Genomic DNA, 144,179 nt, shown 5'->3' with positions numbered 1-144,179 from the left:
AGTTTTAAGGAAAACGATCCATTGCATATCAGTGAAGAGAAAAAGCATTTGAAATGTTGCTTTTAGTGTCTGAGTTGATCCCATGTGCAGCAGTGACTGCAGCTAAATGTTTAAGGTGCCCGGTGAACCGTCCTTTGGGTTAGCACTGAAGACTTTTAGACCATTGTCGTACTCAGAACAGCTTCAGGTCTGAGGTCTGTGTCCTCATATTCAGTGCTCACTTCAGGCTCTTTTCAGTTATTTCTGTCATTGTTTCCTATCATCATACCTTTTCCTATCATTTAGATCACTGACAGATGTCCTGATGATTTTAGAATTGAATAATTTTATTGCTTCATCAGTGATGACAAGCCATATTTGCTCAGATGCAGCAAAAAACCAAAGATGCCAATGCCACCATGTTTCTTGATTGGGATACATTTTTAATAGTGTGATGCATTTTTTTTTTTCTTGCTCCATATATATAACCCTTCTCACGTAAATGAAAATGTCTATTTTAATCTCATCTATCCAAGAAACACTGTTCAAACAGTCTTCTGACTCATGCATGTGCAGATGGGAAGCGCTCTCTGCAGAGAACAGTGCTTTCTCCTTGCAGCCCTGCCATACACACCATTGTTCTTCAGTATCCTCCACATGATAGACTGAAACTGAAACATGTCACAAACCAGTGCATGAGAGCTTTCTAACAGATCATCTAGTGATATACAGTAGGGCTGCCACGATTAGTCGACTAGTCACGATTGCGTCGACTATCAAAATCGTCGACGACTGACGCGTCGTTCGAAGCTTTGTAAGATCCCAAAAGACGCAGGAATAAGTAGTAGGATTTAAGAGTGTAATAACGGACTGAAACAGAAGATGGCAGCACTGCATGTACAAGGATGCCAGCTGCAGTTAAACCCCGAAGAAGAAGAAGCTGTGTCCCAGAATTCATAGCGCAGCCCAGCTCAGTTTCCAACAATGGCGGCAGCTAGTTAGTTTTAATATTACTCTTATTATTCTTTCTGGGTCACAAAATAAACGATTAACATATTTTCAGGCGAGAATGTAGCTGTGTAAACTTCAAACATCTGCTCAGTTTATCAAGACACCACATATTTTCAAAAGCGCTCCGACGTTTTCGGAGACGTCTGTTACCCACTAGCTCGATAGCTAGCCGGGGGCTAGGCTAACTAGAGCCGTGAGAACACCGGACTCCCGGCAAATCGTTTTCAAACCCACCGCCGTCTTTCGCTACTCAGGTTAAACATATATGAGTCACTTAGATAACTTCAAAATGTTATTGTTTGGCTTTTTTTAGTATTTTATTTGTTCCTGAGTAAATCGGTTTGGCTGAGATTAAAGTTATAGTTTTTACACAGCTGAATAAACGTGAAGCAGACAGCTGATTATCAGAAGTGTGAGATGCTCGAGAATTTACTCCAGTGTCCCGTTATATTTTAGATAGCAAGGAGTTTATTAAACTCTCCCTAACTTATTAAACTTAGCTTGCGGTTGGCAAGTTCTAGTTTATTACAGCATGAATATTGTCTTTAATGCGAAGTCTTCACAAAATAAAACGAACCCCACTAAAGAGGAAATCAAACCAGTGTTGGATTTAAACGGACTAAACATAGCAGGTGTGAAAACGCCCTGAGACTCATATGCCTCTATCTCTGGAACTTTCACTACTCATCTCAAAACTTTAAGAAATAAATTCGACAGTTTGAATTCCTATAAATATAAGGACATGTCACAGTGGATAGAACTGTGTGGTGCGCAGGGCCCGGAGTCAGAAGAAGACAGTGAAAGCAAAACCAGATACAAGACAAATGACCATAAAATAGCGTGGTAGTGTTTTCTTGCTCTTTGTGTGTTTGCACGTGTGAGTGGAAATCCAGACAGTGTGTGTGTCAAAGCAGTGTCACGATCACAGATTGCAGACCCATCGCTGCTTTGCTGAGGAGACTTAGTTGGCACTGGTTACACTGACCATGCTCCGTGTGTGTGCGCGTGCGTTCCACTGTGTACTTGTATGGATGTATGAACGTTTGTCGCGGCCTTGTCAAATCAGCCATGACTCTGCCTACTGCGTGTGTGCCAACCAGGGGTGACCTTTTTCTCTGTGTGTGCGCTTGGGAATGTGTGTGTATATGCGTGCCGTGCTGCAGGCAGGGAAAGTCCCTGTCTCCACTGTGCTGGGGAGTTGGAGGGGACACCTCGTTCATCTGTGCTTGGGTGAGATTGTGTCATTGTGGGAGTTTCCCATCAGATTGAGAGGGGTTGATGTTCTACATCAGTTTGATCACACTTTTCTAACGTCTGACTTCACGCTTTTAGTATTCGACTTCTGCATTTTGTAAGCACCAAACAGTGTGTGAATTGTCATCGGGAAATAACTCAAAGGCTCAGAAGGGAGCTGTGACACCTGCATTTGCTTGTTTCCCTTGCATTTTCTCTCTTTTGGCCTGGCATACATGTGTGACGACATGTTGAAGTCTTCTAATGAACTGGATAATTTGCCAGATGGAGATATAATCTTGGCAAATGATACCTAAAGTACTACATTACTGTCATTGATCTACTGTATGATGTAGGAATGCTGAAACATTGCTGTACATACAGGGATTTTTAATGTATAGTCATCTATCTTACACTTACGTTATCATCAGCCTGCTGGGAGTATCGGGACATTTCGCCTGGGGGTTGTTTTGGCCTGCTGTGAACAGTAAGAAGGAATGAGCATCAGGACAACACTCTGAGTCGCGCAGCAGCAATGTTCACAAGTTTGTGGGCTAAAAATGCACATGAATCCGTGCATGTAGGCCTCTCCCTGAAGGTACCTTCTGCTCTACAGATAACAGAAACAAACGTCTTTGTGAAATGGAAAGGAAGGGCGGAGGAAAGAGGAAAGGACTTAAAAAAAAGGTGTGAGTAACAGTGGCAATGCATCTAATAATGCAAAGTTTAAGGCCAAATAAAATACAACTTAACTTCCATCCCTTACCTATCAGCAAATACCTTTTTTAAACTTTTTTTAGTCCTAAATTTTTGTACTTTTAACATTGTGATATTTCAAGCGGAGCTTTTTTCTGAAGCTGCTGTGGGGTTAGTTCAAGACTACGTTATATCGTCAGAACAGTAAAGTCAGAGCATACCCTGCTGTAGGGCTCTGTCTGGCTCTAAATACAAAATGAACACCCTTAAATAAGAGCTTAAATCAGGAAAGTGTTTACTGAGGTCATAGGTCATGCCAGAAGTAGGGTCAGTATAGTATATGATGCAGTGTTTTATCCAGTAACTGAGAATGGTGCTCAATATGTTTTATTTAAAGACAATGTATTTCTAATTGATGTTATTGCATCTCAGTCTATCAGCACTGAAGCAAGCCTTGCTCTACTTTCCTTAACATATATTAAACAGATACGATCCTCCATGAAAAGTCCCTTAGAGCATCTCCCTGCAGTAAATCTGCTTTTCTCCATACGTGCTTGTTAATTAGCTCTGTTCCATATCTTGCTGTGTGTTTCTAATGCCAAACAGATCTCATGTCCTCCCTCTCTCTCTCTCCCAGCACTGTCCAGAGCTGTACGAGAGCTAATTGGCAGCTCGCTTGCCTGCCGCGACGGTGATCATGCAAATGTATTGGTGCTTACCAATAGCCGGGCCCATCAAAACATTACGACGGCCATTACCCAGAGCTGGGGCTGGCCTAACGAACATATGCTCCCCCGCCCGACAACCTCCCCCCAATTCCTAAACTCTTATTTATGTGTTTAATTTAATGTGCGAGGGAAGAATTTCCGAAATTAAATTTGGTTTTCGTTGGTGCCTCAAGAGAGTGGCAGCGTTATAATAACATGGTAATTTTTTACACGTCTTTATGAGAAATGAGAAAATTAATTCTTTCTGACAAGCTGTAATTATTGGGCTTGGAACAGTTGCAGCTGAACAGTTTGGGCTGTGGTAGCCTGGCAGTGAGCTGAAAGAGGGAGAGAGAGAGAGAAAAGGGGGGTGGAGGAGAGAGAGAATGGAAACACAGTGAGACCGAAAGGGAGAGAAAGAGTTTAGTAGTGAAGCCAGAATTGTATACAGTCACAAAGGAGAGAGACAGAGGGAGAGAAAATGGGAGGAGAATGATGATAATGATCCACAAGGGCAAAGGAGAAGCCAGTAAGGTGGTGGAAGACCCGGGGTGTGAGGGGACAAAGTTGAAAGAAATGAAGAAAAAAAGAGGACAAGCTGAAAGATGTAAGGTGAAGATAAAAGGGGCAGAGTTGGTTCAGTCAGGATAAATACGAGTAGGCACAGGAGGTGAGGGTTGGGTGAAAAATGGAGAGAAGAGAAGTTGATGAAATTAGAAGAAAAAGACGAAACAAAAGGGCGAGGGTTAGAGGAAAAAAACAGCAGCAGCGTGATCAGCTGGATAGTAGCATAGTATAGATGAGGGGAGAAGGGCAGAGTGTGCATGCTTTGGAGGGATAAGTTGAGAGGAGACAAGGTTATAAGAAGTTATGATAGAGGGGGTTGAAAGTGGAAGAAGATGGAGTTAATGCAGAGCACTCGAGGTTAGACAAAAGGAAGAAATAGAAGGTAAGCGGTAGTAGGTGATGAAGAGTAAAAGATATGATGGTGATACAATACAGGAGAGAAGATGAGGATGAAAGGCAAAAAGGAATGTGGATGGGGAGGGAAGGAATGTGAGGAGGACAGGTTGGATTAAAGAAAGAAAAGCAGAAGATTTACTGAGGAGAAAGTAGAATGCTAGTAGTAGCTAATGGTTCAGCAGGTGTGAGGAAAGAAGGGAATGGGTTGATGATGTGTGTGAGCACGCAGTGTTTGGTTGGGAGGGATAAGAGTTGTTTGACAAACTCAAGAGAAGAAGAGTTATGAATCACTGGAGAGGTACACAGATGGCACAGTATGAGGGACGGGAGGTACTGATGGAGGTGGAGGAGGGTGTTGCGTTAAAGGAAAGAAAAAGACAGGAACGGGATAGAATATAGGAGTCGGGAGAGGGGTGGAGATGGAAGGTATTGTAAGGAGTCATGTCTCGCTTTGTTAAATCAGGCAGGAGTTCCTGTCTTCTTATATGATGTCATCAGAGGAAGCTCCTCTACAGCATCAGCAGCGCCGTCTGTGTCAAGGTTATAACACATTAATATGCACAGTCTACAGCCGCCTGGCCTCACTCCAGGCCTGCTTAGGTTCTCTCACACAAACGCGCACACACACGCAGAGACACACACACACAAAGCATCAGCATCTGCTCACACTTACAGAGCTTCTTCGCCTTTGCTCCATCAAGCGCTGGCACACATTCACACATATACACTCACGCAGACACACACGCATTCACGCACAGCTTCCTCTTCTTTGTATCATCATGCGCTGAATATGGAACATGATATTGATATTATGCAGCCATATTGTTTCTGTACCGATATTCACTTAGGCTGCTATAAAAGCACTTTTACAGCTGTGCTGCGATTCGCTTAATGACCCACTACTGTGTGTGTGATTGTCTGTGTCTGTGTGTTTGTGTGCATGCAGGCAAGTGGTTATTTGTTTTCTCCAAGTATCTGTGTCTTAGAAGGAGAAGCTGTGTTTGAGTCAGCCCTTTACATTTCTGTGTGAAAGTGTGTTCCCATTAAGGTTTGAATGCAGTCTTCAGCCAGTGTTATTCAAATGTATGTTTAAATGTTTATCAGTAGGGCAGTTTTAAATACTTTTTTTTTGGTTAGGCTTAATTGGAAGTCTAATTTCCAGCAAGAACCCTGGGAGTCCCATTTAAACTCACATGGTACTTTGAATTATTAGTTTTCCCCGTGTAACCGGTTTCTGCTTCACCCCGCTGCAACAGGTCAGCCCAAACGGACTCCTCGACTGTTGCGTTGTGTTTTTAAGAAGACAAGGAGTCTCTGGTTGATCGTTGCCACTTTATTTCCTGAATGGAAACAACTTCTGTGAAAATTTCGACAGCACAATTGTAACCTCAGCTACCTTGTAGTACTTGTATATCCCATACTATGATTTACTAATTGAAAGCATCCCCATCACTTCATTCACACTTAATTGTGATCATTTTTTTAAAGTTTGTTGTTATTTTTTTTTCATTTCTATATTGTTTGTGTTTAAATATATGGAACGACCTGATGAAACTGGTAGCCAGGCTGTGACACACTAAGATTACAAACTGTTCATTTTTAATTTTGATTAAACGTATGTTGGACTTGAATGTTTGCTATTTCAAGGGCAATATTATTAAAGGAAAAGCCCAACAGCCTTCAGATATTAACTTGTGTGTCAGTTTTCATGGCAGTGGTCTCAGCTTTGAGACTTTGACTTCATCCCTTCATTTATTATTCATTTATTGTACTACTAGTAACAGGCTTAAAGGACTGATATGTAAGTATATAAAGCAATAATGTGCTGACTACAATTGTAATGTTGTGCTCTTCCAAAACCCTTCCTGTTTCTTCATTGAACGTGTTCCATTTTGTCCTGTGCTGTTAAATGTTTCATCCTAGTGAAGGCATGATGGGACCCCCTGGGGGTGAGGCATCTGCCCACCCGGCCACACGCTGAATTATACATGACAGTGCAGGACAGAGTGTGTGACTGTGTGTGTGTGTGTGAGCATTTGTAGGTGTCACAGAGGGAAGTGTCCGCTTTGTAGCGTGACTCTGTTTTCCTCTGACATACACTGAGTTGTCCTAGGTTGTATATTGTCTGTGATGGCTTTTCTGTGCTTGCAAATGTTTGTATCACTTAGTGTTATGAAGAAACTTCATTTTTAACGTGGTGAATCAAACCTGTTCCAGTTCAAGATGGGGCACCGTAGTTTTGCCAGAATCTCTCGGTGCCAGAACAAAACCTGCAAGCGCCCATTCTGGTGAAGGTAGAAAAAAAAAACCCAGTTTGTTCTGGCTTGTTTGTCTCAGGGGTGCTTGCAGGATTTGCTTCTGCTAAGTGGTGCTGGGAGATGATATGGAGGAATATTCTGCACATGGCTAAGTATGTCATTGCCAAAACCTTCTCCAAGAATCTCATTTTGACTTTTTTAATCTTCTACAGATCCTGGACCATTGCGTTGTGAAAAAGTAAATTTCAGATAAATTCCAGTGTTGCTTTTTGGGTGTTGAATGTGTAAGAAGCAACACACACTGCTGGTCACGGTGCGCTGTTTCACGTTGGCTCGTCAGAAAAACCCACCTACTTATTTTCCAGTGTTATTTTGCATCTAATCTTTAGAGAAGCAGTTTTTATGTTCACATGCCAGCCTTTGTTGGTGTAGGCATGCTGATACACTGAGAAGCTAATATATATAAGGTCCTGTTTGAGTTGCCCATTTATCTCGTTTAATGCTGATTATATACAGTATCTAATCAGTAATCAACAGTTTTTATTACTTTGAAGCAGATTGTTGAAGAAGTTATCACAGCTGCAGTTGTTTGATAGTCACCCTGCTTGTAAGGTAACCAACACAAACATATGCGAATGAGGAAGCGTTCTTATATAACTCACAGTGACGATGGAGTTTCACATTAATAACATGGGTGCACCTAATAGGAGGCTGAGAGGGTCCGGCCTGTATTTTTATATATAGATGGTGATCACCAGGCCAAACTAAGCATAGATCCGCTCTTTATCAGACATTATGGGCTAATAAGTACAAACCAAAGTCTATAGTTATTTAGTGCCTGTGAACCAGTTTTGAGGTAGTTACTTTTTTCATCATATGTACCGTGTATGTACTGTTGTTCAGTAACCAGTGTAGCTGCCAAGATTCAATCAAAGAAAATGTGTTGTCTTGTAAAAGTTCTGCTACAGAAACATGCAAAAAGAGCGTTATGTCTGAAAAGTTAAATGCTATATCCTCACCGTGCGTGTTTGTGTGTGATTGATTGTTTCATGTGTGGCCATGTGTGCAGGTATGTGTTCTTCACCTGAGATCTTGCTACTGTAGCTAATGAAAGCCCCATCTCTTAATGCAAATGAGGCTGTTGTTAACCCCAATCACAGAGGTCGCCGAGTGTGCATCAATCCCACATCTCCCTGAGTGCTTCACTGGCAGCACGCAGTGGTCCCCACCGCTCAGTAGGCCCACAGGTAATTACTGGGAACCAGAAAGGGAGAGGGCCAGGGGAGTCAGGGTCTCAGGTAGACATGCATGTCACTAGTGCTTTTTTTTTCTCATGTCATTTTTTGCCAAACAGAGGGTTGGGTTGCACATAGGGTCAAGTGCAAGTGTTGTCTCCTACCACACCCCTTCCTCCAAAACCCACACGCTCAGAGTGTGACAGGTAATTACAGCATGAGAGTGGCTGCGCTGTATGTAAGATTGGAAGGTCAGGCCCACTGTCTGCTCCCTCAGGGCCACTGAGCGTCACCTCTCTGACTAGATCTACAATCAGTTCCATTAGTACCATGTCTGTCTGACCACCTGTTGTGTGTTGTGTCCTCCAGTTAACTGTTTTATGGTCAGCCTGTTTCCTGTCTGGTACTTTGAAATTGTATGTGTTGTGTAAGCTGCAAAGAAAAATGGCAATGTCCTGAATTAGAGCACTGCAGTGACTGTTTTTACCATTTAATACCAGCTTTTGGATTGCTGCACAGTCTATAACAAGCGATTTTAAAATGTACCTGTTGACAACTTAATACTTGCCCTTTAAATACACCATATTAACAAAAGTATTCACTTGTCTGCTTTCGCACACATATGAACTCGAGTGACATCCCATAATGGCTTCAACTCTTCCCTGAAGACAAGGTTTGGGAGTGTATTTCTGAGAATTTTTGACCTTTCTTCGAGTGACACTGATGTTGGCTGAGAAGGCCTGGCTCGACTGGACTTGTTGCACAGGTGTCACAGGTGCGGAAGCCGTCTGCACGCCTAGGTGCTGATTTTACACATATGTGAAAACCACTTGGGACACCTGAATTCAATTATTTGGATAGGTGACGGAATACTTCTGGGATTGAACGCTATAATGTATTATATTGACGAACTCATAATTCAGTTGTGACATTGTGCATTGTGACACGCATGTCCATTATGTTACATTGTGTCATTAATTTCCTGTCTGTTAGTCCTCACAGCGACTCTAAGGCTGTGCCGAGCCACATCATGGAGGAAAATCATTTGAGCTGCTTGTATCTATGACCTAGTTCTTTTGGCGACTACCCAGAACTCGTGACTATAGATGAGGATTGGAACATAGACTGCCTGTTGGGGTTGGCCGATCTGCTCCACAGTCCAGTCGTCCTATCACACCTCTGTGCGGTTGCCAATAACTGATGCATTGCTGCTGGGTTGGGGGATGGGGCCTGTGTGCACCTAGTTAAGGTAACGCTATCCACTCTCCATGATGTGACTGTGTGACCAAAACACATAAACAGATCAGTGCTATCTGGTGAGATAGGCAGACAGACATACAGATTTATTTCCCACTTCTAGCGTGAGACGAAAGACACAGACTGTATTTCAGCTGAACAACTTAAAATGGTATCAGACATGTTACTTTACTTTCTTCCAGGCTTATGCTTTTGACTTGCTCAGACTATGTTTTGGGGGGTGGGTTTATGCACCAGTTTTTTACTGACAAACACACCCAGTGGGAAAAAAGTTAAGGAAGGCAGATAAACTCAATAACAGGCAGATAACAAAACAAAAGGCAGAAATGACTTCCTGTTTTGTCTCATTTTGTTTATGATGGATCAAGCAGCTGTTCCCTCCACACACACAAGAGGACAGAGGGCTGACCATGAAGTTGTCTGCGTGCACTGGTTGTATGCCGACTTTAATAGGGCAGATTACATTTAAATTTGATATGAATCTGATAATAAGTTATCGCATTAATTCCAATACAAGCTAAAAAAAATAGCCACGATTGGCATGCTGTTAAAATATGATAAGATCCCAAGATAAATTCCTGGTCTTGGGCTAACAACTGTCCCACAACTCTAAAGAAATAAACAGATATTTAATTAAATTTTACTTCACATTAAAATATGATTGATTACATGAAGTTTAAAATAGAAGGTTTCAGGATTGAAGAAGGCTGGCAGTAACAAGCTTTACCAGAGGGACCAAAGATCTGTGTTGTGCATTTCAAAGCCCTTTGGCGCAAATTCTTTGCTCTTGTTATTTTAGCTATATTAAAACGCAAAATTCACTGCTGTCAAAATTCCCATTTTGCAAATATTAATACACACTTGCTTGGTCTAAACTGTATTCTAACAGTTGGAGACTTGTAATCTATGGTATCCAGATGAAGAATACATGTTTATATACAGTACATTTATGTCTCTTTACTGTGACTTTGATGTAAATAAAAATCAAGCTGCTTTGAATATTGTGGTTTAACAGAAAACCAAGTTGTGACACCTCTAACCCCCGCCTTTATCTCTAGTTAATATTCACTGCCTATATATCAATATATCAAGGTTCCTCTCTCTACGCCACTGTTTGTACATGTTGAACTACAAGCCATTGTTTATATGTAGGATGAGATATGACTGCTTTCCCCTGAAGAGCACTTGACCATCAAAAGAACATGAGCGTTTTCCCACTGGGGCAATAATGGCCACCTTAACAGTATCATGCGCTCAACCCTACAGGCAATCCATGTCCTTCTGCTTAAATGCGTTTGCGAGACAGTTTTTCACTGGTTTAAATAACAATGCCAATCCCTGTTTCTCCCTTGTCTCGCAGCAAACCGGTTAAAGGCCTCCAACAGATTCTGTATTCGATCAGTTTTGAACGATTAGGTTTGCCAAGCCAAATTAGGTTTGAGGATGAGCCTTTGTGACCCACGTAGCCCGAAGGTGCTTTTGCCCTCTTCACTTATTAACTTGTTTCTGTGCAGACGCATTCACAGATTTTTGTCTGCGTGTGAAACTCTGGATTCTATTAATCCATTCATCGGCACATATTTTACTCGTCATGGTCTTATCTGTTTACAAGCAGTCCATAGGTTATGTGACTTTGTGAATGACACATTTGTGTGTCCTCCTGAATACAGAATATTACATTTGTTTTCTTCCATAACAGCTCACATGTGCGTCAGAGCGCACAAGAAAACAAGATTACAAAACATGTTAATTGTCATAGTCGTGGTAGGGTTGCACGGTTATGCACTGAGTGTCTCTGACACCTCACACCAACGAAACCTCTCGGTTGGCTGGGACCTTTGTGAGTGGAATTTGTCTGTGTTCCCTTACCTGCTTGGTTTTTCTTTGGGTGCTTCACCTTTTTCCCCACAGTCCAAAGACATGTATGTTTGGTGAGTTTGTTGGTTGTACAGTAGGTGGTGATGTGAGAGTGTGTGTGTCTGCCTCTCCCTGTTAGCCCTGTGATGACTAGGGACCACAGTGTATCCTGTCTTTTGCCTGCTGACAGATGGGATAGACTGCAGATACCCAATGACCTAGTTGAATAAGCAGTTAAGAAAATGGATGGATGCCTAGCTTGATACTCATGGTCGTGTGAACTGACCGTTTTGTCTACTCTGGATGCTTTTCCTCAAGTCCCGTGATGTAAATCCGGGAATACAAATATCAATCAAGGACCAAGTGACTAAGCAAAACTTGCCAACATTTTTAGATCATATAAGATTCTACACGGACAGGCCATTTCATTAGGCGCACATCTTCAGCTAATAAGATGGGAGCGTCTCATTAAGGCATGTAGACGTGGTCTAGACAAACCAAGCATCAGAATGATTTGAATGTGCTCTGTGTTATATTCAGTTATTGAACACAGTGTACCCATATTCTAATGGCTCCTTCCACCAGATCATCTCAAACTGGTTTCTTGAGCATGAGAATGAGTTCACTGTGCTTGAGCCCGGCCTCCACAGTCTCAAGCCAGTACATCACCTTTTGGATGTGGCGGAACATGAAATTGGCATCATGGATGTGCAACTAAAAAAAATCTCCAGTAACCGTCTGAAGTCATCGTGGTAATATGCACCACGATCTCTGAGGAATTAAGAATTAAGGCAGTTCTGAAGGCAAAGGGGGCTCTAAAGTATATGACATACATTTTAAAAAGAGCACAGCACAGCTGATCATCCTGAGTACGTATATAAACCATGTTAAATGTAAAGCGTACACAAACGAATATATTGCACTGAGATGAAAGCCAAAACCAGCGAGTGCATGGAGTGTGACACTATCCCACTGCACCGTCTCCCTCCCATCATCTTCAGCACTGTGCTCACCAACAGCATCAACAGCCACAGGTGCTGAAGATTTTTACTCTTTTGGCAGCACATGCTGCAAAATCCACTTTGTTCTTAACCCCAAATGGTTTGTACTTTCCTTGAATTTTACCTTGCTCATATTAACCCTTTCCATGTGGATGTGTTCTTTAATTAAGGCATTAAACACAAATCAGAAATGGGTTTCAAGGTGTGATTGTGCCGTTTTTCTTCTTCTTTTTTTCTCGATACCTTTATGCATCGTGCTGAATTATGCATTCTCCCCTCCAAAACAAAAGCTGTGGGTGGAGTTAGTGTAAGGCATTGAACAGAGAAGATGAGAAGGCACCCAGTGACAAAAGCAGGAGGGACTGAGAGAGAAGAGAGAGGGAGAGGGGTCCTCTTCTCTGCAATGGGCCCCAGAACAGCCTGGGTGAGCCGGCCTTTCATTATCCCCCATCCCTCTGTGATGAGGAGAAGAAAGGCGGACGTGAGAGAAAGAAAGAGAAAGAACAGACCAGAAGAGGGGAAGAAGAAAAGAAAGAGGCATTTGATAGAGCTGTGTGGAGACCGTGTGTGAATGAGCCAGTGAAGGGCAGCCATTGTCTTGCTGCGACCTCAATTTGGTACTGTACGCTCCTCTTTTTACTGCACTGTCTCGAACCACAATGCCTCCTTTCTCCTCCTCTTTACTCCCTCTCTCTCTTAAAGAAATAGGGGGATTAGGGCCCACCAAGGGGAGCTGCGTGTCTAGATTGCCAACTATCATGACTCCTCACCATGTGACGAGATGGCAACGAGATATTCTACAAGACCTTTGTTATTTGTGTTTGCTTCCATTTTTACTGGCTTTTGTGCATTATTATATTCACAAGTTAAGAGTATCAGATAAGGGAAACGTAATTGTGTTCTAGGAGGAATGCTGTGTATTTTTGGACAGGCCGAGGAGGGAGGTGCAGGAGGTGAAAGACAGAGAGTCACAGGGACGGGGACAGAAAGCACAGCTGTACTTCCTGTTTACCCAGGCCTTGTTTAAGGAACAGGGGTTGCATTCATCTACTCTTCTCTACCTCTGCTGACCCCTTCTCTCCTCCTCCCTTCTCCTCTTGCTCTATTCTCCTTTAGGTCCCCCCCCCCCCCCACCCCCACCCCCACCTTTTCTAGCAGCTCCTTTTTCCCTCATCTCTTGCTGATAAACTGCATTGAACTCAGGAGGATGAGCTAGATTAGGCACTATTTGGTAGGCATGGGTTTAGTACAGGGAATGATTTGAAGGCAGAAACGATTATTAAATGTTCAAACTTGCGGCTGGTACTGTGTGTGAGTGTGGATATGACAGAGGAAGAGATAAATAGAAAATAGATGAAGAAGCAACAGACTAAAGAAGAAAGGATGACAGATAGGATGAACTTTTTAAGAAAGTTGGTTTAGTTTCTGCTGGTGCAGTTCATTTGCTAGGAAGTTGTTAAAAAAAAAGAGAGACTCCAATCGTTCATTTTCTGTCCACCAGCACATGGAGCATGTACACACATAACTCTATTAGAGAACTCAGAAGTTTGGGTTTGCTTTGATGGTGAGTAAACTAACTGTAACTCCACGCCAAAGCAGACCTTGAAGCCAATGAGAGGGAGGGAGGGTTAGAGGAAGAGAGACAGCACATCCCAGTTGTTTGTTCCACCCACCCAAGCCGAGCCCTCCCCAACCTTTCTTTGTGCAGTCGGACATCAGACTGAGATGCCGCGAAAGATGCAGTAGATTAAAAGGATTGTTTCTGTGGCTGCTATAGCCTCTATTGTACAGAGAGACGATTATAGACGAATCTGCAGTCAATTCATCACGTGTATTTATGCACAAACACACACACCCACGCACGGAAGCAAACTAGCTCGCTTATACATGCACAGATATGGTGTCAAAATGTCGGCGCGACACGACAGGACCCCTTTCATCTAAATGTGCTGTTTGACAGTCCATCTATTTGCAGTCAGTCATTAGGCCACCACACAAAACTGACTGAATGTCACTGATAGAAAAATATAGAAAAGGACACAAAGGGGATGGAAGTAAACTGCCATTTTCTTTACCAGTTTTTCTGTAACGGGTTTAAATTAAGTCTTTAGTTTAATATATCCGTTACAGCCTCTTACTTACTTTCTTTATCCCGTTTTTGAGACTTTGAGCACAGTTTGGATTTCGATTTAAATGTTGAAGAGATTTATGCCACAGTTTATTTTATTGTTGTCAAATAAAAAGCCTGCATTCTCTTCATTCTGTTATTTAATTCTTCTTTTGATTTCCCGTGATATAAAATGACCTTGAGCAGTCACCCTAAATGTAAGACCTTGTATCTGATAATTAGCATCCGGTAAGCTTCTTTACAGAGTTCTGAAATACTGAATACACATTATTCATGCGGGTTCTTTGAGAGCAGCAGGGGGCTGTATTTAGTGAAGGCTCTGCTCTTGAACTGAAGGAATCTCAGCATCTGCCCTCCCTGCTGAAGTGTCCTTGAGCAAGACACTGAATCCTTATCGGCTGTTTGAGCGTAGCTCTTCGGCTGACCCTGTGTTCTGACCTCCATGTAGGAGAGAAAAACCGAGGCTGCTTCTATTGGCCTTTTCTTTTTTTTGGAATTGATCACCCAAAAGTAAGAATATTATATTCACTAGACTCTCGCCACTGGGAGGTCAGAATGCAGGGTCAAATTCGAGACAGCGCCTTTGGGAAATGATAGGGGTTTGCTGGTTTGCTCAAGGACAGTCCATCCACCAAAAAAAAAAAGAACTGAACCTGTGCTGGAGTTTTTGTTTTACACAAAAATCTTTTTTGTGTAAAACAAAAACTCCCGCACAGGACCTTGCTGCGTTCTGGAGGTCATAGGGCATTTTACCTAATGCCGCACAAACCTCAGCATACTCTCAAACTAGTCCTGAACCTTCCAGGGAAAATGTAAATAGCTTTTGTTTCTTTTTTTTGTTTTGTTTTTTGTTTTGTTTTTTCACAACTTTCTATCTCCAAAATGTTACTTTTTCTCAAGTTAAGAAAACAGAACTTTTTATTTATTTTTCTTTAGTTCGTTTGATAAGCTTTCCTGGGCTACAAGGTCGCAGAAGCGAGCAAAATCCATAAGTCGGCCCAAACCAACAGCGGAAATAAAATTCACAATAGTAATATGCATAGGAGACGATTGTGCTCTAATTACGCTGTGGCTAAATTGCAGTCAAATGCTCTGAATTCCAAAAAAAGAATCAAGGATTACCTTCACATGTTTAAACAATTTGTTTTCGTGCTCCAGTTTGCTGCATTCCCAAACCCTCCTTTGGACTTTCAATTACAATTCATTTTGATTAAACATGCAAATACCATCCTTGATGGTGTCCTTTGTTAGCGTGGCCTTCTTTTGGCTAAAAACCATAGTCTCTTGAGTGTCCCTCATTTAATGAAGATTGAAGATTAAACAACAGGAAAGAGCCATTATTTTTGTCGGGGAATTAAAGTACCATCAATCTCACTTAATCACCTTCTTAATATCTCCTCAGACGCCAGCAGAAAGCTGTTCTCAGCTCAAGGTTAACATGCTTTGTTTTGTCAAAGCAAAGGGAGAGAGGAGAGGGGCAAACAAACAGAATAGATGGATGAAGCCACTCTGTCCACCAAGTGGACACGGATTACAGTGAACAGTGTTGTGTCGGTGGGAGGGTAGGGCCAGGAGGTTGATGTGGAAAGAAATGACAGCTATTGTTTGGCCTGTAATTATCTCTGTCTGCTTATTCGCCCGCTCACTTCCTGTAGAGACAGAGAATGAGACTGAAGGAAGAAGTGCCAGTGGTTTGCCGCTGTAGCCTTGTTAACAGGTGGTACAGTTTGTCCTTGATGACCAGCAAAGTTGCTCTCCTACTGTGTGTGTTTGTGTACATTATGCGGCTTTATGGCATTAATGGCTGGATGCCTTTTTCTTTTGTTCGCCCATGCTGCGTAATTTTTAAACTGTTTTGGGTGTTTTTTATAAAAGTTATTTTGTACCTTTTATGGTAAATGGTAAATGGCCTGCATTTGTATAGCGCTTTTCTAGTCCCTAAGGACCCCAAAGCGCTTCACACTACATTCAGTCATTCACCCATTCACACACTGGTGATGGCAAGCTACATTGTAGCCACAGCTGCCCTGGGGCGCACTGACAGAGGCGAGGCTGCCGGACACTGGCGCCACCGGGCCCTCTGACCACCACCAGTAGGCAAACACGGGGTTAGTATCTTGCCCAAGGATATTTGGCATGCAGCCAGGAGGCAGCCTGGGATCGAACCACCGACCTTCTGATTAGTGGCTGACCTGCTCTGCCACCTGAGCTACAGCTACCCCTTTTAGGAAGAAGTAATATGTTGAGTTCACCTTTAGCGAAATAACTCTCCCAAGCTCTATTTATTGAAAGCGAGAGAATACTTTAGTCACAAGGATCATGTGGTTGTTTTGTATAATCTTGTTTTTAAGGTTAAAAGTGAACCATTAGGGTGCTGCTATAGCTTACTGTGTTGAGCAGGAGATCCATATCCCAAAAGGCTGCAGGGAGCTGGGGCTTGATTCCACCCTGGACCATTTCCTATGTCATCTTCTCACTTTTTCCCCACGTTCCTGTTCACTCCCTGTTGTGTTTCTGTTGTCTCTGCTTTACTTTAAAATGTAATTAAATTTCCATTTAATTGTCAGCTGAAATAAAAACAGATACTTAGATTGGCAAATAGCTAATATTGGTCAGACTTTAGTGTGTAGTGTTGCAAGCAAACTTTTCCCCCGCTGTGCTTATATTGCAGCGCTTCTTTTAATCTCTGTGTGACAGGGAGGACGACGGACCCGACCGCATACTTCAGTTTATACACTTTTATTTCCCGGTTGTCGTTTTACACACTCGGCTGCAGCTTTTCAGCTGCCAGCCACACACAACATAACAACAGCAACAACAACAACAGCAACAACAACGTCCTCAGGTGCCAGCACGTGCCACAAACCACGCCCATCACACTCTGTAACAACCTGTAATAATTTTTTATTATTATAATTAATGAAATAAGACATTGTTAGCTTAACCAAAGTATTATTTGTTGCCTGTGTCTCACACTGACTGCTATGACCCCAAAACTAGCAACCACTAGATTGTGTAAGAGAGCTAGCAAATCTTAGCTAATTACCGTTCCCATGTGCTTTCACATTGAACTGTTTTCACCTCCCAAACGCAACTAAACTACACATGTCTGTACATTTCTACACTTTTGAAAGGGCAAGATTTTCCACCAGCTACACATCAACATTAACATTACAAGAAATTACCAAGAAAAATGTATTCAGAAAGGATCACATTCTAATACAGCAAACCTTTAGCAGTACAGTGTAACCCAAAGTTAATCCAGTCATTCACTTTGAATCCCACAATAGCACAGGTAGCCGACACCATTAACTTAGTGGGTTTGCTTCATGCACACAATTATTAGACACACAGAAGGTGTTTTCAGCACTTGACAGACACCTGTTGAACAACACTGGTACAGACAGCTGTGTTTGGAAGGTTAGAAGCAGTCGCAAATGATAATCAGCTTTCATGGTGCCTACACGGGGCAGTAATGGCCTGACTGAAACCTGTGATTCTCCAGCTGAAGAACCACTTCCCCTCCACAGAGGGAGCGCATGTAACCACGGAAACCTTCTGTAAAGCCACACAAAAGAAGCCACTGAAAACAGATGGGGATCGAACACTGCAGTTGACTATTATTGATTTAATGTTTGAGAGAGAGAGAAGGTGATGTGGACAGAAGATCAAGTAACTGCTTCTGGGTTCAAGTTCGTCTTCAGCAGCTAAACTGAATCTTTGATCTCGTGAACGTTCTCACACATTTAGATCCTTTTATCAGCCTCATCAACATTTTAACTGTAAGAAAGCACTAGAGATTGTCAGGGGAAGACAACCAAGCAATGTCTCTCATGTTTGCAATGTGGCTCTTTAGACCAGAAGTAGGACTACAATCACCAGCTGCAGTCACGGACAGTGGAGTGGGTTTCTTGATCAGTGAGGAAGCCATGAAGGAAAAAACAAAACCAGGGGCAGAAGGATGAAATGGTACCCAATTACGAGCATTTCAGAGTCTACAAAAGCTGTCCAGATGACATATTTTGGTTCAGAGGGAGCCCTGTTGTTAGACAAAGTGTGTGTGATTTCCAGGTAGATTTCTGATAGTTTCTGTTTTTTAACATATGATAATATCTTCCTTTCCTTGTGTCATATTTTACTAATTAAAGAATAGGAAATTCAATTGTTACACACGGGGTGCTGCTGATTCGTATTGCGTAATGGCTTTGGGAGTAATTCCTTCTCGTAGGACTGTTCCTCTCTACAGTACTAGTGTTTCCATCTACTCAAAATTACCCCGTAAATTAAGCAATTGACTGAAATCTTGAAACCTTAACATGTGTTGTCACCGTATACCACACACAGGACGCAGACTAGCATCATGTTTGAAACCTTAACCTGTGTCCTTTTTCTTTCGCTAAAACTCAAAGCCTCAAATAACCCCAGTTCTTGTTTGTGCGATTGCTTATGCAATACTAATTATACACATCTGACCAGTAACACGTGATTATGGGAAAAATTGGCATCAAATTTCCCCAATAAAGCCTTTTATTAACACAAACAGACGGGCTTTTCTTTGCTGTTTATTAGGTTTGTATTTGTCAGCCTGTGTCTTCTGGGGTGAACGGTTTGCAAACCAGGAATAATAAAGGACTGTCACAGAAACCCACCTGATTTGGTGCTTACTTGTACATAATGTAACACTCACACACGCATACCAAACATCACACACAGATATGGGCACAGATGCCTTAGGACATGGTTGCAAGCTCTTGCCCTGTGTAATTTTAAGTGTGTTGGAAATTGTATATTGGGGCCATCAAAGCAGTGCCCTAACCGTTAATGGCTTTACAGCTTGTTCGTTAGTTTTAGCCTGCTTAGGAGGGAGGGTGTGTGTACGCATGCTTGTGTATGTGTGTTGAAGGGAGGTGTTGTTTTGTTTAAAAAAAAGAAAAAAAAGAAAATCAGGAGTGTGTCAGGGTGAACTACATGTACACAAATGCCTGAAAACACACATCAGTAGAGGAAAGACTCGCTTGTCTATATACACACACACACACACACGTAAGCAGGAGGGGAATGTATATAGTGGAGATTGACTCATATACACAAACACACACAAACGGTAAACCAGCATGTCGATAGTCATCTCTCTTTCTGCCTCTCTCTCTCTGGGAGTCCGGTGAGGCCTGGCCTAATTGAGCTGGCCTCAGGAAGCCCATCATTAGCCCTGCTGCTCCGGTCACACATGGCCACCAGATGTGAGTCCAGCCACAATGGAACGCAGAGGGCCACTCTTTCTCTGTCTTCCTCTTTTCCTTCTCCATCTCTCTCTCTCACACACAAACAGCCTGTTACTCTGTCACTCTTCAGCCTAATAAACTAGCTTTTGTCTCCATACGGCCATTGTCCGTTTAGCCTACCACAGCCATAAGAGAAGTCATTGGGGCCTGAATGTGATGCTTTGTACTGACAATAGACAGAAATAGGAGAGGCAGAAGAGGGAGGAAGAGAGGGATGGTGAAGGAGAGGGGGGAGTGAAGGGTAACTAGAGAGGTTTTCAATGAACTCTCTGGAATTTTTATGGCTTGTTTTTGCAGTTTGAGAATTCAGTGTTGTGGGACTATGAAGTACGGCATGGCACCTTTCTTAGCTTCCTCTCTACCTGCCTGTCCGCTGCAAGACGTTACTCGTGATTGGATGATTGTGTGTATATGCATGCTGTTTTTATGAGATCCAGATAAAATTAACCTCTTTAGTAAGGGAATTTGTTGTAACTCGTTTAATGTTTAAGGTAAAGGCTTAAATTTGTTACAGTTTTTGGACTGCTTTTCACTTTACACTTTAATTTGGCAATCATGAGCTTTAATTTGCTGCTACAACAGCTAACTCCTTGGAAAGCTTTCTAATAGATTTTAGAAAAGGGTCAGCCACTGATGCCACATATTTCTAACCTTGACTGTTCACTGGACACAGCTGAATTGAATACAGGTTGAACTGTGACTCAGCCGTGGCTCTGATAGAGTTGGGATTCTGTTTTTTTCCGTCTTGTTTCACAAGCAAAAATATAGAGGATTTGGATGGGCCTGACAATGAGCAGATTGGCATTGCTATGCAAACTAAAGTTCCACATGATCTATCAGCTTTAAATTTGGTTTTTCCAAATGAGGTTTAAGACAGTTTGGGGGAAAAAAGCATTGCTTAGTGTTACTCCCAATAAATGGTTTGGTTGAATCCCCTCACTCTTACACTACATTCCATATAAAGTTTGAAATTCCAAGTTGGATTTCCAACTCGAAAAGTCGAGAAGCCAAACCCGACTTTGCAGGTTTTATGGTTTTTGCAATCTGTATTATCACTGTTGTTTATTTGTGCCGCACTAAATAAGCCACACAAAGAGCTCTGACCAGCCTCAACCCATGAAAATGGCACAGCTGTGTTTTTAAGTGCAAAAAAAAGAAGGCATTGCATTGTACTGCTAGAGATGCATGAATGGCTTTACCTTGCCAGGGACCAAAAGAAAGCCTGCTTTTCCGACTATTGCTACTTGAAACAATGTCAAATCAGGAGTGACTTCACTCCTAGTTCTGACGTCTGGCTTCCGATGTAAAAGGGGCAGAGCATTCTCATTTTGAAAGTTGAGTTGTTGCTACCAACTAGCCTTGGTACTTACCGTCAGCTAGCTTGCTAGCCAAGTTGCTGCTGTTGGTCCTTAATGTCATCCAGCTGCTTGAATTCAGTGGTCTGAAGAACTCCAGCATCACAGCCTAGGAGAGCAGCTGGTGATGGTACCCCATAGCATTAAAATATAGTGGTAGAAACAACTGCCCTTTAATCAGAACTAAGAGAACTACTTGAAGGAATAAAAGGCAAGCAGAAATTTGACAGTACATAGACAGTGCATACATACCATATTCTATATTGAAGTAATGAAGCCTGATGTATCTGCAGCAAATACACTGAAACCACGTTCACACTGCCTTTCTTCTGTTTTCCAATTGTAAAAATGTCTTTATCTCACAGCCACTTAGGGGAGGTGTCTGTGCGTGTGCATGCGAGCGTGTGGGTTAAACTGTGGACGCATGGCAATACATGATCCATTTCGACGGCTGCCCTCATTTGAGACAAATGTAATTATCACGCGTGGCTGAGTTTTTTCTTATTATTGGAAAGTTAAGTCACTAATCTGTGAAGTTGTTCCTCGGCTGAATTAATTCAATTATCTGGCAGCACGAGTAGATATCAAGGTTTGACGTTTATGTCTTTGTGGTTATTTCTGTGTGTGTACAGTTGTGTGTTATGCATATGTGTGTTTTGATGTTAGTGTGTATTATTGTGTGCGTGTTTCTGACATGCTGTAGCGTGCACGAATGTGTGCGCGTGTAAAAATGTGTGAGAACAGACGCCATGTTTTTCAACTCCCACTGGATCAAGGCCTTTTATAATCCACTGAGCCGACATAATTCCACCTCACTTACAATGGATTTGTCTCTGCTTTGTCTCCTCATTATTGTTCTCATTCACATGATAAGCTGCTTCACGATTCCATTAGCATTCTCTTGTAGCCGCCACCACTTTAGTGTTGGGGAATCAAAACTTTTTACTCAATTTATCTTAGCCTGACCAGCTGAATAACAGCCGTGAAACATTCAGTATGGAAAATAGGTCACCTCAGACTGTTTTCATACTTTTGGGGGTACATATAAACCAAAGCATTTTATCATAATATCTCCCTTTATTCTCTGTGTAAATCAGTTAGTTTCCTGTTTTAAAAAGTATACATTGGTAACTGAACTAATCAGCATCAAGACTGGACCACATGCTTATTTATTATCTCTAGGATTTGCTGAGCTCTTTAACATTTTTTCAGCTCATTATATTATAATGTGGTTTAATGGCAAGCAGCGTGGTGCTGCAGTAGTTAGCACCCTCAAACAATCTTGAGCAAGAGGGTCTGAGCGAGCCGACTCTCTTGGATCCTGCTGTGTCGAGTTTGCATGTCTAAAGATGCATGCACGTTAGGCTAACTGGTGACCCTGGATTTGATCATAGGTGTCTTGTGGCCGGCTTCTTATTCAGCGGCAGCTTGAATAGGCTCCTCCGTAGGAGCTAGCATCTACTGTAAACAGATAAAGTCAGCAGCTAAGCAAGAACTTGAAATTCAGCTCTGTAGAAACTTCTGCGATTGTTGGTTCATAGTCTCACCTTGGTAATAATTAACAGAAATTTGCTGTGACTTATTCAATGTATTGCCCGACTTTGTCACATTTTGTATTTTCCCGTCAGAATTTGAACTGATTTATTTATAAAACTACATCAATTGTCGCTTCTTCTGTAGTACCGCCCGTAGCTGTGTCATCTGAATTGTCATTAGCTGTAGCCATGCCAGCAAGTTGTATTGCTGCTTATTGTTCATGATGTGCAGCACATCCGTGTCACCACAGCTGTTTAGAGCCGTGAGCTAACTTGTGTGCTCTTGGTGTCTTTGATAGCTTTAACTGTTTAAGTTAAATGAGTACTCTTTTTAATTATTTCAGATGTAATACTCTCATTTAGATACAGTGTGTTACTGTCTCCATCTTTCACAAAACTGGGTGATGTCCATACTACTATACTTGCTTTTTTGGCTATTGGACATTGCTTTCATTATTGTAGTTGTGTCAGTCCTGTTAGCCTCATCGGGTTAGTTTAAAAAAATCTTATTTTCCCTTAACTAAACACTGTACCAGAATCAGTTTGCTTTTAATGCTGGTTCATCCCATTTAAAAGAAAAACGTATATTTTTTAATCATCTTTTTAAAAGACTTTTGGACTCTGGACAAAGAGCAGCAGTCGGCTGTAGCATGTTTTTCTTCTAATCTTTGTTTTTTTCTGGCTGTCTTTCTCTTTCTCTGTCAGACATGCTAATGCTATTGATCCTCATAGGAAGCAGGACAGAACCATCTACAGATAAGAAGACAATGCTTGCAGCAGCCCATAGATTTCTTCCTGGTGCTCTAAGAGGTGTGTTGCAGGCTGTATTGGAGTTCATGGGGTTCTCACAATCTGTTGTCTTGTATTGACAGTCTCCTCTGAGCTCAGCCTAACAGTCTGTTTTTATCAAAGAGGATGGCAAATTTTTAGTGTGTGTTTGGTTGTGGATGATTTTGTGTTTGTACATGCATATAAAATCGTGCGTCATGCTTATGCATTCATTTTTGGATTATTTTGATCAAAGACTGTAGAAATTTGTTGATTTTTGCATTTTTTTGTATGTATTTATCTGATATTTGAGCAAAGGTTTGTGTAATTTATTTATCTAATGTCAGGGTCCCAGACAATGCAACTCCAGTGTCAAGGTTGGCAGTGATGGTTGCTATGGTGACGCTGGCAAACAGATCTCACAGATCTGGGCTCTCTTTCTCTCCTCCAAGAGGAAGGGAGGCTTTTTGAGACTGAAGAGCAGAGAGGGACCTTTTATTTTTCTTCCGCCAGTAGAGTGGTGGATATTGATCAAGAATCGAACCTATGTCGCTCAGTAGAGAAGCCTAATGCACTTCTACTCAAGAGAGGGGAAGGAAAAAAGGATGACCTGCTACAGTGTATCACAGATGGAAGAAAAAGAAAGAATGATTGACAAAGAGTAGGGGACAGAGGGATGGACAAGGGGAGCTTGTTTTTAGGAGCAGATCAATTAGGTCTTTGCAATCTACTGCTACCATCTGCATCTGAAAGAGCATAAAAACTCCATTTAAAATGCAGCCAAATTCACACATTCAGTACAGTACATCGGCGTTTTCACGCACAAACCAGTCAGCCTGAGCCCTACCTGCTCAGTGTGCCATGCAGGAGGGAGAGTAGTTAAGTGAAACGTGTTGAGCCCTCTCAGGTAATTACATCTCCATGCTAATGTCTAATTAGACAGCTCAGAGGGGACTCATCTGCACTGCATTAATTAATACAGTCAATCCACAACTTACATGCACGCATGTTCAGTGACAAATGCACACATCCCAATCCATTGGTGTGTGTGTGTGTGTGTGTGTGTGTGTGAGGAAATCAATCAGGCCTTTATACTGGTCCCTGCTTGTGTGTGTCTGTGTGTGTGGCCAGGGCACGAACACGGGCTAAAAGGAAATCTGTGCATGTGTAAATACATGCCAGGACTTAAACTGATGCATACTGTCATCTCGATGACATTTACAGCATGTGACTGTCAACTTACCTGGAATCAGGATCCTCTTATTTGCTAATTCTGTTTGTCAATATTTGAGATTAAATCATGCTGCATAATAATAAGAGGCTAAAGACATCAATTTAAATAAAAAAAACCCTCTAATTATGATTTGTAATGAGTCTTAGAGGGCAATAGTTCGCGATTGTGAGGGCTGGGAACCCTTCATAGGGTCACATGAGATAGATGTTGTTCCATAGATTTAATAAAGCTGAAATGATTCGCTTGTAAGTCAAATAGCGACTGAATTTATCCTGACAAACCAGCAAAAACAGAGGGGAGAAAAAAAACTGTTTCAGGTCATTTTTCATAATCCTCAGAATTTTTGGGCTCCTGTGACTTACTTTCTAGTTTATAACAAGATTTTTAGTTTTTATACTGTGATATTGTTTTGTCACATTAACTTGTTATATATTGTTATTTCTTAAAAGCTTCAATTCATTATTACATGACAAAAAAAGAAGCATCTGACGATGCAGTCTTGTTGCTCTTGTATGCTAGAAAATTCTTAGTTTTTAACATTTTTGTCCTTCTTCTGTAGGAGTGAAGTAACTAACTGTCCACCCATGTCTGAGTTTAGTTGATACACACACTGCTTTAAAATGCATCATTTTATCTTTACACTTTACCCTTTTCCAATTAGAGTAACACCTTTCTGGCTCATGAGAGAATCCTTGATGATTAAATAAGAGGTTTGTCCTCTGCCATGCCAGGCAGACAAAATAAGTCTTAGCATGGTGCCCCACCAGGACACTCCCAGTGTCCACATTGTTGTGTTAACTGGTTTGGCACTGAGATTCATTTTGACCCCAATTTCACCCCATGTCACCTAGAAAACTGCTAAGATCACCAGACAGCACCCGGCACTGTGTGTATTAGCACGTCTATGCTGTATGTGAGTGTGGTACAGCAATCTACCGACCCCGGGCTTTTACAGTAGTGATGAGAGGTAACTGCACTAATTCACTGTCCTACTGTGAACGTCTGGTGCAATTAAGGCCAAGTTGTCAGACGGATCATGCCTCTGTTTTGTTCCTCCATTCTTGTCCTCTCAGTGCCTCCACTCAAAGTGCTTCTTTATTAGGCGCGTGAAATTTATTTTGAAGAATCTTTAAATCTCCTGACGGGGATTCAGACCATGTAATCTGGTATCAAAAAAAACAAACTGGTATGCTTTAAGTAGAGGTTCCGAAAACCGTTTGTTAGATTTATTCACCTTTAATGGAGGCAAAAAGTTTCAATGTTCTCCTGCTGCTATTATTCTGAAAATATTTAGAGGGAAGTGACTGGTGTGTATGTACAGTTTAGACATATATGTATTTATTTTTAACCATCTTTGTACTAAATGTATTTATCCATATGTGTGTGGAGGACTAAAAGAACTGTGTGTACATGACTCTGGCATACTGCAAAGCGTAAGAGAATCTGGTCTCCAGCTTCTTCCTTCGCAGCAGCATATCTCCATCAGACCACAACATGCAGAAATCTGCTTGCTAATTACACCCATATAAATCAGCAGTTGTAATTATGCTAATTAGACTGCTAACTTCCTCTCAGAAGCCTACACAAACAAAGGCGGCAGTATCGGATGATGTGGCGTGTTAACGAGCTTGTCAACTTATCTGACACAAGCTAATTACTCAACAGGACTCCTCTGTGTTTAGGAAGAGGTAACGAAGCTTCTGCTTTTTAAGGTTGCTGCACCTCTGCCTGTGACCTCCTACACCCGGCAGATTAATACCAGCATCTTTCAATGGGATTACCCTGAAGTTTTTAACTGCATCACTAACTGCTAATCGTTTAATCACTCTAGCTGTCTGAATGACAGTTGGGGTTTTGCTGTGCAAAAGCACCTTGAGTACTAAGCCTAAACTAGATAAGGCTATATAAATTCCGGTCCACTTTACTATAAGGAATTGTGAAAGAACATTTTACTTTAAATGGTGCAGATCAGTCACATGAGATTACAATTAACATGTTTGGTTCATGTACATCTCAGCTGGGTAACACTTTATAATAGGCACTGTAAATACATTTAAATTCTTTGTCTAGGCCTCGGTAACACATCGCTAGAAGACTAGTCAGCAATTCCTTGAAAAACACTGGTCGCTAGGGAAAAATGTATATTCCCTGACAGGTTGGCAAGTGGTTGTAGGAGGTTGCTGGCTGTTGGATGGTGGTTTAGTGTTGACTTCCGAGGGTTAACTTCAACGTCAAACCAGACTTTGAAGCACATGAACTCAGCAAATAAGCTGATCCGCAGATCTGTCATGTTGGGGATCTACGAGTGGCTGATATAAAAATTTTAGCAAGCTTTATAAATATAAATAAAGTTTGTCATTTCAGAAGGAATCCATTTTGCTTTGTATGTATTTTTTCATGTGAGGGCAAAAGGTAGTGATGGCATTATCTGGTATCCAGTGAAGAAGCCACAGGGATTAAAACTACAAGAGACCAGGATTAATTAACATCACATTTAATGGAAAAAAACGAAAAAGAAAATTATGTGCTACTGTCGTAGTGCGGATGTGTGTTTGTGTTTGTGCCAGTCTCAGGTGTTCAGCTTCACAACACAAGCTTCCAGCTGTCATGACACACATGCACACCCAACATTCATGCACAGATTCACACACTCTCAGCCCTTCTCCTGCATATTAACCTTTGCCCTTCTGTCCATCTGCCTGTCTGTCTGTCCATATGTCTGTTGTCTCTCTGTCTGTCTGCATGTTTTTCTGCCTATCTGTCTGTCAATATGTCAGTCTTGCTGTGTGTTTGTGTGTCAGACAGACTGCTTCAGACCCACAAACCTGCTAGAAGTCGAGAGCTATGAAGAACGCCGAGCCTGAAGACAGGTGAGAAAGAAAGTCGCCTCTCATGTTAATTATTTGCTAAAAATAATACTTCAGGAGAAAAGAAAATATATTTGATCCAAAGAAAATACCAAAGTTGGGGGTTTTTATACTTCCTTGAACTTCACTGTTCTCAGAGCAAACTGTACAAACTACAAACTACTCTTCTAAATAGTTCCTACAGAGTTTGAAGCTGTCTTTTGGGTAATTATCCTGTGGTTAGAGGAAACTCACTCGACTCAAGCAGCATGTCATAGCATTGTGATAATCTTTGTTTTATCCAGTACCAATCCTCAGACTTTGGCCTCACACTCACTCTCCTTCATCTTTCGATATTTCTCGCTCCAGTGTGCTTTTGCTCATTCTAATCTTGTCCTGCTCTTGGTCAGGTCACATATGGCCTTTTCTTAACAACCCTGTGTAGAAGGCCAGCCTTCAGTAGTCTCCTCTTGAGTGTTGTGTCTGGTGTTTTGCATGTACTGTTTAATAGAAGTGCCAGCTGAGGACTTGTCGGGTGTTTTTTTTTTTCCAACCTAGAGTTTTAGGGTATAATACTGTGCAAAAGTCTTGATCTGTCCCTCATTTCTTGAAATGAGTAATTAGTTGCAGTGGTTTATTAAAACATGTGCAAACACACATGGAAATACAGGATGCAAGGCCAAAACAGAATCTGTACTGTTGTAAAGAGCTTGAACCTTTATTCTTCCAAAGTGCCTGAACTCTCTTGAGGAACTGTCGTGTAGTTTCTTTAAGTAGTCTTCAGGAATAGTTCTCCAGGCTTCTTGAAGGACAGCTCTTCTTTGGATGTTTGTTCCATTCTCTATCAAGATGATCCCACACTTCTTCAATATTGTTGAAGCCCGAGCACTGGAGAGGCCTGTGTTTATCTTTCCACCTATGCTTTAACTGCTTTTCAGATGGTGTTGCGTGGTTGATCAAAATATGACCAGTGATCAGTGATAACATCCATAACACCAATGGCTGAAATGCAGACCCAAACCATGACAGAGCTCCTTTTAAATTGATTCATCGCTCAGTCCAGTTCTTGTGTAATTTGGCATGCCTCAGTATTTTCTCCCTGTTTCCCTTCCATTGAGGTCGTTTATGATGAGGCTTCAGTAAACAGCAGTTGGATTAACTGAAAGGCCAGCCTTGTTGGTACAGAAATGCTATTTTATTTTATATCTTTAAATGTTCCATATATTCAACCAAAAAAACTGAGAACAAAGATACAGTTTAAAGTATAGTTTTTCCTTGACATATAACATATCTGTCACGTGAAGACACAACACTGGTTCATGCCAGTATTTTTATGCTTGAATTATTATTCCAGACAAACCAAAAACGGCTGAATTTTGTCAAGTAAAAGGACGGGAATGAAAATAACTGAAAGGGAGCAGAGAAAGTTCTGTCTCTCTTCCTGTTCTTATTACGGTCAGTCTGTTTTTGGAATTTTGGATAGAAGAGATCTTTTTATGGGATATTTTAAGACTATCATTAAACCCATTATGATGGACAAACCTAGCCACACTATTTGTTCTGTGACCAACAAAAGCTATTCCAACACAACAATCTGTTACAATAGCATGGCCACTGGAACACAGGAGTGATGGTCACTGTATTCCATTAAAAATCCTAGCTCCTTAATATTTATTTATATCTAATTTACACAAGTTATTAACACTTTAATGTTAGTTATATTGAAAAACAACCAACAAAAGGACTGATAGTATTCACAGCAGCTATAACAAAGCATATAGAAAAGCAAAGAGTAAACATGCCATCGGTTTTCTTCTTCTAAGTAAAGTGTTTTAATAGAAAAGTAACTCTGTCCTTCGTTACCGATCAGAGTTGTTAAAAATGTTCCTCTGTGCATGACTACCACCTGCTGTCTACCTCAGTCTCCTCCTTCCCTCTATCATCTTCCTCCTCCCTCTATCCTGCTATTCCGCTTCTGTCTTTCCACCTTTTTCCTACTGCTTCACTCGCTGTCACGTTCGATTTCATGAAGTTGTGATGTGTTGTACTCAGAAATATTTAATGTGTAACAAGTCCAGATGAAAACTACTGTGTAATGTCAATGGCAGTCCCATTGCTGATTTCCTTGCTCTCTGTTGTTCCCACCTGATTTTCAACACTTTGGGATATTTGATGATCGGGCCCTTTTCTTACCTCATCTTAATTATTTTGCCCTGCGTTACATTGCATGGTTAGCTCCTCTCCTCTCTCCCTCAATCTGTCTCTGTGTTCAGTATGCGGTGCTGAGAGGGCATCATTACAGAGCCCGTATTTGAGTCATTTTGATTTAAGCAGCCAGACAATGGCCTGTTGATTGAAGCAACCAGAAGGCAGACAATAGGGTTCTATGCCACATAATGCGCCACCATTTTTCTGAGCTCCCCGCTTTCAGAAAAGGGCCCCGGCTCTCCATTGTGCCTCTCCCGGAGGGAAAAAAATGGTGCTTGGGGAGGAGGAATATTTTCCCGTGGTATGTCATTATTTTGCAAATTTCTATTATCTCATCATGTTGTCTTCATTGTAATTGCAGCTAATTAGGAGGCTAGTTAGGAGCCTGGGCTTTGAGGCTGGCTCGGCTGCTGAAAGGAGCCCACCGATTATGGCCCCGACAAGAGAGGAAGCAGGAGAAAAGGGGAGATTAATGCTGTTACCCAGGAGACACTGGCTTCCATCTGCGGGGAACAATGCAGTTTTGTTTTCTCCAGGATCCTGCTCAGATCAACAGAATGGGCTAGCTCGGCTCTACTCTGCTCGGCGACAATGCCCAATTCTGTCTTACCGGGGCTCAGGCAAACCCCCCCTGTCCTCTCCTTACCTACCCTCCCTACTCTAGTCACTTTACCTTCCCTCCTTTCCTCCTCCTCTCGCGTCCCTTCCCTCCGTCATTCTCGCCACCTTTCCTCCATTCAGCAGGCCCTGACTAAAAAGCTTAGCACCCTCAGCGAGCCAGCCAGCACCAGTGACTGAGAGCTCTCACACACCCCCAGTATCAGATGAAAGCGGCGCAATGTGTGTGGATTGAGTTCCCAGGTTGCGGGAGGTCGCGCCCTTGTCACACACAGAGCTGCAAGGTTTTACTCCCCAATCCCTGCCGAGCTCCAAAGCAGTTAATGAAATAATATACTCTGTCGCTTTTGCTCTTTCTTCTTCCCCTCGTTCTCTCACTCACCACACAGACCCCTTCCCACCCCTGCCACCTCCCTCGCTGAGCCGAGGCAGGCCCCTTGTCTCAGAGCAGGGCCCCCGCAGCCCCTAGACACCTTCTTTGCAAAGAGAGAGAGAGAATACAATGAGAGAGGGAGACTACTTTGGTACAGTACAAACACACAGAGGACAAGCAGGCTAGAAGAAATGAAAGGCCTTTGTCAGGCTTTGTCAGGGGGGAGAGGATACTGAGAAAGAAGGAGAAGAACGAGCGCTTATGGATAGAAAGAGAAAGCGACAGAGAGAGAGAGAGAGGCAGGAAATAGCAGACCGGATCACATGACTGAGAGCATTGTGATCCTGAGTGAGAAAGGTTTGGAGCAGAGCATCTCTCCATCTGGTCCAAGCAAAAAAAGGGAGACGGATAGAAAAACACACCCCGAGATGGAGAGAGAGGGAGAGAGGAGCGCAGCATGAGAGCAAACAGAGACAGAATGAGAGAAAGTATTGAGTTAGTGCCAGTGACATCTGCTCCCGTGGGCACAACAATAAAACTCCCTCTAGATCGGCCTCGCACTATACAATATATGTTCACACAATGCATCATTTTCAAAGGCACAAATAAATATGTGTGTGTGTGTTCGTGTGAATGAAGAATGCTCTTATGTTCACCAAGTGTGCCCACTAATCTGTTTAACATTCACCTACACACCGTCTAAATTGGATCTTTATCTTTATGGTGAATATATCTTTGAATACATTTTGTCTCCTTTTGTGGGAATCGGGGGTAAAATAGTTTTGCAGAGCTTTGAAAAGTTTCCTTTTTGCTTAATTGACAAATAAATTAGGGCACCTCGTTGTTCTTCACAGAAGAATAGGATCGTTCTGTGTGACTCACGCGTGGTATATGGCTGCTTCTACTCGACTCCAGATGCTTATTTAAATCTTCCACGTGCTTTTGTTTTATTAACGCCGCCGTCATTATTCACATATTCTGTTTTCACGCAATTTTCACTGTTTTTAATAACTCTGAACAGAGGCAAGTGTTGCGTGGTGTGGTATGAAACAGCCTACTTAAGCATCTTGTTTCTAAGTAATTATGGCTGAAGTTGTCCTGTTGATTTGACCCTTGTGAAATTTATACCACAATGAATAGTAAATAGCAGTTGTTTGTTAGTAAAGAATAAGGAAACCGTATGACTCTGATACACCGCCATATATAGATGAACAGACATATAGGATCTGAACATAGCAGCTACTTATCATGTTACTCAGAGCCAGCGAGACACTATTGGTCCAATTAAACCGTCTCCCTTTTCTATAGTATACAATGAAAGAAGTCCCTCTATAAATCCTCGCCATTTATTCTTTCAGATTTCTTGCCTTTTGTATGCGACAAACACTTTGTATATATTTTTTCCTCTTAAGTGTTTTTGGCCAAGGATCTGTTTTTGATTGGCTGAGAGATGATTGAAGAGAAAAAGAGTAATTTTTTTTTCCAGTTGGCTTTTGAAAAGTTGGAACTGAATAGCTGGAAAGTTATATGTACCTGAATCAGAAACAAACCCAACAAAACTTTAATCAAACGGCTTGAAATCCTAACAGATTCTGAAAGCGAGCAGACAAGGTAATCTTTGTTGTTTAGGGACCGCGGCGTACCCCTGCGCCATTTATCTTTGTGGGGAAAAATTTCTCCCTGTTGCGTTTAATGTGTAGTCAAAGTGGAGAGGGCGAAATGCTACTCTCTAATTTTGTATGTCATCTCTCTCCAAATCACTTCAAAGACGAGGCCCTTGCCAAAGATTTCCTCCCTTTTTCTCCTTGCCTTTTTCCTTTTCTCTCTCCTCTTTCTTTTGCGCCTTTGCTTGTTCCCTGAGTTGCTGTTGTCACCATCGCTCGGTGCCAGCAAATCGCGGGCATCTAAACAGCAGCACACAATGTCGTAAAAAGGCTCTAGAGTTTTACTTTCAGATGTCACTCCAATAGCACACATCTGCTACGTGCCGTGCATCTGCTAGGCTCTTCCGTCTCACAGAGCCGGGAGTGCTGATTGAACTGAAGACAGAAAACGTCCTCATTATCTCGGGCAATGAGCGAGCAGGGCTCCGCAACAGCCCTTTTAATGCATTTACTCACTTAACTGCAGCCCGGTATTGTGGATACGCACATACGGATACATGCACGTACACGCAAGCACACACACACACGTGTGTTGACATAAGGAATTGTATGTACATATATGAACACACAAACACATGCTGCCTCGGTGCCAAACGCCACTGTGTCATGAACAATAGTATTAACCAGCTTTTGTGTCAGTGCTTACTGAGAGCTATCCTCTCTGTCTCTACTGTGTCTCTGCTGGATGTTCCAGCAGCATGGATAAGGCTGATTTAGCGGACTACATGATTTGTCAGTGGGAAAGCAGACAGTGAAAGTCGACCAGGACAGGTGAATCTGCAACCTCTATGCCTGTGTTGACTCTAATGATCTTTAAGGGTAGGAATACGCCTTTGCTCGTCTGGTGGGAAGAACTTTGGCCTAACTTTAATGCTTATAAACCTATAAAATCACCTACATATAACACTGCACTGGGCTGATGAAAGTCATTGATACGGAATGTTAAGGAGACAAATTGAAGCTAACCATTAAATACAACATTTTATTGTATTTGTTGTAAGTGACACAACGTCATTTTGCCTCTCTCATACCTACTTTATGTCAATGCCTGCTGCTAAACACCGGAAAAATATACGTTATGTTATTTCTCATTCATTATAGGAAAAGATAAAATAAAAACAAAATGAAAAAGAAAGCTATACTGCCTTTAACACATCGTACAACATTTGGAGGAGTATTCGCATTCCAAGCAGATTGCGCTTTTACTATCATCTGATTGCCAAATTCAAGGAGCAAACTGATATATTTCAATTCATTATTCAACATAAATGTCTGCACTGTGCAGCTTGCAAAGGAAAGTAAGAGCTGTTTACTGACCACCAGTTCTTGCTTCTTTGTCTGACATCTTGGATCGGGTCATCGCTCCCGCGATTCTAAAAAGGATCAGCTTTTATTTTTAAGATTATGTGACCCTGAATCATCCCTTAGTTATACTTCAGTAGGCTGGGGACTTCCCCTGCTACCCACAGCGCTCACCTCTTTTTCACTCCCCATGTATTGATATACCACTGCTGCATGTTATTGACTCTCTCTCATAATTTGATTTGTCCTCGTCACTCTTTGCTGTCCTTTATTCTCTTCACTTCTCGTTCCCTTCACCCAGATGGCTCCTTCTCCCTGACATAGCTCTGCTGAATCATTCTTCCTGTTAAAATGCCGTTCTCTCTTCCCTCCTTTGCCAGTTGTGCTCATAGGGAAGATGACTGATTGCTGGGGTTATCTGGTGTTATCAAATGTTACAGGGTTTTTGCACCTTGAGGGGTTGGTGTCTATTGTGAAAGATTAAAAACGCTGAATTGAATTGAACTGAACTAAAGCAAATGAGTAAACAAAACGGATTTTGTCTGTGGTTTAGATCATTTTCTCTGACTTAAAGATTGAGGTTGATAGGAGGAGAAATACAACGTAAATCATGTTTGTCCTTTTGAGCTTCTGAATACAAGATGTGCAATCAGTGACAACCAATGAAATTTAGACTGGCACAATTGCTGGCCAATCAGATGTCAATAAATGACTTCCTCTCCTGCTCTGGCTCCACCTCAGCATTTGGTAAATCCTGTTATCACCTTTTGTCATCGAGAATCGGTTCAAGCCCAATCCATCACAGAGCACTGTTCCACAGTTGACCAGAGCCTTGGCTTCTTACCCTCACCTACTGACGCAGTAGCGATAAAATGTAACTGTGGCAACCGTCGCTAGTGACAGACTTTAATAGTCACATTTCCAAGCCTGTTGTCAGTATCAAAATCGTTCCTTGGCCTCTGCTAAGTATGTCCTCGCAGCCCCTTCTCTGACTCAGTGTTGCTACTCAACGCTTACACTGTCCTCTCAGGTGTACCACAACTTCCTGATGTTGTATAGTTTGCACACCAGTTATTCAACAGTTCTCTAAAAGCTGATCCGTTGTTCAAATTCAGATTGTTAATTAAAAATCAATGACACACGTGATGTGTCACTGAGGCTGATTAGGTGGGGTTTATAATGCCGGGATGAGAGACGGCAGGAGCAGGGTAGTGTGCCAACACAGCCAGCTGAGCTCGAGTGTGTGTAACCTGTATTAGCTGGCTGGAATCAGCAAGGGTGAAGCTGTTCACCACGTTAATAGCTACAGAATGAACTGAGGACACGGTAATAAAGCGATAACAGGACTGGGTTGAGTAGGGGTGGGAGGGAAGGGAAAAGAAAAGAAAAGAGTGGAGAAAAGGGCTGGATTAGGGAAGGATTAAACAAAAGAGAAACGAGACGGAGAGGGCAAAGAGATCAGGGTGATGGTTATGGTTAAGTGAGGATTGCAGATATATTAAAAACAGGAAACACTGTAGAGTGAGTGAGAGAGATGGTGGAGAGACTATGAAATGAGGGGGAAAACGCTCATCAGGTAGCAATAGTGGTGTGAATATATTAGTAACTTTAAAGGAGGGCATTTAGTTTGTTTGTAGAGGTATGTGGGATCCAGTGTGTTTGGCACTCGATCCAGCCTGAACAGCAAATTGAATGATGTCTTAGCATCTGCTGCTTCTATTTTAATCACCTGTACAATACTTGAGTGTGTTATTGATAAGATTAGATTAGTGGCAATCTAAAGCTTAAATGAATACAAAGTTAAGCAAAATTGGCAACAGTGTTAAATCATTTTACAGGCAGATAGAAATAAATAATGGCCCACAGCAATAGATGATACGCGACCTTTTCTTTTGCCAAGTGTTCTCACTGCCCTGGCATTTTAGGACTCCTAAAATGGAGACTTTTGGAAATGTTCCTGACCTCATTTTAGTTTGAAATCGTGTTTTATTTGGGACGTGCAGAAAAGTATTATTAGAAGCATTATTAGAACAATGGGCACACACACTCAGGTTTACTGATGACTAAAAACCTTCGTTTTTGTCCCCATGACTACCCTGTACTCAAATGTGACCTGTGTTGCAGGTCTTTGTCATTTCAAACAAAGAGATCAGTGACCATAACTTCACCGCTCTTTCTTTATTTTCTATAACTTAAACCAAAACTCTCTGCTTCCTTTTTAGGCTGGCACTTACATGTGGTCTTCAGGTGTATGCATGCTAAAAGGCTCAAATTAGTGAGGAGGTAGCAAGTCTTCACTAGTGCAAGATAAAGAGATGTCAGGCGGTTGACCCTCTATAAGGAACAACTCCTTTGAAATGGTTGCCTCAAAGTCGGGGAGCAGGTTTGCACCACTAGCAGTCGGCTGTCCGTCTTCAAGATGCCAAGAGGGTGATAGAACAGCATTAACACGGTCAGTGTGCTATCAGTTTGTGTTTGAATGGGGTCATGTTGGGGATTTGTGATAATACAATAGTTACCTGTGAAATCAGAGTCAGAACCTCATAGATTTCAGAGAGAAATCCAGAAATTCCTCCACAAATAGTATCATAGTTGCTGCAGGACAATCTTGTTTTTGCATTTGTATAGGAATATAACCAGAATAAAACCAGCTGCCAACCAGTGCACCCTACTGAAAAGAGACACGTAGCAGATGAATTGGTGCATACTGACTCAGATAAATTGCAACGTGTTGGCGTGTCTGTGTTTGTGAATTTGGCAGTGATTATTCATCAGTTTCCACCAATCTTGTCTGAGACTGGTTGCAGCCAGACTGAGTTGGATCATGATTGTTTGCAGATGACATGTGCGATTGTCAATGATGTTGCACATTCAACCTGTGGGAGTTGGTCACTGGAACTATTTCCAGTCAGTCTCTAAAGGCAAAATAATTCAGTATATGACTTTTCCTAGTTGCAAGGAGGTTGGCGTCCTAGTTTTAGTTTTGTTTCACTGAGACATAAACAGTCACAAACCAAAGATCTAGAGACAGGAGTAAATGGAGAAGTAAATAAAGTTCATCAGTTTGCTAGCTACACCATTAAGATCAGGATGCGCTAAAAGAGAGGGGCACTACTTTTACAGCATCTTTAAAAAACAAAGAAATTGCTTTGACAAAAACATTTAAAAATATGATTGTTTTTTTTCCTTAAAGGTGCTGTGAAGCTCATTTGGATGTTCCACACCAGCCAATTGAGTTTAATGCTACAAATAACTTTGTTTAAAAAGAAAGCTAGTTGTTTGCACTGCAGTGTAGAATGCATACTCTATTTTAGAAAGTAGGCACATTTAAATGTTCGGATTTTTCCTCCTCATTACAGTGTGAGATTGATGGCAGAATAACTTATGCATACAAGACAAACAGTCCAACGAGCAAATTAGGCTTCACCTTATTGCCTTAAAGAGCAGAAAGACGCATTCCACATCAAGAAGAGCTGTTTTTAATGATAAATTCAAATGTTTTTATGTAAATATTGTTCTATTTACATTACAAGTGAGGGGAGTGAGTCCCCCGGTAGACAATTCAGAAGATAAGGTAAAGACAGATGAGAATCAGAACCTCTGGACGGGTTAAATGATTAGATTCCCACTCAAACACAACTGTGTGTGTATGTGTGTGTCCATGTCCGTGGTCTAATGACTGCGCTGTCTGCGGAGAGTGGAACACAGGAGGGAATTAGTCGTCATTGCATATCAAAGGCTTAGCCATTAGAGACACAGGGTAGGGTCTTCCTAATGAGAGGGGTACCAGTGTGTGTGTGTGCGTGTGTGTGTGGTATTTGGCTGGGTCACAATATATGCATACTTAGACACACACCTTCAAAAGCAGCATGGTATATACATATTGTGCTTTGTTACACATATTTAGATAGAAGGTACACCGAACCAGTCACCAAGCAAATGAACACATGCATATGCGTACACAAAGTCAGAGACATACACGGCCTTGCCAGCCCCTCTGGCAGGCCTCGCCGTGCCTCTCAGTGTGGCACGGCGTGGGCAGAGGTGCCAGCGAGATGCCAGGGCTTTGTGTGCCACGCTACATTAACGGCAGCCATCGCACGTACACAGTACACTGCATGCCCGGGGACACAGGACTCACACACCCACCTTCATCTATACATGCATCCCTATCTTTCTAACTCTTCCCCATATGTCTTTACCTTGTTCCTCTTCTCCCTTTATTTCCCTGTGTAGGTGCGTATGTGTGTGTATGTAGGCTGATTGGCGATGCCCTCTGTGCCATCTGCAGCAAGCCCCCCACCACACACACCCTTCCCACTCATCACAAGGATGGGCTTAACCATCTGTGTGCCAGTGTGTTCCCACAGTTTGAAAAGAAGGACTTGAGGGTGGGGGTGGGAGGTTGTAGTAAAAGGTGTTGGGGTTGCCACGGCAGACATTGGAAAATAAAAACGGCATGGCACACTGCATGTTGAGATTACATGAAGTGTTATGTGAGCGCATGGTAATAATAGCCTATAATATCCCATGTATAGCTTGCAGTATTATTTGGATGAAACAAACGTAAGACCCTTTATTTTTACCATTTAAGCTTCAGCTTCCATACTTTCCAGGATGAGTTAAAGTGAGCAATAAAATATGTGTAAAGGAAATCGATGATATGGCTTAAAGGTAGCACACATTATTGCTAAGAATAGAAACTAAGCTCTTATGCTTACACGGTACAGAGACGAGAGAAGCAAGTAGCTATGATGCATTTTTAATTTTAACGATCATGCATTCATGTTGTAATTGTACTGTTTATTGTTGCCCATATAGGTAAGTCCAACGGCCGTGCTAGTGCTCACCATTACTGCAGGGAAAAGGTACACTGAGTAATTTTCCAACGCAGCTCACATGTTAGCTAGCTGATCAATGTTGGCTAATGTTAGCTACTGTTGTTGAGAAGTTTCCACGCTGCTGTTTCTGGGCCCAAATGCCTGTCTTGATACTCTATCAATTTTTCCACATTTAGCTTTTTTTCTTGTTTTTCAAAATTAAAGTTTGCCTCTATTTTCCAGGTTCTCCAATTTTCTGAGTTGTCAAAAGTAGTGTTACACTGATTTCTCAGGAAATTGTAGAACAGCTTCCAGGGAGACAGCACTGCAGTATTTTTAACTCTTAGAAATCCACAACTAAAATTTAATTATGTCTTCACATCTAATCTTTTTGTTTTGGTGCATTTGAAATCTTGTGTCTTTGCCCTTTTTATGTTTCTAATTTCACCATATTTGAATCTTTCTTTCTTTCTTTCTTTCTTTTTTTTTTTTTGCTGAGAGTTTTTTTCTTACAGTTTTAACCTCCTAAGACCCGAACTCTTCCACGACATGCATTTTTAATTTCTCTTTGATATTTGGGCATATTGTGGCCCGATGAATGTAAAAACAAAAGAATTACCAGATTTTTTTTCAACCTTATTTTTGTTTTTAAGAAAAATAAGAGGATATTCGTTTAAAATTTTGATAGAACAGTAGCAGTATAATGCACTCGTAAGTGGATATCAGGCCCATGTAGAGCAAAATTGAGTATTTTAGTCTAAATAACCCAAAATGTGATGTCCACATATGTGGACGCCAGGTCCTAGGAGGTTAAATTTCTTTATATCTTCAGGATTTTGCTGGGCTGTCAAAGCACTTTGTAAACACAGTTTTTGAAGGTGCCATATATAATGGGATTAAAGCAAAGTTTTACAAATAAAGTTGATTTAGGCTGTGTGACTTGAATCTCCATAGTGATGGTGATGGAGGGTATAAGTACCAAAAGTTTCTAATCAGTTAGTCGCTTCACCAGTTTGTGTAACTTTACATATCCTGCTTTGGGTTTCTCCATAAAAAGCCAGACTACAACTAGAAAGCAGCTATTTATCATCTTTTCCTTTGACCCAAGTGTCAAAGTAGCTGTGCTTCTTCTGCATGTCTGTAGTAATGTTTCAACACCTTAGGATTAACTACACATCTGCACTGGCCATAGATCTGGTCATTATTAAAATCTGATGTAAATAGTTTGTATGAAAAGCTGTTCTCTGGTAATGATGGTGTGTGGGTGTAAACTGCATGCTGGTTTACGGAGGCCGCTGGGCCGCACGATGTTTAGGAAGCTCACCACAACTGGTGTGCCCATGGGCCAACTGGCTAGGAAAGATCAAGTAGTGCTGCTCTTTTTCTCAGATTTCTGAGCGACTGTTATCTGTCTGTCGTCCTCTTAGCTCTCCGAGCCCGTGTCTTACTTTGGCATATTGTCAGAGCTCTTGCGCTTGTCCTCTTAGCCCACCTGTCCCTCTGCAGACGGCGCGCACTCTCAAACACTTCTGTCTCTTATTGTTCTTTTTCACATATAGTAGTGCTGATGAAAAAGAAAACTCTGTCAAACCTCACACTCAGTCTGCTATGCGATAAGATTAGATTTATTTCTCCAGCTGTGACACAGAAATTGGAAGTGGATTATTTAGTAAGAAAAATGACAGAATTAAATTAAAACTAGTAGGCGTTATTGTTAAGCAAGGAACATTGGGGGGGCTTAAATATATATATAGGCTCAGCATAGCCCTCAGGCAGTGGATAGCACAGTCTCTTCTCTTCTTGTTCTCACCAATGGACTTAAAAACACACATTTAAACAGCCTTCCAGGACCACAAAGCCTGTGTAGAAAATCAGAAAATCATTTCCTCTTCACTCTAGATTTCTCTCTCTTTTCTTCTGTTCTCTCTGTCGTCCCCCTTCTTCGCTTAGAGCAAGTACACAGGGGGCTGCCAGGCCGCATCAATCTGGGGCTGAGCTTGTGCCTTGACGTGGAGAAACACAAAGTGCAGAGATTTGGTGCATAAACATGTGCTCTTAAAAACGGCTGAAGCGAGCAAGGAGAGGGAAACGGTGCCAAATCCCCCCATTCAGCCTCATACCCAAGGAGGCAACATCCTGACAGCTTTGAGCAGGGGAAAAAAGTAGGGGGGGAAGAATGAAGAAGAACGAGAGAGAGAGAGATAACAACTGAGGGGAGAGATTGTGATGGAAGAGGCGGGAGAAAGGGATGAAGAGGTAAAGTCAGCTCCCGGGGATACAAACAAAGCGTAGAGTCTAAAAGTGTTAGATTTATGCTGTTTTTTTAATATTTAAAAGTATTTTACTGTGTTTTATGATGAGACTAGAAATCAGCCTCTAGTTTGACCTGTCACATCTGTCAGATTTGAAAATACTTTGGGCAGAGAGTTGCTGTTTTCTCCTGCTTCGTCTCAGGGATGTCATCCGCTAACCTAATCAGAGTTGTCTCAAGCCTTAAACTCCCATTCAGACCACCTGCACGTGCACATTCTCCATGTTAACACAGCAAAAATTTACCTCCGTGCCCAATTGACCGTCATGTTGAGAATCGTCATTGACAATGAGAGCTTGTTTTCCGACTATGACCTAAAGATCAAACAGTATTCGAGGGTGGTGGGTGCAGTTCAATGCTTTACAACGAGAATACCCTGAAGGGCACGTTGGCCAGATTTCAGTAGTTTTTGACTTTTGCTTTTTTAGTACAGAGTACGTCTTCTGGTGCTTTGGATCTTATTACATTATCCTTATCGACAGATTTTCAAATCCAAAGCTCTCACTCCAGTGATATTTATCTTGTTGCCACAAAACTTAAGACACAAATTCAATTCTTGTTCATTCTTAAAACGTCTTGACAAGAATTTAAGCCTGGAGTTTCCTGAATGGCACTATTGTAACTATAAAGTTCATGTGTTAGTGTTCAGATTCTATAAGCTGATGGGAAAAGGGTTAATTTTTTGAACGCCAGTAATTCTCCTTGCAAAGAAATTTTTTTTTCTTAAAAAACAGCATATATGAGACTCTGTTAGACATTGTAATACACAACTTTAAAACTTATGTGTAGACAATTAACCAAATTTCTTTAACATAATTAGATAAGACTCTAAACAAGAATGCTGATTACTAAAACTTTGACTTCTGGGGGTATAAGGTGTCATAATTCTGCAGGAATTTGGCATATAATTTTTAACTTTATTGCTTATAAGGTATGATTCTATGTGTGAGTCACTTAACTGTGTGCCTGTGCAAATACAATGCGATGCTCAAGGTTATCATAATATGAAAAGTAGCAGCAGTGACTTTTGACCTTTAGAGGAAATGCATAGAAAAGAATGGATGCAGAATTATGCTTGTCCAAAGTTGGCTCTTAGTTGAGAAGAAAGAATTCAAGGAAATGTCTCCCGTGTCTGTGTTGTAATCAAGTGGCAGGACAATTACAGCGTGTGAGTTTGTGTCCTTAAGTAAAAACACGCTTTGTGTTTGCATGTGTGTATTTGTGTGCTTCTGTACATTTTTTTTGTAAATCATTCACTTTTTATTTATCTTCCCAGGCTAGTGTTTCATTAACCCTGCCGTGACACAGACTCCCTTTCATTCTCGTCTTACTTTGTCTGCTCCAGCCGCTTCCTCTCTCGCAGCACTGAAGCTTACTAATAAATAAGTGACACCAGAAACAGACCATTTTCCCTCAGACATAATTAACTGACTTGATGTTTTCAAGGAGAGGAGCTAATTAGGAATGAGTTAAGATTTTCACAAAGAGTACAGATCGTTAATTAATTTTCCACGCTGCCATTGTCGGCGAAGAAAACAGCTTTGTTTACAGTGCAGCGTTTACCTTAGTGGTTAGAGCGGCGTGCTCACCGTAGGGGCACGGCAGCAAAAGGGTTCTGGCTTGAACACTGCATGTGCATTCTCTGTCCGGTAACCTTGTGCCAAAGCAGAGAAAATGTGTGATTAAGACTGTCTCGGAGTCAAATGAATGGATGATGGAAGGCATGACCCTGTGGTTTCATTCAAATAAGATGGAATCAAAAATAATTAGAAATTAAATGATAAAAAATGTCCTGCTGTACATCGATGCTGATGTAGATCCATGACATCCCGACTTTTTCATTTTCTGTGCTCCTTAAAAAACACTTTTGCAATATACTCAAGCTTGTGTGTTTACAGGTGAATTTAGTAGTTTCACAAGTCAAAATTTGCCAAAAATCACTTTCTTGATATAAAGAATAAAGAATAAACTCTATTATTTAGGACACTTATAGCATGAAAGTTGGCACTACAAGCACAATCGAACAGGCAGCTTATACTCGCTGCTGTTCTTACTCACTGCAGAACACCAAAAGTGAAGTCATCGCTGCTGCCGTGTGCTGTGGTGTCGCTTCGGCCGTCACGGATGAGCACGATGCGCCAGTGTGTAAACAGGTCTGTGTCTATAGACATCTCTATGATACATTCATGCAGGAGCGTAGGAATACCCAGATGGCACACAGGAAGAATGCTGCAACTTTAAAAAAAGATGAGATGTTCTGCAGAAAAGTGTGGAAAACCTCTGAGATCATTTTGTTTCCTGCTTTGTTTCATGTTTTGGTGTTACCTTATAGAGGGGACTGATTTTTGGACTAAGAGGCAAAAAGTCATCAACATAGTTTGACAGCTAGGCTGGCTCTCTCTAAAGTTAAACCACCTATTTACATTTACCTTGAATACTTTGTATAAATTTCATCAATGTGACTTTCATTAGCTTTTTGTTATCCTCTGTTTACATGTGGAGGGCAGGAAATAGCCAGATGTTGTAGTTGTTCGATCAGATTTCACTTGATCTCATCAGATACATAAGAGTGATCCCTACTTATATCAACTTTACTTATGCTCGTATCTATTATTATCTATTATTTTGAAAAGATGTGTAAGTGGAGTAAAACACTTAGAGTGCTACAAAAATAGGCTCTCTATAAAGATCCCAAAGATTACTATAAGTACTGTAGGTTTGAGGCTTGGACTTCATGGCCCACATTATTTTTCAGAGGGAGTAAAACCTTTCCAGTGCAGATAAAGTCATGTTAAAAATAAACTCTTTCCATAGATTTCTTTTCAGATTTTTTTTCAGTGCCATGTCTCCTCATTATAAAGCCATGATAAAAACAAAAATAAAAAAATTAATGTACATTATTGTACATCCTCTGTCGTTTTGAGATGGACATCAAAAGTGATCCTTACAAGATTTTAAAATTAGGTCAATTTAGTGCATTAGAAAACGTGATTTGAAATTCTAAGTTTTGATATTTAAAAAATAAAAATTGTTATATATAGGGATGGGTATCGTTTAGGTTTTATCCGATACCGGTGCCAAACCGATACTTTTGAAACCATGCCGGTGCTCAAACCGGTGCTTAAAGAATGGAGAACACAAAATTTGTCCAAAAACCTCTCATGTTCAGCTGTTTTTTTGTGAAAAGATAACAATGTTAGCCTTTTCTGCAGCTATGGGGCATATATGGTATCACTCTTGGCTGGAAGCAGTGCTTAAACAATGGAAAAAACACAAACTTTGTCCAAAAACCTCTCATGTTCAGCTGTTTTTTGTAAAAAGATAACAATGTTAGCCTTTTCTGCAGCTATGGGGCATATATGGTATCACTCTTGGCTGGAAGCAGTGCTTAAACAATGGAAAAAACACAAACTTTGTCCAAAAACCTCTCATGTTCAGCTGTTTTTTGTAAAAAGATAACAATGTTAGCCTTTTCTGCAGCTATGGGGCATATATGGTATCACTCTTGGCTGGAAGCAGTGCTTAAACAATGGAAAAAACACAAACTTTGTCCAAAAACCTCTCGTGTTCAGCTGTTTTCCTTTTTCTTTGGTCATTTTAGCCTTTTTGGCCGGGGTGAAGGAAGTACCTGCCATCAAACAAGAAGACAGCCGCATGTAGCTATGATCATGTTTGCTAGTTCACCTTACATGCATTAATGTAATAACGTGGTTAGCCTACTCAACGTAAATTACACACGAACAACATTAAGCTACTCACGCAGAGAAGAACGGCTTCTGCTGCCATCATCATCCGTCATCATTTCTGCTACACTGGCAGGGCTAGGGGCCAGGACTCTCCTCTTCGGGTTTTTGGGGGATGTTGCTAACTCCGGGTCCGATAACAGGCACCACACCCACAGTAGATGTGCACGGTGTGAGGTCTTGCAGCAAGCTATCAAATACAGCGCATTTCTCGGCTTTTAAAAAAACGCTATGCGTTGCCAGGTGTTTCATCGGATTTGAGGTGTTACCTCCTTTGCACAGTATCAGCTTGAAGCACTTGTTGCTGCTGAGTTTGCATATTTTGCTGTGAAGTACAGCCAGACTTTTGACCGCTTCGCCTTGGGCATTTTTAATCTGTAGCTCTGCTCTAAAAGAACGTACGTACCTGGACCCGCCTACTATCCTTGGAAACGTAAAATGATTGGCTAGAATCTAACACAGAATCTATCATAGCTCAGGAAAAAAAAAGCACCGAAATAAAGCACCGAAATGTGCGCTGTTTTTCGGTCTGGTTACTACAGTTTGTGTCAGAACCGATACCGGTACCCATCCCTAGTTATATATATATATATATATATATACACACACTTTCACTGGGCCATTGTTAGAGCTCGACTCTTTTCATTTTCAGCCATTTGCAGATTTGCTGTGCTTGGGATCATTGTCCTGTTGCATGATCCAGTTTTAGGCAAGCTTTATCTCATGGACAGATGGTCTCACATTTGACTGCAGAATACTTTGGTACTAGGGCTGCACGATTAATCGTTAGAAAATTGCGATCTCGATTCATACTTATGTGCGATCTCATTTCCAAATGACAACGATTAAAAAAAAAAAAAAAAGATGACGACGATTGTACCGCATTTTGATCCGGGGCGTAATCTGCATGAAAACAAGCGCTCACTCTTCCTGCTCAACAAATGACAAGGGCGGAGCCTTATACCACGTGATACAGAAGCTGTGCCCTGTGATGCTAAAATTAGCAGGGAAAAAACAACGGAGTGCACGTCAGGGATGACGAGAAAGTGACAGGAGAAAATCCGTCCCGGTCAACCACCCAAACATCAATAACGGGAACCTTATACAACGCTTCCCTATACACGTCGAACTCCCGCAGGCACAAAGAAATTACGGAGGCTATCACTAATCACCTGACCAAAGATATGGCTCCCATCAACACTGTGCAAAACGAGGGATTTAGGAAAATGATCAACACCCTAGACAAACGCTACACAGTGCCGTCTCGTGACTATTTTTCTATTGTTGCACTAACTGCTCTATACACGCAGTGTCGAGCAACGGTGGAGATGGAATTTCAAGCAGTACAACATTTTGCGGCAACAACAAAACGTGAGACATTTGTTGTTTTTATGTTTATTTATTGTTTTTATGTTCAGTCTCAACTGTTACGAAGTTGATGTGCAGTTAATAAGTGCAATAAATATTTATACTGTAAAAGAGAATCATGAGAGAATCGTGATCTCAATTCTAAGCCAAAAAATCGTGATTCTCATTTTATGCAAAATCGTGCAGCCCTATTTGGTACACAGACGAGTTGACGGATAACTGCACAACTGCAAGGTACCCGGCTCCTGTAGCTCCTATAGCTGCAAAACAAGCCACAATCATGACACTGTGTTTGACAGATGATGGTTTTTTGTGCTGATATGCATGTGTATGCACACGGTGCTGTGCATTATGGCCCAAATCTAAAGGATATTGTTCAGAGTCTTCTAGCATTTTCAGATCCTTAGCAGACCTAAGGCATGGAGGCATGCGTTTTAAACAGGAAGGTGATTTCTCAACAAGCCATACTTGTTTAGTCGTTTTCTACTGCCCAACTGCCAAAACCTCTGTTTTTATAGAGGTGCTCACACTTGGTGAGGATCAATCAATCAAATGCATAAGGACCAGATCATTTTTATTACATCCGAAAATCTTAGAATTTACTTTACTTTTACCATGACTGTTCTCTGTCATGTTGGTTCAGCCAGATCCAAGGTGTGTGAAGAGTTTTTGTAGGAGAACAAGAATCTCCAGGTTTCTGTATTTACTCTACAGCTCTGACAACAACCAAACCAAAATATTTATTTCATGCAGTAATGTTGGCAGTTTAGTATTTAATTGTAAAGCAGTTAAAAGTTTTCAGGACAAGTCTGCAACCTCCTAGAGTCCATTCCACTAGTGCCTCCACTTCTACGGGAGAAGGAATGAAATTGTGGATGCAAACAAGTTCGGTAAGGGTGAGGCATCTTATGAGTTACACATGGATGTCTCAAAACAGTAAATGTGGCGTGCACTTTACCTCACATTACTGACACCACTATACTTTGGTCGTAAAAGAGGCAGAGACAGTAATTTGTTTGTCTGTGTTCTGGTCTCCACCCGTCTACCTGCCCATTTATCTCTTCAGTTTTCCTCCCTATGTGACGATTGATGGGTTCAGGATGGTAAAATAGACACACAGATAAGGAATTGCTTGTAAGTGTAAATGAACACGCACATGTCTACATCCATGTTCGCTGTGTGTCAGTTAAAGTACATCAGGAGTGAAGGTGTGCTTCTGTGTGTGTGTGTGTGCGCATGTGTGGGTGACAGAGGCCCGAGTCCCTGCCTGTATTAAGAGGACCCTGGCAGCAAGAGATAGCGGCTCTATCTTAATGGCTTCTGCCGCCTGCCACTCAGCCTTCAGACGGAGTCTTCTGCCTGCACGTGTCTCCCAACGATAAAGCCACTTCACACGGTTTTGCGCCTCTCCACACTGGCCTCTCCTCTGTCCTCCTCTCCCTAGAAAGAGGAGAGAGAGGGAGAGAAGAAAAGATGCCATAGGTATTGATATATGAGCTCACCCTGAGACTGAGAAGAGTTTTGAGAGACAGGTGGAGAGAGAGCCTGCATGCGCAATTCTGAAATGTTATCTGATATTTGTGTAAGACTGTCCTGCGATGTAACCTAGAACGTAATATCTGATGCAACAATGTCAATTGTGTAGACCAGGGGTGCCCAATCCCAGTCCTCGAGATCTACTATCCTGCAGCTTTTAGATGCATCCCTACTCCAACACAGCTGAATCAAATGGTTTGATTACCTCTTCAGCATGCCATCAAGTTTGGCAAAGGCCTGATAACAAGCCATTCAGTTGATTCAGGTGTGTCAGAAGAAGGATGCGTCTAAAAGCTGCAGGACGGTAGCTCTCGAGGACTGGGATTGGGCACCCCTGGTGTAGACCTTCAGAGAAACAATAAGACTTTGCAGGTATTTTTGGATCTGTTTTTTCTTCTTCTTTCTGGTGTCTCTTTGTGTCACTGATACTTTAGTTCTAGTGCTAGTGTTATAAATGTAAGGTGAACAATATAAGATATGTTTTAGTCATTTGTTATTCTACTGGTAGATAACATTGTAACATTTTGTACTGATCCCTTATCAGCAGGAAATGTTTAGTAATTACATATCCCTCCATAGATGCATCCCTAGCAGGTTCGACAGATATGTTCAGTAGTACTAGACTTTTTGTTCGATGCGTTTTGCAAATAGAACTACCTTAATTCTTGTTGACACAGATTGAAAAAGGTTTCCTCTGAGTTTTTGGTCCATATGGCATCACACAGTTGCTGCAAACTTGTTGCACATCCATTATATTAATGCTCTGTTTCACTACATCCCAATGGTGTTGTATTGGACTGAGATTCGGTAACTCTGGAAGCCATTTGATTGCAATGAACTCCCTGTCTTATTCAAGAAGAAACTAGTGTGAGATGATTTGAGCTTTGTGGCATGCTGGAATTATTCAACTGGAAGCAGCCATCAGAAGATGGTCTTGAAGAATGGCAATATACCGAGGTAGGCTGTCGTATTCAAACAATGCTCAGTTGGTACGAAGAGGTCCAAAGTGTGCCAAGATAATATCCCCCAAACCATTACACCACAACCACTGTTTACACAAGGCATGCTTTCATGTTTACACCACAGCAGAAATTGAGGCTTATCAGACCAGGCAATGTTTTTCCAGTGTTCAATTTAGGTGAACCCAAATTGTATCCTTTGCTTCCTGTTCTTAGCTGGCAGGAGTGTCACCCGGTGTGGTCTTCTGCTGCTGTAGCCCATCTACTTCAAGGTTCAATGCATTTTGCATTTGAGATGCTCTTCTGCAGATCTTGGTTGTAATAAGGGGTTTATTTAAGTAAATGTTGGCATGTTGTCAGCTTGAAGTTCTCTGGCCATTCTTCTCTGACATCAGGCAAGCATTTTCACCCAGAGAACATCTCCATTCTGATTCTGACTTTAAACTTGAACTAGTTGTTGCCACGGCATTGGTTGAGAGCGCGTCAGGTGTGAGTAAGGCAGCTCAACTTGAAATAATTAGCTTTGCTTCATTTAACGCAATTTCAAAACCTCAACGTCTGGATAACTCAAGCTGCTATGTAAGATGGACAAATGCCAAAGGTTCAGCATTAAGGCTAGCAGTTCCTTCTTGACCTTGAAAAAAAGAGTCTGTAAGTGTTCAGAAGTGGAACATGAGGTGAGATGATTTCATAAGAAGTACAGAATCGGTTCTTTCAGCAGCTTCCTCAAGACATCTGGTCACCTTCAAGTGACAAAGCTCCCCCTGCAGCAACTGGGGTTATAAAAGCATATAAAAGTCTGGTGGAATTATTATAGAGAAAAACACAATGTGATATTTTTCCCCAAGTTTGGTGTCAATATAATTGCTGATATTACATTACTTCAGTGTAAAATTAGATTAACTATGATGGTTTTTGAAAATTTAAGTTCTATATGAGGGATTTTGTGAGGTGCGATCTGAGGATTACCCATAAACCCCTTGATAAAATGCAGTATGGTGGTAGCATCAAATGGGTTAACATGTTGACAAAGCTTTAATATAGTGTGTGCTTCTTAAAATGCAGGCCTAGGCTTGCTTGATAGACGAACGCATTGCTGATTTCACTCCCTGTTGGGCCACCTCATCACCAGTTTTAGGGTTTTTAAGGTTTTTCCAAAAATCTAATATGACTAAAATTGATGCCATTAAACTCTGCTTAATTCATTGCATTGAACAGTTCCTCGTGTTCCACCTTATAAAAATTGGGCTTATGGTTAAAAAACATAATAAGTGCATTGGTGGTGCCAAAGTTCCCAACTCTGATTAAAAAAACTGGTGCCAAATTTGAAAACTTTTAATTTTATGTTTCTAGGAGTTGCTATAGATTGGAACGGCAGAAGACGATAAGAAAGAAGAAGCATAAGAGAAGCAGAAACAGTTTTTGTGTTTACACAGCTTTGCAGTTTGGCCTCCAATGATTTTGACTTGCAGATGGGGGAGCAAGAATAGAATGCTTGTGTTGTTCTTTAATGCAACTAAATGGTTGTTTTAATTTAGAAGACTTGTTGGCTGTTCTTTCCAACTCAACCTTTTTTTCTTTTTTTTTTTCTTTGTCAACATAAGAAGTCCTGGAGGTGCTCTGGCAACTGAGCATACTGCACCTGCTTATTAAGACAGTGTGGTACAGTCAGTGGCCCCAAGATAAACGAGTAAACAGAACTTGAGCTGAAATAATTTTGTCAGCTGTTGTTTCGACTATCTCTCTCCACAATATTTGGCCACAGAAACTGTGGTATAGTTATGTTATCAAAGAGGATCACGTTAATGATTGAAGTGTAACTACACACAGTCTGATGCACTCTTGTTTATCATTGAAATTGTGTACAGCTGCCTACTAAACTTATTTTTAGGATCCTAGACCCAATAATCATTAATCACTATAAAGCAGTCATTTTGAAAGCAAATTATTGACCGTTTCTGTCTTATGAAGAATGGCTGCAACAGAAAAAAGGAAAAGGTAAATGCAAAATTTTGGACAGCTCTTCCCCAGAACTTTGATTCACAGCAACAAAGCACAGGAATATCCAACAATCTTTAGCACGCTCATTTCTCTCCGATTTAAATGCAAACTGTCATTTTCGAGACGCGATCTTGCTCTTTCACGAAAAGCCCTCTTAGGTCCATAACTACTGATTTGCCACATTGTGTCTGATGTGTGTGTCTCTGCATTTGCATAATATGGCGCATGAATGTTTGTGAAAATGTGGGGGTGATGTGTGCGACTGTGTGTGTGTATCTTCGGGCTTTGGGATTGTTTGCTGCCGGTCTCTCCCTGCCCTTGCACATAGTCGGCCCTTAATGCACTACAGCTGTTAGGGTCCCGACACGGGGGCCTCCCATCAACGGTTTCATTGTAATGGACTGTGTGTGTGTGTGTTGTTTGTACATGTTAGCCTCTCTGTGTTTTTTCCCCTTTGGTAGTGAATGAGTGTGTGATACGTGTGTGTATCTGCAGCACAGTGGATGTTTGCTGTATCGCCTGGGTATTTTTTTTTCCTGTCTCTGTGATGGTGTGTTTGGTTCTGTGTGCGCTTTGTCCTCGAAGGGCAGCTCTGTGACACTTTCTTTTCTCAAACATTTGAAACTTAGGAATGACTTCAGAATCCTGTTTTTTAAATCAGCCAAAACAATAAGTTCTGGTCCTTTTGTTTAATTGAATTCTTCTGCAACACACGAACTGCAGGCAGTATTTTGTTATTGGGAGACTGGTTGTTCCTAGAGCACTCTGTGTTAGAGGACAGAGCCTTCTAGGTTGTTTTGGTGTGAGTTGCACAGTTTTGGTGATATTGGCTCTAGACATGTAGGCTTTCCTGCACATAGACTTTACTTGGGCAGGCCGCTGAAGCACATTGGTGATGCAACAAGTATATTTGATGAATTGTGACTGCCCTGCTGGACAGGCCGCTTTTGTCTTAGCCTGTGAAATCCTTGAATAATCCAGCTCCATTATCATGGCCTGCAGGTGGTAACGCCTGGAGCATCAGTTCTGAGCTGTACGGAAACTCTGCCGAGAAACTGACGGTTCATGTGCCCCTAATTCCTGCTCTCCAGCTGCAGTCCAAGACAGAGATGAGACTGATTGGAGAGGCTTCCGCTTGTGTCGGTTGGTTATATACCTGTAAGGTACTCAGTCTGCATCTATCTATGATGGAAGGCTCATACTGGAGACACAGTGTAAACAGTAAGGATGTTCCAATTGAGTCAGCTGTAATGCTAGCTAGCTGTATGCTTCTTTGAGACGGATGTCGATGAAACTGCTCCGAACAAATTTTGTGGATTTTTAGATTAGTGGAATGCCAGCTGCTTCCTTTATATCCAAGGGAAGAGAGATATTTCTACACTTCTATCTGCACAACTGGGGAAACTTCCAGTAAAACAACCTAAATAACACTTCAGGAGAGAGAAAAACAAAGTTGATTTTGTGGTTGTCCCTGAAATAAAAAGAAGAAAAGTTTATTTTTTCACAAATGCTTTCTGTGCAAATTCCACAGAAGGCTTTTTATACATGACGCTCGGGTTGGCTGATTGCTGTGCATTTGCATTGTCCCTGCAACATCTTATCGACTATATAATACATTGTCAAGTCAAAAATTAATCTCAACTAAGTTCATGGCAAGTGAACTCTCATAGCTGCTGTTGGCCATGGCTATTGTGTGAGTGTTATTCTCATAAACATGTATTGAAAACACAACAAATATGAGTCTTATCCTCATTCTCAGTGTTCTCCAGCGGGGACAGAGAGCAGGCTAAAGAGTGTGCCCAGGTCAGCGCTGCTCCGTTATGTTGACCAATTGCTGGCGACTCAGACGCATAATGGAGAAATTAAGTTTCTGTAATGCACAAATGAGGTTATCATTGGTTTTGCAGCTGTTCACGGGGTCAAGGAGAGATGCCGTTTTCAATCGAGGCTCAATTTAGTTGGGAATGTGATTAGATTTAGTCCTGTCAAAGCAACCTGTTGCTGTTAAAAGGTTATCTAATTATAAAGTCACGGTGTTTCTGTCATCTACAGCTTGTAAAGACATTACCGTCCATTGGCGGTATCTGTTAAATTTTTGATGGGTCAATTAAGGTCAACTTTGTATTGTTTCAGATGCTATAAAATGCTGTAGTTTATATAACACCACTGCCATTGCTGAAATCTTGCCTATTATACCCAGTGTTGTTGATAATCCAAAGAAGCTAATATCTGACATCTGTGTTGAGTTGCTGGCTCAAACTTTTTGTATAAAACATTAATTTCCGCATGACATTTTCTCCCCTCTAAGTAGCTTTGTGTTTGGATAAAACCATCTCATAACATTTACTGGCATACTATATATACATAAAGTAAACTAAATACTGATGGATTCATTTTATGTTTGCATTTGTTCGCATTAATTTACAGAAAACCCAGAAGTAGCAGTGTATTTATAAAATAAATGAAATAATAATGTGTGAGAGTAGGATGAGCTAAAATCTTAAAGAGAGGCGATTCACAGTAATGTGGTGACTTAAGACCGTAGGGAGCCAGGAACATTTACTGACTTTTCCAAAATGGGTGAAATAACTAGAAGTTTCTTTCTTTCTTGTCCTCGATGTCAGCAATTGAAGGGACTATAAATGAGTGTGGAAGATATCATTGATAGACACATGACAGGGTGATAAATGCATTAGAGGACTACTATGTAACCGCTCCCTAAAACATCTGCCTGTGGCTAATCATCAGCTACAAACCAATGTGCAACAAGTGTATTGCTCCCTTTACTCGCAGGTAGCCGCTGCAATAGGTGCCGCCACAGATAATAACGCCATGTTAGTGCAGATATGGGAGGAGAAGAAGTCAAAGCCAGAACCAAAGAAATTGCAGATGACCCTAATATGGGCATCTTATTTTTGGGGATTTAGCTGTAACCACAGAAGCCCACCTGCTTTTCAAACTTGCTGTTTCTGATGGACAGCCAATCAAACAGAAGCTGCCTTCAAGGATGGAAGAATCGAGCTTGTTTCAGACATAAATTGAAGTGCAGGACTGAACCAATACTGAATATCAGTAGTAGTCCAACAATAGAAATCTAGAGTTAGTAATGAGAACATAATTCACAAGAAAGAGCTTAAGCATAATGTTTTAGAAAACATTGAAGGGTACATTCAAAGGTCATTCGCAACCCCCTGCCTCAGTTTTATTTATCTGGATCCTCACCCGAATTTAGTGGGTCTTCCTGTGTTTGTGCTCCACGTCTCCACCAATTTTTTTTGTTGTATTCAGATCAATTTAGAAGTATTTTATCGGCATGTCAGCTTATAAAAACAGATTGCCAAAGTGTAAGGATACAATTTAGTGAAGTATCCCAATAACAGGAAATAAAGAACGTGAAATGATACTGAACTGAGTAAATATTATACAGATGAGGTAAGAAGCTCTTGTCCCCTTATTTCCAGCTGTCTTTACTCTGATGTCATAGGTCAAACTGCAACCATCCCTGAAGTCAGCCTTTATTTTAATCTGAACTACGCACCTGTAAAATCTGTTGACAAAATCTGTTCACAGACAGACAGGCAAATAAACACAATACGCAGTACTGCCTTTGTGGTACTTCCTGCTGCAGTAGGTGTTCCCCGGACCACATTTTGCTTTTATAACACAAACGCACACACACACACACACACAGGCAGACAGACTCGCAGATGGCAAATGGCGCCAAACCTCTCTGTCCCAACTGGTAATGACACTCTTTCCCATTAACATGTTACCTTGTTACCTGTTCTTTAGAACTCTTGCTGGAAACATTTCAGCAATAAGATAGAAAAAAAATATATAGTTGCATATGTCCAGTTTTTACATTTGTAACAGTTCTAGGGACTGAAAGTTAATTTTTGATCCTGCATAAGGTAAGAGGACTTCACTGACCTTGAACTACTTCTCTTTTTTTTATGTAGTAATGCAGTCTCAGGCTTGACTTTTCTATATATGTTCATGGACAGAAAATACTAAAAGTACAGAGAATAAAAAAGAAAACTTAACATTAGATCTACTTTCACACCAACTGGTTGAAGTCAAACTGCTTAGGAATATTGCTTTTAAAAGAGCTACCAAATGGATGTTGTGAAAGGCTGTTTCCAGCTGTTTCAAGTCAAAAATGAGCTTTTGATTTCATCACTACATCTTAATGTACTCTCACTATATTAACAGCAGTGTGTGTGTGTGTGTGTGTGTGTGTGTGTGTGTGTACACACATACAGTAGGTGTCTGCTTGTCTACAGTAGGTACAGTGACAGGGCTTGCTTTCCCTCCTTCCTCTGTGTGTGCCTCTCTCAGTGTCTGAGTGTGTATGTGTGTGTCTGTGTGTGTTAAAGTATCACAGAAGTGGCAGTCTGTCAGCTCTGCTTTTCTCTGTGCTCTGCAGAACAATAGCTGGATTGGCCGTGTGTGTGACACGCAGACCACACACCCTTAATAGTGACTGACAGCACTAAGGGCTGCAAGCAGCATGCACCACTGATGCACACATACACACAGGCATTCGTGTTGTACGCACACCTAAGGACATAATGGTTTTAGTTGATTGGTGAAGGTTTCAGTCGAGTTGCATATGTGCATTGTGTGATTTGAAACTGTGCGCGTGTGTGCATGCGTTCATTCATGCATGTGAGCGTCGGCATATGTTCTTTTGGAAGTGTTCAGCTGTCTTCTTGTAACGAGACTGTTCTCTGTGGCAGAATGAAATGTCTGTATCAAAGAAAAAGGAAAATGAAAGGAAATTAAAGTCACTTAAGGGTTTTATTTGTTATATTATGGCCATGAAGACAGGCGCACTCTGATTGGGTGGACGATAGAAGTCATTCGTCAATACCTGTAGTGCATATCCTTGACATTATCCCCTACATCAATTAAAGGCAAAGAAATATTCTAACATTATGTTGATGTTAATAGCAACAAATGTTAGCACAGTAATACATGGAAAGGTCAAGATGGTACAAACAAAGAGATGGGTGATTAAAGTAGACTACTGGTAGATATACATCTCTTTTAAAAGAAACTCGACTCATTACACAAGTATGCTGGGTCTGAAGCAGAGGTGAGAAAATGTGCTTTGGACTGTGCAAAATTGTTGGATTGGGTGGTGGATGTGAGTTGTATGCATCATGCTTGGCCCAGATGACAAAAATTAGCTTTTAAATGCATATCAAAGGAATAACAACTTAAGAGATGGCATAGTGCTCAAGTACGAATGCAGGTGTGGTGAAAAGTAAGACTGGTAGAGGACACAGCAGTAGTATTAATGTCATTTAGTTTTGCTTTTTGACCTGTAGTGTAGGGAAGTCAGTACTCTGAAATAATTCAGACACTTAAGTGTTGGGGTACCTCGTATTAATCTCGTTTCAAGGTTTATTTCACATCCACTGTTCTCTTACTTTACTCTGTTAGCATGGCCAATCATGTCAAAAGCGTGATGTGAATCAAAGTTGAGCACAAAACAGCTTCACTTTCCTAACACGGTGGAACCAAAGGGACAGTGAAAGAGGCTGGGACAAGACAAGATAACCAATTAAGCACGGATGAGTCCACAGCATTGGAGTAGGGATAATATGAAAGCAGAATGTATACATTCAGTAAGAGCATTAGAAGTGTGTAGAAGTGTTTAATGGCCCAAACTGAGTTACTCATTTGTCAAACTTGGACCAACTTCTTTCTGTAGAACTCTTGTGTAGCTTTTAATATTAAAGTAAAATAAACCCAAACGAAAAGGTTGCAGCAATGCAGTAAAAGTGATTAATTAAGGTAAGTTAAGTGAATTTTTGTTTGCGGTGTTTTTCCAGAAGAGTTGAAAATGATTACCTGTTAAATGCAGTTAATGCTCAGGATTTTCTGTGTGTGGCAAACGACTATATAAGTTCCCAGTAGTGCAATTTAAACCTGGAAAAAAACCCGGCTAGCATCACGTTCAGACGAGGCGTGTAGTTTGTTCTATTAGGTGTCATGTCATTAATTCCCTGCTTATTGCATAATAAAGTGTATGAGGGCTTGTAGTGGTCCTATCACTCTGAAGTGTGTCTACATGATCTGTAACTGAGTGTTTGAACTGTGTGTGTGTGTGTGTGTGTGTGTGTGTGTGTGTGTGTGTGTGTGTGTGAGAGAGAGAGAGAGAGAGAGAGAAAGAGAGAGAGCAAGAGAGAGATGGACTTGTGGAAGGGGGCAGCACTGCTGTGCATTTACGCTGAGAGATAGATGAGCCCTCTGGTCAAACAGCCCCTCCCCTTTGCATACACGCATACACACACACACACTCTCTCACAAACCCCAACACACACAGTCATGCACTGAGCGAAAGAGAAAGAGACTGTGCTTCTGGCCCTTTAAGAGCAGAGCATAGATCTCACAGCTTACAGCGAGGGAGGGAGAAGAGGAGGGACGGAGGCAGAGCGAAAGAGAGAGAGGGAGGGTGTGAGGCTGAAAGTGTGTGAGTAGAGAGAGAGAGGAACACAGAGAGAGAGAGAGAGAGAGAATCAGCAGTGTGTGTGAGGTTGAAGGATCACTTCTATCCCGTCTTGTTTTTGGGAGACTAACCTTGTTCATCTGAGCATTGTGGGACTGTTTTATGTTGTTGTTGTCGAGAGAGACGGACCCTTACTCCAGCATGCTCACTGAGCCTGAGCTACCTCAGGAGTGTAACAGGTACGTGACGCTTTCTCTCTCACACACACGCACACAAACACAGACATACACACGTTCACATACAGATGACAGAGGGTGAGGACGGAGCGGGATGCAGGCAGGGAGGATAGGGGTATAAAGCAGAAAGTTGCTGTGTGTGAAGAGAAGACTCGGACTCCGTGCGCGCGTGTGTGTTGAGCAGCTGTCTCAGTGAGTCCGCTGAGTTTGAGTCTGGAAGAGTGTGTGTGCGTCTCTGTGTTTGTGTGTGTGTGACAGTGGGAGACGGTAAGGGGGGGAGACTTGATGATTGACTGCTATGCTTCTGGTATATGCAAAGGAAACGTATATCAAGCAACATATGTGTACGCGTTTGTAACAACAGTGAGAGAAAGGACTCTTTCTTTCCCCCTCCTTTGAGTTTACTGACTAAAGTTCTGTTCATTCAAAACCTTGGTGTGTCTGTAAGAGAGAAAAAGTAAACTCAGAGGTGTGTGTGTGTGTGTGTGTTAAAGTCAGAACGTGTGCGCCGTTCCTCTCATCATTTCGTCTGCACCACTTACTCACCTCAACTTCTACTCGTGCGTCCACTCGCAACTCCTCCTGTAAACCTAAACCAGCCTAATATATAAGAAGTTGATCTGAGCAAGTCAGAAATAAACTCAACATTTCTTCTTTTTCAAACACTAAATTGTTTAAAAATAATCGGCCAAAATATAGAAATATGCCATCCTGTATTTGAAGTGTTTTCACTCTGCCCCGCTTCCCTTTTTTTAAAGTTCTGTTTATTTGAGATTTATTTTTCACTTAATCCAAATTCATGCAAACCCTTAGTAATCCTATTGTCAGTCTCCATGGCAGTGGTGTTGTTTTTCTATTTTTCCCCCCTTGCCTTATGCTAATGTTAATTTCAATGTTGTTTGTGCAGGCCTGCTTCATTTAGAGGTGTCAACCCTCTAACCTTGCCCTTTCCCAACACTGTCAACACAAGTGGCTTTTGCCTGTGGAATAATGGTTGTTTGATGCTAATGCTGCGAGAGACAGATTATGTTATAATACCCTACGATTTAATACCAACACACATACACACTCCTGTCTTCCTTTGCCTGCTTGACTTTTATTGCATTATAGTAGCACTCTGTTTATTTTTGTTTTTTTAATGCCCTGATGAAACTAATCTTTTGTTCAGAGATAAACTGAGGTTGGCGGGTGGGTTGTGAGTGTGTTGGGGGCCCCCCTTGAATTAAGAACACATTTAGATGTGGCAAAAAAAAAAAGTGTTTTTAATAAACCGTTCAATCCGGCAAAGTGGTTAGAGGAGAGAGGGGAGAAAAAAAAAGATGACAACAGCTATGAGGAATTAAAAATTTAAAGGATTACACAGAAAAGCAGAATGTATGGAGATAAATGCAGGGATTACAATGACTTAGGAGGAGAGCGCTTAAAAGTCTTGCTTTCCAGTAATGCACTCCATCACTGTGGCCGTGCTACATGTGTTTGTGTGCGTGAGTGTGTGTATTTTCATATGAGCGGGCGAGCGAGGTGAACCTTCCATTGAGCGGTGCGTTTCGAGTGTGTGCGTCGAGCGCTTGTCTCTCGGCGAGCGGAGCGCGCGCGAGCTGCCAGAGTGTGTGTGCGCTCCAGCCTCGGTGGTTGAGATGCTCTCGGTTCCTGTGTCTCTGTAAGTGCCCGCTCGCCTCCTTCACCCGCGCTTCTTCTCCTTCTTCTTCTTCTTCATCTTCCCATCAAACTTCCTCTTCTCTAATTCCTCTTTTCTTCTTTGAAAATCATGCAGTTTGCTAAAATTAACTTTTTATTAAAAATAGCAGTTGGGGAAGAGTTTGAAATAGTTCTATGTAAATGTATGATTTATTTTTTTTTGCAAGTGAGAAGTCATATTTTTGTGTCGTTCACTTAACAATGCAAGAATTTTCATCTCATTTTTGTCTTTTCTTGTTGCTTTGACAAAGACTCATAATTTTGCAATTTACATTATTTCATGTTCTAATTTTGCATTCTGCTTTTTTGTGATTTCAATCACTTTTTCTTCTTCTTTTTTTTTTTGCTTCTCTGAGTGCTCTGCTGTGTATCAGAATTTCCAATGTGAAACTGAAAATAGTGGAAACAGACTGCCTTCGCTAGAACGGCCTCATCTGTTTGCACAAACAGAACAGAAATATACACATTGGAAGAAACGGAGAAAGCCAAAGCAACCAAATCATGAGAGGGGGTTTAAAAAAAGAAGAAGAAGAAGAAGAAGAAGAGAGAAAAACAGACACTTGAAGGAGCCGCTGATGCCGCTGCTGGTGGACGGAGAGATGAAGGAAAAGAAATGATGTGGTCAAACTGACACATTCCTCACCCACAAAGAAAAAGAAGCAGGTTTACAGAAAAGTGAGAGTGCCAGAGATGAAGAGGGTAAGGGCGGGTGGGGGTGATGGGGTGAAGTAAGAGGACGAGAGGAAAGAGAGGAAGAGGTCCCTGTCAATGTGGTGTTAAAGCAGTGGTGGATTTTCACACCCCTCCATTTGTCCCCTCCGTCTTGTGTGTGTGTGAGTGGAGATGAAGGGGGTAGAGACAGACAACAGTGGATGTGTCAACACTTTGAACAGTTTAAGCAGGACACACTCAGATACGGAGTGATAGTAGTTGCGTTGGACTCAGCAGCTAGAGCGGCATTAGCAGCCGGAAGGACTTGACTCGGTTTCCTCGACACGTTTCAACAGTTTCAATATTTGTCACTTTAATTTATCTTCAGTGGCAGAGCACATTTAATCATGCCCTCTACTCGAGCACAGGCACCTCTAATTGTTAACTACCCTCTCAGATAAACACCTGAAATGGGATGAATTGTTCATATTAATCAGCTGTTTCGGTCAGGCAGCAATAATTCTCCCATTGTAGGATCGATTTGCACACTTTTCAAACTTTTGTGATTTTTTTTTTCTTTTTTTGTAGACATAAGAACGGCGTTTTATTGTGAATCTGCAACTTCCACTAAATCAGACTCGAGTCTTCCGCTGCTGTTTATTTCTGTTTATTAGAATATTTATTGGCTTTCGTTTTGTAATTATAGAGGAACGGACAGTTTTTAAAGACCAAGTTCTTGTGGCTGGCCGATAACAACTTGTTCCCAATTTGAGTGAGCAGTGCTGCTTGCAGTGCAAGTGTCGCTGTACTTCATTTAAAAGGGGTGAGATTAAAGTGGTGTGTGTGTGTGTGTATGTGTGTGTTGGAGGAAAAGGAGAATGTGTGTCTGAAGGAGAGAGAGTAGAGTAATTGAGTAGAGTGTCCGTGCTCTGAAAACTAATGCGCCATTCTGCCCTTCTCTTCCCCTGTGGCCCTGTCCTGGCCTCCCTCTCTCTGTCTCGCTCCCTCTCTCTCTCTCTGTGTCCCGCCCCCTCCACCACCACCTTGGACTGGAGGCCATTGTCTGGACCATATTGTCTGTCCCCAGAGAGGCTTGATAACCGTGTCTCCATCCATGGAACGAGAAGGGGGGGTTAAAAAAAAGAAGAAGAAAGAAAGGGAAAGAAAGAACGACAGACAGAAAAATACCAGAGGAGAATGCCAAAGCCTCTCCCCACCCCTCCTCCCCACTTCCTCCCCTTTCTCAGCACACTCCTACCCAACCCTTCACCCCTCCAACTCTCTCTCCCACCGCGACCTCCCACCCTGGTGTGCTCAGCTGACCCTCGCCAACAGCCAGCAGAGACAGGGAAATATTAGGCCACATTTGTTTTTGTTGTTGTGTTTATGGATGGGGGAGGAGGGGATGAAAGAAAGTGAGAATGATGAGAAGCGATTTAGGGGAAGAAAAAAAGTGCGTGCGAAAAAAGCGAGAGACTGACAGAGGTGTTCCCTCCAGGCTAACTAGAGTGTAGTCATATGACATGAGGTCATAGGGTTGGAGTCAAAGGTCAGGTGGTGGGATTCTGTTGTCAGCAGAGCCAGAAAGCTTAGCAGTGTGCATGCACTGTATATTCGCTTTTTCTCTTCTCCTTCTTTTCCCCCATTTCTTTAGCCATCCATCAATCCAGGCAGCTTGTGTTGTGCTAATCCCACTATGTTGCTTTTGCTGTCGCTCTCTGCCGTTCACATTTACACACTCTCCATCCTTCGAATCTTCAATAGGAGACAGTTTCAGGAGCTTGGAGCTCCCTCCCGGAGCGCTACAATGAAACCTCTGTTTTTCCAGGTAGCGAGGGCGAGAGAGAGAGAGAGATGGGGGTAGGGAGGGGGGTGGGGGGTCGGAGGAAAAAGGAGGAGACCATTTGGGCCGAGGTGGGAGAGTTTCAAAGTGCGGGGACGAAAGAAAGAGGCCAGCTGGGACTCTGTGTGCGCTCGTATTTGTGTGTTGTCATTTATGTGAGAGAATGAGCTTGCATTTTGGGTGTGTTTATCTCTCTCTCTCTGTGTGTGTGTGTGTGTGTGTGTGTGTGTGTGTGTGTGTGTGTGTGTGTGTGTGTGTGTGTGTGTGTTTACAGGGGCAGGCCAAGTCGCTGACAGTGAGACAAATGCTGTGACTCCTTTATGGATTGCTTAACAAATGCAGCACAAATAGTGGCCCTGGCACAACAATGGAAAAACACTGTCCGTCGCTCAATAAACATTATGCATCGTCTCCCCCTCGCAAAACACCAGGGGAGCGGGGCCGCCGTCCACCGGATGCACTTTTTCTCCTCTCGCCGTCTGCATCCCCTCACTCCCCACTTCTCCCCCAGTTCTGCCTCTCGTCTTCCTTTTTCAATGGCAGCACTTGAGATTTTCCCACGGCCTTCCGTTGCGTTGATGGCTTTCCTTATTTCTCCCGTTTTGCTTTATCTTTTCTCTGTCACTAAAACGCCAGTGACGATCACGTAGTGACTCCGTGTAAGGACATAAATAAAAGTTTTAAAGAGGGAGAAAAATGAAACTGTAAGTATGTGGAGCGATGCCCCTCTGGTGACTAAAGCTTTGGGTGGATGAATGGGCGAGCGAGACAGACAGAATAAGGGAGGGAGAGAGAGAGGTAGTCTCAGAGGCCACATGAGTTAGCCTACGTCTTTCTGCGCTCACCCCCTTTGCTCTCTCATTTTCTGTCTCTCTCTCTACACACACACACTACACGCATGACTTTTCTCCAGCGTGTGTGTGTGATTAACAGTGGTGACATTAGGGTTGTGTGTTATTGCCTTTTGTGGTTAAGCTGGACAGGAAACACGGTTTGAGCTGCCGGGCGCCGATTTAGGGCACCTCACAGAGGATGCTTTGTGTTTGTGAGGCTGAGTGTGTGTTTGTGCCTTTGTGTATACGTGTGTGTGTAAGGGTGTGTCTCTGTGAGTGTATGAGCATATACAGGCAGGAGCTGTGTTCACATTTTCTTCCCGTTATGCGCTGTTTATTTAAAGAGAGAAAACGATTACGGAAAGTTCAGCGTTTTACAGCAGTTCTAGTGAAATTCGTACAAATTTTTTAAACTTTATTTTCACACTTCATCAGAATGTCTCCCTATAAAATTGGTATTTTGTCTACAAGTCGCTAATGTTTGAGGGCTTATTGGTCCGAAGTTCTCTCAGAGTCCAAAACGAAATCTTGTGCTTGTCAAGAATATTTAAATATAGCAAAGCAGCACCAAAGTAAAAGGGAATATCGCTGACCACCTCCTTCCTAATCTTTACGCCTCCATCTCAGCTTTTCCTCTCTGTTGCTGCCCCACTCATCCCACTGTTTGAAAGGACAGTCTATAAATAGATATTAGGCAATATCCTTAAGAGTCTGCTCGGAGAAGAAGGGAAAGAAGGAGGGAGAGGGAGAGAGAGGGGAGCGATGGAGCGACATTCTTACAAACAGCTGATTGTGTAAAGAGGGAACAGTGAGTAAGACAACACCGGGGGAGGGAGAGGGAGAAAAGACGGGGAGAGGGAAAGAGCAGGAGGACAAGCAGTGTTCAAATAAGTTCAACAGCGTGTGACGGAGAGACGGAGGTAGAAGGAGATGGGGAAATTGTTTTGAAAGCTGGGAAGTGAAGAAGGAAAAAGAGGAGGATAAACAAAAAGAAAAAGATGGCAATAAAATGAGCGATAGCGTGACACAAGGGGGAAACATTTGTTGAAATTCCTGCCTGAGGTGTCATACGTAAATGTTGCGGTCTGCTCCTCTGAGGCAAAACGCTCTGGGCGCCTTATCTAAAAGGCACATTCCGCTCAACTATTTTGATATGCCCTTCCATCCCCTCAGAGAACAATTTCAAAGATAGCTCACATTTCCACGCAAATAGACCCCACACCTGAGTGACAGGCAGGCAGTTCTTAGCGCTCTTAAGGTGGTGGTGGATGTGGTGGTAGTGGGGGGAGGAATAATGAAAACACAAATGTCACGTTGGCTCCTGACAGCCCTTTGGAATTAGCCTCTGCGCTTATTTTTACTGCAGACGATAGATCCAACTGACTGTGTGGTGGCTGAAATAATGGGTTGTAATTTAAAGCGAGGGTGCGAACACGCACACGCACACTCACGCGTGCATATGCCGAAGCACAGACGCACACTTTACTGTGGAATTCTCCAGAGGAGGCTCCCACGCTCCCTGAAAGCTTGTTCTGAGTAGAGGAGTTAACAAGAGCAGTTAGCACCATGATTATGTTAGCAGCCAGACACACAGAGTGAAAGAGCCGGGTGTGTGTGTGTGTGTGTGTGTGTGTGTGTGTGTGTGCGATAGTCTGTGACATTTCTGTGATGGCTGCTTTTGTCTTTCTCTCGCTCTCCCTCAAAGCTTAAACAAATCTTTGTCCCCACTTTGCTTAATTCATTTGAAATGTGTCTGGATGCATTTCTGGGGGATGTTTCGCGTGTGAGAGCAACATCGATCGCGTGTTCATAAGCTCGCTGCCTGTATTTAAACACGCTTGCGTAAGCTTGCCGTCGCTGACGTGCCAACGTGAAATGGACGTGTTGATTACAGTAAGCGATGGCCAGGAGACAGTTAACCACCGCTGATGGCGATTATTCGGCCTGTTAATGGACGTCCGTCGCTGTCCGATTAGTGACTTAGCTGCGGTGGACATATGTGATATGAGGGACTTAGTTGAGGAGCCACTAATCATCAAAAAGCCAAAGGGAAGTGGCACTCTAATCTCAGCTTAGCACTCTCACTGTGTGGTGTTGCGTGTGTATGTGTTTTTTCTGTGAAAGAAATGAGTTTGGATGAAGGCGGGGGGGCAAAAAGATGACTTTTTAAAATTCTTTTTGCTTGAATTTGTAAATACGGCAAAAAAGGGTCGTCATCTCATTTGTTAAAGAAATGTTAAAGAAACATACATGTGTCTCGTGTGTTTAACAGAGAAGGAGATGTTCCTTGGTGTTCTTTTGTTTCGTTTTTTTTTAAACAAAATTATGCTAATTTCCCTTAATTATTACCTAAGACAGCCTGGAAATTAATCACATTATCTCTTTAAATCCTCGCTGTTTAGACCGCTTCCTTTAGGTCTACCACCAGCATGACAGCCCTGCCAAACTTTTAAATGAAGTAGCCAGCGAAACCTGCACACCCGCTGTGCCCAATTGTATAGTAATTTGACTTCAAAGGCGAACAGACGGGGGAAAGAGGGACTTTATAGCCGGAGAGGAGCTGCGAATGGCCTCCCCATTCATAGACACCCACCTCTGAGGAAGTAGTAGCAGAGTTGCGGGAGAGGAGTGGGCAAATGAGAAGAGGAGAGAAGGAAATCCAGAGATTGAAGTCGCTCCCTGCCCCTTAGAGCTTTTGGATACCTGTGTTGCCTTCTGTGTTAATGTGTAACTGTTCTTGTCTATGGATTGCCCATATATCTCGATATGTTTCTGTGGCTACTGTGGTTAAATGATGGATAACAACGTTGTAAAAACCAAATTAAAATCCTCCCATGCTTTCAAAGATGTCTCTGTAACATAGCCAAAGTGTAACATTAGCGAGGCAAGAGCTCTCAAAACTGATCACAGGTGTGTGTGTGTGTGTGTGTGTGTGTGTGTGTGTTGGGTTATGGCTGGAGTAGAGGTGTGCAAAGGATACAAGGGGAGGTGTGTGTGTGTCTGAAACAAAAGGCCTTAGTGTGAAAGAGTGAAAGGAGGTAAAGTAAACAGGCGGTGATGAAGACAGACCTGCAGTGTTCTGCTCTGTTCTCTCTCTGTGTGTGTGTGTGTGTGTGTGTGTGTGTGTAGTTTGTACAGCTGGGCCTGCCGCTTGCATTATACAGCGCGGCGGCACACGCGCACACGCACAGATATAGCTTTCCCCACAGTCATTCCAACATGCATCATAAATGTTATCTCAAGTCAGTTTTAATATCAATTTGCTTTAGTGCTCTCATTGTGCAGTTTTATTTCGAAACAATACACATTCTTCAGCTGTCATTTATGGCCTTAGTTTTTGCTGAGCAAGAGAGAGCGTCCAGGAGAAACCGATAAAGAAATCAGCTGCAGATACACCAGCCAGTTGATTTCGACAACTGTCTCTGTGTTTGGTTGCGTGTACTTTATACGGCGTCCTTCATGAAAGCACTTAGCCACCGTCAACATTATTGTAACTACTAGAACATGCTTCATCCAGTCTAACCTTGATTAAAGCTGTGAGAAAGTCACTGAAAAGAAACAATTGTAGCTGTACAGAACTTTCTGATTTAGTAGTAAAAGATATATATATATCTGTAGTGGTGATTTAGCAATTTTCTGATTTAACTTCAAATGAAGGGTCCCTTCTAAGTGGATGAAATAGTCCGGTGCAGCGTTAAACAGCTCTGCAGAGCCCATTGAAACTCAAAAACGCATGGAAGGAAAGTTCCATGATCCTGAAAACCTGGGGTTTTACATTAAAAAAAAAAAAGAGATCCTGTATACAAAATACACTCAGTACGAAAACAGAGAATACAAATTTCAATTTGTAAATCAGTTTAAATTATTAGATTATGTATATCTATGAATATTGCAAGCATCCTCCAAAATCAATTAAATGTAATTAAATTAGGTCACTATGGTGCAGGGGTTTTTCGGTTTCCTTTCTTTATCTTTATCGTTTCTTTTTCTTTCTTTTTTTCTTTAATCCTTATACTTCAGCGGAGTTTATTTGATTTTGACCGTAACCTTCCTTCGATGTGATAAAGCCGCATGTTGCGTGTCCTAGCGTGGCGCTTTCCTCATCGCCTCCAGTGAGCTGCACTCAATATTGTTTGCCTTTCCACTGTCATAAGGTAAATAAGCAATGAATTAGCAGCAGGGCTGCTCCTAGGAAAAATGCCAGATGTACAGTCCAGAGGAAATCCAATAGAGTTGAGAGTGTAATCAGTTTACCAGAGACAGGCAGGGGAGAGAGGGGAAGAATTTGAGGGAGAAAGGCTGAAGAGGAAAACGGAGGAAATCACAGGCAGGCACGATATGGATGCCGGATAAAGAGAGTGAGCGGATGAGTGAAAAAAACCAGCTTGTTAAGTCAAAAGAAGGAACAAATTAGCGGAGTTTGAAAGTCAGATGCCTGTTGCTTATTTCATCAGGATCAACCCTCCGCTAAAGTTTTCACAATCCCTCCATCCTTCCATCGCTGTCATGTGTTGCCTCTGTGCGACTGAGCGTTAGCAGCCTATTACCCAGGGTCATAGTCGCAGTGGCTTCAAGGCTGACAAGTGCATCTGAAAGCACTCAGGCGATGCTGAGAACCACATTAAATTCTATTATTGCCGCATAGTCACTGCATCCCTATTCAGCTGAAGTACAGGGAGGCAAATTTACCTTGTGAGAGACAGAGTTCACCTAATAGATGTGGCTTTATATCCTTTGCTTCTTTTCAAGGGAACAAAGGCAGAGTAACAAATGCAAACAGCGGGGGCTGTCGTGCTGCTACCTTTTTTCCTTCCCGTCACTCTATTGTCCAGAGGTTTTCATAAACACACATTATTGTCACTGTACATACTGCTCTCCCTCTCTGTCTCACACACACACTCTCTCTCTCTTTCACAATCTGTTTTTCTCTGTGAAAGCCCATTGTCAAGACATGGTCATTTCCTCCACAATGCCAGTCCAAGCGCGCTCCTTTTGCAGTAACGGCCCCGATGGTAAACATACTGTAAGACCCGAGAGTGCGTTTGAATGTCTGCCAAGAAGCTCGCTAAAGTCGATGTGAGGAGATGCCCCGTTGTTGTCTTTATGAGGGCAAGGGTTTCCCCAGAAAACTGAAGATGGAGAAATGTTGCAGGTTGATCAGATGAATGTCTACCGGAAGGCAGTAAATGGATAGCAGAGGGGTAAACACTTAAAAGTTTGAACTATCCGGGAGTTTCTGAGAACTAGTTTGGAGCCTCCACACTTTTCATTGCTACCAACATATAAGTGGAGTTGTCAGCCTATTATATCATCTTTTGAGTGTTGCTCATTCTTCCTCCTGTTTTTCCTTCTCTCTCTTGTCTTTCTATCTCCTATTTATTTTCCAGGATGTCTTCCAAGCGACCAGCCTCTCCATATGGGGGGACAGATGGAGAGGTAACCATGGCAACCAGCAGACAGCGAGTGGAGGATGAGGAGAGTGAGGGACTGGGCGGTGTCATCCACCTCCCCCTGGCCTCCTACTGCAACAAGGTGTCCCCTCGCTCGCCCCCCAACCGCAACTTGGACAGCCCGCCCAACATGGTAAATAATAACGGTTTTCAAATCAGTCTCACCCATCGTTTCTCACGCTTGGGGCACACACCTGTGGGTGACAGTAGCTGATTTGGGGTTACAGGTGAAACAGTTGAAGAGACATTTGGAGGAACTTTTGTGTCTGAACTCATCAGAGAAGTCAAAAGTCTTTGTAGAGAAACTTTGTAAAAATGACCGTTGGCAGGTCCTACACGCTTCCAGTTTCTGAAATATAAACAGATATAACCCAGAAAAAGGAGTTAAAATTGATCTTATGTTTGCATGCCCAGAAGAAGAATAATCCCTAAACTTGCATGGTTATCCCATACATAGATACAATGCAGACCCTACATTCACAGATATGTTTAGTGTCAGCAAAGGTATTTGAATGCCACAGTGATTATGAGCAGCCAGCTGTTGAATATTTGTTTTTAAAGCCTTATTTATGAGCTATTGTATTTAGAACGAGAGGCAGCATTAAGAGGCCACAGAGGTGACATCGTTGGTGGGATCAGTGATGTTGTACGCCACCTGTGAGTTGGTGTCATCAGTAAACCGCATCGGAATGGTACTTAGCCATGTTAGCTAGTCATGCGATTCTCACCAATACATGAAGGAATCTCTGTATGTTTGCTCTCTCATGTGCTTAAGACTATAGCTGGAGCCCAAAGAAGTGCAGTATCCATTAATGGTACTTGATGATGTCAGTGTCCAGGCTGTTATGATTAGTTGTTAAAAAAAAAAACTATGACTCTACCTTTAGTGATGCTAACATTTGTGTGACTTTGGGACTGCATTGCCATAGGCCACAAAAAAGAAAAAAATTTTTTAACCACAACCAACCACTTGGCATAGAAATGTGTCTAAGTTACCAATGTAGACCTTCAGTTTTACAGACTGCAGGCTTGGTCATTGGCTTCATCTCTCTATCTCCATTGGCTTTCTGCCCTTCCAATTCCTTCCTATAAGGCTGTCTACCTGTGTGCGTTTGAGAGGCTTGGGGTTGAAAGTAACCCCAAGGCTCAGACCCCAGATCAGATTGTGGTCATGGTAGTTTCAACCCTTCGAATTAAGTGATTATTGAAAGCATAGCAGTTTTCTGTCTTTAAGACAGCCTAGGCTGAAAATGGAATTAGTACCTGTATGCTTGCAAAATGTTTCATTTTGCAGATGCATTCAGCTGGAAATTAACTTCCTCGACCTTGTGTATTTGTCATTTTAATTTCGTGAATTAAGCATTTCCTAACTAATTAGAATGGTTTTGCTTTTATGGGATTTCCAGTCATTTCTGGATAAGTAAACAGCTTTTTTTTCACATATTGAATGCATTAACAGTTTGGGTCTGCTTTAACTTTGGTATGTTGTTTACTCTTCTTATGGCAGCCAAACTATGAAAAGGTACATGTATCTCCACAACGATAAAAGAAAACGAGGTTATTTGTTTGTTGACTGACGGTAGATGTGAAAAGAAGCAGAACCCTAAAAAAACAAAAACAGAAATTGACTTTCTTTGCAAGTAGAAAGCAGGTTCTTTCTGGGAGCTGACTTTTTCTTTTTAAATATGAACATTTTTAGGTTCAAGGATAAAATTTGGTTGCACGTGTGTGTGTGTGTGTGTGTGTGTGTGTGTGTGTGAGAGAGAGAGAGAGGTTTTTTTTCCCCTTTTTTTCCGCTTTTATGTGTGCGCCACCAGCCGTTGCCTTGAGCCCATTTGATGCACATTTGCGTGACTGCTAAAATGTGAGCCATTTGCGTGAGTCATTTTCTTGGGGATGAAGTGTGAGGCTGCTTGGTGGTGCTAAATGTATGGCGCTGTATTTGTAAAGGTGTCTGTGTGTCAGTGTGTGTATATGTAAAGTTGCGTAATTCAAATTGAATATTGAGCTGTATTTTTGCTAGTTAGTTTGTGAGTATCAGACGTTTATTTATTCTTTAAACTTGCTGTGATATGTTGACACAAACAGTATTGACGCAACACATTTAATCTTTTCCTCCCTGACTTTTGTATTATTTTTATATAATGATGATCAAATTATTTAATTTAATTTGAGATAAGAGTGTTGGGGTTATTAACACAATATTATTTATGTTTTTCGACTAGTAGATTCATTATGTACCTATAACTACCTTAGCTGCCAGGAAATCCATGTTAGCTAGTAGCTAAATGTGGCACAAGGCAACTTGTGCATTTTTTTAACGCAAGCTACCTAACAAACGGCAAAAAAACAAAACAAAAAAAAACTAAAGGAAACTTCTCCTGGCCCTTCACCTTGATACACACCTTATCATACCAGTGCTCTCATAACACCTGTCGACCTTTCCCCCATACTGACCATAAATACCCACGCGCTATAAAACAATGAAACAGTGGTTAGCAACTGTAATTAAAAGCTAATTCTGTAATTAGCTTGCTGATTAGCCAGTAAGCCCCTCCTACTGTGGACTCTGTATGTGTGGTAGCTGTGGACTGCAAACCAAAGTCCTGGGATTGCAGGGGAATACATAAAGAAACACACAGGTGTGCAGAGATGCAGATCTTCATACTGGGTTATCTGCTGTAGTTGAGATTATTCCCACTTCATTTAGATTTACACTATCCAAACAAACATTACCCTCATGAATATTTTAGGCGTTGTGGCTGACCACTTTAGGTGATCATGAAGAGAGACTGACAAAAACCTTAAATATTCACGACAAAATGACACACAGCTGCTTTCTTATTCATTAATGGACACCAGAAGGGAGGCTGTTGACATGTATGTGTATGTGGAAAGTCTTATTAATAATAGTTGATGTGGATTATTAAGTGCAAGCCTCTGCGCGTGTGTGTGTGTCTGGCAGGGGGTGGAATGGGGGCTTATCCGACTGCCTGCTTGGCATGTTGTAAGATGTGTGTTAAGTTTTTCTTCTTCTTTTTTTTAAGGGGGATTCAGAGGGGGGTGTTTAACAGTGCCAATCCCTTCAGCGCTGACTGTCAGTGAAGAGTGGCTGGAGAGTGAGGAGAAATAGGGGAGATTTACAAAGAGGTGGGGGGGATGGTCTCTCCCCCCCTCTCTCTCTCAGGGCAGTTGTTGTAAAGTGATAGGGGGAAGTAAATGGCTCATCGGCGACTGCTTGACTTGGATGTGGGGCAGCGGGAGGCGAGAGAGAGAGGGTGGGGGGCAGATTACAGCCTTATCTTGTCATAGTAAATTAACACGGTGGTGGAGAAGCGCTCAGCTCCACACTGACCTCTTCATTCTGGCTGCCTCGCCTGCCTGTTTGGCTTTGGCTCGGCTGCTCTACCTGCCCACTACAGCTGCACAACCACACTGAGTGAAAACGGCACCCGCGCATATTTTAAAAGCGTGAAAGGTGTCGGATTATTCACTTTTCTCCTTTTTTCTTATGTGTTTTATTCCCCCCCTGCCTGTGAGTAAGAATAGCACTGCTCATAATGGTTTGCAAATGAATGTAGTTTAGCTAAAAAGGGTGTCTTTAAAAAAAAATTATTGAATGCGAACTTCTCGCTATGCAGCTGGACCCTGATTGGGTGGGAGCACCTGAGTTCAAATGCGTTACGGGAAGGATTTTAGTCGGGAGTTCAGCGAGGTCAACCAATCAAATCCAGTTATGACACCGCCAAAATTACAGAGGGAAACAAAAATCTGTGTAAATGTATGTGAAAATTGTAAATGACAACAGGAAACGTTTAAGCCCACCGCCCGTGAATGAGATATTTTTCTCTTGCTTTCTTTCTTTTAGATCTTTTTATGTTTATGTTTGCAGATGCTGGCAAAAAAAAAACTGTTTTCACATCAGGCAGAGGCAAGCATCTTCTCTCATAAATGTGCTAATGGACAAACACTAATTATTTCATTAACAGGCGAGATGCACGCTTACACGTTAGAAAACTATAAAGATATTTCATCAAGCATTATTTCTTATTCATTTTTCCTCTCTCTCTTTTTTGTCTAATTTGTATGTGTGATTATGTGTGTGTGTGTGTGTGTGTGTGTGTGTGTGTGTGTGTGTGTGTGTGTGTGTGTGTGTGTGTGTAAATGTGAATTTGACAGATTTAACACAGTCATTGAGCAGTCTTGAGACACAGTGGTCACACTTAATTTCTCATGCCAGTGATGCACTAATGAATCAACACACGCTTGCCTGTCAACAGTGAGAGGTCTTGGTAAAATATACTGGCGTATTTTTTTTTCTTTTTTAGCCAAACTGCTACTTAAAATACAGCTGCAGGTTTTTAGATAAGGAAAGGGCAACTGTGTGCAATAAGACAATTAGAATCAGCAAATTAAAATTTTGTAATTTGTTGGCTTTTTTTTCCTCTTCAGTTTTGGGGGTCAGTCGCATAGCTCAATATTGTTGGAACGCAAGGAGAAAACTAATGCGTGTCGTTGTGTGTTTTCTTGCTTGTCCTCATCCTGAAGGACCCCCCGAGTCACCACTGACAGTGTCTGTGTTTAGCCATGGCATGTAAAGGGATTTGCTGTATCTGAGGTGTGTTAAGTGTATATATTGTGGAGATTGGCAGGCTCTGGCACAGGGCTGAGTCTCGCCCCCCCCTCGCAGGAGCGATCGGTGACATTCTCTCGGTGTGTATTCGTGGGCACGTATTTTAGTTGAGCAGCTGTTTCCAGCTCTTCCTACTGCCACATTGTCCATGCCTTGATCCACGACGACGCGCCAAGCATCAAATATTGTTTTTCACACATACACCTTGCACAGCCCGAGACATGTCAGGCTGTGGCGCAGAAAGAAGGGGGAGAGAGAGTTTCTTCTGTCGGGCAACGGAGAAGGAGGGAGAGAAGAAGACGGAAGGAATAGGAGAAGGAAGAAAAAAAAGAAGAACATGAACAGCGGCATCTGTGCTGGCTGTAGGAAAAAAATAGCATTTGGCAAGAGTTAAGTGTTTTTAAACCAACCTCCCCTCACAGATGAGCTTAAGAAGACAAAAGTTGTTTAATTCGGTTCCATTGCAGAGGCAGTAAAAGGATAAAGAGAGTGGGGCGCAATTTTTACTTTGTTCCAGTCATTTGGAAGAGAATTGACATCTGCAAACTAAAGGCAGAACCGCCCACACTGCCAGCCTGCCACATCCAGTGCATATAAATACATATATGCAGACACTCACACATTTACACACCTACAGGCTATGTGGTGCACTCACAGTGTCACACATATATGCACAAAAAAAACCTGCTCGCACAGACATGCACAGAGAGGAGGGCATGAACATTTACAGTAGCCAGAATTTCTGTTTGCACTCATGAATAAATGCATGCTGATGAGAAAAAGTTTTCGCCACCTGCGTTACTCCGGGATCGGCTGACTGACACCCATTTACAGCGGAGAATCTGCCTTGTGTCTTGTCTCTTTTTTGATCCCTCTGTCTTGGACTTTGCCGTACAAATCGCCAGCGAGGCGTGTGGATTATATGCCGGGAGACTGATCGGGAGGTGGGGGGAGAAACATAAGCCATTTAAGTTGCCTTCGGGATAAGGCTGTCTGTCAGAGTTCACACATAAATAATGTCACAGGCCGTAATGTACCAGGTCTTTGAAGAAGCCATGGCTCCCTGCTAATTCCCTTTGATTGGGGAAATGACCTTCATTGTTGGACGCAGCGAGATGACATCTCTCTGGCAGCTTTTCGGCAGAGTAAAGAGATCCGACAACCCCTCACCCCCACTCCTCTCCAACTCCATCTCTCCTCCGACCACCCCCCCCACATCTCCCTCTGCATATTCTTGTTCTGTTTGTTTTGTTTGCGCGACATCTTTCTCGAAAGAAAGAGTGCGGCTGTTTTAAGTAGGCGCTGGATTAGATAAATGGGATGTGACAGGTGTGACCGCTGCCTTCAAGATGCCTGCTTTCCTCTTTGCTCTCTCTCTCTCCATGCATCTCTCTGTCAACTCGCACGCTCTCGCTCACTCTCATTTCCTCTAATAACGCTGCTTCTCTCTTTTTTTTTTCTGGGGATTTCGCTCAGTCTTTCTTTCTTGCTTTCTTTGACTTTTACACTCTTACGCTCTATCTCTCCCTCCGTCTCGTTACATTTGCACGTCGTGCCGGCGCTGATGCAACTCCTAATCACAAATCCGCTCATTTTTGAAGTCTGACTTTCCCTAATCTGAAGAACAGCGAGAGGGTGAGGGAACAAAGAGAGGCACGAGCAACCAACTCGGTCAGGTGGTCAGAGGAGAAGAGCAAAGTCTTTCAGGGCTTTTAAAATCACAAGACACTTGTGACACAAGGCTGTTAGCGGCCTCAGCAGCGACTGACTGAAACCTCATTACCCCGTCATATACAGTATACACAAACGTTCCAACCTTATCATTGCTGTCACAATCTGTCCCTCTGTTACAATGCATGTGCAAGAACGCCAAGGAGAGGATGGGTGAATTATTGAGTGCGCTGACTTATTCAGAGTGTGGAAACACACAGAGCCCAACACAGAGAGTCAGCGAAGTGTCAAAAATGCCAAGTGATAATGGTCTGCTGTACCTCTCATACAATGTTTGGCTTCCGACAACAAAAGCATCATCGATATGGAAAGCCTCTGCCTGGCTTTATGTTCTTAAAAGGACAAGAAAAAGTAATTTGAGACTTTGTTTTGAGTTTTTTCTCTTCTTAAATTGTCCCATTTAAATGCTTTTTTTAAATTAAAGACACAGATCAGTCTGTCTAGACTCTAAATGACTTCACTGTGGACCTTGATCTTAGTATTAAGTTCCACTTCCACCGGCAGCCTGCGAGTTAATGATTAGAAAACCATCTCCACCTTAATGCTCTGTAATGTCATTATTAAAGGTGGAATGTATCACCGCCTCCCCATGCCCGTCCATCTCTGTGTCTCTCCCAGATGCACACCCACACAAAGACAAACACAGGTACGGTGTATGTGTGCCGCTGTCACAGGTGGCGTGCCCCATACTGTAGTGAGATTAGCCAAAGATTAACCCTGTGGACCATTGACCCCACGAAGAGCTGAGCTGACAGACTGCGTGGCTGATTGACTGACTCATTTGTTTTTGTAATTAAACAGCAACACGCACAGTTTACCACACCTGAGTGCGAGTTCAAGAAGGAGCGCACTTCTGTGCATGTAGAGCATATATACCCTCATGAATCCATCTGTGCATGTGACAAAGAGATAACAGCGTTCCCTCTCGAAGCTGACGGCATCCTCACTCTCAGTGTCACTGCTAATTGGGCTGAGCCGGCGTTAAGTCTATAACGCCGCCTGTAGAAACAAACACAGGTTTTATGGGGTCACAGATTAAGATGCTAAGAGTTACTTAGCACTCGGCTACTGTCCTGAGGCTTGTTGTTCATGTTTGAGCTTTCGTTTTGAAAGGGAACAATAACGTCCGTACTCAGACTCGCTTATTTAAATGTAAATAAGTGCGTTCGAGCTGTCGGTGGTCAAAAATATGGCAGTGAAAGTTGATACAGATTTCTAAATATAATAAGAAAACAATAAGAAAAACATTGTTTAGTGGAAAGAGGTAAACTTGTTCTTCTGCAAAGTCCACTTTTCTAAATATCTTTTTTCAGCCACAGTCATTACTTCCAAGCATCGTTAAACTAAACGTGTTGGCAATAGAAGAGAGCTTTACTGTAAGCTGTATACGTTATAATTAGTTGCTGACATGCTGATTGTCTTTTCTCCTACAATGATGTTTTTTGCCCTTTCAGTTCTTTATGAGTTTAGGGGAATGATTTGACCTCACAACGGAGCCGTTTTTGGAGTTTTTTTTATCTCTGAATTTGACGGAGTTGCATCCACAGCATTAATTTTTGAAAATCTTAGGACAAAAGTAAACCAGCGCTGAAAGTTGGGCTTGGAATTTGTAGCATTGGACATCCCTCAAAGGAAGCCATTGAACGCTTTGTAATGAAGAGTTAGCGTGACACTTAAAGAGTGTGCAGTCTTTTACTGTTTCATGTGCTCGTTCTGTCAAGTACCTCCAAGTCAGTCAAATGCAGATTCCAGAGGATCTGAGAGAGAGAGAAGTAGTATGCCCTAACTTGAGATAACTGGACAGGGATGAAAGTTGTTGCTTTGGGGTATAAGAACAGGAGATGTAGAAAACAGGAGCAAGAGTAGGGAAGAAAGATGGAGATAATGAATGGGTTTATGCCAGCTCCTCCCTCGTTTCCCCTTAATTTTCTTTCTCTACAGTTTGTTTGTGTCTTTAAAATCGCTTTTTTGAAGCTAAGAATTGATTAATCCCTATCCCCTTCTTCTTCTTTCCTCTCTCCAGGAGCAGGATGGCACTAAGGGGAGCTCCCTGAGTCCTTACCCTCAGCACAATGCTACCTCACCAGGCAAAGAAGAGGGTGGAGGCGGGGGGCGCCTCTGCAGCGATGGGGGCTCGGCCGCGGGCACCCTGGGCACCCCCGAGAGACGCAAGGGCAGCCTGGCAGACGTGGTGGACACACTGAAACAACGCAAGATGGAGGAGCTGATCAAAAACGAGCCAGAAGGTCAGTGATGAAAGGAAACAATTGCTACAGCCAGATGTGTGATCTGCAGGTCCCCACCATCTCCCTGGCTCTGCGCCCGACTTTTATTACACTCTGTTGTCGTTTCCCTCTTCTTCATCATCTTCTTTCTTTCTTTCTGTCTTATTTTCTTTCTCTCTCTCACTCTTTCCCTCTGTTCTGAACCCACACACATTCAGATGAGAGGCCAGCCTTTGTTTTTTTTCCAGCATACAGACAGACAGCATTGGCTGCTTGGGCCTATTGTCCACCGTGCCTTGCATATTTATCACAACCTGACAAATAAGATGCAAGTGTGGATGCACGTGCTTGTGTGTGTAGTGTGCACTGGAGTGAGAGTGAAAGGCCTCCAAACATACTTTAGTAGATTAACAAATCACCAAATGTTTCCCTGCTTTAATTTGAAGCAGTTACTTAAAAATTCTCTCAGCTCAGTGATCATCTTATCACCTTTCTTAGTAATTTTGTAACATGTTCTGTTGGATACAGATTCCAAACATTGTTTTTCTGCAGGGCCTCCATAGTTAAGCTCGATTAGCCCCCACATTTGACTCTCAAATGTATCCTCAGGCTAAACAGTTGGAGTCTAGAGAAGATAAAGTTAGCCCACTAATGTCCACTGCTCCCACAAATGGGGGCTTAAGTCACCATGAAATGCATTTAAGAGATAATGTGACAACAGGTGTCCATCCCCTTTAGGAAGATGTGCTAATATAAATAACAGGTTACTGTATTGGTGGAGATGCTTCACAGAGAAGTCAGTGTCAACTTTAAAGGATATACTGCACCCCTAAGAAATGCAGCTTAGAGCCTGCAACATGTTGGGGTCCTACCAAAACCTGTTGTGCAGGAAAGTCCTATCTAATTAACCCGAATAGATCCTGATTGAGACGAGCTGATTAAGAGTCAGTTTCCATCAAAAACAAAAACAGTTTGTCAGAGTTGGACATGATGTTGGACATGATGTTGGACATGATGTCACCTGTTGGTCTCTGGACTGAATGTTTTGCATTGTGGCTTCCAGTATGCTTGTTGTTTTTGGAGCCGAAAGTGATATTTAGGCGAGAGTGAAGCGTTAAGTTATCAGCTAAGTGTAGTCAAGTTTGTGAGCAAGCTGCTTCCATAAGCAAAACGGACGCAAAGCCTTAAAAAAATCCAAACAGGTGGGTTTTAAAAGAAATGCACCCTTCATATAGGTGTTACAATTAGGGGGAACGATCCGTGGATGCAGTTTATGTAGTGTTTTATCATCTATTGGGGATGGACGAGCTTTTGGACCCAGCCTGAAGTGGTCGCTGGAGAACAGCTTTCAAGTCTGCAACGCGTTAATATTTGTACATCTCTGACCAAGCAGCCTCAAGCTCACATAACCGCATACCCATCCATCCATCCATCCATTCGCTTCCGCTTATCCTTTTCAGGGTCGCGGGGGGCGCTGGAGCCTATCCCAGCTGTCATAGGGCGAGAGGCAGGGTACACCCTTGACAGGTCGCCAGTCTGTCGCAGGGCTAACACATAAGGACAGACAACCATTCGCACTCACATTCACTCGCATATTCACACCTAGTGGCAATTTGGATTATCCAATTAACCTATCCCCACAAGTTGCATGTCTTTGGACGGTGGGAGGAAGCCGGAGTACCCGGTGAGAACCCACGCAAACACGGGGAGAACATGCGAACTCCACACAGAAAGACCCCGGCCTGATGGTGGAATTGAACTCAGGACCTTCTTGCTGTGCGGCAACAGTGCTAACCACCGTGCCACCATGCTGCCGCATACCCAAAAGGTGAAAAAACAGCTCAGTGGTGCAGTGTGGATTTGCCTTTAAAGTGTAGGTGCATTATGTGTTTGTATTCTGCCAGTACATCAACAGGCTTTCATTTCAAGCTGCGATGCACTAACCTTATTTTCCAGGCTTTTCTGCCGAGTTTTCAAAAGGCCGAGACTGTTGGTCAGCTCTCGCTGTCTGGTTGTTTTTATTCCAGTCGATAGAGAGGCCTGTTGTGGCACATTTTAAGGGAAAAAAAAAATAAAGAGAGAAAAACTGAACTGTTTGTTGAGTAGAGCTGTAATTGAGGTGTGTTTTGGGTTGTTCGCTGCTTCAGTGGACCTCGTGAACTGGCTGCACAGGAAAAAAAACAACAATAATGGATCTTTATGAGTCAGCCAGCGGAGAGTGAGAGAAGGGGAAGGAAGAGACAGAAGGTGAAGGTAGGGAAAGTGAAGAAGAGAAAGACCAGTGTCTTCACAGACCCCATTAGCACAGTGCCACAGCGGAGCAGCATCCAAACCGACCTGGAGCATTAGCTTCTCTATGTTTAAATGAGACGCGCTAACAAAAGGCCCCAGCGCCTCAAGACCCAGCACGCACACACACAAACCCAGGCTAAAGAAAAAAGAAAAGAGAGCAAAGGAAGAAAAAGGAGGCTGAGAAAAGATGAAGAGAGGCAGAGGGAAATGGAGGAAGTGGGGGGGGGGGACGATGAGGGGCAGTATTGAACGTGAGATAGAAATCCCTTTTCTGTGTTCTGTGCCCGGCTAGCTATTGTTTGGCTGTGTGGCTCACAAAGGCCATTAGCAGCAAACAGCAGGTTGGGATGAAAATTTAATGAAGGCTTTAATCATTATGAAAGGCCTGGAATATTACTGCTCTCTCTCTCTCTCTTTCACACACACATACACAAAGCCTCCAGCTGGATCAATGAGACACACATACACATTCATAGTGTACGAACATTGACACCAGGAGGGATGTGAACAAGGGGCCAGGGACACAAAATGGGTCAGAAAACGATAAACATCTTGAAACAGAAAGAGGGGCTTGACTTACCGAAGGCAGGCCCTGAGCTCTTTAGACATCACACACACACACACAGACACACAGACAGTCACGCTCGCTAAGAATGCCTTAAGTTTGAAAGATTTAGTTTTGTGTCTGTGGCTAGTGCTGCTCTACTTAGGCTAGATGAATGGAGATAGTAGATACTAGGTCAGTGTGAGTGCTGTTAAAGCCTTTGGGAGCACATATACTTGCGCATGTGCATTTGCATATGTATTTGTGGCAGAAAGTGTGTGTGTTTGCTGTGGGAAGGATTGCATTTGGTTGCATACATGTAAGGTGTGTGTGTTGGCCTCTAATAAATGACTAGCCATGTTGTCCCCCATGGCCTGGCCCAACCATGCTCCACCGCTCTCCTGCTCTCTACATTCATCTCCTGTCTTAATCCACGGCCACCTGCTACCCGCGAGATACTCACACACACACGCGCACACTCTCTCAAACACACTGCTCCAAAACATGTGCAAAGACACACACACACAGACACACAGCGTTCTGTCTTTAATAAATTCTTCAGCAGTGACAAGGCGAAGATAAAAATGCCATGACAAAGCGTGCGTGCATGTGCGTTCCTGTGCGTTCAACTCGATGCGAGAGGCCGTCAGGCAAGCGGCTCATGCTGGAGCGTGTGCGTTGTGCCATTACATGGAATTATGAGTGCAGAGTGCAGAGCATGGCAGGAGGCTCGGGGTCAAGAGGAGACGCGGTGCAGAAACCCAAGAGAGATGGCTGCATGAGCACACGCATGCACACCTGGACAGCTACCTCGGAGTCATCATTTAACCTTTTGGGACCCATACGCCACAGAGCAACCCCCAGTGATAACCTATTAGCCCAGTCAGACAGACAGACATACAGACAGACAGAAGTTATAAGCTGCAAAAGGAAAAATGAGGGGAATTAAAAGGAGGAGTAACATCACTAAATGGGGCACAGATGTTCCTCCCGGCCCCTGGAGTGGTGCCTCCACTGCCCTGGACTTTCACCAGACACTCAGCCTCCTCTCCTCTCCTTTTCTCTCCTCTCTTCTCCTCTCCTCGTCTCACTACATGGCGGCATGGACTGTAAGTGGCTCGCACATTAAGTGCCAGCTGAGCTCCATCTCTGGACCCGTCTGTTGACCCTCTGCTACCCAGCTACAGCTACCAGTCACTGGGGCTTCATAGCCTTTGGGATTTTTTTTTTTTTTTAATGTTTTTTTTTTCTTTTTTAGCTTCAGCTGTTACAGGGATAAACAAAGCTTCCCAGCCTGAAGTCGCTCAGAAAATCTGCTGTATGTGTTTTTTGGTAGATACAACTTTCGACTTTGTATTTAGCTTACATTCTGTTGCAAAAACTGAGACCCAGTTACTCAGAAAAGTCAAAAATCTTGTTGCAAATAGTTTAATGTGGACAGTATTTACTTTTTACAGTCTATGAACAGTAAACGAATCAAAGAGCGCAGGTGAGGGAGACACCATTAATGCTTACATCCTGTCACACCATCTCAATGTTTCGCTAGGTGTAGTTTTCTAGAATGAAAATTGTCCTGACACGAATGTGATTACACTATAACAAGGCTCAAAGCTGTTCTTTGAGCAACCACCTCGTTATATTACCTATATCATTAAAATGTATTATTATTATTTCAAGAAAGAAACATTGTAGCTTACTTTTATAGGTACTTTTTTTTTTCCTTGGTGCTTTGGGCACCTCAGGGCAAGTCCTGTTTCATTCCATTACATTTAAGAGAAAGCAGATGTCTCCAAAACTGGGCAACTCACACCACAACAGTTTACATGGATAAATAGCACCACAGGCCAGAGGAAAGCTATGTGAATTAAATTCTGGGGTGAGCTGTCCGTTCAACTTAACAACATTTAGGCATTTTAGCATTTGAAGATTTGAGAAAAACAAGAAACAGCCTTGAAATATCTTTTTAAAGGTATTTGCTTTTTATTCAGACCAAAGTCTGCAGGAAACTGGATTCTTAGTGTGACACTTCCTTTCCTTCATACAACTTGGGAAAGAGTTTTGTACTAGTTTGAAAGTAAACGTTAACATTTGCATAAAAGAAAAAATGTACCTGAGTCTACTGCCATCGATATGAATGAGAGTACAAGCAATAATACTGTCATGTATTTGATGTATGTGTCTCTCCTGTCAGAGTGTTTGTCGGGGTCAGTAAATGGCAACGCTGTCGTTTCAGCGAGCCAGCGTGCATGTTTGAGGTCAGAGCCTCGCCACTCTTCTTTATCACCTAATTTTGTACATACGTGCACAGAAACAAGAGACGCACTCGTCCCCACACACTTGTAACCTCGCACGCCGGTCTGCAGCCCTGCAACCTTAAGGTCAACCAAAACGGTATTTTACTGCTGAGCGTACTCGCCGCCCCGAGCTCCTCGAAGGCACAGGTTTCCATACTGAAAATGCCAACTCAGTGACAGATGTCATGCAGCACACAGTCACCGACACATGCTCGCACATGTACGCGCAGCACTTCATCTATTTTCGAGACATGGAGGGGTACCAGGGGCTTGCTTTTAGAGAGCACTGAGGCATTTTATAGGACAGCACTTAGGCGAGGCCATTGTGCCACACAGGCGCACAGTGGCCGGAGCTCCCTCACGCCTGCGTACACTCCAATGGGTGACAATGGGAAGGGCGGATACATTCTTCCTAAGAAGAAGGAGAGAGAGAATGAAAGGAAGGGGGGGGGAAAAGGAGGCAGAGAAGCGGAGGGATCGAGGCAGTTTCTTGTTCATCCGTCCATCAGTCGCGTCACCTCCCCTCTACCCCCTCCTCATCCTCACTTTGCCTAATCCTACTTCTTCTCTGCTATCTGGGGGGTTACGTCAAACACGCTCGCACACATGCATACACTACAAACATCAACAATGGCATGTACGGCCCTTGCAAGTCACCACACAGACCTCTTGATTTTTTTATTTATTTTTTTTTAAGCAGAGATCCCTGAGGGGAATTTGCAGACTGCAACACACATATATGGATCTAAACACACACAGCAGCAGGTTCACACCCCTAGCGTGGGAGCGGGTTGAACGTCTTTATGTGATTTCCACCCTTTGTTGGTAATTAGTTAGTTGTATAAATTAACATGAAGTGCAGCAGGACTCTCGCAGCCATTGTTTGCCGCGATTATTCTTGTCGCACTGGGAAAAGGAAAGCAAGTGAAACCAAACCGAGGGGGGACGTTGAAAGAGATTTTTTTTTTTTTCCTTTTTGCTTTTGTCAACTCGCTAAAAATGAAGGGATGAAGCAAGAAAAGGCGTGATTTTTCTCATTCGCCAATCAAAGCGCTCCAAATGTACGGACAGCATTTGCCGAAGAGAAGTTGACACCATGCTTGTGAGACTGCTGCTACCTTGAACCCTTTCCTAAGGAGATGTGGACTCGTGTTTTGTGTTTTATGCTTCACCACCTATTCGGTGACCTGGTGGAAAAAGAAAAAAGCCCTCAGTAGTAAAAAATTCAAACATTCTTTGCTTAGAAAGATCTCCACATTAAAAAAAAAAAAAGAAGAAGAAGAAAGAAACAACGACCTTTTGCTGAAATAAAACTCACTTTGAAGCAGGAAAAAGTGGACGCCTCATGTTGCTTATCCAAGAAAACCAAACCTTTTTATTTATCGTTCTCTCCACTTATCCGAGTCTCATTGTGCTAGTTAACTTTGCTGGGTTTGTTATAGAAAGGGGAAAAAATCATCATGGACATGGCTCACAATTCAAATCGAGTCAATTTGGCATTTCTTTTTCTTTTCCTTTTTTTCGTTCTTTCTTCTTTCTCCTTTTGTGGCATGAGAAACAGGCAACGTCATGGGGCGAACCTGAGGCCTATTGTGGGGCTGGCCATTGTTGGCTTGATGAAAGGCGCATTCAAGTCACTTTTCTCATTGAATTGTTTTGCGTCCGCTTTTCAGCGTTGCATTCTCTCTCCAGCGTTGCACGAGACAATCGCTGAGGATGAAACTCTTTTTCTGCCATTCTTCCGTGTCCAGATGAGCAATATTAAGTAGATGAATAGTGTGTGTGTGTTTGTGTTTTTGAGGGGAAAAGCAGTGCCCCAGCTTTTGTCCAATACATGAGCATAAAAGCGCTTACACAGAGGAGAGAGGGTCCTGTGGTTTTTCTTAAGGTGTGTGTGTGCGCCTGTGTGTATTATTGCCCCCCCGGCGTGGCATTAAGTTAAGGACAAAGGCTCGAGCTTCATGAATCAGCCGGGGCTTCCATAGCTTAGCTGCTGTGACCTAGTCACAGTTTGACTGTCCTAGAGTACAGTGTGTGTGTTTGTGGATATCTGATGATGAGTTGGGCAAGAGGTGTGCGTTTCTTCAAGGTGAGATTGTAATTGTGCATGTGTGCTACATGTTTGGGCTTCTGTGCGCGTGTATTTGTGTGAGTCTCCCATAAAGGCCTAACTCCCAAATATTAGACAGGCCCCAGTGTTTTGGCACTCACCCATTAATTTCCATTCAGCGTCATGTCCCATGACCAAATCAGCGGAATCCATGATTTATCTATTCAGCTTTCTCATAAACTCTCTTCATTTGCACACCCACTTGTTGTTTTTCTTCCTTTTTCTCTCATTTTCCTTTTGGTCTTTTCTCCCATTCCCATGGAGAGTCAGAGGAATGTTTTTATGCTGCAAAATGGCTGCAAGATTAATGAGTTTTGTGCAGAGTGCGCTGACTTTCATTTGTCCCTCAATTACTTTATCAAAAGGATATGAAATGCGGCAGAAAATCTCCAAACTTTTCACCGAGGCACTTAAGCAACAAGAACACTCTGAGAAACACTGTGGTGCAATTGCTGTTTGGAGTTCAACCAGTTTTTCAAAGGGGCCAAATAACTGTGCCCTCCAACATTTTTACTTTGTGAGAAAAATTGTCAAGTTAGCCAACAACTTCAACAATCTTCCATTAAGTAGTTTAGTGACATACCAGCAGTTACTTTGTGAGTAGGTGGATGTTGCATTTTGGAAAGAAATGCTCGAGTTTTTCTCTTTTTTTTTTCATCTTGACTCTTTGCCACAACAAAATATAAAAAGGTATCACTTAGCTGCAAGGTTTCCACAAACTTCTCTTAATGTGTACATTTTGTAGTGCGTGCACAGGAAGGCACTGAGCTGACTTTAAATAGGTGGAAATTGCTCACAAGTTATGCTTTTGAGAACTTGAGTAACATATATGCTGTAGTGTATGAGCTGCCTGTTTTATATTTTGTATTTCTCGGTTAATTACAGGTCTGTCATTTACTTACTGGGCACAACAATGTGCTTAATGTGCTCTGGTGCTGATAAAAACCTCATAATTCATAATTCATTGACTATATCATTGTGTTACACTAGTAACCTTTTGCATGTTCAGTTAATCTGTCTTATAAAGTTCCACCAAAACATAATTTTACTTGTAGTGTAATTGATATACAGCCTGAAGACCAGAAAGCTTTAAAATCAAAACTATAAAGGCCAATGTATAATTTTCTGTAGGATATAAAACATGTATTTTAAACAGAAGCGAGTATCCTCCGTGATTAGCTTATTAGCAGACTTTCTGTACTTTTTATTCCATACATTAACCAAATCTCTTGCTGTACATTGTGGTAACGTATACAGTATGTGTGTAAGGGACTGCACTCCGGTTTCCCCTGTATAATCCATGTAGGCTTGTTGCAAAGTAGCACAATCTGCTCAGTGCAATTTTACATCTCAGCTCTAACACAGATGTGAAAGCGTCAGAGCTGTAGTCCGCTCTCGCCCATGTCAGCAGCGTCCAGAGCAGGATTTAAAGCCTGACATGGATGTAAAGGGGCTTTAACAACCTGATTGGAGGCGTGGGATTGATGTCACCACATAGCTCTAGTTATATTCTCTGCACACACATACTTTCAAGTCTGCATACACATGCATGATAAATGCACCAAGCTGTTTGACCTGACCAAGGAGTCACAGCTTCCCATGATGCATCAGGGATAGCGAATGGCCACACGCCAGCTATCCACGTAGTCACCACCCACGAGCCAGCCCCACCGTTTCTGCTCCGTCCTATATCACAGATATTAAGGTGGTGTTCTTCAGCACGCAGAGAGTAACAAATCTGTCTTGTAGTGTGTCAGGAAGCCAGTCCTAGTCTGGTCCAGCAGCCAGTCAGTGTGTCAGTCTTTGAAACCACAAGGTCTTTATTAATTAACCCCGGGCTGGCTGCTCAAAGGGGTAAGGTCCTGCAGATGAAGTGGCAGCGTCTGTGTTGTCAGCCGCATAGGTCACGACCTGCCCCTTCAGCATGACCCCGGCCTTATTTGAGCCAGATGTTAAGGAGCAAGGGTCTGCGCTGCATTCTTTTCTTTCCCTGCTGCTTGGCCAGCAGAGCGGTCACCATCAGCGACTCGAGTCAGAGCTCTGATTTTCTTCTGGGTAGATCGCTGCTGTTCTCCTCTGTCTGCCACCCCACACCCCACCTTTTTCCCTCTCTCTGTCTCCCTGTGGGATCCATCCTTTCACCTCTCCCCCTCCCTTCCCTCTGTTTTTCCCCCTCCTTCCTTGTTTGGCCCATTGCCCCTTTCCGCTTCGCTCAAGGGAAAGAGTGCCGTGTGTGTATTGCCTGGCAGTATGCCCGCTCTCATCATTTTCTCCCCATCCCCTCCTTTGCTTTTTATGCCATCCTTCCTTCGTATCTCTCTCTTCTCTCACTCATTCCGTGCTTTTTACCCCTCTCCTATTTATGCCTAAATTCTTCTTCTCCGCCACGCTCCCTTCATCTTTCTCCTTCCACCTCCCTTTGTCCCCATCACTCTTTCCACCTGCTTCTAATCACCAACCCTCCATCTCTTTCACTCCCTGCCTTCATTCATACTTCGCTCTGCGTCTTTCTCTCTTCCATCCTCCCTCTTCTCCCCCCCCCCTCATCCTTTCCTCGGCTGGGCTCAGGAGCAGTGAACAGGTGTTGTCTCCTTTTGATTTGGGTGCGTTCGGATTAATGCTGTCAGCTCAGCTGTTAAAACAACTGCCACCGCCAGATGCCAGTCAGTTTGGGGCTGGAGTTGTCACCTACACACAAACACACACACACACATATTCAAACATCCAAACATGCTCAGATGCAAGTGTGCTTGCACACGCACACGCGCACTCACACACACACACAAGCACTTGGCCTCTTGGCTCATTTGTAATACTGACAGAGCAAATCAGCTGTTGTATGCCAGTCTTCTCTATAACCCAGGTGTGTGTTTCTGTAGCCTTTCCAAAACATCACAGACAGTCAGTATAAAAGAGTATATGACAAGATACTGCAGTGATCATTAATACACTGCCAGAGTTGCTAAAGACTCACTTAGACAGTCATCTTTTAAGGGTTTTTTTGTCTTTAACCATAGCAATACTCACACCGGTTCCAGTTAAGAAGAATACTTAATGTTCTGAGTGGGGCTCGAGGAATTTTCTAAACTCAAAGAATGACTTTACCAGCGTTTTCTTAAGTTGTGTTCGGGGCTGTAAACCATGGGAGCGGGCATTTAGCAGACAGGAAATATGACTCTTGTGAGTCCCTTAATTTAATAGAAGAAATCTTGGCGCACTAAATGACGATGCTAAAAGTCTTCCTGTTGTGGACAGTTACTTTGAAGTGAAGAGACACCACTTAACCATTTCGGGATCTTAAATTAAGCAGTTTGTCATTCAAAAGTTAGTTTTAATTAGATATTTGTCTAAAAATAATAATAAAAGACAAGTAGTACTAACCAACCTCTGATGGATCAGCTGAATTTCCTTGTTGGTGGATAATAGCAAAAGAAATGACATTTAGTGATGTCATTAGTGATGTTTAGCGCTGGAGCGCCCCCCGCGACCCTGAAAAAAAAGGATAAGCGGAAGCGAATGAATGGATGGATGGATGGAGCTGCCAATTTCTTTTGCCAAATCAGTTTTGCCCTCTCTGTAAATTTTCTGATTTTGTGAAACACGGTCAGTTTTCTCATTTTAAGTTTTTTTTAAAGGTTTCCTGCACAAAAGAGAGAATAGATAACTATAGAAACACAGCAAAAATACTGGCGTCAACCCAAATGTTCACAATCGGTACATTCAAGTAAAAGACATTTGATGAAGAACCATTTTCTGCCTGTCAGTTGCTTAAATTTAGAATGTGGTTCCTTGTTGTTAAAGTTTGTTAGTAAAATGATGATTTAAAATTATGATCAACTGTGAATATCAGCGATTAGTAACAGTGCTATTTATGGCTCCATCAGATGTGGGTAGAGACTGCAGACTCACTGGAGGTACACGTGTGTGTCTGTGTGTGTCATATGGTGGGTTGCTGGCCCTGTAGTGGTGATACTGGTGGTGATATATTCATATTTTATCTTTTTATCAGTTCAGTCTCATGATGGTGGCTTAAGAAGAGTCACACAGAGAGACGTTTTTAAGGTGGTGCTGGTTTATCTGGCACTCTTTCTCCCAAACTCAGATATTCTAATATTGAGCCCTATTTGTAGTGTACCCCCCACCTCCCAATCCCACGATAAGATTGTCAGTTTACGCTTGTTGCTGTTTTGTAACCCACCAACTGAACCATATTTTACCCCATTTTACTGCCGATCACGGCCTCGTCCATTTTGTTGGTGTGTTGAATTACACTAACAAAGTTATTTCCAAGGTTATTATACCCCACTGTAGTCTCCAGTTTCCAGCGAGCCAAACGTTGTTAGGACAATTAGTCCAATCAAGGAGTCATGGGTGTCTTGTGGGAGAAGGAGGAAAAGAGGGTCAACACAGACAGGAATGTTCAGGGAGAAAATAAGTACCACACAACATGTTGTGTTTATAAGGGTTTACAATAAATGTGATGCGATATTTATCAATAGAGTTCATGCACCCGACTTGACTCAGTTATCTTGTTCTGAAAAAGATATGAATGATAAGATTAAGCGCGGGTTGATTTAATAAAAAAAAAAGAACCACAATATGTTTTGATAAACATTGGTTTCTAGTTTATTTCCAAAGAAAAGCTGAAGCAGTGTCGTAGCAGATATTCCAATCAGATTTTGGCTTTGAGTAAATTGAATTTGAATTTTTTGACAGCTGTTTTAACCCACTTCAAACTTCAGCTGGTAGTGGGTAGACCTGTTACACTGTTATCTTCTATAGTATATTACTTGTATAGAGGTGAATGTTCATATTAAACAAGACCAAAGTTTCAAATAATAAGGTCAACATTTTGTACAAGTAATACCCGTGAGGCATAAGCTCGGGCTCCAGACTTCTCTAAACGCTTGGTTTCAGGCAGGTTTTTCTTCTGCTGGCTCTGTATGATTTAAGTGTGAGAGTGAATATGTCTGAAAGGGTCGTCAAGCACAGCTCACAACTTTAGAAAGGAGCCGTTTAAAGCAGCGGCAGAAGTTCACTTTTCAGTTCCCAAACACTTTGTCTTCCAGCTCCCAAAATGTTGACTTGGAAACTTGTATTTGGTGCTTTTTGTTAAAAATTGTAAGTCTAAAGACTGAGGGGAAGTACAGTAACCCTGATGACATCACTGTCACCTCCACAGGGTTGTTGTTTTACTTCACTGTTGTTACGTCATCCCTCGTTATAGTTTAATTATATCAAGTTGCTCAAATGTCAGCAGAGGCATTGGTTCAAATCCAGGCTAGCCAGACCTTTACTCCGGGTCTTTCTCCTGCTCTTTCCCCCTTTCTTTCTGTCTATCTCTGTCATTTGCTTCGTAAAATAAAGGCAAAGACACCCACAACTCTGTCATTTAATGCGCGAGTTTTACTCTTCCTATTTGCTAGCCACAGATGGCTAAGTGATCTAAACGTGACCTAACCATCAGTTGTTATCAACGAGGCATCTCATCAACCAAACTTATTTCTTCGCCTAACTGCGGCGTAATCTTGCCAGGAAAACTTGAGAATAGGAAAAGATTTACAAGGAGCGACGTTGACATGCCCGAGTAATTGGTGCACGGTGACCCATAAGGCTCCAACAGGTCAGACACACACACACGCAAACACACACACACACGCAAACACACACATGCTAGTCAGCAGAACATTCCACTGCTGTTTGGACTGTTGTTGCCATTGGTCTAATGGTTCTCACATGTCTGTCGCCCTATCTTTGAGCTGCACACAGGACAATGTGGGCTATTCTTAAGACTTTACAACATGCTCTGTCTCAAGCCGTTCAGCGCACAGATGGAACAAACATTCACACATAGAGAAGAAAGACAAAAAAGAGACAGAGATGGATATCAAGACTCAAACAGACACATAAACAGAGGGAGAAGTGTGTGCGCATGTGTGCGCGTCTGTTTGCTCTTGTCAGCGGCGTCCGCGTTAACTGGAATAGGCGGATCCCGCCTCCGCTGTCCAGCAAAGCAAAGCCACTCTAAAGCCAAGCCAACTGTCAATCAAACAGCCAACACAGGGCCAAACTATGATAACATCAGAAATAACGGTCTTCACCCATCAGTCTCACACGCGCACACACACATAAGAGGTTAAAGTCACAGCTCAGCACTGTTTGAATAGGCTTCCAACATGCAAAACAGCATTAGTGTGTCAGCAGTGTCTTGCTGTTCTGTCTGTCTCTCTGTCATTGCTTTGACAGGCAGACGAAAAATGTCATGACTCGCAAGAGAAAACGCTGCTGCTGTGTGTCTGCGTGTGTGTTTATGCGTGCACGCGCACGGAAGCGCGCACTCTCAGTCTGTCTCTTGTGTAGTTAATGCGTGGGTCCATTCCCCTTCTATACTCGGCAGGCCCAATACACAATGTCTTCTTTTGTTGTCACGTTAAAGTGATGCAATAAAGCTGTGCAGTGACAAGGACGGCCCGGGGGCTGCTGCAGTGACAGAGACGTCGAGTGTGTGTGCGTGTGTGCGTGCGTGTGTGTGTGTGTGTGTGTGTGCGTGCGTGCGTGCGTGGAGTGGAGACAAGAGCACTGAAGAGGGGTTATTGCCACGAGACAGATTGCAAGTGTCATTTTCCATTACAGCAGCCTGAGCCACTGTGTGTGACACACACACATGCACACACACGCACACAAGGTGCACATGCCTTGGCCCACTTTAACAGGATGCTTTTGACAGGGAGAGATGTGCATGCGTTAAGAGCACTGGCCCCTAGTATTTAACTCCATCCTTATAGAAACACATTTAATGATTTTTTTTCCCTTTTACTTTAGATGGCTTATCTGATTGGTTGAGCCACAGCTCATTGGTATGAATCTGATTTTTCCATGAAAGTAAAGACTTCAGGTAAATTGCATTTGAATTTGCAAGTAACTAATAGATGCTGAAAACCTAATTTTAGCGATTTACATAGTTTAGTTGAAAGATTACATCGCAAGCCATATTTAAACCCTTGTTAAACAGGCTGAAAACATATTGGATCATTTAAAAAATCTAAAGGTAAAACAGAGATTTTCTTAGTTGTATTTCTTTATTTCTTTCTTTATTTTTAAAGTTCACAGTCACAAGATGCAGGGTTTTTTATGTGGCAACAGAGCAGCTTTTCAGAGGCTCCTCAGTGAATACATTGAGTTTTAAATACAGCATGACCCATTGTTGCATGTGAACTTCTATTATCTATTCAAAAGTCTCTCATGAGGCTCTGTTTGTTAACCAGGCAATTAGCAGGCAGTATTTGGTGGTTATCAGTACTTCAGTTGACACTTGGTCTCTTCAGCCTGTAAAGTATGAGGCAGTAAAATGAAAATGGGATCTGTGTTCAGTCCCATAGCTTGTCCCTAATAAGGTGTGGTGGCAGCGGCTATCAGGGGCTGAGCTGAATTAGTCCGCAGTGGATTCAAATGTCTAGATCCTATCAAACACCATTTAATGATAATGGAGGTCACAGAGGCAATTGGGAAAATGCTGTGTGTATGTCTGTGTGTGTGAAAGGAACGTTTCTCTGTCTCCCGCAAAAACACAGCATTAAGATAGCATCGCTAATTTCACCGGCTCGGCACAAAAACAACACGCAGAGGAGAGAAGAAAGGAGGGAAAAAAAATAATGCAACAACACACAAGCGAAATGAAACAACAAGGAAAAGTTTCTGTGCGACTTTCTCGAATGTCGCTCCAGATTTTGCCCTTCATCGTTCTTTCACAATGTCGCGCCCTCTCCGCTGCTATTTCTGACTGCCAGTGTGTGGATCTGGCTCGCTGAGATTTCATGCCAGTGTAAAAATTGGCTGAGGGTTTGGTTCAAATCAAATTGGACATAAGCACCCACAACACCATCTGTTAGGGAAAGGCAGTGGAGTGAAGGGCAGAACTCTGCATTCAGATAAATGGATTTTCAATTTATTAAATTGTTGACTGACACCCTTGTAAATGTTCGCTTTATGTGGCGCGGCCTATTCTTAGAACTTAATGGAAACATGTTGCCATACATCCATGCAATTCCTAATATTAGAATGCAAAAAAAAAAGTCCTGCTGCATCTGTTGTTTTGAGTTCGATCTTTTCTTTTTGCAGCACGAGAGAAAAAAAAATAAAAACGTGTCCTTTTTCTACAACTTAAGACTAAAATAAAGCGCCCCGCTCGGTTAGACTTCAGGTGTTTTGGCAAGTGATAACGTGTGTGACGGTTTGTATTAACAGGTGTGTCGCACCGAAACACAGCTGAGATTGTCACAGCACTTCAGGGGAGGGCCATATGTCCCCCCACCTTCCCCGTCGCTTCACCCAAAAACCTAACTTACATTAAAAGGTGAAAAACAACCTCGCAACTCTCTGAAGTTGATTTTGTTCAGCGTGAGTGCATGCCAGATACTTTGAGTCTGCGTGTGCTGGTGTCCTCCCTAGTCTAGTGGTCTGGGTGTTTATTAATAACTAAAGTTGGGGCAGCTTCTGAATGAAGAGTCACTGCGGACACTGAGGCCGACCAGGGACTGAATCTACACACACACACACACATCCTCTGTCTGTTTCTTGCTGCGATCCTCTGCTTCAGTGGGAGAAACGGAGCACTGGGGGGGCGGGGGGGGGTTAGAAAGTAAGGAGGGAGGAGGATGAGGAGGAGGAGAGGGATTTTAGTGTTTACACAGAGGCCCGGCCACCGCGGCAACTGTTGCCAAGCGCCGTTCTCCCCAACAACAAGCCAGTAATTGGTACTTTTAGCAGCTAACCTTGCGGAGGTGGTGGTGCGAGGTGGGCTTGGACAAAAAGCTTTTTGATACATCTCCTCTCTGAAACATAGTGCCCCTGTTTCTGTTTCTTTTTCCTTTTTTCCCTTTTTTTTTTTTATAAACAAGAGACTGCCCATAATCTTGGCACCATCCTCATTGCTTTGGAACGATTGGACTGTCTTTAGAAGGAATCGATGAAAATGTGTCCAGACACATGGCCCAGCTCAACCAGACATGAATTGATCATCAAAATATCAACATCATCATTTCGTAATGGAGCGTGTTGGCGCCGTCAGCGTGAGGGGGGAGTCGGGGGTAGACAGACTGTGCAAAGCAAGAGCTGCAGTATCGAGAGGGTGTAAATAAGTGAGTTGTATTCCAAATTCAAAAGTTTCTTTGAACACCTCCATAATGTAAAAGACTGTTAAAGTTGAAGCGTTTTACTGCTGCGAGACTGGGTTAGCTACAATTTTGTAAATAGTAACAACCAACCTTTTTGCTTTTTTGGAGTAAGTATAGATATACCGGAATAAATCTGTTTTAGGTGAAGCATTAAGTCAGGTAATTACAACTTGAAGCTATCTGGAATCAAACGTCGTTCTTAATTACGAATCCATGTGTAGGTGTGTTTGACTCCATCCTCAAACTGGTGCTTATAAGTGTTTTTTGGAAAGTACACCACCCCCCAGATACAAGGTGAAAGTTTGATTAGTGCTTTTATGTAGCTCGGAATAATCAGATTTGTTTTATAGCTGACTCGAATGTCTAGATGCATTAAGAAATTTCATCAGTTGTTGTATCGTGAGACAATTCTGATTAAAGGCTATAAATCCAAAATGACGAGCAGGTCAAATCAGTTATGTTTCTGTGATTTTGACTTTGATTCATTTAGGGTAACCTTGTTAAGGTGTTTGCATGACTGTTGCACAGAGTTACCTTAATCTAGTTATAATCTAATCTTTAGATCACATGTAGACATGCGTATTCTGTCTCTGTGATGACCACCAGCTAATGTGCGTGTGTGCTTTTTTGCTTTCTTAACTGCAGAAGTCACCACACGTTTTAGTGCCCCACTCGCTGCCTCTCTGTTGCTTCTTCCTGCCATCTCAATACTTCTGTGTTCAGGGTGGCAGTCTTAGACAAACTGCACCAGTGCTTGTATAATTGCTTATTCAAAGCTGACCCCTGCTCAGTTGGGGAGGAGGAGAATGAAGGAGGAAGGGGTTAGAGGGGGGAGGAGTAGATGGAGTCTCCTCATGGCTGCCAAGGCCCAAGTCAATGTGGAGCCTGTTTTGCGGGATATAAGCGCCGGCCACGGGTCCCAAGCCAGGGCCCTTTCCTGTGGGCCCTCCTCCTCCTCCTTGTCTTCGTTCTCCTCCTTCATCCTCCACCCTCCTCTGAGCCCGGCTGGGCCTGGCGCTGGCACAGAGGCCCCTTTGTTGTGCACCCGAGGACCCGGGCTCTCTGTCTCTCATACTCTCTCTTTTCCTCCCCTCTCTGCCTCTCTCTCTTTTTCTTTCTTTCTCTTTCCACACACACCACTCCGCCTCCTCCTCCTCCTCACCACCACCCCCCTTTCTTTTCCTTTAAAGGTCTCCAGTCTTCACAAATATGAGATAATAGGAAAAATAGAGCTGGCTGCTTCTGGTGACTCAGGGCAAAACGTCTGAGTGAAAAATAGAAAGTGAGAGAGGGAGAGAGAGAGAGATGGCATTGTTCGTAAGGTTGGTCCGAGCAAGCTGGACTGAGGTTGAGTCTCCTCCCCTCGCTCTCTCTCTCTCTCCTCTCTCCAGCAGCTCCCGAACCAAAAGCTTACTGTGGATCCAAAAGCCGGACGGGGGTTTGCTGCAACACACACACACGCACAGACACACACACACTGTTTCTCTCTCCGTCTCTCGGCAGGTGGACGGGGTTGTTTTGGCTCGGCTGCAGGGCAGCAGCTTGACTCCGTTTGAGCCAATGAGCCAAAATAATAGCCGACGATTCCAGAGTTATTGTCAGCGCTTTCCCCCCTCTGCTTTTCCCAGAATCCTTCTCAGCTGTGCGGGATCCGAATCAGAACGTCGCCCTCGGATGAATTCATTCGCTTACGCATGAAAATACAACAGTGGGATCACCAGTTGTTTGTACTGTACGCTCCAAACCATACAGACAAAACAAGGAAAGATGATTTTTGAAACTGCCTAATCCACTCTGATTGATTCAAGCGCCAAAATGTTGCAGGCAAAAAAATATAAATTGAAGGAAATGCGCAGAAAAACATCTAGAATGACGTGTGTTGGTATTTTACTCAGTGCAGACATCATACAGTTTAAACAAGGAGCTGAAGAATTTTCAGAATATGTATGTGTGATATTTTCAACATTATTTACATCCTTAAAGCAACTTAAGAAGCGAATAATGGAGAGAACTGCAGTTTAAATACTCAACACTTCCTCTTGCCTAATTTTTCTTTTAACACAATAAACTCCCCTCACACCTTATTTTTTTCTCACGGGGTATCCTCCCTCACCCTCATCTCACACCACCCAATCCTGAAAATATGCGACCCACACCCGTGCGTGGGCACCAGACTCCACCCGCTTACCTCACACAACACCAACATACGCAGACACATACTCGCATACACACTCAGCATCCCATACGTCAGAGAAACAGGGAGTAGTGTCTCGTATTTTCATGGAAAGTGTTGTGCTGTCCTCCTTTATTATGTGATTTTTGGCCCGTAATTAGCACTAGTAGATTCTTGCTATGTTTCCATTCAGCTATCAAGCAGATTTTATTTTTAAAAAAAAAAAGACTTCTTAAAACATTATGGAACATGAAGAGTGAATTAAGTGCATTTCCATATGCTGAGCTGAAGGAAATAAATCCTTGAATCTGAACGAGGTGGAAAGAGTCTTTCAAGAACCGATTTGTATTGGACAAGTTGTTTTTGTTGTTGTGGAACATCAGCCGTGGACGTATTTATATATATATTTTTAGAAGGAAGACAAAAACAAGCGATTTGCTTCTAATGAACTAGTGAACAAGAAGATAATGCATAGACAGGTCACAGTTTCAGGCTGTCTAAACCAAACGGCAACCTCTGGGGCTTAAAAACGAAGTTTGGGGCTGCAGTTCCTTTAGTGACCACTAGGATGGCTCCAAAAGCACGTTAATCCCCACAGTCTCCCATGGTTAAAAGCCTTTCACTTAAAGTTTAAGTATAAATGGCACAGTCGGTCATTTTTTTTAGGTTATTTAATAAAGATTTATTGATTAGTATACGATGTGTATATCTCTGAAAGCAATCTTATAACTTATTAAAAATACATAGGAGTGTGTGTCATTTTGAGGAAGGTGCCATGTTGCCCCACCATTTTGAACACACAGTGGACAACAAAATACCACCTCATATGGCCTCATATGTAGTACACCAAAGGTGAAAAGAAGTTAACCCGTATTCATGTCTGCACCTTCAAACTCAAGATATGAAGGATCATACCTATGTTTGATCAGCTTTTCAATTCAATTCAATTTTATTTATACAGCGCCAAATCACAACAACAGTCACCTCAAGGTGCTTTATATTGTAAGGTAGACCCTACAATAATACATACAGAGAAAACCCCAACAATCATATGACCCCCTATGAGCAAGAACTTCGGCGACAGTGGGAAGGAAAAACTCCCTATTAACAGGAAGAAACCTCCGGCAGAACCAGGCTCAGGGAGGGGCGGGGCCATCTGCTGCGACCGGTTGGGGTGAGAGAAGGAAAACAGGATAAAAGCTGAAAAGGGGTCCTCTTCACTGAAGAAGGGAAAATGTGAAGGAAAGAGACAACACAGCTTGCTCCTCACCTCAAGCCTCAACTCCTGAACTGGATTGAGGACTGACAATGGACCAGCTAAACGACAACAGTTGATTATAAGCTAACATTATATCTCATATTATATAACATTATATATATATATAGCTAATGTCGAGTGCTCTAAAAATGACACTTTACTTCTTATAAACAGTTTCATTCAATTCGCACATCGTATGAGACTTTATTTAAAAAGCGTCAGAGTCTAACTATGTTTTCTCCACTTCAAAGAAAGTTTCTCTAACAGTAGCAAACAGTCGAACAACAGCTAACCAATGCAGACAAATGTTGTCTGTTGCTGTCTGTCAGGTGTCACCACCACTAATTTGAGTCACTGAATTGATCTTCTCAGCTGTCTCTGTGATGTTTGTGGTTTTTGGAGAATTTTAATGGAATTACGCAGTAAATAACACAGCCTGCTGTGTGGTACAGAACATCATTGCATTACATTCATACAGTTTATAGAGGTAGCTGGATAGTCTAAGCCAATAACTTTGCACGCCACCCTCTCATCCAAATATGGTTACTTCTGATACCAAAACAGCACCCAAATATTGTGGCTTCAAAATGCAAAGCCCAGAAAGCAATGAGTGATGTCAAAGAGTCCATGTCCATCTTTATTTTACAGTCTGTGGTTCAAACAGATCATTTTAACTGATTCGCACATGTATGTGTGGGTTCTTGACCTCTATTTCTGTGTGCGTGTATTTTTGCAGTTTGTCATGGGTGACAGTGGAAGTTCATTTCTCTTAGTGTTCGCCACATCAATCAACATCCCACTAAAAGATACAGCACGCCATCCCCTCTTTCCTTCTCATCCCCTCTTTTCTCTCCCTCTCAGCTCCTCCTGCCCATTTCCTCCCATTTTGCCATCCACCGCACAATGAAAGAGCCTCTTGGCTTTTATTAATAGTTAAAGTGGCCCCAGCCTGTCACTGGGGACAATGGCTGCAGCCCTGTTAATAAATAAAAATAATAACTAGGAGATGGAGACAGAGAGGGAGTGCAATGGAAAGAGAACAGGCAACACTGCCATTTGTTGTTCCCTCTCACTTGTCAAAGCTCTTTGGCTTAAAAGCCTCTGTCATTGTTGAGGGAGAGGGGGCTGGGGGGAGGGGAGTGAGAGACAGAGAAAAATAAGGAGAGAGAGAAAGAGGCAGTGCCAGGGGCTAATAGCACCTGTTGGGGTGATGGTGAGACAGCTGTCGTGGAGGGGGGGACACAGGAGCACACTCTTTCTTCTACTCTTTCTATGCATGTTTTTGCAAAAGACTCTCTATCGACTCGTGCTCCTCCTCTTCGCCCTACCTTCATCCTGCTGTGAACCGATTCCCTGAAGGCTACAGTGGCTTCTGAGTGAAAGCACTAGGGCTGCTGTCTTACTGGTTAAGTGGCAGCGTTGAAGACTCAAGGACAGAACAGGGCAAGGACAGTGGGAAGACGAACAGGAAAAAGTGAGAAGTGGACTTGGCTCGAAGTTCAGCGTTGATCCCGAGGTGTGTGTTTTTTGCAAATGTGTGCTCACTGTAATCAGCAGGGCATGGATGTTGTCGTCTCCACGCCAGAGGAAAGGACCTGATTCAGGCCTTGAGGGAAGCAGAAATTAATGTGCTCTATTTTTTGAGTGTGTGTCATTATGTGAGGGGGGCTTGCGTGCAGGTTTGCAGGTGATCGGGTGTCGTTTAAATCCTTTAAATCTCCAGGTGGTTTGTCAACACTCCACTGTGGACAGAAAGGGAAATAGACGGATGAGAAGGAAAGAAAGAAGTTTAGGCAAAGTGCTGCTTTTTTGTGTACTCTGATTTGTTGTTGAGTGTGGAAGATATGTGTACATTCGTGTCTCTTTTAGAGGAAAAGATGCACTAAGCTGTTCAACTCAACACACCGGACATCCCCCCCCCTCTCCTCTGTGGAAAACCTGAGTGTTTGTGCATCAGTATGCATGTGTATGGGTTTATGCATGCAGGCTGTCTCACACCAGCGAGATTAAGACTTTTCTTAAATCAGTCTTGTCATTATAGGGGAAGGAAAATAATCTGGGGACAAACAAACTTTTTTCCTGCTGTCAGCGTTTGCAAGTGTGTATACATCTATGTGTGGAGCCACATATACTGTATGAGCACATTCAAGTGTGTGTGTGTTTGCATTGGCTGATAGGGTTAATCTCCGTACTCAAAGTGTAAAACCTCTCTCCTTAGGAAGGCCTCCCATCCCAAGTGCAGATGGCTCCCAGTAAATAAAGTACTCTCTCTTTCTTTCTCCCTCTTTTGTCTGATCACTCCTCTCTCCTTCTCGTTCACGTCAATCACAGCCAACATTGTGACTACTCGAGGTTCATGGCCATATATCTGTGTACGCGTTTGTTTTTTTCCGGTGCTTATATGTGCACACATCTTAGGATTGGATCTTTCCAAGTATACACTCACCCGTGTGACATTTCCATTCCCCTCACTGTATGTGTACTTGTGTGCACAACTGTTACCATAGTTTGATTGTAATTAGTGAGTCTGCGAGTGTGTGTTTAGGTAGTGGTTTGTGCGCGTGTGTGTATGTGCGTGCGCCTGTAAGCGTCTGTGTGGAGTGTGTGTTGAAAACAAAGCACTAGCTGATAATGTGTCCATTGTGGCGGGTGCATTAAGGCCCTCTTTGTCTCAGGGCCCACAGGGCTAATGATTCTCTAGCAGCAGGTGAGAGGGAAAAAAGCCTCTCTTTTTTCGTCTCTCTCTCTCTCCCCCCATCTCCTCCACTTGTCTCTCTCTTTATCTTGCGTTGCGCTCCCTCGCTCTCTCCCTTTTTCGCTCACTTGTTTTTGTTTTTCAGATTTCCTCTCTTTCGATTATCAGCTCCTCTCTTTCCGCCTTTCTCTCCCTCTCTCTCCTGCTGATGCGGCCATTAGGCTGAGCCGCTGCTGCCTTTATTACAGCAAATGGACTTTAAATGAGCTTTATTGTCATGTTGGCCAGCCATCTGAATCCCTCTCTCTCTCCCTCTCCCCTGCCCCCCCGCCCCTCATCCTCCCCTAAACAGAGGCCCCCAGCATTGAGAGGCTGTTGTCAAAGGACTGGAAGGATAAACTTTTGGCCATGGGCTCAGGGCACGTCGGAGAAATTAAAGGTACGGTAAAACTAAATTATGCCAGAACTTAAAGACTTTAACCCTGTGAACTTGATTGAGGCACTGACGATGTCCATTGCGGGAGTAAAACATCTAGAGTTAGATTAAATATATGAGGCAGAAAGGCCTAAAGCGTGGTAGGTATGACATCTAGTGATGGGGCCATATTGTAAAGATGACAGCTCAGGTTAAAGTTGACCTGAAATGAACTAATATGAACTGAATTCAGATGAAGTGATCCTAAATGAACTTGATCTGTCCTGAACTAAACCAGGACACCTGCTTCATCTTGTGCGTATGACCAGCGCGTCAAAAAAAAAAATAAGTTAATGGCGTCTCTGCTAGTCTCGCAGCTCGCTGTTAATTCACTGCTAATCGACCATTTTATCCACAACAACCCTCTTTAACACCCAAGAGCGACACAGGCGGAGTAGGACAGAGGGCAGCAGGGGATACAAAAAGGGAACAAGTGGAGCTGTGCTGTGAATATGCAGGAGCAAGAATTAACGAGAACGAAAGCGAGAGAGGGGAAAAGATATAAGAGAGGCAGAAGAGACTGTGGCCATTATTCCCTGTAACTCCAGGGCAAAGCCGTCGTTCTCCTCCAGTAATTGAGCTTCATTAGGAAGCAAAGCAATATGTAATCAAAGAGCCTCGCGGAGCAGCGTGGCCATCGAGAGCAGGGCTCCATTGATCAAACCTCCTTTTCCCAGCTCCCTGCCGCGCTGACATTTCTGTGTAGGGGCGTCCCGCTTGGTGCACCACACACCAACAGCTGGGGAGCAATGTGTGTGCATGCAGCGGAAGCACACATATGCACGTTTGTGTCTGTTAAGCCGGTGCGTGTCTTACATAAGAATCTGTGAGAAAAGGTAGAGCTGCGGAGATACTAAAGTGTTTGCTTTAATAGCGTCAGTGTGTAGGTGAGCGCACACATTGCTCTCACACTGTCAGCGCATCTCTTGATTTTTTTTTTTTTTTTTTTTTGCCCCCATCGAATTCCATTGAAGAGCATTTTGTGGGGAACAAAGTGAGCCACTGCCTCCTGCTCCGTTGGCTTTATTGAGAAGAAACATTGGTAAAAAGGCCCCATGCGGTTCACATAGCGATACACATACACACAATTATGGAACTCATAGTCCTGGAATAAATCTCCCCACGGTGTTATGCTATTAACGTCGCTCCCCCACACTAAAAAGTGACAGCACAGATGAGAACAATTGCTTGAAATCTGGATAACATTTTTATTCATCATTACGTTTATATGAGGGGAAATGCTTAAACCCCATACAAGAGACTTTTAAAGCTGCACCAATCTCTTTTTTTGGGGGGGGGGGGGATAATCTTTGTACAGCTGTTTGCTTTTTCTTTTTTACTTCTGCTTGAAATCTCTGCTAAATATTTATCTCTACACTGCATTCCTTTTTACAATAAAGTTGTGTGAAAAGACACTGTAAAGTCTAGTTCCAAAGTTCCAAAGTGTGAAATGATCGCTTTGCTTAGCTGCTCAAAAGAAAGGAAGAGAAAAGCAACAAAAAGAAAATAAACTGGTGCCATTTATAGTCTTAAATAGTAGCTTTGTACTTGAAGCCATTTTTCTGTGATTGGCTGACCCTCGCAAACACCAGGTAGTTTAGGCTTCTGGACTCTGAGATTAGATACCCGAGGTATCCTCTTCCTTTGGCTGAAGAATAGAAACACTGCCTGAAACACAGCTTCTGGAGGAGGGCTAAACCTAAGCTTTTGGCTCATAAAGATTACTTATTCACTGACCTTGTTATCTTTATTGTCTTTACTCTGGTTTAATATGACCATCTAGGTACTTTAGGTTCATTCTGTACACCACCCATACAGAATGAGACAAAACCAGGTTTAAAGTCATTACGACAATTAAAAGGAACAGCTAATATTGTGTGGGGAGAGGATGCTGGCTGAGAGAGAGCAAGAGAGTTGGAGGAGTTTCACTTGGTTCCACTGACCGGTCAGGAGAAGGTAATTGTTGACTGGTCTTCCTAAAACAAATTAGGCAAACAGGATCAGGCAGGTACACACACAGCTAGCAGGAGCAACAGTGGTATTCCTAATAATGTACTTACTATGTGCATTTTAAACTCCTCATTTATCTTTAAATAAACAATAAATGCAATAGAAAGGTCTGACTATAAGTAACTTTATTAGGATAACCAATTCTTCTGGTTTTTATTACTACAAACTACCACAAAACACCCACCATGTTAAGTACCTTAATTTCTCACCTTAGTATTGACTTGATGATATCAACTAATTTGATTATTCAGAGAAATTAAGTTCTTGTGTCCAAGTAAATATACTTCTTTGCATATGTTCTGCATTCTCTTATTCTACTTCACATCTATAATCCATTTCCTCCTCTTCTTTCTCCCTCCCTCCCTGGCCATCTCATCCCCACTCCTCCTTACTTACCCAGGGGGAGTTATCAGTGCAGCCGGGGTCATTAATTAGCACCGAACACAGTGACAAGTATTACATTGTTACAAATTGGTTAATTACCCTGCGCACGAGTGTGTGCGTGTGTGAGAGAGAGCGAAAAGGGAGAGAGTTGGTGTCGATTCGGGGAGTTTGTAGGTAAGCTCAGGCCGCGGCAATCAGCCTAAGGAGAAATGTGTGTAAACCAATGGAGGAAACCAGTTATCGATCCACCTGCCTGCCTCGCAGCAGCTGAAGAAACAAGGCAACGCGAGCTGATTTATGGGGTGACCACAGAAATTCTCAAAGTGTGAATGGGAAGAAATGAGAAGCAAAAGACGGGGGCGCCTCATGTTGGCGTTGGAGATTTTCGACATCTCGTCTCAGTTACTGAGCGTGTCGTTTTCCCCGGCCTTAGAGGGGAGCTGGAAACAGCTTGCAGAAAAAGAACGAGGACCGTCTTCCAGGCTCCTGGTTCGAGGAATGTCCGTTCACATCGGCGCGCACGCGCTCACTGTTTGGAACCAATTTTCTATATGTGTGGGTGTGTGTGCAGAGGGAGGCTAACCCTAACAAGAAAGCCCTACAATAAAAAGCCTCCTTTGATCCATCCTTTCACCTTTGCAACCCCCCTCTTAGCCTCTTTTTTCTTTTTCTTTTTTCTCCCCTTCCTTCACACCCCTTCACCCCTCCGTTTGAACATGCCAACGTTTGTAACACAAGGCTCTTTCTTGTCTTGGTCAGCTTTGGCTACACACACACACACACATATACATTCTGGCTCTACAAAGGTGAGTCTGTGAGTTAGGACAGCGGCGTGTTTATTTTTCCAGCGGCCAGTGCTCCCGACAGTTGCCTTTATTGTTCATTGTTGGCGGATGGATGGAGCGCGGGGGGAAGTGAGGGAGAAGGGGGGGAAAGGGGGTGTCGGTGGGTGCAGTGGGGGTGGCGGTGGGTGAGGCGGCAGCTACCAACAGGGGAAGACAAATGGATGGCTCTCACCTTCCCGAGCGGTCAAAGGCCAGGTCAGCAGACATGGCCTACGTCCCCCCCCCCGACACAGATCTCGTCTTCTGGCTCCCCTCTTTCATCCCCTGCTGTGCTTCTCTTTCTTTTCTCCCGTTTCCTTCTCTTCCTTCTCTTTCTCCCTCTTTTCTTGTCCTCATCTGGTTTGACTGGTGCAGGAATGTGGCCCTGTTAAAGGTAGCAGCTGAAGAACAATGGGGGATTGTGCTGTTCCACACACACACACACACACACACACACACACACACACACACACACACACACACACACACACAACAAAGGCATGTAGGCAAACATCAATATATATGACCAGACATGGGCGCACACACATACTGATTTTGCCTCCGTGTACCTCTCTCTAACTACATCCTGTTGAATGATTTAGGCCTTGTGTGGAAGCGCGCGCATGTGTGTGTATGTGTGTTTGTAATGGAGCTGGTATGTCAGGATCTAAGGAGTCAAAGGTCAGGCCATGCTAAATGTGAGCAGGAGGTTGGCTGACTGCAGGGTAAACACAGACCAGACACACTCTCCTTCTCTCTCTTTTCCTTCTCTTTTTCTCACAAGCACACTCATAGGAAAAAAAATACAACTCAATACTGCTACGGAGCACTTCCAAATTTATCCATATTTCAGCACCAATCGGATAAATATTGATTGTACTTTAAGTTTTAGTGAAGAATGTCAATTTGCAAACCTGGCTGAAGATTCGTTTTGTTTGCTAAACGTACGATTCTGGCTCAGACATTACATTTGCTTTGCCTCTTCTTCCCACCACATTTTGCCTGTTTACAAATACTTCCTCAGCCATCTTTATTTTCTTTATTTCAATACGGCAATAAAAGCGGTGATGGATGTGGCTTGATTAATCACTGCTGGCCTTCTGTGCCCAGGAGAATGAGTCAACATCTGGTTTTACAACCCTGCTGCACACAAACGGCACTTTACCCATCTTCCTTTGACATGCCCCCTTCTACCATTCAAAGCCCCTAACCAGTCATATATTAAGTCAGCTAACAAGTCATGGATAGCTTTGCTCTGTTTTTTCTTTTTGGTTTCTCTGACCCTGACTTCAACCCCAATGATTCATGCCATCCTTTGTATAGCCATTTTAATTTACAAAAACTGAAAAAAAAAAAAACAGTAAACTACAGGGTTAATTTTAATATTTGAGGTGCTCGGACTCATCCAGCTGTAACCAGCCTGTTTTTAATTTAACAAAGGAAATATCAAGTCTAAAAACTGGAAGTGGAATTTCAAAAAGCACGGGGTAACCTTAGCAGAGTACTGCTTATTTCATATCACCTTTGACCTCTGTTGCCCCCCCTTCTTCACTCTTGCCCTTTAGGTACCCCAGACAGCCTGGCGGAGAAAGAGCGCCAACTCATGGGCATGATTGGCCAGTTGAGCAGCCTGAGGGAGCAGCTCTTGGCGGCCCATGAGGAGCAGAAGAAGCTGGCCGCCTCACAGATGGAGAAGCAGAGGCAGCAGATGGAGCTCGCCAAGCAGCAGCAGGATCAGGTATAGGAGCACGGTGCATGTGAAGGGCCTCATTTGGAAATGGCGTTTACTCCATGCCTATGCTGCAAAAAGAAAAAAAAATGTCCATACTAACAAGCCATTCAGTCTCCATTACTTGGTATATGGAGCACATTGTTTGATTGATCGCATTGCAAAATGTAAACTTCAAAGGTCAGTACTGTTTAAAATGCATCTTATAGGTCTACAACAGAAGGTGGATTTGAAAAGCAACAAATCACAGGATTTTCTGTCCCCTGCACGCTCTTTCTTCCACACACACACACACACACACATCTCATGCAGCGCTCAAGCAGCCAGAGACATGCGCCTTTGGCAGCTTAAACACAAGGACATTACACAGGAATCAGCTGAGGGTATGTAGTGTTGGAGCGGATGTAGAAGAGACATGCACACACTCCCAGCTCCCAGGCGAGAGTCTGCCAGGTATTTGCATAGAGAAGGGTTTCCCTTTTTTTGCCATGCTTTTTTGCTCCTGGAAGGCTTGGTTTTACAAAGAGAAGGATGGGCCCACACACACACACACACACACAGAAATACAGCTGTAAGGACAAATCACCTGTGACAAACACAATGCATTACAGTGCTCCTGGCTTCATCCTGCACCAGCACACAGTGCATGACTCTGACATTATGAAGACTGTACTCTATGTGAATTCTTGTGTTTCTCCATTTCTTTTTAGGAGTTGCTGGAGTTTCAGCTCAAAAGTTACTTATGTTTTCGCTGTAGCTGTTGTGTTTCATTGAAAGCATTGTTTTGAATGCAAAACAAAAGTTAAAGGTAAAGAAAGTGAAAAATTACCTTTCAAGAACAAAAGTATTTGTATTTTTGTCTGTTTTCTAGGATTGTAGAAGCCAAATTTCACATAATTGTGTAATTCTTTCCTAGTTAAATAAAAGACGCAGTCATATAAGTGAAAGCAAGCAGCTTTAAATTATCCTATGAGGCTAACTGTTAAAAATTGTGTGCTCATTATTTTTCAGCTAACATATCAAAAGCAGTCAGTTGTCAGCATGTCAGTAAGTGGGTCGATGTTGAGTCCATATGAAATGAGCTTTTTAATATTTCATACCAGGGCACTTGACCCTCTGTCGTGCAACTGGGGCATCAGAGACCTGCAGATGTGTCGCATCTCCCACAGGCTCTGCACACACGAACGCACACGCATGCACTTTGTATGCAGTTCTAAAAGCGCATGGTGTGCTCTGTCCACAGATTGCCCGGCAACAGCAGCAGCTTCTACAGCAGCAACACAAAATCAACCTCCTGCAGCAACAAATCCAGGTGAGGCCAGCTTGTGTCTGCATGGCCATCCATATGATGTGCGCGCATGTTTGTGTATGTGCCCTTTGTGTGTTGGGTTTGTGTGAGCGTGCGAGTATGTCTGCGCGCGTGTCGGCATCACCCACAATAGCAATTTCGTGATTGTGATTGTTGCAGCTTTTCTATGCTCAGCCATCAGCATTTGGGGCCTGAATCAACGTTGACTTATAATGGTGACCCCTCCTCCTCTAACATACACTCATACACAACCTGTGTAATCACTTAAAAATAGGTCGGTCTGCTTGGAAAAATCAAAAGTACTCTGTTGGCAGTATGTGCGGTTTAAGTGATTATTACCTAAATCTAACTCGCTTGTCACACTGTCGGTGAAGTCCACTTTTCTGATGTTTATTCCATTGTGTCTGAGAGTGACTGTTAAAGGAATACAGCACCAGCTAATCAACCTAGATAATGGTAGCAAGTGTGAAAGAGAGACTCAGACAAGTAAAACCTTATTTTCTGATTATTTCAAGGCTGTTACGTTCTAAAGTACAAATAAACACACCCACCTCGGCACAGCTCTGCAGGAAAGTTCCACATTGTTGATTTTTGTACGACTGCAAACCCATAGAAACTATACTGTCCAATATGGCATCCTTGCTCTTTTTGTGCGTAGCTAAGCCCCTACCTGATTAACCTGGTTGCTACGACTCACACTTTTTTCCCCTTTTGAACAGAGGTTGATGCCAGAAACACTCTTAACACTGCAAAATAATAATAATAAAATAAGAATCCTCACACTCTCATACTGCAGGCCAAGTAGTACCCTGTGTTTAAAAAATAAATAAATAAACGTTTCAGTTGTAGATGTGATTAATATTGCGTGATATTTTTGAGTTGGGTGGTTGTTGTATGAGATACTTGTTTATGTTCTCGCTTCAAAGGAGATTTGTAAGGGACTTTCATCACCACCGAATCCTATGAAATGCAAAATCAATAGGCCTTTATTTAGTAATGGCCAAATCTTATCATGTGGTGTATAAAAGTGAATGTTAAATAGCCAGTAAAGTCAAATAAAACTGCAAAGTAATTCAAATTAAAAGTCCCTTTTGAATGTGAGCCTGGTCCTCGGCTTGAGAAAATGGGTGGGTTTATATATGTAACACTTAAAAATGGAAGTATTGTACTTTTGGGTCCATACACTGGAGCCTCTATTTTGGTCCAGGTGGCTTGGAACGAATAGCCCAGCCCTTTGTAAAGGCAGATGACACTGAATTTTAAGCTGAGAAAGCTGGGCTTTGTATCATAAAGAGACACCCTGTCCAAGAAAGCGCACACACACACACATACACACACACACTCCTTTTCCCCTGAGAGTTTAGCCATACACGGTTTGTGTGATAAGAAACCTTGTGATAGCATGTGTGTAGGACGTGTGTCTGTGTGTGTCCACGATACTGTGTAAAGCAGCTGTGTTTATTTGCTTTATGCGAATTAAATTCTTAATTGTCCGCGTTTTGTCTCTCTGACAAAAAAAGCGAGCACATGTTTGCGTCTGAGGAGTTCTCTGTGCCTTCTCCATGCGTTCGTTTCTTAACCCATGCGCTTGTGTGTGTGTGCGCGCGCACTACAGCTGTGTGTGTGAAGCCATAAACACGTCCGCTCATGATTCACTCCCTCACGACCCCGCCGAGACAAAGCTCTCTTTTCCCATGACTTTGCAACCTTTTCCCAAACAAGCGTCTCTCCATTGAACGGGCCCAACAATAGTTTCTCACAAGCAGGGGCAGCTGTAGGCAGCCTCGTTAAGAGAGACACACAATCAACAGGCGCTCATCACAGCAGCTCAAAACACTTAGACATCCACATATATGTTGCACACAACAAAGTATGCGAATACACGGACAAACATCCAAAATATACGCCTTCCCTTGCCCGTTCACACATATCACAAGCGGTCGTGGAGAGTGCTGCACACTCGCTCGATGATCAAACACACACTCGTCATCAAAGACTTGGTTGAGAAATACACTGCTTAATCATTCATGAAGAGATTGTCCACACAATCCCACAATACAATGGCCTGCCAGAGAGAGGGCACCAGGTTCAGTGTGTTCTGGTGTGTATGTACGTGTATGTGTGTTTTGTGTCTGTATGATAAGCCCCTTGTGATTGCATTTCCCCCTAACAAGGCTGAGTTCAGCTGTCCCTTCGTGTGTGTGTGTGTGTGTGTGTGTGTGTGTGTGTGTGTGTTTGTGTTTGTGTGTCTCCGTCCTTGGCTTTGTTAGACTTGAACCCCCAAAGGCCTGTGAAGAATGCTTTCAACCGTCCACTTGGAAGAGGTGATGAAATGAAACGAATAATCAAGCTCATGAAAAAGAGAGGAGAGTGACACACATCCTTCATGAAAAGAGGACAAATTATTTATTGTCCTTGTGTCTGCTTTCTTTTCTCTTTTTTTCCCTCTCAGGCTAGCGATATGCGTGTTAGCTTTCGCTATTTAGGCCAGCAGCACTCGCCGAATGCGGTGTAAGAAAGTTCATTTGCACAGACGGGCATAACAGCAGCAGAGGCTAATGGCATACAGTAGGAGCAGCACACGCACATGTGCACCTTCATTGTGTAGACGCTCATTAGTCTTCACAAGTCGGTGATTGGCTGTCTTCTCACTCTAATTGATTCTACCTGAAATGATCCATGATTTAGCATCACTTACAATCCATTAATTTTAATCATCCACTACATACACACACACTCTCCCTCACATTCACATTGTTTTACTTTTGAGTGAGCTGTCATACACTGTCCTAATCCTCAATCTTCCCTGGATGTAACCCTTACTTTTATTGTGATAAACCATCTAAACCTAACCTTTAATTGAAGTCCTGACCGTACGTTATCTCTAACTTTGCCATAATCCTACACCAAAACCCCAAACATGACGAAACCTTTCCCTCTGGTTAAGCAGAGACCTTGAAAAACACCCTTTATGTTATAAAACTTTGTGTTCATTCCAAGGGTTCAGTCTAACTTGTCCACACAGAAATTCCAAAACAGGAACATGTGTGAACATAAGGACGTACAAGACACACAAAAACACATGCACACACACTTTCCTACCCCCTGCTAGGGGCCTTCTTGTTAAGCTTGAAGGGGTGAGCACATTTTCTCAAACTTCCCTTTACTTTCCTTCTCGTCTCGTCTCATTCTAATTAAACGTCTTGTCTCCGAGGCTCCCCCCGGTGTTTGCCGGGGACGACTGTTGCTGCCGTGCGAGGAAGCGCGACAGGGATGAAAGCAGCTCACCTGCCGTGAGGCTCAGGGCTTACCTTGAGAACACGCACACATTTTTATAGAATTGCCAGACACAAATGCACAATATATATTGAAACAGAGGGATGAGAGAACACAAGTGTGGCCTGCCTAATGAATCAAAACTCACTCATGCAAAGCACTCACACACACACTTTCAACTGTGTCTGCTCCTGTAGCGCTGCCCCTGTGTGCTGTCTTTAATCTCATCAAGAATCACTACTGCTATAGGTCAAAGGCAGCAGAGCAGAGAGAGAGAAAGGAGAAAAAAAATCAGAAAATGAGTAAAGCCACCTGATGCTTTGACTGGTTTAAGAGAGCCCAGAATTGGCGGCGACAGCAGCTAACAAGGTCTCTATTAAGGCCATCCTACACTGGTAACTCTATCTCACATACACAAAGCTAAGTGTAATACCTGATGCAATCACAAGCACAAACTCCTGTCTCTATCTGTGTTTTTCATTGTTGGGAAGAGGCAGACAAAAACATTGAAAAACATTTATTGATTTCCACGCACACGGTGCAGACCATGAACGTAACACAGGAGCACCTCTGTAGTCTTTGCATAGGAGCAGCTAACCCAATTGGCTGTGTAATTATTTAATCACCCCCATTACACCGCAGCCAGTGTAATTTGTGTTTTCCTTACACAGTGTGTGTCAGCATGCACACACACGTATGCACTAATAAACTGGACTGCAACCAAACAGCCTTTCCCACTGAGGCCCACCCTCTCGCTCTCTCTCACACACACACACACACACACGCTTTCTCAGGCACAGATATACCTGTGTGTGCATCCTGCAGTGGCACTGCCACCTGAACCATGCCCCTACATTCACAGCACACTGGCCTAATAGCCCACTGTCCATAGAAAGTTAATGGACTAATATTAAAAGCCAGCTCCCTCTCTCTCTCTCGGTCTCGCTCTCTCTCTCCAAATTAATTATTGGTTCTATCGCTCGCACATCCCCTCTTCAGCAATAGGTCATACAGGTCTTGCATTAATTGCCGGAGCATATGGTCGCCAACAGATTTTAGCTGTGGGACTCGCACTTTAGCGGGGGCTATTTTTTCGCGCGCTCAGATGCGAGCCATATTGTGCGGCGCTGGCAGCTATTGTTCGGCGCATTAACTTCATAGAGCTAATTACTCCCCAATAATAACTTTACCTTGGAGTTTTTAGCGCAGCGCGTGCCAACCAACCTGTTTCGCACCCCATATGTTAATTAGCGGCCACATCTTCATTATGCCGCAGCGGCGCTTTAAGTTCAAGCTGTGCCGCCTGGCGCGTGGTGAACGCAGCCTCGACTCGCTGCCAATTATCCAACTCTTGCTCCCCTCTCCGTCTCTCTTCCTCTCACTCGTTCTCCCTCTCTTGTTCATTCTGTTCTCTCTATCTGCTGTTTATTTCCTGAGAAGTTGTCTCGCCAGGGTGAATTGTCAACTTCTCTCTCTCTTTCCGTCCCCTTTGCCCCTGTGAAATTTCTCGAGAAAAAGTTTCACACTTGTTCTTAATATATGTGATTTTTTTTTTCCCTTCTTCTTCTTCTGCTTAGAGTAATTTTTTTCTTTGTTTTGCATTTAGCTTTCACTGATTAGAGGCATTTTTCAGATCCGGTTTCGTTTCAGGTTTCTGTTTTGGGTGTGGAGGTGGGGTTTGCAGATGAAAGCGGCAGCGCCTCTTATTCTCCACGTCAGCAGTAACAGTGTGAAGATTTGTGTGTATTGTAGGTTTTCATGTTCGCTTTGGGCCTGATGTGAAAGAGAAGCTGAGGAGCGCATTATTCCCAAAGCTGCTGCTGTTTAAGATGTGCCTTTTCCTTTATGTGAGATCTGGAGATTGTCTGATAGATCCAGCCTTGCTCTCCCTTTCTCCTACTCTTACTTTCTCCCGCTTTTCTTTTTTTCCTTCTGTCAGCTCATCTTTGTCTCTGATTTTTATAGCACTCTCCCTCCCTCTTCTTCTTGTTGGTTTCAAAGTTTACGGCGTGATCACAAGGCAGAGCTCGTGAGTTGCTTTAAGGCATTATTGTATATTCAATATTAAACGGGAAAGAAAGCTCCTACAGTATCAGAGTGATTGATCCTCTGTATTATGTGATAGCCACTCCACAAACAAACACACTCTCAGTTTTTGAGTCCCTCGCTCAACTTGCTGCGACCCACGTTTCCTGCTTTGTGTGGCTTATGAAAGTCGATAAGTGTGAGTGTCAGTGAGCACGTTAGGCGATTGCTGCTACTGATCGGCTCAGCAGCTGTTACACTAACTCAGCTACTATGAGAGCAACCTATGTATGGGAATTGTTCTCTATAAACCATTCCCCATCTCACTCTTGTCTCTGTTTCTCATCCCTTTGTTCTTCTTCCTCCTGATCTTCTTATCCCATTGTGATGACTCATACTGTACATAATGCGCAACAGTTCTGTAGGCTGATTAATGTCTGCCTATTGTATGCAGGCATATTGTTCTGAGATTTAGAAAAGGAGGGGATGATATAGAGGAGAAGGTAGCTTTTCTCTGGCGTTTTCATTGGCAAAGAAAGAAGCAAAGTCATGTGCAGACACTGAGTCACACAATATAGATATACTAGTGTGTGTATGTATAGTATATATGTGCTACATCTGCCTCAAACTTATCTTACTCTGCTCCTCTGCTCCCCTTCCCTCTCCTCCCTCCGGTATATTACAGCATTTCTAGCCAGCTCTACTCCAGCATATGTCCAATTAGGCCTGAAAGGCAAAGCAGAACTGTTCTGTCTGTGATTCGTCCCCGCAGGGGTCCTGTCCGAGCGTCGCTCTGGAACGCCTCCCCCTTCTGATCGTGCGTCGCAGGCGGCACGACGGTTTATGGTTAACCAAAATGGTGGAGTAATTATTGTTTTTGGTGTAAGGGGGGAACAGGAGCTGCGCTGTGATAGTTTGATTACAGTGCTGCTGGCTGCCGCGTGCCGACACACACAGGAGCGGGAGGAGGGGGATGAGGAGGAGACACAGAAACACACACACACGCACAGGAATTTACAGTACACTGTAAAATCACTGTTGATACTGAGCGACAGCCACTCTCTCTCTCTTTTTTTCTATTTACCTGTCTCAAACACTAACCACTTAAAGGGCTCACATTGCTGAGACATTACCCGATTGTACCGTGGCACCACCACCATTCTTTATGATTGTGCAGCCATTTCCTTCATTCCAGATCAATTTTCCACATCAGTCAGCTTTTACTCACCCATTATCCTATTCAGCCATTACCTTCTCTGGTCTCCTGGCAAAATAAGAGTGACAGAAAAAGAGGAAGAGAGATTAGTTGCAAAGAGGGAGCAAAGTGCTTTGCAACCAGACATGTGCAGGTCATGGGCCTTAAGACATTATCAGGGATTTGATTTAAGCGGGGAAGCCTCACAGTTTAACATGGAAACTTCAGGATGCCCGTCTTTCCTTTGCTTTTTTTCTTTTAAATTGAACATAGCATTAGTTCTGGCAGGTTTCACAGTCAGCCTGAGGCAGCAGCCCTGGCAGATCAGCTGTTCTCATTGACAGTCACATCAGCTGATGGCTCAGCTAATAGCTTTCTGTGCATCGTATTTGCATATTTGAAAGCTGCATATCATCAGCCTGGTTGGTGTGGCCTCTGCAAGCCGCTGTGGAACCCAGCTTCACCTCCTTTCATCCCTTTTTAAACTCAGTCAGTGTCACATCTGTTACGTCACTGATGCCTATTCTGTTCTGAGCTACTCCTGAATTTAGTCTTTCCACAAATGCACAGGGAGGTCCCGGAACAGAGGCATACTGCCAAATACAAATTACTGCAGATGGAAAAAACAATCTTCCTTTTGACTGTAGTGGTCCTGACAGAAATCTGTTTATACTGTAAAACAGAAAAAGACATCATTAAAGGTATAGTTAAATTGACAGAAGCTGTGAAATTGTTAATTAAATATATTACACTTCCAAGACCTGCTTCTTGTACTTCTAATTTTATTTGAGTACAGTGTGGGCGCAGCATTGTTGTAATCTTGCCATTTAATATTCAAAAAACTGGTGGCCAATAAAAAAGGCAAACTGTATGCTTCTCGTTACTGAATAAAAACAACAAAGAGGGCAAGATGTGTCCTAGGGCTGGCTCAGAGGATTACGCAAGATTGTCGCATTATTTTTTTACATTCTGACTTTTTTTAGAACAATTTCACCATCTTTGCTTTGGGATGCTTTGCTGTCTTCATCTCGCGTTACACCTTAGCTATAGGTAGAAACTCTCCATTATTTCCTTCCTTCTCCCACCTTTTTCCACTCTCCATGTCTTCCTCGCCTTATCTTCTCCTATCTTTCCTCTCAAACTGTCAGTCAGTCCATCACGCGCAAGTCTTTGTGTGTTGTTTTTGGCAGAACGCTGTTTAGTGCAACCATCTGTCTCCTACTTCTCTCTCCTTCTCTCTCTCTCCTGTCATCCCTGCCAAAGTCACCCATCGGAGGAGCTTCTTTTTCTTTTTCTTTTTTCTTTTTTTTTCTCCCTTCGTCTCCTTTTAAAATCCTGGAAACCTTATGAAGTCGTATGGCTCTCTGCCGACAGGCGCGCACACAGCGTTGTGTCTGTGTGTTTTGGTTGGTGGGAGGTTTGATGCAGGGAGAAGGGAAGAGAGCACTGTCTTCCAAATAAAACGAAAAGGCCAGCTGTTGTTAGAGTTTAGTGAACTGTCCTCGTGACGTGGCTTTTTGTGTTTGAAATGACATGATGCTCTCTTTACAGCCGTGTGTTGCGCATTGATTACATGCATACAGTCTATGTATATGAATGCATTTGATTGTGTCACTGTGCAAACACACCTTTATTTTCAGCATTGTTCATATCGCTCCCAGTGCATGCACACATGAAGAGCTGTACAAATGGACAGGTCGTAATGTTTATGCCTTCTCATTTCCCTTTCTTTTCCCCCTTTTCCTCCCCCCTTGTTCTTCCCCCTCCTTCATCAGCAGGTCCAGGGCCAACTCCCTCCACTGATGATTCCTGTCTTTCCCCCAGACCAGCGAACTCTTGCGGCAGCTGCGGCCCAGCAGGGCTTCCTAATGCCCCCTGGCTTCAACTACAAGCCTGGCTGCAGTGAGTGGCATCCGTGCGCGCACACACATGCTGTACATTCATGAATAGGTGCAACTTTCAGAGTAGCTTTTATGTGTGATGTTTCACATGTTTTTCACCAAGCAAGCAAGGTAGAGTCCTACCATTTTCCCACACAAGGAGTCTGGTTGTTTCCCAAAAGACGAGCTCGCCCCTATAACAACATCTCCCTCTTAATAGAAAAACCAGTCCAAATACACCCTTCCTGTTTACACTCTCTTTATCTCTCTCTCCCTCTCTCACTCAGTCCTTTTGGCTCCTTCCTTTTGTCTTGTCTATTTTTTGATGTATAAAAGCAACAAAATGAAGGTGTCCTGCAGAATTTTTTTTTTTTTTTTTTGGCTATCACGCTCCGGCTGTGTGGCAATGTGTTGTTTACCATGATAGAGAGAGAGAGAGAGAGACACAGAGATGGGGAGAGAGAGAGGAAAAAAGGAGAGGTTGGTGCTTGCCAGGGGATGCTGAGAATAAATGCACAGTGGGGGGGGTTAGCAGAAGGGGGGGGAGGGAGGGTGGTAATGTGACCTGCCCCAGGTTCTCCTCACATTAACACGGGACGCAGCCAGAACATGTTTCCAAAGCAGCCCCCACACGCGCGCGCGCACACACACGTCCAGACAGCCAGAAATGGCTTTGTGGAATTGCAAACACACACACACACACACAAATCAGACACAAATATGTAAGTGTGCGCACAGGCTCGTGCATACTCCCCCCCACCCCACCCCACTTAGAGTTTCACAGCTTCCCAAACAAGTCCATTCCATTTTAATTAGTGCCATCTTCACCCACGCCCACTGCCCACGTAAATACCCTGTCAAGTAGTGGGCTTGTCTTTTCACTGCCTCAGCCAACTTCAACCGGACTGGCACACTGCGGCAGGCCAAGCCGCCCCTGAGAAAACTCTCTGGCAACTTTCGAAGTTGTTGTGAGTCGATGTAGTTTGGTGGTGAAGCTCTAAATAGGACATGTGTAGCATTGTGCGCTGACATATTCTCACGGCGCTTCGCAGTTTGGAAGACAAGAATACATTTTATTTGCACAGTATGGATTTCTGCGCATTCCAAGCCTCTCCTGTTTAAGCACTTGAACAGTAACGCAGTCTTTTTTCACGCTGCAGTTTAAGAAATCAGCTAGCGTCTTCGAGGGAGGATAACGAATAAATAAGTGCAAAACATACCTGCGTTTATGGTTGTAACTTTTTGAAAAAAGCTGGAAGCTTAATTCCAGCTATTTTTAGGGTAGCTTTGCATGAACAACAGTTCAAAATACTCTTCTTTAATCTGATACTAAACCTTGACGCTGCCCCTCAATTCATCCACAGTCTGAAACGTGCCAGTTTAGATTTTCTTCCTTAAACCCAGATGGGCCCACACTTTCAAACAGAAGCTTTGAGCAGAAGCTGGGTGGCATTTCTGTGCTTGAGTCTGGAGGAGAGGCTGAGATGACCATATCAAAGATCTTTGATCTAATGTTTACTCTTTATGATATCATATGGATCAAAACATGTCTGAGTGTGCAACTTCATACTAAGAGATCACTTTGTTATTTGAAATTTTGGCCATGTTTTATATCTTTAACTTTCAGAGTAAACAGGAAAAACCTAAAACTTTGGCCTAAATATGCTGTTTCCCGCTCTAAAGTTTGACAAACTCTGTTTTATTTGTTTGTTATTTGGAGATGAGACTAAAGTGATTCAAAGGGTGTTTTAGAGATGAGTAACCTAAACTAAACATCCCAAGTTCAAAACACAGGTTTTTCTTTTCAAAAATTAAGTCTGAGTAACTTGAGAAATTGTTCAGAACAAAGTAACACAGAAAGCTTTACTCTGTATGGTAAGAAAACTGCATCGTCTCACTGTTGCTTTCATGTTGAAAGATTCTATAATACCTCTTTAAAAATAAAAAATGTGCAAAATTGTAACATCAAAGTGTCACTGATAATGTTTTTGTATATATCACTTGCCCTCATCCATCTCCCTCATTCGTCTGTTTGTCAGTGAGAAATCTCAGCCTCGTCCGCCTAGGTCGCTGTCCCCGAGCCAAGAGCAACATGTTTGCTTTTCTCTGTCCTTCTCCCTTTTGTTACAGCGACCCCCAGGAGGAGCATAAATATCCACTGGGCTCATGTTTGTCCAGGGAGCAAGGAGAACAGACCAATCTCCTAGAATACACAGTCCTGAAATAATTCTTTAATCCCTCCTGCCCTCCTTCCCAACTGGACAAAGGAATGTCTCAGCTTTGCTTTCACCCTCTTTTTTTCTTTTTTGTGTGTGTTATTTTTAAGAGTGAAGATATATGGGAAAATATGTTGTAAGGAAAGTCTGGCTTGTGCCAAGCTAGGACACAAAACGTACACGGGCAAATACACACAATAGATAGAGCCAAGAGGCTGATCACTGTGCTCAAGGTTCAGGTCAGAAATGCAAGGTCAAGCACTGAGAAGCTTCTCGAGTTTTCTTCAGATGAAAGAAGTTTCCTGGATTAGATATCAGCACAAAAGCCCGATCTCGTCCACCAACTCCTCTTTAGTTAGAGAGCAAGTTCAAATACACATCGGAGCTTTCAACCAGCATGTTTGCACAATAATGACCATAATTAAACACCGTATCCTCTTCTTTTCTCCCTTCTGCTCCTCTCGCTGCTATCCCTCACCCTCCACCTTATCTCTGACCTTTCTGTCCCTCTTTTTCTTTCTTTCTCTCTCTCTGAGTAATTACAGTGCAGCCTATCTGCACTTACTAACTAATAATCCAAACTCGCCCCTTTCTCCCCTTTCTTTCTCCACCTCGCTTCTGTCATCTCTTCCGCCCTGTTCATCCATCTATCTCTTGATTTATCACTCCTGACAGAAGGGCGAGAGAGGGATGAAGGAAAGGAAGAGACAAAATGGAGAGGTAGCGAGTAACTTGTGAAGAAGGCACCAAGAAGGAAAGAAGCAAAGGAGAAGAGTGAGGGGAGCAGTGAAAGCAGCGCTGTGTCCACAAAGCAGGAGAACAGACAGTTGAGGGGGAAAAAGGGAGAGCGGAGAACAGCAATCGGCAGTCGCGGCTCTTAATTACGGTGCTGGGGCCGGCTTTATCAGAATCCCTTCACCTCACTGCTCTTTGTCAGGGGGTATTAAGGAGGAGGACACACAATCAGGCTTTTCATTAGGGCCTTACCGGCAGCGGACACAAAGGATGGCTTTAACAGCTGCAGAAAGGGACTCAGGTGGCAGCGGTGGTGGTGGTGGGAGAGAGGGTTTATGGGGGAGAGGAGAGAGGGAGCAAGAGACTAAAGCGGGATGAGAGGGAGGAGAAAAACAAAAGGATGAGGGGAAAGAGTGAACAAGAGAGATGGAGGCTGATAGGAGAGGAAAATGGAGACGTGGGTGGAGAAGGGGTCACAGAGCCATCCTAGTCTAACAGGGGGGAGGTGGAGAAATTGAGGATAAGGTGCCATTGGTGTGTAAAGTGCTCGAAAGCAGTCATTGTTTTTAATTTGATATTTCATTTTATATAGAAAAAATGTGATTCTTGTCTTCAGGTGACCCCTACCCTCTCCAGCTCATCCCCACAACGATGGCTGCTGCTGCTGCCGCCACACCAGGTCTGGGACCCCTACAGCTCCAGGTAAGGCTATAGCACCTACAGCTGAGCTCTCAGAAATAAACGTAGGGGCCAGAAACATAAAAATGACTTCCAGGAGTAGCCACAAACCTTCAGATATATCACAGACGTTTCTCTTCTCACTGGGATGATGCCATTGTGAACAATTCCCCTAACCCTGACAGTGTTCACACCACATTCTGCTGCCCACTGAGCTAGACAAGACCACAAACACAGCCACAGGGGGGGGATGCGCAGCTGTCACTTTCAGCCAAAGTGTTGACACCAAAGTGATCCCACAAAAACATGATCTTTATGATCAGCGCTCAGGAAAGAAAAGCACACACAAACAGAGAGATGTGACAAATGTAAGCGTAGCCCTCGGCTTTGTCCTGTGATAGGGAGCAAATGTGGTTGATGCAGTTCAGTGGGAGCCGGCATGGAGAGCAGAGCACAGAAATATTCAGATTGGCTGTCAGAGGTAATTTGGGGGTGATGCTGAAGACATTTCAATCTCCCTTTACAGCACAGACTTTACCGAAGGCTCTGAATAAACCAAAAGAGGGATATTTCTAACCTAAGGAATAGGTTTGGATCACTGTACTCAAGCATGCCTTTAAAATGAAGTGTCCAAAACTTTTCGCATCACAAACCAGAAGTCAAAGCATTAAATCATTCTTCAATCAATCATTCTTCATTTTATCTGTTTCGGAGATGTTGACCAAACAAAGGAAACTATGACAAAGTTGAACCCAGGATTTAAGGGGCAGCTTACATCTACATGCACCTCAGGGGACTCTGTGGAAAGCAGGGCAGAGATGAGAGAGAGTTAAATAGGAAAGGTAAAACACAGGTGGGAAAACAAGCTGACATCTGTTATCCAGCTTAAAAGGAGGATGAGATTCGTGCTTTTCCTCTGTGTGTATGTAAAATAGGTGCCCCTATGGCGGCCACTTATGTAATCTTGACCACTGTCTGCCCTCACACGACTAGAACTCAGAGATCCACGTCGGCTTTGGGCCCCCCTCTCAGAGGGGTTAAGAGCTTGCACTGGCATCCTCTCACTCGCCTGTCTGAAACACATTAAGCACTAGTGCAGGGCTCACCCTCAGTACACTTGGCCACCTGTGTACATCTGAGAGAAACAGCTGCATTTGACACACATGTTTTCATGTAGTTCTCCACGTCTTTTCACTTACACACAAGGGGAATGATGAGAAAATATGGGTTAAAGGTCAGACAGAGGGTGTGTAATATATTTGCACCTGTCAGCCAAAACGTGCAGCTCCATATGCTAGACACTACAGGGAGAATAGAATAGCTGTGTAACTCTATCATGGAGAACGGACCCCGCTGTCGTCACTGATTTCATTATTGCTTGCGCGCCTGTGTGTGTGTGTGTACGTTTGTGTTTAGCCCCAGAATAATTTTCTCTGTCTGTTATCACTGCCTCAATCTAGCTGTCCATATGTTCGACTGTGTTCAGACTCACTCAAAATCTCCAGTCGAACAGCTTTGTCCACCTTGCAATCGGACACACACACACAAGCAGGGAGGGGCAAAAGAACACAACAAGTGCAAAAAAAAAAAAAAAAGGAAAACCCATCTCACTCAGTCAGATTTCTTTCTTCCAATCCTCCAAGAGAAATACACATCCACATGCACGCTCACACAAACGCAGGCGCACGTTGAGATTAAGGCTTTGTCACAAAGAAACGGATTTGCCAGGGCTAACACAAGTACAGATGTCTCAATGTGGATGGATTTCCTTTGGGATTGTCTCTGCGCCCTCATTTGATAAGGAGGTGTTTCTGTCGCCCAGACGAGACATGACAGTTAGCTCGGCCCCCGGGTCGCCACGGCAACACAGCGGTTTGGCGGGGAAGACACGAGTGAACCCATTCAGCCGACACGCATACACAAATGAAGACAGAAAATGAAAGATTTTCAGATACAATGGACAATAAACTAAGGTGCATTCAGGGGAACATGCAGACATGCCCACGGGTGTGTTATTTCAACATGTGGGCTGGACTTGAACCACACACACACACACAAACATAGTGATTACAGTTTGTACACACGCTTCTCACATATGCTACACTTCCCGTGCGCCTGGGGTCTAAGGTTTAGTCTTCAACAATATGAAGAATCTATATTTGTTGTCCAAATTGAATTAAATTCAAATCCAATATATTTTGATTTGAAAAGGAGTTAAAGGGCTTTTTTGACAGTCCATAAAGAGCCTTTCTTATCTTAAGCACTATTGATCCGGTTTAGGTCGTTAACTTTGGTATCACAGCACATCTGACTGACTCACTTTGGGGAAAGTGGTATATTATATACACCCACTGATACAATATAGGATCAAAAACTGCATTTGGTACCTTGCTGGTTCAGTTTGCTTAAATTAGTATACCTGGCAATTTTATACATCCCTCTTAATTTTCTGCTAATAAATGACTGAAGTTATTGTTTAAAAACAGCAGCGGCTCCTGTACAAGCAGCTTGCATTGATGAAACTGTAAGCAGTATAGTCTGAGCTATGGATATTCTTCCTTTTCCAGTGTATAGGTGCAGGATTTTTTTTTTTGCTCACTCACTTATTTGCCTATGCAGGCATGAATACTTCCTTTAAATACACTCATATATTAAGCTTCTCTATGTAGCTCACACTTTGAGCAGTTGCTAATGTGATTTTTTTTTTTATTGCTGATAAAGCTGTTAGAGGAGAGCTGTAGTCTAACTGGGCAGTTGTGTTATTAAGCTGTCTGTGTAGGAACAACAGCCACAGAGAAACTGTTCAGCTGTTACTCTATGTAACTCTAGTTTTATGAGTATGAGTGTAGCCTCTAATAGGCTTCACCACTGGTTGTCTTGGGTGGCCAGCTTTTAGTCTGTCGTGGCTGTGGTTACCCCTTGGCTCCACTCCTTGTCAAGTGCCAAAACACAGAACCCCACAATCTTTTGTTGGCACGTTATCAACTAACACCTCTGTCTTTTATGTCCTATTTTCTGTGACATAGGACTCTGCAAACCCACTAAAATGTAAAAAAACAAACATATTTGTAATTTAAAGTTAGAGAACTGTTAAATTGATGAATTCTCCCTTAAAGTCCATAATATGAACAAGAATGTTACTTTGACACAATCCTGCATAAAGTTAGTTGTCAGGCAGTCAGCTCATATAAGCTGATAGCTCCGTTTTTATACATTTTTATGCATCCAAGTGGCAAAGTTTACACAGGGCGCAGTATTTGCTTAAACTTGCCCACATTTCCTGCACAACTGGAAGCCGCTTTGCGACCCACCTCCACCACAGCTCCTCCGTTCACACTGTGTGACTTCATCTGTGGTCATTAATGCCTCCTCTGTTCTGTATGAGGGTCCTTTTGCTGCTCTAAACAGAGTACAGCCTTACAGCCAAATATAAATAATCGCAGATAAAAAAATAATGTTTTTCTTTTGACTAAAGTGATTCTGACTGAAACTTCTTTTGTGCCAGTTTTTTTTTATTTCTGTCATCGCAGAAATCTCAGTCCTATTTGGAATCTTGTTCCTTGCAGCTGATAGACTGTAGATACGAAGCAAGAAATCAAGTTTGGAATAATGGCTTAATCTGTGTGTATCCAATGTGCACACAGAAAGAAAGAAGACCGAAAGAAAACCTTTCAAAAGCACAGTGTCGAGATAAGTGCAGTTCTTAGAAAAATGTATTAAACTCAATGATTTTAAAGCTTTTTTTCTATGTTTGAACCGTCCTCCATAGAAATCAACAGAGTGGCTCTTAAAGTCAATAGAAGCTTAACACTGAATCCTCTACAGAAGCTTTTCAAGGCAGTGGAGGCTTTGGAGTGTACAAGGTTGGCATTTAGCATCTTAATCTGTGGGATGAGTGTGACATTGTGCATTAGAGCATGTTAATCTGGCTCCCTATTGACCCTTGATATCATTGATATCATCCACATCACACAAATGGACTGAGAAGGACAGACAGAGAATTGAAAAATGAAAAGAAAATCCACTTATCCTGGTGAGGGAGAGAGAGAGATTTGAGGTAACGATGAAAAGGCAAAAGTACCAGAGGATGATCAGCTGAAAGGATAAACAGAGAGAAAAAGAGATGAGGGAACGGAGGTAAGCACTGGAATAAAGTGTGTTTGTGCGCAACAAAGTGTGTGTGTGGCGTGGTATAAAGAGGGTCAATGGCATGGGTCAGGCATCATATGGAGAGGCAGATGTTGGAACATATTGTCCTGGATTACCGCACTGTACACCGGAGACATAGATGGACGAACAACGGATAGGCGGTTAGAGGGAGGAGGGGAGGGGGAAAGAGGAACAGATGAGAGAGGTAAACGAGAAATCAATCGCGCAAGTCGTTTTTTTTCTACAAAACCTTATCTGGAAGGAAGACAGATAGCAACACAGCAGTTTTCTCAGATGCTTCAGTGTTGGAGGTGCTGAGAGATTTATTTTTGAGATTGCACTGTGAGCCCGTGAGCAGCAGGGATAGCAGATAAAACTTCTGAACCCTTAAGAGAAAAATAGATTTTTATAGAAAATAGAGTTCATAGAAACATTTTGGTGTATAAGTCCCACGTACTTTGAGCGGCAGTTTTTATATTCCGGCTTTAAATTCTGGTGAAATTACAAAATAAAGTATAGACTGCATTGTTGAGAAATTTTTCACTTTAAGTAACCCAGCGATGTTAAAGTAAAAGCTAAATATTGGTTATTTCGTTCTATTCAATACTTTAAAGAGAGCACAAAGAAAAAGAAATAGCCAAAATACTTGAGATGTTTGCTGTCAAGGTATAAAGAAAGCATTGTAGTTATTTTATTTAAACTTGACCACTATATTGTGGTGAAGTAATCTCTCTGTGTGGGTTGTTTTTATTCAGTTTATTGTAGTTCAATCTCACATAGGTTTCCAAACAAGAACAAAGGCTCGAAAGCAAAATCGAAGAAGAGGTTGATAAGACGTAAAGATCGGACAGCGTTTGTGTCAGACGCTTCTGACTCATTATCAGTTTTACCGAGGCTTGTCTTCTTTTTTTTGCCTCTAAGTACCAAAACAACCCACAAGTGGGGGTGAAAAAAACACGCTTAGATAGACAGAGAAGAATCCATTAAGATCTATACAATAGTCCTCATGTCCACGTAAACAATAGAGCTCAGACCGCTCTGAGGCGCCCGCGTACTCGGACAACAAAGATGAGGCAAGCTTGTAATCTGTCTAAGGCTGCAGATTATTGACCAAGATTCACAGACACACACAGATCCCCAGTGACTAAGCTGACAAGAGAAACAGCAAAACAAGAGAATGGACACAGCTTATTGTGTGTGTCAGGGAAGATGCACACAAGATAGTGTCAGTACTACTAATACCACAGAGTGACCCCATGTTTTCAGTCAGAGAACACCAGCAGTCTCCCATCACCTCCCCACCTGATGTCAGTAGAGGTCGGGCTACACACAGACACACACACACAGACACACATGTAAAAATTCTATTGACATATTGCTTGTTTCACATTAAGGGATTAGGGACATAAATAGGGAAGGGCTGTACAGCTCAGCAGTGTGCCTGGGTTGTGAGTGACATTTCAAATTCCTTAGTCTCATCCTGCAACTGCAATTGCACCCCCTCCCCAATCTGTGTGTGTGTTCACTCCTCTAGTCACCCCAGGGGGCTTTGCGCTGTCACTTCCTGTTTGTTGACATGTATGTCATTGTGGCTACGCTCTGGGCACGCTCCACAGTGCCTCTGCCCTCTGTACCGTGTGTGTGTGTGTGTGTGTGTGTGTGTGTGTGTGTGTGTGTGTCATTGCTCGCCGGCCCATTGAGCAGGCTTTGAGTGACGGGAGCTGGCCTTGTAATGGAACTCAATTCACTCCGTAAATAAAGAGGCCTTTGAACCACTGGTCCGAATATGGCAGGACACACATACACACACAGACACACCGCCTGTGGTCCACTCGCCGGGGGGGTTTGGCTAGCAGGGAAGGGGGGGGTGAGGGGTTTTCATGCTCGGCTGGAAGTCCACCCCCACACCACCCGCCTTCCCCTCCTTTGCAGGAGCTACAGTACAGCTAATTGAAGAGCAATGAACAAGCACCGGCTGATCTGATCTCAGCGAGCTGGTCAACTGTGCCGCGTCCATGGAACTCACAGCAGCAGCAATACATCCAGTGCACATTATGTACCTCAATCATGCACTTCACTCATGTTTGAGAAATCTATACAGATACTCATCAGAGAAGAAATACTTGCTTATGTGTATTTTACACTTACAAGAGACTACTCAGGAGCAAACAGTAAAGTGTGAGAGCCTTACACTTTAGAGTGAGTGGGGGGGGGCAAGGCTCTCAACAGTCAGTGAAAAATGTGGATTGCCCTTTTTTTCCCTCCATAACTCCAAAGTGTTTATCAGGGATGAAGTTACTTTTCACAGTATTTTTGATTTATTTATTTATTTTACCTCTGAATGCAGTTCTTGGAATGGCAGGTATCTGTTTTAGAGTGAAATTACAAGTTTAGAAAATCAATAAAAGTAATAGAAAAAGATAGAGAGAACTGTCGTAGAAAACATGCTTTTGCGTTGCTGTTGAATTGTTGGACAGTAAATATTGTACTATTTGAATGAATGGCAGTCATGAAGAGATTATTTCATATTCAAATATGAGATTCTTCCAAAAAGTATGCCGCTGTGCAAGTGTGTGTGTGTGTGTGTGTGTGCGCGCACGCCAACAGTTTGAATGTCTCTGTTTTTTTCCCCCTTGGTAAAGAGATAAATGTCTTACTTTAAGATAGCAAAGAGGAGAAGGAGCTAATGTGGCTGTCAAGCGAGATAGAGTGAGGTACAAATGGACAGAGAGAGAGAAACAGCAGTGACAGCATCTCTTCCTTGTCCATTTGCATAAACAGGCCTTTGTTTGACGCCGGTGGCCGGCAGCCAAGCACCAACAGAAGGACGGAAGTTAAACTAAAAAAAAAAAAAAGGATGGTCTTCTTCCAGAAAAATATTCCACCAGAAATAAATAATAACAATTATAACTATTCAAAAAAAAAAAGAAAAGAAAAGAAAAACAACACATCAGTTACTTCGTGCAAAAACAACCATTATGTTGCTCTTCAGAGGAAGCACTAACAATTCAGAGGAACACAAAACCAGCGTCTTAGAGATTTGTATTAGCCAACATGAAAGTAATTGAGCTTTGCGGGATGATTTTGAGCAGAAAGACAGAAAGAGGCATTTATGAATATTGAAGCTTCGTCCAAGTTGTGAATATTATGCTGTGTCTGTTGCTGTGGAAATACTGGCCAGAGACTGTTTTGTGTGATACAATGCTATTGCATAAATATCCCAGAGTATGTTCGCACCATCGCAGCTCACACCATAATGCTTTTATTTAATTGGAAATTAATTAAATACATAAATAAGAATAACGAAAACAGTGTTTTGGGTTTTTTTGCCTCCTACTGTAGTTATTGAATCAATTTATCTTTATTTTAAACCTATTTCACGACATTTGCGTCTGTTTTTGCATCTTATTGTCGACGCATTAAAAACATCACAGGGCCACTAGACACTCCTGGCATGTCCCATCTGGCATGTAGCGTCACAAATTTCTCTCCTTCTCCATCATCACTTTTTTTTTTTTTTACCTTGAGCAAGAGCTGGGCTCGCCATCGTGACCTCGATAGGCAGAGTGTTTGCCTTTCTCCCACGATGCACCTGGAGGGGACATGGCCGTCTTGAGGCCTGTCAGAGAGGCTGTTAGCGCTTCTCCCATGGGGTGGGAGGGGGGCTGACAGTGGAGATGTCCCACTCTATCTTTCTGTCACACAAACAGAGGCCGGGCCACTAATGGCCTCTTCTTCCAGAGCTTTTTAGCCGCCTTTTTCTTTTCTTTTCTTTTTTTTTTTTTGTGGTCTTGACTATTCATTTATTCATGTCATCCTTTCTTCTCCTTTTTTTCTCCTCCTCCTCCCCTCTCTTTTTACCCCCTCTCTTCTCCCTTTCTTGCTGTCCCACCGACCCAACTCTTGCCTCTATCCTGTCTCCCCCTCCCGTCCCTGTCTCTCTACCTGTCTCTCTCTGACCTTGCAGCAGTTGTATGCTGCTCAGCTAGCAGCCATGCAGGTTTCCCCTGGGGCCAAGCAGCATGGAGGCAGCCTTCCTCCCCAAGCCAACCTGGGCACGCACTCGCCACCCACCAACACACATTCACAGAGTGACAAGGTCCGCAGCTCCCCGCCACCAAATAAAACCAAGGTAAGAAAGAAGAAATGTAACATATCTGTGTGTGTGCGCATGTTTTTGTGGTTTGAAAGCTGGCTAACAAGGTTTCTTCGTCAATAACGAGCACGACTTCATGAATGTTTAAAAAAAAAAAAAATCCACAGCTTAGGAAATAACATTTAATTCCTGAAGTTTTTAATTAGCAATCACATCTGCTTTTCAAATTCCTGTCTCTGATATCACTAAAGTGTTATTTTTCGACAAGTTTGCAAGAAAGCTGTCAATGGAATATTTCAGCTTTCTGTCTGTGGAAGTATTTTCCATAAGTTTTATTTTCTCAATTCAGCATCAGTCTCTATTTCTTTAAAAAAAATTCTTGATGGTAGTTGAAATATTCTTACTGCGTCGGGTAAATTCTTCCAGTTCATTCAGGGGAGAAAAAAAAATCCAGTCAATTAATGCTCAAAAAGGCTTTAACAGCCTAATTACTTGAACTGCGCACACGCTGGCCTTTCCAGTGTGACCACGCTAGCTGAGAGTGAATGACTTCCAGTGCATGAGCTGAAAAATGTGTTCCCGAGTGTCGCAAACACATTTTTATGTTTTTTTTCTCTTATCAAACAAGTGCCCCAAGCAGCGATCTGCTTCTCATTCTATTCTCATTCTATACCTTAGTACAACTTGGTCCTCGATCAGTTCACCTCAAACACCAAAGGTTGATCAGAAACTTCCAGCTGGTATCTGGTCGGAATTCAGGATGTATTGGTGCTTCTGCCGTTTTCTCGGCTGGCTGCCCAATAGGGGCGAGGAGAAGCCTTGTGACCATCCAAGTGGAATTCTATGAATATCTGGTTGGCCATTGGGACACATACCACCTCTCTCACACACACACACACACACACACACACACACACACACACACACACACACACACAAACAGCCATGCCTCCTACCACCCTCTGTCCACTCTGTGACCCTCATAAATGTTATAGTCAGTCATAAACACAGGCACTGTGTCTATAAGTAATTCTAGACCAGGGGTGCCCAATCCCGGTCCTCGAGAGCTACCGTCCTGCAGCTTTTAGATGCATCCTTGTTCCCACACACCTGAATCAAATGAATGGCTTGTTATCAGGCCTTTGCCAAACATGATGGCATGCTGAAGAGATCAAACCATTTGATTCAGCTGTGTTGGAGTAGGGATGCATCTAAAAGCTGCAGGATAGTAGCTCTCGAGGACCGGGATTGGGCACCCCTGTTCTAGACTATCAAAATCCCACCAAGTTCGACAAGCTGAATTCACATTTGTTGCCACATAAATAAAAGCTTCCGGGTTTCCTCTTCTTCTGCCTTCCTTCCTTCTTTCCTTTGTCTTTCCTAAACTCTTCTTTCCTTCCTGTCCTCTTTATTTCCACTTCCACATCTTCTTTGCTACTTCTAACTTCGTCTCTGTTAATTTCTGCGTTGTTCTTGCCCTGTTCCAACCCCTGTGTTTACTTACACACACACACACACACACACACACACACACACACACACAGGACTGGTTCATGACAGATATTAAAGCATGTGGTTGACCCCAGAGCTTGCACCCCTACTTCCTTGTCCATCAGCCCCTCCCTACATCTCCATCACACCCACACACACACACTCTGCCATCCAGCCATCCTGCCCCCACTGTCACACACGTTATTACCATATATATGGAAGACAGGCAAGTGCTGTGGCCTGTGGTGGAGGAGAAGCAGGGAGTCGTAATGGCCTCCCCAGTCCAGCGGGAGTGGCTGACTGGGGAGTGGACCAAGGCGGACCCCGACAGTCTCCATAGAGGAAAAATCGCAGACTGACCACAGAGCTGTTCACAAACATTAGATAAGTGCTTTGGAGAGTTTTCTTTCTTGATTTCTTCTTTCTCTTTTCTTTCTTTCTTCCTCTTTCTCTCTTTCAGGCTGACCACTGAGGTGCTCTCACTGATTCCCTTTAACACTCTTTCTCTCTCTCTGGTCAAGTGACATGTATATTTCAGTGGTGTGCTCTCCCTGTGGCTCTATCTCAGGTCTCTAGTCATTTAAAGGCCCACTGCCCGCCTCTGCTCACAGCTGTTTGGACTCAGGCTCACACTGCTTAAGTGCTTTACCCTCTGGTGATACACGGACAAACACACATACATTAAAAAAAAAAAAGCACACATGCACACACAGGTGTAGAGCTAGGCACCAACTAGAACCTACACACACACACACACGGTCAAATCACTGCAGCTGCAATTACATGCAGCTTTCTTATATGCAAGAGTGGATCTTCAGATGCATACAGACCCACACAATGTTGTTTCAATGCATCACACGTAACCCGGTTGCTTCAATACTGCATCCCTATTTGAGACTATTTGATTGTGTAGTAATATGTTTTCTGCACATTGCTTATTTATCCTTTTAATGGCGATGTGCATTATCAGTGGGTACAGAATTCCCTTTGTGAAACCTTGATAGCCTCGTACAGTGCTTCTTAAAGTGCATTCAGGAGACCCTCAGGGGTCTACAGTAATTTGCTATAACTCATAATACTGTGCTTCATTATTTAAGAGGGCATATATGAAAATCATTTACTCAAATAATAGAAGTATATTGTGTTCAATATTCCTGCCCGTTTTATCTTCAAAACTCCTGCATGATTGGAGTCAGATAGAAAATCCACAAATCAACAAGTTAATTTGAGTGTGTGCCACACAGGAAACTATGACAGTGTAATTAATATCTGAACAGTCACTTATAGCTGGAAGGGAAGAAAGAGATGCGGAAGAGAGGAGAGATGCAGAGATGAAGAGTGAAAGGCACATTTAAGGGTCTTGTCCTTAGCACCCACCCCACACACACACACACACACACACACCCCTCTACACCTACACACACGCACGCAGGCCTGACTGGGATAAACTGTAGTGACACACACACTTGTCCTGTTAATTGAACCGTCAGCTCCTGCGATAAGATGCAGAACCCTGATGTCGCTTTCACATGTCGGCATCCACAGAAGTGAAATACAGCCCACACACACACACACACACACACACACACACACACACACACACACACACACACACACACACTCTTTTATACGTGTTATCTCTCCCCTTCTGCTTCTCCTCTGTCTCTCTGTGTCCCTCTGGCTCTCACTGTCACTCTGCATGTTTTCGGTCTCAAAGCTGGAGACTGTTTCATCAGCCAAGAGAGACACAAAAGCAATTGTATTAATTCAAGATTCCAAGCCTTTCAGAGGCTTTAGAGGCCTCTCACACACATAAACACACACACACTGTCATGAGATTTAGAGCTTGTTGAACAATGTCTTACAGTGACACACGCACACACTCGTGCACGCGCGGACAAATACACACACACACACACACACACACACACACACACACAAACAAGTCGGTCCAAGCCTCTCAGCTCCACTGTCTAAACTAATTCCTCCACACTGGCATAATGCAGGTTGGCCACCTTCCCACCACAGGATTTGGCTTGGCGCGAAGGGAAACTCCCCCAATCCACTGTACAAGAGGCATAGGCATTATCTATTTGTAATAAATATTCAAACACGTTCCCAGCCAAAGCCCACCATAATGTGGGTCAGGATTGAGAAGATCCTCCTCAGTTTTCTCCTTTCTCTCCTCATCTTCTCCAGCCCATTGTCTCACTGAAGGCATCTTTGGGGGGTCCTCCATCTATTTAGAAAGCCCTCACCCCCAACCCACCCCACCCCTCCTAATGAAGGACAATCCGGTTAGGCCTCATTGCGTGCACACACACTCACGCACATGCATGAACACGTACACATGTAGGGAGGCTTAATTGGAAAGGCTTAATTGAGTTGTGAGGGGCTCATAAGGCTTAGTAAGACTCAAGGAGTGGCAATCAGGGAAAGTCGGCCTTAATGAGTGAATATACCACACACATACACACAACAGTTTCTCTTTTCCACTGTATGCCAGTTTCTACTTTGCCTAAGCAGCAATTAGACTAATGACCAGAAAATAAGGACAAATAATGTCTCTATTCTCTCTGCTGTAAGGCTTAAATTTTGCTACACCTGTAATGGCAAAATTTCTCTTTTATCCTGTTTTCCAAAGTATACACAAGATGAATGTTGTGAAACAACCAAGGAAACTGTATTTGTAGGCCTCATTTTGACTCTGTTGTGCGCCTTTAGCTGGCTGACCCGTTAAGCCGTCCATCCTCTCATGTTGTGTCTGGCTTTTAATTGTGGAGTTTTAATTACACAGAGTGGTTTGTGTACATCTGGCCCCTCTGCGATCCAATTCTTCCTTCCTGTCATGTGACCTTCTAAGGGTCCTCCTGATTGGATTAGGTCATCAGCAGGGGTGATGTTGCCATGACAGTTAACATGATAACAGTGGTGGTCCACATGGCGATTTACTTAAGGAGCGCTGCCTGTTGTGTTGAGGATGTTGCTGTGTGCCGAGCAACACAGTGATAGATGGATGAGGGAATTTAATCGAATCAAAGAATTTAGGAATACTTTACGTTTTTTTAGTGTCTGGATTTCCGATTTCATGCGGGGCGCTCAGAAGATGGTACAGAACAATTCAATTCAATTTTATTTATATAGCGCCAAATCACAACAAAAGTTGCCTCAAGGCGCTTCATGGATACAGAGAAAAACCCAACAATCATATGACCCCCTATGAGCAAGCACTTTGGCGACAGTGGGAAGGAAAAACTCCCTTTTAACAGGAAGAAACCTCCAGCAGAACCAGGCTCAGGGAGGGGCGGGGCCATCTGCTGCGACCGGTTGGGGTGAGAGAAGGAGGACAGGATAAAGACATGCTGTGGAAGAGAGACAGAGGTTAATAACAGATATGATTCAATGCAGAGAGGTCTATTAATACATAGTGAGTGAGAAAGGTGACTGGAAAGGAAAAACTCAATGCATCATGGGAATCCCCCGGCAGCCTATGTCTATTGCAGCATAACTAAGGGAGGATTCAGGGTCAACAAATGGATCCTTACTGTGTTACACGTCAAGCATGTAAATCTTTTGGAGTAAACACTTTTTTTTTCTCCAAAAATGGTCTCTGTTTCCAATAGAAGGTGATCATCATTTATTTGTTGTCAAATATCTTTGGGGTGTCACAACACCACAAGCCACTTAACAGCACGCACCATTTTGATTTCACTCACGAAATGTGCAGCGGCTACGAGCAGCCACATGATAGCGATCACAGTCAACCTCCCCCAACAGCTGCTTCTTGTACGCATGTCGTTCTCTGTCATTTTAACCATGTTTTAGTTTTTATGTTTTGTGTTATTAACCTTAATGACCCATCAACACACATTAGCAAAATGCTATCATTTTTATGGGACAACTAAGTTTCCCTTTAAGGAAGATAAAGTTATTCTATTTCAGCTCGGACATATTTTCTAAAAAGTTAAAATAGCGAAATAAAATTTGAGGCTTTGGTCTAAAAATAAAAATCAGATTGAGAAAAATTATTTTAGCTCCATTAATTCCTATTAATTGAAGGCTATCTTACGAGCGCCCCCTTCTGCTCCTCTGGTTTAATTGCAGCCCAGGTTTGTGCAGTACGAGTAATAGGAAGTGGAGGGATTCTGTTTATCTCTGATAAATATTGTTAACAAAATGGACCTCAAAAACCAGCTGCTTTAAGAATCGTATTGATTGTTTGTTAGGTGCTATGGGTGCGTTTTTGGGTGAGGCAGAAAGGGCTTCTTTGCTTTTCCCCACACACATGCATGTTCCCGACCATGAAGGTCCCCCGTTTCTAATGGACCAAGTGCACATTGAAGTGACAGACAGCCCTCTGTTCAGTGTCTTAAGACTCTCACACCTCTAAAGACTGTCTGAGGGAGGTGTTTTTCTCTGTGAAAGACTGTAGTTTTACGAATGAGTTCAAGGTGTTTCTCGTCCTCGTGTGTTTGGTTGTTTTTAGCATGTGAAGTACCATAGTGCATGTTTGCCGGAGCCTGCATGTGGAGTGTGCACGTGCATGAACTGCCTTGTTTGAAGGTCGAGTTTGCTGTGACAGGAAGTCGGTTATTTTGCATGTGAATGTCAGTGGTTCGCACCAAAATATGCAAATATTTATTTTTGTATGTGCCGTTATTTTTATGTTTTATCTTTTCGCTTATTACGAGCTGTTTGGAAAGGGGCAGTGGCATGCACCTTGTGATTCGTCCCGCCCGGGCTTGCCTCAGATTGCTGTGCATGGGCTCCCGTTTGATTAGCACACCTCCATTGAAAGTGGTCTCGGTGAGGGGAGGGCGAGGGTGGGCCCCGCGCCTCCCGCTTCCAAATTCCTTCGGTGGTCACAGCAGGCGAAACTGTGCTGTTTTGGTTTTTGCAGGACAGTGAGGGTGCACAGCCACTGAACCTGTCGGCCAAGCCTAAGGCATCCGAGAGCAAGTCACCCAACTCCCCCCCAACTTCCCCACAGGTGCCGGCTGCTGCTGCTGCTGCGAACAAGCTGGACCTCACTTCCATGAAGCACAGCGTTGCCCCCTCCAGCATTGGAGGACCACCGACCAGAGTCAGCTCAATTGGTAAGTGGATTTAAATGCTCACACATTCACAGCACACACACACAAAAAACAATCACAGCAGTTTGCACTGTGCTGATGTCATACTCCTGCAAAGCTAGACACCTACATAGATGTAAAATATTTAAACCTATACCAAAATATCTGTTTTCTTGGACTGAGGGGCAACTGGTACTCCAGTTTCCACATTGATTGGGACAGGTGCTGAACTCACTACAGGTATGTTTACACAGGATTACACAGACCAGCTAAGCCATTTTATCTGGCCAAAAGTTGGGTATTCAGTGTTTAGAACAAAGTAGTTTGGTTGTGCATGTTTATTATTTAAACCACATACTTGTTCATAGGTTGATGGACCAAAAATAAACATTAACTCATCAAATTTGTATTTAACAAAATGATATAGTGCTTTGCAGGAAGACTCCAAAAAAGAACAAAAGAAAACCACAAGTGATAAAAACATCCCAGGATCATAAAATAAACAAACAAATCACGAGAAAACGTGATAAGAAAAAAGTGTCACAATGTCCAACTTTCATTAAAAAAAATCTTTTCTGAATAAAGAATGTATCATGAGATTCACCAGAGTGGTGATTCAGAGGGACTGCTGCACAGTTTGGGAGCTCTGATGGCAAATCCATTCAGTCCATCCATCCTTAGTTTACAGGAAGAAACCTCAAAATAACCAGCAGAGCCTCGTTCATTGATGTTAGTGAATGCCCCAGAATATACCGTTGGCTTGATAAGCCTTCGATGTAATTTGTAGCAAAGCCATTTAAAGTATAGGAAATGTAACTTATAGCCATGTTTTGGTGTCCCTGATCTAAACAATGAATTCTTTTCCTGCCAATAAGCTGTCAGTGGATGTTTACCACAGTTCCATAAGCACTTATATATTTCAATGCTCTCCTGTGAAAGGTGCTTGGAAGTTGTTACCACAACGACAATAAACTTCTTTTAGAAAAACAGTTATAGCTCTGAATAGCGTTCTTCTCGCAGTGGTGCCATTGTTGCGAGTGCCAGTACCATAATCAGACCCGGCCATATGCACACGTACAAAATATGACATAAATGAATCACTATTTTGTACTCTTAATCCATTTTTCACGCACCACTGATAGTTCAAATATTACACATATGTAACAGGCTATAATTAGTGTGTTTGTGCTGTTCTTCCATGTCGCTATTTGCCCGCGGGGCTGCTTCATTGTTATGTGTTTATTAGTGACTGAAAGAGACAGAGGAGTGAGGGAAAGGAGGTAAGGGGGGGGGAAGAGAGAGAGAGATGAGGATTAGCACTTTTTTTCCCCTCCATGCAACTAAGCGGGGGAATAATAAAGAGAGGAGTGCATGACAGACAGGAGGTATCACCAATGAGATTAGACAAGCCTCTTACATGAGCCGGGACAGCGCAAACACCCAGCATTAATGACACAATGACAGCACACGCACTCAAACATTCACTCAGACGCACACAAAGGCTCTTACACACACTCGCACAGAAACACAATCCCAGCACCACCACCTCCTCCTCCTGTGCAATAGGCAGTTTTTCCGACTTCCCGGCTAATCTCACTGTTTTTCAACAAATCGGCGGATTTAATATCAGATTAGTGGATTTTCAGTCCCAGATGTTTTTTGTTCAGAAAAATGGATTACAGTGTTTAAAGTTTGTGTGTGATCCCTGTTGAATTATTTGAGCGTGGGGACGAGTGTGTCAGATCCCAGTTATGTTGCAGCTCATGGTCCCATCTGTTGCCACTGAGTTTAGCCGGTCGCCGGAGCGTTTGCTATTACAACTCACAGCCGCATTGGGATTCCTGTTACGTAGTTTATCGGGGATGGAAGGAGCAGACCAATTGGGATAGAGTCGAGAAGTGGTTGTTTTGATGTGGAAGCGAGTTGTTTGTCAGGATGGTGCAGATTATGTCTGCCTTTTTCAGGTTATTTGAATTCAGTCATCTGCTCTCAGGTCAACTCTTTAAGACTATAGAAATCATAAAATGAGCTTTTTTTCTTTCTCTGCTCCACCATATTCCTGTGGGATATGCTGTTTTTATTTTTACATCGCTATCTGAAAGCTTGTTCCGTGTTATTTTGCTGCTTCCCGAACAAAAATGAATCAGAACAAACAGCTAAAAATTAAACAAAAGTACTTTTTACATGTTGGAGCTAATAATCAAATACAGTTCAACACGAAAAAGTTTGGAGAAAGTCGACTTTTTTTTCTTTAAGGCTTCAATATGCGTGAGTTTGGATTTGTCTGTTGCTCATATCCGCCCTACTGTCCTGCTTCCTTTCAAATTCTGACACCTATCAAGCTTGAGGCATGTGTCTTCTTTCCGCCTCTTCGTCTGTCTGTCCATCTCCTCATTTCAAACTGAACTGAAGTGCTGTCAGCTCCTGTAACTTCTACCACGATCACACATTCGTCTCTGTCGCTGTCATAAAGCGCTGCAGCTCCCCCTGACCTCTTGCATGAGGTTTTTTTTTTTTTTTGTGTGTGTGGTCTAAAATGTATCACACTTGTCTGTAGAGATTTCAGAAAAAAGTTGACCGAGGGAGCAAGACCCCCCTCCAACCCCACCCCTCTATCTGGGTCACATCTACTTGTCTGGATGTCTGGCATTGCAGTCAGTTTAGGCGACGAACACGATTGTAGGCACGAAAAAAAACCCATTTTTGACTCCAGATTAAAATTGACCGCCACCCAGTTCCATCACCCTCTGTCTTCTTCCTCTTCCATCCCCTCCCAACCCTGCTGCCCCTTACCCTTTTTTTCTCTTTTCTTTTCTTTCTTTTTTTTTTTTCCACATCCAGATTTTCCGGTTATGACTTCTGTAAGAGTTCACAGCTCTGTCATTACCAATCTGAAGCTGGTAATCTGGCCTGAGATGGCATTAGCGGTGCGGATTAGCGCAGATAAAGGCCTCATAAGCCAGCCGGGGCTCTTTGTTAAGAACCTACCCGACTGATAGGGAGAGGCGATAGCAGTGCACACTGAGCAGATGCCTCATCAGAAGCTAAGCTGCAGAAATAATACGAGTAATAGGCAGTGAGAAGGAGTGGGGAGATCTGATCTTTGCAGAGCAGATGTTCACAACTGGGAAAATTAGCAGGACTTTTTAGCTGTAATAAGAGTGTGGCCACCTCTCTTCAAAGCAGGACTGTGAGGGCTCAGATGAAAAGAGTCACAGCCGTCAGATGTGCGAAAGTGAGTTTTAATGTCGTTTAAAGGATATTGAGTGGTTTAGAGTGGCTGTGTGTGTGTATTTAAGGCTGATGGCAGGTGGGAGGTGGTGGGCAGCTTGCAACAAGGCTACCTAGGGGCGCTCTCTGACTCACATCCACAGCTCAACAGTCAAATGGTCAGTTTGTGTGAGTGTGCGAGTCTACACACAGAGAGAGGCATACACAGATGCTCTGGCAAAGTCCCCTCATCAAGTGTATGTTAATGTCTTTACCTCACGGTTCAGAAGAAGATTTATTCTGCATGAAAAACCTCCTGCCAGGTTCCTAAAAATAAACAAGCACACGCTCAAGACATATTAATTTTCCCGTCCGAGCTCAACTGTTAAAGCAAAATGCTATTCAGTGTTTTTCTTGTAAAGGAAATAAAGGAGATGAAGATGCTCAACATGAGTCCCACCTACATATTCACTCACTAATGATTATCCACATTAATTGATTGTCCTCTGCGTGTGTGTTTGTGTGCGTGTGTCTCCGTCTCTTGCCGTCTTTGCGCCTCAGCAGACTTGTTGTCGTCGCTGTCTTCGACAGCCTACCTGAACGACCACGAGGCGGTGACCAAGGCCTTCGCCGAGGCTCGGCAGATGAAGGAGCAGCTGAAGAGAGAGCAGCAGGTGCTGGATGCCAAGGTGGCAGCCGTCAGCAACCTCAGCCTCAACAACGGCCGCTCAGACAAGGTAAAGCACTTAAAATTGCATCTACGTAACAGAACATGATGGGCTTTATTTTACTTCTTCATTTTGTTAATGGTTTTTTTTTTTTTTTGGGTCACACTAAATCAAAGTTATGACCTCATTTCTATGGCAAAGTGTTCAGTTAAGTTAAAAGTGTATGTGGATTCTTACAAATAAATACACATTTTTAAACCAGGAAAAAAATTAAAAATCTGAATTGTTGGGACTGAACACATACTGTAAATCCACCCGACTCTCCAAAGTCATCACAAGCTGTACCGTCTCATTGTCAGCGTGTAATAATTTGTCGTGCCATATGCCATCCTCGCTGCACTATGTAGGAGGTAAATCGGTGTACAATGCTCTCGCTGAAATGTGTTGAAGCTAAACAGGGCCAGATAAGGTAAAACCAGAGGCATCTCAGAGGTAATGAGTGTGTCTGTAAGGCGCACTGCAGGGCTGTGTGTGAGTGTGTGTGTGTGGCAGAGCAGAGCGTCAAGGAGACGGTAATGTGAAATGACGGCGCCGGCTCCTCGGCAGCGTGGCCAAATTGTGGTTATTTGTTAAACACATTGGGAGTCAGCTGGTGCACACACACGCACAAACACACACTCGGGTGCATACATGCAGGGTAACAGCGTGCTGGAAGCATCTGCACTGCTGACATTCAACAGCTCTATCCCTCTCTTTCTTTCTCCTTTTTGTTTTTTTTACTTTGATGTGACACATTTCAAAGTGTCTAACCCACACTGATCTCTGCATTGTACACAGATAGCAACATACTGCATTACACATGACTATAACCAGTGAGAACTGGAAATATGATAATTATACCAGTGAGTAAGGGAACGTATTTTACGGTTTGTTCCTTACATGGAGACATTTAGGTGCTTAAACACTGACATTTTTCATGTCTCGTTAGATCAGTTCAAGTTCCTGTTATTATAAGTTTTTTATATCAGTTGTACTGTGGAATCATATAATAATTACTTATTAATAATAACGGGAGAATTGTTGAAAGAAATTCTTATTTCTGTTTTACATTTCTTTTTTTTTTGACATGCAATCCTGTTACTATAAAACATTTTTAGTTTCGGCACTGGGAATATTTTTTTGTAAGTCATAACTCGTTTGCATCCTCACACGCTCACCTTGACTCCTGTTCCCTTTGGCTTTGTGTGAAACAGGCGAGCTCCCGCCGTTCACATACAACAGTGTCATCCATGACACACACACAGGATTAGTTTTGTCGCTACTTTGTGTCTTGGCTCCAGTGTCAGCCATTCAATCCACGTTTCTCATGTACTATACTGGGGTTTAATGTCAGACTAGGCTGTCATCCACTCGGTCTGCCTGTTCATCTCCATCTCTGCCTCACACACACACAGACACACACACACACACGGCATAAAACCATTCGAAACAGCACATTTAATCTTATGATCTAAAAGTAAGAAGCACACTTTGTGCTCTTATCTTTTTTTGTGGAAGGAGGTTTGAATGAGGCTTTCATTTGTGCGAAATGAGGAAGGTTCTTTAAATACTTCTGATTTGCATGCAGAATGGCTGGATAATTCCAACCCATTGGCAGGTTATTGAGCATTTATAAAAACATACAAAATTCCAAATAAAATACTTTTTAAAAGGCTTGCGAAAACATGTTTCGCTGCGCGCCTCTGGCTTTTATTCTCCCGCTTCCCTTCCTGTCTTTTTAGCAGTATTTATTCCAATCTGGGGAGGAAATTATCGCTAACAATTAAACTCTATTGGACTAAAAACAGAGAAAATGCATTTCATTATCATTCTGCCCTCCCTCCATCTAGCCAGCCAGCTCGCCAGGGTCACATGTAAATGGAGAGGGACACTTTTTGGAAGGTTGTTTTAGAAGACGACAGTGTTTTGGGTTGCGCTCCTAATCGTATAATTAAACTGTAAAACGCTCGCGCTGGTGCGCTTCTGTGTACGTGTGTGCGAGCGTGTGTGCTCGTCTGCAGTCAAGTTCTAGCGCAGAGTGTGCCGGCTGCTTGCATTAAGCATGTAAATGCTCAGTAAATCAGCCTTTTATTGGTTGTAATAAATACCCAGGGGGCCGTGCGGCGTGGCCTCGCTCTCGTCTGTGCTGCACTCTCTCGTTCTCTCTCTCTCTAATGCGTCGACCCTTGGGGGCCTCTGCAAGAGAGAGGCAAGCTGCAGCACTCCACTCTCGCAGGTGGCTGCCAGGAGTTGCCACACACACAAGCCCACTCACACAATCCATTGTACACACAGAATATGCAGTGTACACACAAAGCGGCAAACATCCAGATAGGAGTAAATGTAATCAACATTCTTGCACATGCAAACAATACACACAGATGTGTGTTCAAACATGCGGGCATAACGCACTCAAACAATTTGATGCTTCCACAAACTGACACTGAAATGAACCAAAACACAAACTGCCTTTCTACTTAAATTACAACCGTCATTTGTCTGCAGCCTCTGTATTGATAGAAAAACGATAAATAAACAGATTTGTTTCAGATCAAAGGCGAGTATGAGGAATATTCCTGAATTTCTCATCTCTCGACAGAGAGTCGGCTTCTCCGGTCACTGAAACTGTGACACATTTAAACATTAGACAGTCGTTGCTTTTCATAGTTATGAAATCAGAGACAGAGAGTCAGTCACAAGAATGACTTGTTGTGGGTGCAAAAGGAAATTGTTCGGCATCACTGCAGGTTTGTGGTTTCATTCATTCACATATTCCCTGACTCAGTCACTGACCGACTGCAACTGTGAACTGTTTGTGTTGTTTAGGACAAAGCTGCCTTGGAGAGTCTGAGTCAACAGCTGAAGCAGCAGGCCGAGAACAAGTTCAGCCACGCCATGCTGGACTTCACCATGAGTGGAGACTCTGACGGTAGGGAAACAGACACACACACACACACAGTTTATGCATGGAGTCACTAAACTGAGAAAAAGGCTGTGAGTGTTGATGAACGATGACAAGAAGATGAAAGTCTTCCAGGGCTGGTACCGTATATCTGCCAAATATTTATATTAACTGATATCAGCCTGCCTGCAAATGAGGTCATGTTTACCAATTTGCTGTTTATCTGTTTCACCACGATATTTCGCTCACTGATTGTTCCACGACAGAGTAATGAAGATTTGAAAGACTTTTAATGATATCAATCATTTTCATAATTAAGTTTTTTGTTTTTTGTTTTTCCTGAATAAAAGAGAAAATAACCGTTACCTTTCTATGAACTTGAGCATACAGAGTAAAACTCTGTGTAGTCGCTGTCCTCCCAAACGTGTGATCAGTGAGTCAGTCAGACTTTTTTATAATATGAGAAAAATGATTTTTATGATATTTATTTAGCTTAATGAGCAACAGATTTTTCTCGCCCATGAAAAAAAATTCCCAGCATTTTAGCTCGTCTAATGAACAAAACTTGTCCAGTTTTCTGTATACGTTTGACACCCTGGTTCCCTTCCCCAGGCTCTCCCAGCGTGTCAGACTCCAGGATATTCCGAGAGTCTCGGGGTCGTAGCAGCAGCGAGCCGCACATCAAAAGGCCGATGAACGCTTTCATGGTCTGGGCAAAGGACGAGAGGCGAAAGATCCTCCAGGCCTTCCCCGACATGCACAACTCCAACATCAGCAAGATCCTTGGTAAAAATCACACACCTACACTCGCACGGTGTGAATGACAAGTGGCTTTGCTCCACCCTCTCATGTGAATAACCCTAGAGAAAGGAAGAGCGGTGTGAGTTGTATTTTCCACTTTCTTAAACACACACTCGCACACATACACTAATTGTGATTTCCTTACAAGCAGTGGCATTGTGTAAGTGCTGTTAATGAACGGTTAGGGAGAGCACAGCTTCGACAAATGATGATATAATTCATTATGCATTAAACAAGCAGCGCGAGGCCGCCTGACATTTCCCCCAGACCGCCGGGATCGGCCCTGACATTTTAAAGAGCTCCTACGCGTTTTATAACACAGGGAAATCTGGTTTTAATAAGCCTCCTCTCTCTCCCTCTCCCTCCCTCCCTCTCTCTCGATTGCTAACAGATCGCAGAAAACAGAGAGAGAAAGACCGAGAGAGCGAACAGCCGAGCGCTGACAGCTTTTAACCATTAAACATACAGTAGTCAAGTGCAAATTCAGACCAGATATGAAACACACAGGGGGAAGACATACTCAAGATTACACCCACACACACATGCAGGGCGCTGATGCTGCAAGCAGAAACTGAGCTGAGAGATGACAGCAGGTTAAGTGAAGTCCTCATTAGCTGAGATGAGTACCTGTCGTCCCCGCTGCTCCCCTCATTAACCTCCTTTAGCGCTCTATGCGTTCTCTTTCCGGGTGAAACGTCCAACATTATCTCAGCGGCGCTCACAGTGCAGCGACATCGATGCCAGCTTTTCATTATCGTTCATCTCTGTGCTGTTATTTGTCGTCTTGCTCTATGATCACATTTCACAGTTTTACACGTTTCCTCCCTTAGACAAAAGCTCTCTTTGGAAACCCCCCATCTGCCTGTTTTTATTTTATTTTTTCCAAAGACACGCAGCCATCCCTAACAATACATGCTCTGTGTGTGCAGGCTCACGCTGGAAAGCCATGACCAACCTGGAGAAGCAGCCGTACTACGAGGAGCAGGCTCGGCTCAGCAAGCAGCACCTGGAAAAATACCCCGACTACAAGTACAAGCCACGGCCCAAACGCACCTGCCTGGTGGACGGCAAGAAGCTGCGCATCGGCGAGTACAAGGCCATCATGAGGTCCCGCAGGCAGGAAATGAGACAGTACTTCAGTGTGGGGTGAGTGGGTTGGCTTTCTTTGTTTGTTGGTTGTTTTTTCTCCAGTAAGAAAACAGGGATTAACAATTACTTTTTTTTGGTTTGACTTTGTACTTCATATTTTAAACGAGTTACTGTTTATTTTTCTTTGTTTTCCTGTCACATCAAATGCCTAAAAAAAAATCAATCAATCTTTCAGTTTTTAATGAATTACTAACAAAAAAAAAGATCGCAGCAGAAATTTGGAGAAAGCAAGTCAGCGCATAATTGCATAATTTCCTTTTGTTGTTTGCGGCCTACCTGCAGCGAGGCCCGCCCCTCACCTTAACAAATTGAATTTTGTGTCGGAACAGGCGTGACAACAAGATGCTGAATTAGTTATAAACAGAAGCAGGAGGTGTTCTCCTTTAGTGTGATTTAAATTTCCTATTTTCAGTGTTTTTAAATACAGTCCTTTAAATAATAATAATAATAATAATATCAGAAATTAAACTACAGGATGCAGGCTTACTTTTCTCACAAGGGGTCACAGTGAGTGTTATGAGATAATAAGCACAAAATGCACAGTTTTGTTTGGATGGTTTTTTTGGATATTACCTTTGATTTGATTTTTTTATTTTTTTATTTTCCTAAATCATGAGTCAAGAGAAGCAACAGCTACAGTTTTATATGCTTTATATGGTTTTATCCACTTAGAATTGAACCCTATGGTTGCCCATAGGAAGATTTTGTTTGTCCCTTTACAGTTGTATTAATGTTATTAATTTTATATGCTTAGATCCTGTATTTTGAAACTAAAGGCTGTTGAAAAAACAACAACAAAAAACTACAACAACTCTCTCGATGAATCAAACCATTGTTCCAAAAATCTTATGAGAGAAATAAATCAGTTTTGTCTTCCTGCATGAAACATAAACCATTATTTGAATAAACATACCTCTCTGCTAATAACAATATTATTAGCAGAGAGTAAAAATTACAAATGTGGCTTTTTTCTGTTGTGCGTACATGGCGAAGCCATTTGCATTAAAGTTTGGCCATATACTTAAGTGACCACACATGCACATGGATATCCAGATGTGTAAAGTATGGATGTAGAATCCAAACATTACAGACTGAATGCAGTTTAATTCTTTTTTCTTCTCTGAAAAAAAGAAACATTTGTTCTAAAAAACACATCAGGATAAATCATGCGTTCTGTGTGGGTCAGGCCATGAGGTTTCATCCACATCAAGTGCAGTATTGTGTTTAGAAAGTAAGAGCTGTTTCTGAGTGTTTAGCTGAGAACACGCACTCAGGTTATAAACACGCTGACTGTAAATGTCAGAGGTTTCAGACGTGATGCTTTAAGAATCACTGTTGGTGCTTGAGAAAAGACTGAAGATGTCAAACTGTCAGTTTTCTCTCAATTCCAGTTTTAATGAGAAGTTAAGCTAACAGCACACAGGCTGTAGGTTTATATTTACCACACAGATATGAAAGGGATTTAGTTTTTCCCCATTTGTGTAATAATTTTCTTAATGGCTCAAAGAGAGAGAGTCACCATTCAGGGAGGGATCTCAACATTTATGTGATTTCAAAAGTGTTGCGAGCGCTGCATTTAATGTGCTGACAGCCTTCTTCCTCTGTGCGTGCAGGCAGCAGGGTCAGCTGCCGTTGTCCTCTGCAGGCGTCGTTTACCCAGGTGCCCTATCCATGGCGGGGATGCCCTCACCCCAGATGCCCTCAGAGCACTCGAGCATGTCCAGCAGCCCCGAGCCCAACGCCAACCACCACCAGAACCCCAGCATGCCTGGCCTCAAGAGGGAGGAGCCGCGAATCAAGGAGGAGGAGCTCAGGCTAGACGACAGCAATGGCGACGTGTACGACGACTTTGACTACGAGGACGAAGATGGCGACTACGCCAGCGATAACGAGAACCATATCACCCAATAGGACGGCATCAGCACCGCCTGCTTTTTGTGTTTTGTTTTGTTTTTTTGTAAGCCAATCACCGCTGGTTAATCTCACAAAATCCCCACCAATCAGGAAGAAACCTTTCACTTTTGCCAATCGCTTTGGAACCAGTTTCACCCCCCCCCCCCCGACTAACATGGACTCTTCTAATAGAGCCAGATCCACTCCCCTCCCCTTCCTCTCCCCCCGGAGTCCTGGTACCAGCATCTTTTGATCAATCAACCGAAGCACAGGACCTGTCACTCACACTGACTGTTACACACTGACTGGAGGAAGAGACGACCAAGGCAGTTCTGAAGCTCGCTGAGGAATACCCACATAGTACTGCAGGTGTTAGAGTGTAATGCCACGAGTGAAGAGAAAGCAACATGGCTCTCAGAAAGCAACCTTTTAGTCCCGTTTGTTGAAGAAAAACTGAAAAACAGAGGACCTGTCAAAGGCTAACATGACACTTTAAGATGGCGGACCTGTTTATTATCAAGAGACATTTTTAAAAATAAAACAGCTTTTTTTGTTCTTTGGTTCTATACTATTCTCACTCAGGTACACGGTGCCAATAAGTGGCTTGTGAATGTGATTTGTTGTTTTTGTGCTACAAGTTTGAATAATAATAGAAAAAAGAGACTTTTCTTTTTTTCCCCTTTTGTTGTAAAGCACCTGAAAGACATGAGACATTTATTTTTAACAAAAAGATATCTTTTCTTCAACCTCGCAGTGTGCTGTCAGCAATCCCCCCCAATTTTTCTCCCCCTTTGTGTTTTTTTGTGACCGCCCGCTAACCCCCCCTCCCCTCCTTGCATCGCATGGAATCAAATGGGACGGTCCAGCCGGGACTGACCAGCACAAAGTGGACTGTCCCACTTTGAGTGGATTTTCGGTGTGTGGGGAGGGGCGGGTTGCAGCAAAGGGAAGTCTCTCTGGCGTCACGGAGCAGAAACAAAAGCACTGTGTTGCGAGACAATCCACCGGTTTCCTTCTCGCTCCATCCCTCTATCTCGATCTCGTCCAGGGCAAAAAAAACCCACACATCAGTGCGACTTCGATCGAAACATCCCAACAGTGCGAGTGTGTGTCAGTGTGTGTGCTCCACCATTGGACGTTTGCACACGCGCTCGCAAAAAGAAAGCTAATAATACTGCAGAAAGACAGGCAACTAATGCTGCTGCTGTTATTTCCTGTAACACACACACACACACGCACACTGTGTTCTGTCCAGTGTTTTCCTAACCCCCCACCCTCCAATCAACGTTGTCCTGCTGTATTGCAGTGGGCGGAGCTGAGGTGAAGTCAGCCAGTCAGTGTTTCTGTTTGTATTTGAATACTGTATTTTATTATTATTTTTCTTCAAACTGCCTCTAGTCTAATAATATTATTAACAATAATTATAAGG

General features: G+C 42.9%; 1 protein-coding gene across 1 annotated transcript; it reads left to right on the top strand.

Annotated features, from left to right (window-relative positions):
- Nucleotides 1–27,309: 27,309 nt before the first annotated feature.
- Nucleotides 27,310–142,768, top strand: sox5 (SRY-box transcription factor 5). Its single transcript, XM_085376693.1, has 15 exons — nucleotides 27,310–27,369; nucleotides 67,354–67,549; nucleotides 75,804–76,026; nucleotides 98,897–98,983; nucleotides 103,803–103,975; nucleotides 105,210–105,278; nucleotides 113,547–113,673; nucleotides 117,219–117,304; nucleotides 125,397–125,561; nucleotides 131,917–132,112; nucleotides 135,863–136,035; nucleotides 138,832–138,934; nucleotides 139,520–139,693; nucleotides 140,638–140,854; nucleotides 142,471–142,768. The coding sequence occupies exons 1-15, from the start codon at nucleotides 27,344–27,346 to the stop codon at nucleotides 142,766–142,768; spliced, it is 2,313 nt and encodes a 770-aa protein (XP_085232819.1). The 5' UTR covers nucleotides 27,310–27,343.
- The last annotated feature ends 1,411 nt before the right edge of the window (nucleotides 142,769–144,179 follow it).

This window comes from Diplotaxodon limnothrissa, linkage group LG17 (genome assembly GCF_057381915.1).
Source record: "Diplotaxodon limnothrissa isolate DT_005_m linkage group LG17, D_limnothrissa_male_GT1.1, whole genome shotgun sequence".
Lineage (NCBI taxonomy): Eukaryota > Metazoa > Chordata > Actinopteri > Cichliformes > Cichlidae > Diplotaxodon > Diplotaxodon limnothrissa.
This window is presented reverse-complemented; position numbering and strand designations above follow the sequence as displayed.

Bases quoted from the DNA above. Each gene is read 5' to 3' on its own strand.
- sox5 (XM_085376693.1), top strand. From the start codon at position 27,344: ATGAAGAACGCCGAGCCTGAAGACAG. The intron at 76,027-98,896 runs GTCAGTGATGAA...TCCCCTAAACAG, and splicing joins GATCAAAAACGAGCCAGAAG to AGGCCCCCAGCATTGAGAGG. The intron at 138,935-139,519 runs GTAGGGAAACAG...TCCCTTCCCCAG, and splicing joins CATGAGTGGAGACTCTGACG to GCTCTCCCAGCGTGTCAGAC.